This window comes from Diuraphis noxia, unplaced genomic scaffold, assembly GCF_037042655.1.
Source record: "Diuraphis noxia isolate RWA-SAM2 unplaced genomic scaffold, SU_Dnox_SAM2 contig0003, whole genome shotgun sequence".
In the NCBI taxonomy this organism is placed as follows: Eukaryota; Metazoa; Arthropoda; class Insecta; order Hemiptera; family Aphididae; genus Diuraphis; species Diuraphis noxia.
Window position 1 is genome coordinate 38,404,057 of NW_028301713.1, and position 105,208 is coordinate 38,509,264.

At 27.5% G+C, this 105,208-nt stretch overlaps 7 protein-coding genes, 1 non-coding gene and 2 pseudogenes across 14 annotated transcripts; 7 read left to right on the plus strand and 3 right to left on the minus strand.

Annotated features, from left to right (window-relative positions):
- Positions 1-8,005: 8,005 nt before the first annotated feature.
- Positions 8,006-15,409, minus strand: Fcp1 (RNA polymerase II subunit A C-terminal domain phosphatase Fcp1). 3 transcript variants are annotated; one of them, XM_089223909.1, is made up of 9 exons: positions 15,251-15,409; positions 14,929-15,169; positions 14,634-14,793; positions 14,445-14,570; positions 14,130-14,374; positions 12,532-12,737; positions 11,070-11,960; positions 9,775-9,855; positions 8,006-8,588 (listed from the first exon to the last, which is right to left on the minus strand). In XM_089223909.1, exons 2-9 carry the CDS (start codon positions 15,141-15,143, stop codon positions 8,302-8,304), a joined length of 2,211 nt encoding a protein of 736 aa, XP_089080035.1. In that variant the 5' UTR covers positions 15,144-15,169; positions 15,251-15,409; the 3' UTR covers positions 8,006-8,301. The 3 variants fall into 3 exon arrangements, with proteins under 3 accessions (XP_089080035.1, XP_089080034.1, XP_089080036.1); XM_089223908.1 differs by having other exon boundaries at positions 9,745-9,855; XM_089223910.1 differs by lacking the exon at positions 9,775-9,855.
- Positions 15,410-17,078: 1,669 nt separating this feature from the next.
- On the minus strand, positions 17,079-17,151 carry TRNAM-CAU (transfer RNA methionine (anticodon CAU)). Its single transcript has one exon. It is a non-coding gene; the product is annotated as a tRNA-Met (tRNA).
- A 1,379-nt stretch (positions 17,152-18,530) lies between these two features.
- LOC107164922 (uncharacterized) lies at positions 18,531-28,997 on the plus strand. 2 transcript variants are annotated; one of them, XM_089224945.1, is made up of 8 exons: positions 18,531-18,864; positions 19,483-19,536; positions 20,083-20,151; positions 21,951-22,034; positions 22,168-22,379; positions 23,721-24,088; positions 24,828-24,930; positions 25,310-25,450. In XM_089224945.1, the coding sequence occupies exons 1-7, from the start codon at positions 18,822-18,824 to the stop codon at positions 24,913-24,915; spliced, it is 918 nt and encodes a 305-aa protein (XP_089081071.1). In that variant the 5' UTR covers positions 18,531-18,821; the 3' UTR covers positions 24,916-24,930; positions 25,310-25,450. The 2 variants fall into 2 exon arrangements, with proteins under 2 accessions (XP_089081071.1, XP_089081070.1); XM_089224944.1 differs by lacking the exon at positions 24,828-24,930 and adding an exon at positions 25,542-28,997 and having other exon boundaries at positions 18,539-18,864; positions 25,310-25,484.
- Positions 26,681-28,732, minus strand: Rab2 (RAS oncogene family member Rab2). Its single transcript, XM_015512939.2, has 5 exons — positions 28,623-28,732; positions 28,479-28,550; positions 28,168-28,411; positions 27,929-28,109; positions 26,681-27,837 (listed from the first exon to the last, which is right to left on the minus strand). Exons 1-5 carry the CDS (start codon positions 28,666-28,668, stop codon positions 27,745-27,747), a joined length of 636 nt encoding a protein of 211 aa, XP_015368425.1. The 5' UTR covers positions 28,669-28,732; the 3' UTR covers positions 26,681-27,744.
- An 809-nt stretch (positions 28,998-29,806) lies between the features above and the next one.
- Positions 29,807-39,298, plus strand: LOC107164930 (phospholipid scramblase 2-like). 2 transcript variants are annotated; one of them, XM_015512944.2, is made up of 8 exons: positions 29,807-30,182; positions 32,099-32,168; positions 32,389-32,640; positions 33,423-33,533; positions 35,680-35,897; positions 36,390-36,554; positions 36,662-36,823; positions 36,891-39,298. In XM_015512944.2, the coding sequence occupies exons 2-8, from the start codon at positions 32,132-32,134 to the stop codon at positions 36,948-36,950; spliced, it is 1,005 nt and encodes a 334-aa protein (XP_015368430.2). In that variant the 5' UTR covers positions 29,807-30,182; positions 32,099-32,131; the 3' UTR covers positions 36,951-39,298. The 2 variants fall into 2 exon arrangements, with proteins under 2 accessions (XP_015368430.2, XP_015368431.2); XM_015512945.2 differs by lacking the exon at positions 29,807-30,182 and adding an exon at positions 30,193-30,502.
- Positions 39,299-44,904: 5,606 nt separating this feature from the next.
- LOC149057322 (uncharacterized) lies at positions 44,905-45,521 on the plus strand (the record flags this gene model as incomplete). The annotated part of the gene is made up of 2 exons (XM_089223381.1): positions 44,905-44,938; positions 45,005-45,521. Coding segments are annotated over 2 exons (402 nt in total), but the record flags the coding sequence as incomplete, so codon positions are not given.
- Positions 45,522-45,796: 275 nt separating this feature from the next.
- Positions 45,797-47,643, plus strand: LOC149057323 (isocitrate dehydrogenase [NADP] cytoplasmic pseudogene; annotated as a pseudogene).
- A 2,724-nt stretch (positions 47,644-50,367) lies between these two features.
- Positions 50,368-54,315, plus strand: LOC149057324 (phospholipid scramblase 1-like; annotated as a pseudogene). Its single transcript, XR_016191254.1, has 7 exons — positions 50,368-51,156; positions 51,412-51,486; positions 51,657-51,767; positions 52,442-52,659; positions 53,496-53,663; positions 53,774-53,935; positions 53,997-54,315. The product of XR_016191254.1 is annotated as a phospholipid scramblase 1-like (transcript).
- Positions 54,316-58,210: 3,895 nt separating this feature from the next.
- LOC107164931 (phospholipid scramblase 1-like) lies at positions 58,211-66,426 on the plus strand. Of its 2 annotated transcripts, none has more exons than XM_015512947.2 (8): positions 58,211-58,515; positions 61,981-62,088; positions 62,167-62,232; positions 63,058-63,168; positions 63,748-63,890; positions 65,194-65,361; positions 65,471-65,632; positions 65,700-66,426. In XM_015512947.2, exons 3-8 carry the CDS (start codon positions 62,202-62,204, stop codon positions 65,721-65,723), a joined length of 639 nt encoding a protein of 212 aa, XP_015368433.2. In that variant the 5' UTR covers positions 58,211-58,515; positions 61,981-62,088; positions 62,167-62,201; the 3' UTR covers positions 65,724-66,426. The 2 variants fall into 2 exon arrangements, with proteins under 2 accessions (XP_015368433.2, XP_015368432.2); XM_015512946.2 differs by having other exon boundaries at positions 58,214-58,515; positions 63,673-63,890.
- Positions 66,427-78,609: 12,183 nt separating this feature from the next.
- On the plus strand, positions 78,610-79,655 carry LOC107163902 (uncharacterized). Its single transcript, XM_015511531.2, has 2 exons — positions 78,610-78,821; positions 78,886-79,655. The coding sequence occupies exon 2, from the start codon at positions 78,898-78,900 to the stop codon at positions 79,315-79,317; it is 420 nt and encodes a 139-aa protein (XP_015367017.1). The 5' UTR covers positions 78,610-78,821; positions 78,886-78,897; the 3' UTR covers positions 79,318-79,655.
- Positions 79,656-105,208: the final 25,553 nt, after the last annotated feature.

Consider the following 105,208-nt stretch of genomic DNA (forward strand, 5'->3'; position numbering starts at 1 on the left):
CGACTGAAATAAAATTTATATTAATATTATAGAATATAGGCAATAATATATATTCGATTTAAAAATATTTTAACTTCTCATAAAAATATTTTCAAATTTAATTCATCACGGAACATTTTGCATTTATGGAGACTACAAAAAATCGGAATTGGCACGTTTTTGTACCATTCCATTCGTTCTTTATGAAGGTTTGTTTGAGAAAAAAAGACATTAAATACCCACTTTATATCCCCTCGACGATATTAATAATACCTGTTTAAAAACTCAAATGGACTTTTTTTATGGCTGTTTGAATCAGTTTTGCTGTGTGGCATAATGCAAAAAGAGCCACTCGAAATAATGAAACACTGGAACATTTTTTCGTCATCACAGAATAAAACTTAGCTTGAATACTTTACCAACAGTGGTTTTTAACTTTGACGTTTAAATGGTTTCATTAACTACAACCTGCCTATAATAATGTATTGTTCATAGTTTTATACATACATAATAAACATTCTATCTATAAAATTTAGTAACTACTAAAAATTAATATATTTGGTTACTATAACTTCTATGTACAGGCTTTACTTATACCATCGTAAATGATAGGTACCTATATATGTATACGTCTATATAGCAGTGTTTGTGCCGACATATCTAATACCAGTGACTTGTAATGGTTATTACTTATTTGATATTTCTATATACTTAAGTAATGCAGAAAATACACACGTGCATCTGTATTGTAGGAAGTGTTGGCGTTCGAATATCATATTAGCTACATACGAGTGATGAAAAATTTCAAATGACAATAATAATTATTAATTCTCAAATGCCTAAAATTAATTTAGACAAAACATGGGATACTCAAAATGTAAATACCTGCACTATTATATATTATGTATAATAATTTCATAAGTTCAGGGATTATAATTGTTGTAAACTAACAACTAGTTCAATTAACTAAAAATTAAAACTTTATCATATTTATACTTAGATACCTATAATAGTAACAGATATTAGGTACTATCTATTAAATATGTATCATTACTATTTTGCTTACATATTTATAACTACTCAGATAACGCCGGAAACGGGATATAACATATACCGGAGGAGCCCCCTTAATTACTAAAATCTGTATAAATATACATATCATATCACCTAGCTTCCCCTCCTCCACCCCCACACCATCACTCGGAGACAAAATACCATAATAACAGCTATAGCCTATAAGTATATATACTCGTAAGTAAAACTTGTAATTTTATTTCAATTTAAACAATTTTAAATTTTATATCAAAAACATATTTATAAACAATATAAACAGTAGGTATTATAGGTATTGTTATTCATTAATTTTTTTATGATACAATATAAAATATAAAATAAATAATAATCAAAATAATATCTATTATTCGTCCATTTTTTTTTTATCAGTTGTAAATTTTTTATAAATTCTAGTCTATTAATTTCATTATGTTTACATTTATCCATTTTTGTTTTTATAAATATTTCCTCATTTTTAGACCTAAGTTTCTGTAGTTTGTCCGTACTCCACAGTTTCATATGTATTTATAATGATTGGAAATATGTTATAATTATATTAAATATTAGTTTTTTGCCTTATTTGAAAATCTTTATTGGGAACCAATTCGGATAAGTATATGTTGTCTGGAATGTCGGGGATCAATATTTTAATATACATTTTCAGGCATGGGAACAAATTTGGATGCAGCTAATAATATATCCACATCTTTCATTTTTCAAAAAGTTAATTTTTCAAACTTACGATTTTATCAATTACTTAGGTAAGTACCTAGTAGCGATTAGCTGTCAATGATAAATAAATTAATCTAATCGAAATATACCCATATATATATATATATATATATATTATGGTTATATCAACATAAAATGTGTTTTATTTTACACATTTATTACTCGTTTGTTAACACTGTTAACAGTATTTTACAATTATGTAAGCCATGTAAGCACGTTAAATGAGAAGCAGTAAAACACTCAAATGGTGTTTAGCATAACAGGTAGGTAATGTGGAACGCGGAAAACGTGAGTTCTATTTAAGCAACTATAATTATTATCATATCATTAAATTAAAAACAAATTCGTTTTCCATTTGTAGAAATAGTAATTAGGTTTTGGTATATTGTATTTTAACATTAATTTTACTAAAAACTAACTGCGACTACTCTTCAGCTATAGCGAATAAAATCTACCACATACATAGAACATTTTAATTCTGTTACGATTTTATTAATTAACGACCTAATAAGTATCTCACTACGCGTACACAAAATTTCGATTTCTCGTTCAACCTTTTTAGTATAAATCGTCTGTCTTCTGAAGTTGTAATAAATAAATAGGTAACTACATACACTACGTCATATACCTATAATAGATACCTATACTGCTTGCCGCTTGGCTCATTCAACCTATCTCAAACTTGTTGCCGTTGTAGTTTTTTAACATCGTTATATTTTTGTAAATATTTTTTTTAAGAAATAATTTAACAGTCATAAACCACTGCTATTATAATATAGGTACTTTATAAAATAATAAAAATAATAAATTATCTTATAAATCTTTTGGGCGGCATCCGTTTCGCCCAAAATCAACCTTTCCCGTTTCGCCCAGATACCCGTTTCGACCAAAGCCATTTTAGTCGTTTTCAAATTAAGTTGGCAATGGTTTTTAAATAATATAATACATATATCATTATATAACTTTTATTATTATTATTAGCCATTTTTTAAAAAGTACTGATGATTTTAAAATAATTTTGTAGAGCATTTTTGATAAAATTAACCTTAAACGCATTTTTTGACGATTTTTTTTGACGTGCTTTTTCTAAGTTTTAAGAGCATTTTTTACAATTTGTTCATAAAAACATGTCAATGAACAAAAATACTCTTGTGATTAACAAGATACCTACTTTTGTAAAACTGCCAACGATACTAATAATTGATTATATAGCACGACAAGTTTTCGTCGATAACAATTTTATCATAGCCAGGATTTTCCTCTCAAATTATCAACGTTATATAGATATCTATTACAAGTTATCTCAGTTATTAGCAACCAATTAGTACATCCAGAACTGCTATATTAGACTCGTAGTTGTAGTAAAAAATAATATTATAGTGTTTTTTGTATTATAACTGTAATAATGTATAATTAAATATGATGTATTTTATAAAAACTTTTCCTATGACTTTTTTTAAAAATATCTAATAATAATAATAAAAGTTATATAATGATATTATATTATGTATTATATTATTTAAAAACCATTGCTGACTTAATTTGAAAACGACTAAAATGGCTTTGGTCGAAACGGGAAAGGTTGATTTTGGGCGAAACGGGTTGCGCCCAATCTTTTACTTGAATAACTTAAGCAAAGTCATGTAAAAATTAAAATCAGCAACACTTCGGAATGTAATATTACAACTATATAGGTAACTACTGACATAATATTTTATATTAATTATAGAAACATAGAAATCTAACCACCCTCAAACACAATTTATACTTACCCACCTAAATAAAAACCTAACCTAACTATCTTTGTATATTGTATTAAATTACAAACCAAGATACGTTCAACATCGTTACGAATGTTACGATATAACTGGTATACTTATAATTTCAAATTTTAAACTCTGGTCGGGCAGTTCTATCCTATATCGCTTCTATTACATTTTAATTTTTAATATTATGTTGTGCCCCGGGTTGCATAATTTGTAGATCCGGTACTGATTGTCGTGTCTGAACTTTCCCTAGACGATTTGATTTCCGTATTGCTTTATTGTTTGGCCATCACGATCCGATCCGGTCCAAAACATGTTTTAATACAGAAAAGACCGATCCGGTCCAGTCCAAAATATTTTGTGAAAAAGTCAAAGCCCGGCTCGAAATAATAACGGGTAAACAAAATGGTCTAAGATCATGTTGATGTGCAAGCTCATTTCCATGAATTTTGGACGTTCAAACTTTGGTAATGTCCATAAGCAATTACTCATAAATCATCATGATATATGTATATTTTAGTCAGAGGTGTTCCCATAGGGTAGGTACACTGGGCATGTACCGTTTCCGCCAAAATTTGAAGTGACCGATTCCGCCATCGCCCGTTTCCGCCAATTTGAAAAAGGTTCGATTCCCGTTTCCAACAATCTACCTGCTATGGTAAAATTATTATAATTATTTATATTATAATAATATAATGTATTATATTTTAATATTCTGTATTAATTGCAGTATTATTCGTATTATTTTCAACTTGAAGTAATTGTACGTCGTATATAATATGATAACATTAAATATTGGAAAATATATTACAAATAATAAAGCAAATAATAATTACATAATATTTTGTTATATAGTTTTAATAAGTACAATAATAAAGTAAAAGTCACTTATTCATAAATAGATATAGTAGTTTTATGGAGTAAAAAATGTTCTTATCGGTAGTTTCAATCTTATCGATTTATATACAATGATTCCATCATATTTAAGTAATAAATATATATTTTATAGAGTATGTATGGATAGGTGCCTAATATATATTGTATGTATGTGTGTATTTAAAGTCGCCACTATCATAGATTAACGTGTACAACTATGACTATCGCTTATTGCTCATTTGTATCTAACATCTCCTTATGTACCTTGTTCGAGCACGGAACGGTTTTTACTATTTCTTATATATATATATATATATATGTACGCCTGTTCGGTGATACAGTGTCCGGCAAGCTCTCCCCTCCGCTGTCCAACGTCATTTTTTATTTTTGTCGGCTGAAAGTCGTGCCGCCAGACAGTCCGGAAACCGATACATATCGTCTTTTGTATTTTGCCAACGGTTGGGCCCGACACATCTCCTTGTCCGCTCACCGTTACGGCGCGCCGATCTTTTTGTGCTGTCGTTGCCACTTCGTGGCTTTCATATACGGATCACTATTTTGTATTTTTATTTGGTGCTGTTTCACCGGAAGATCCAAAATTCAGAGCCACCGTGTCACTTTGTGCGGGGATTACGTATTAACGAGGAAAGCTGCAGCCAATAACCAGGTCGTGCTATTTTTGTTTATTTGTATGATATACAATTTTGGTGTGTATTAGATTTTTTCGTGTATTATTCGCATAATAGTGTCATTATACTGATTAATTTGTATTTGTTACTGGGGCGCCCTCATTATAACGGGCTCGCTATATACGTAGTCCTATTATTATTATTAATTGTATTTCTGATATTGTATTATTACTCTTATTTATTATATATTGTATGCCCATAACACTATAAGTTGACGTGTTATAGTAATTTATGTATCCTTCCCCCTATCTTCAACACAACGCGAGTCGGTGCAGCAAACTGCAATATTATATTATAACGTAAGTGCTGCTTCGGCGTACATATACCATTGATTATAGAATAGTCTATTCTATAATCAATGGTACATACCTACTAACGCATCATGTGTACGTAGTTTTAGTGAATTGAAATTAATTAAAACATTTTTACGATCGACGATGAACCAAAACACTTAAAATTTATGAACTATGAATAATAATAATTATTATTCCATAGCAGGTAGATTGGTGGAAACGGGAATCGAACCTTTTTTAATTGAAACGGGCGATGGCGGAATCTGCCATTTCAAATTTTGGCGGAAACGGGTAATTCCCGGTGCACTACATATACGCCGTATACTCTCAAGATTTTTTTTCAAAATTATGAGTAGGATACTGCGTAAGCTCTCAATCATAATTTATTGATATTATACCATTATTATACAATTTTTGTAAGATTGACGAAATATACGTAATATAAAGAGGATGTATAAAAAATCTGGTTTAGTTTTTTTCCATATTATTGACACACTCTTTACCGGCTTTACTCTTATAAACCATAACAAAAATATTTTTATTGTATTAAATGTTTATATTTGATGATATAGTATAAAAAAAAAAAATTATGGGAACACCTCTGATTTTAGTAGTGTTTTTATTTTTTTAATGACATATTAATTATTTATAAATTAGGTACCTATACTTACAACACCAATTACCCGATACGTACAACGTACTCAGTACCTATAGAATAATATACATGATTATACCTACGTCGATGTGTAAACTTAACATTTTTATTTTAAAATATGATTATCTGTCATTCAAAAAAAGCTTGATCCTTCTTTTTTTCAGGCCCAGCCCGGCCAGTCTCAATACGGGCCGGGCTTTTTAGTACCTACAATGGTACAAATATTTTCATCTACCGATATCTAATTTTCCTCTATTATTCAGGTACTTACCTACTTATCGGTTTTGAGAAGAATGGTTCGTTTGTTTTTCACGTGAAATCAACAGTTTGTAAATAATAATAGGTAGGTATAGGTAGCAGGTAATCGAAAACCTTTCATAGCCCATAGGTAACTCAATACTATCGACGTAGGTATTTCTGACATAGATACATCACAATAATGATTGATGAATGATGATGATTTGTTTGTTTCGTTCTATTTGTATTTATTGCCATCTAAATTAAATGTTCATACTCTGTTCAAGAGGAGAACCGTAGTAGGCGGTGACCCGTTTTCGTTGGTCCACCGTCAGGCAACACCCGTTTGTTAATTGTCAGTTTGTCACATCCACCCAGTCAATTGTGTTATACTTAGGGTAGCCAGATTTTAAAAACACCGGACATTGAATAACCTATTTTTTTCGTACAATTTGTTTATTATCATGTTCAATTGTAATTGTTGAGCTATCATAGTTTAATAAAAATAGTAGAAAACTTTTTTTATATAATTATACGGGAATTAATAATATACCATATTTTAATTGAAAAATGTATTAACCAATACAATTTTTTACATAAACTACATTTACTGCATTTACATTTATTAATTGTTAGTAATAACCTAATGTTCATAATTTTCGGTTGAATGAATTGTATTCAATACAGCTGTATAACTTTTAATTAAAACTTTTTTAACTTTTAAATAAAATTCATTACAAATTAAACCCAAATTCTATGTATGATACTATACTATTCTATGTTTTATAATTAAACAAAATAATATTAAAGTTATTTTCTCTTGTCTTCCATAAACCGGGACAAAATGAATGACCGGCCGGGACACCGGGACATGCTGTTATAACCAAAACTGTCCCGGCAAAACCGGGACGAATGGCAAGCCTAATTATACTTATACTTGCCGTGTAGTATTTCCCTATACCCTTGCTCTATAATATTCCTCTTTTTTTCTTTTTATTTCTACTTTGTCAAATACCTTAGTATAATTATGATACATAGGTACTTAATTATTTACTAATAATGAACAACACCTTGAAGGGGTCTAGAAATCCTAAAATTCCATTGAAGTTACCACCATTATCATAAAATATTAGTAATACTACATATTATAGTTAACACCATAATCTTGCATCATTATATTTTCAAAAAAAAATTAAAAATCATGTAATCAGGTCAAATCCTACAAGCTGTGCTTAAGCAAACATCAGCGATGAATTACAGGAGGTTACATTCACGGCAAAACAATAAAATTAAACCAAATGTCATCCCTGGCCCCTGTTATACTGTAGTTTTTATTGTTTTGGACAATTTAATTATCTACTTATTTTGAATTGTTACATCAGTTTTGCTGATTTACTCATTTTAAATAACTAGTAGATTTTCATAAATATCCAGTACAAAAATTTGTCATCTGATTTAAAATAAAAATTAGGTTAAAATACAGTTAAAAATTATCTTGCCATAGAGTTATATACCTAGTTATTAGTTTTTTTTTTTTTTTATACTTAAACGTCAGATCCTTTGGTTAATAACATCACCTAGAATTTTATTTATTTATTAGTTTTAATTTTTTTTTTTCTAAAATAAATTATGTAAAATGTACAACTATAAGTACTAACTTTTATAAGTTATTGTTGTTATTGGACAGGTACAGACATAATATTGGTTAAACATACAAACAAAAAATAAAGTTCAGAAAGTCATTATATTCCATATTGAAAATTGATATTAAAAGACATCTGAATAATATGATAAATATGTATCTTATTCAATAATTATTTATTACAAGTATAATAAGCATAAAAGGTATACATCACAAATAATAAACTCGAAATACATTATAGTGTACAGTAACAAACCAAATAGGACTATTACACAAATTATTTTTTTTTTTTTTTTAAAGTTAGCAAAGGACATTTTTACAATTTAAAATATGTACAATTCATACAATTAAATGTGAAGAAACATTTATGATACTTTAATTATTGATTTTCCAAAAATTCTTTTTCTAAAGCAGCACCCAACATATTCCATTCGGAATCATTCATCTCATCAGGTGGATCCACACTATTTTCACTATTGTTACCCCATTCAGAGTCATTCATCTCATCAGGTGGGCCCACACTATTTTCACTATTGTTACCCCATTCTACGCCTAATTCATCTAGATTTTTACCTTGACGAAATTTTTCATTTAATGTTTCATTATCTTCTTCACTTCCATCACTATCCAATGAACTGCGTCTACGCTTTTGTCCTCTGCTAGTACCTAAAGTATAAACCATTAAATTGACAATGAATAAATTTAATTTTCTAATAATTTTATTCTAACACCTTTTATTAAATTTTCCAACTTAAAAAGTGGTTATTTTTATTCATCCAATATAGATGGACATAGTTATTTATACAATGAATAATAATTTTTTTTTTCACAATATAGTTGTATTTAATGAATAAATCTATCTATTTATTAATATTTTAAAGTAGGTATTGAAAAAATAAATGTTTGTTGATATATATATGATTATTTTTAATATATTATTAGTTATATAATATATATATATTAGTAGTAGTAGTATAAAATAATTCTTATACAGTCAAATCTATACACTTAATTCCATGAATTTCCATTGTATATATCAAACACAGATTAAGACGCTTCAAGGAGGAAAAAAATTAAGTAACCAAGGTTTTCAAAAAAAAAGACTCAATTATTTAACAGCCGATATCATTAAATGAAATCTGAATTATAAATTAACAAAAATAAAATCAAAAAAATTATATTTTATAAGGTCAAGTACCTATAGTAGGTAAAAGTAATTTAATTCATTAAAAATAACCATGTATTATCTATTTTAATAAATATAATATAATTTGAGTTAATTGAAATAAAAAAAATAAAAAATGAAAATAATTATAAAAACAATGAAAAATGTAAAATTATGAATAAGTGAAATAAAAACCAGTTATACGATATAATACTAATACCGTTTTGCATGAAAAGTTAATTTATTTAGTGGACCAATTGTATGCTATTAAATCATGTTTAAGGGATCATTAGGCCATTATTGATTCAATAAATGTTTAGTGATTGTTCTCGCAATCTGATATAATACTTGCATAATATGATATAAATTGGGTTATTAAGATAAGTATAAATTTGATATTTTAAGTCATATTATAATGTCTAAAATTGTAGTCCAGAAACTAGCAAGGTTTTTTTTTTCTTGCAAGCCATTAAGTGGAGAAATTTACAATAGTACCAACAATAATAATAAATTATATTTTATGAAACTATTTATTATGAATTATAGTATTAATAGTATCATTATAGTATCATAGTATTTTATAGTATCATTTATCTAAATTTACACTATTTCCAATGTTTTTGCCCTATTTTAAGAATAATTCATCTATATTTTTACTTTTTCGGAATCGTTCAATTAATGTTTCACCTTCTATTTCTTTTTCTACTTCATCTTCATTATCTGTTGATTCTGATGAACTGTATTCGCGTTTATTCCCTCTCCTAGAACCTGAAGTAAAATGTGATATATTTACTATTAACTGTTTAGTAATTTATATAAACGTATAAAATATAATGTTATTTTGTTATTACATCTCCTCATATACCAACAATACATGGTCTACCATAATAATATAAAAAGTAAAAAAAATTAATTTTTAAATATTTTACTATGATTTTACAAAAAAAAATTTTTCATGATTTTACACGCAATATAGGATACATATAAAAAAAGTTTAAGTATAAAGATATTACAAATTATTCACAAAACATAATTTCACATCTCTGAGGAAAGCATGAAAAATATTATCAGTTTTATTTAATCCTTGCCACTAATACTCGGCTAAGTACCTCTCTAAGATTTAGACAAAACTTATAAATTTATAGGTAATAATTAATAATGATGGGGAATTCCCAGCAATAGGTAGAGTGGATAAAATTGATAAACCGCATACTATACTCATATTTATAGTTAGGTAGTACAGAAAACGTTGGTAGCCCGCATATTGGGAGATTTTTTTGTTAATTCTATAGATAATTTTAATGAAATATATAAGCAAAACATATTAAAAAAACATTCTTCTATAACCTATAGTCATGTACCAAAACTTTTCAATCAATTTTTAAAATGTTGTGAATACCTATAAACATTTTTCTTCTGGGTAATGGGGTTTAAAAAAGGTTCATACAAATTGTTTAATATCAGGTGTGTATAAAATTTTTAATGTTTTGTTGCGACACAAACAGCATTATATGCTTCATCCATACATTTATTACTTCTGTTTTGATTTGATTAAGATGACATATTGGAATATAACTTTTTACAGGTTATATGTTTGCATAGAAACTATTTTCATTAAATAAAAACTCAGAAAGTTTAAACAATGAATAAAAACATTTTGTGTGCTATCAAAAATTTAGTTGGCCATCTCTGATCTATAATAGGTCTTTTTAAAAATAATAAGACGCTTATTTTTTTTACTTTTCACATATATCCATAATATCTTCAGTTTTATGCTGATGTTTTAGAAATATTGTAAATTCTATATTCAGTAGATATAATATGTTATGACACCAAAAAGGTTAACAAATGCACAATCTGAAATGGAACTTGCAATAAATCCAAGACATTGGCATAAAACTTAAAACATGGACACATTTGAAAAAGGAACAAATGACATTTCAATCCATGAAAACGTAACCAATTCATAATATAACTCTTACCGTCTAAAGATGCTTCTGAACTTGAATTTCCATCCTTATTTATTTTTAATACGTCAATTATATTAGGCACATCATCACCATCACAACTTTCTTCATCATCGGTCATGTCTTCTACTTCTCCTGCCATACGTTTAATGTCTTCATCAGAAAATGAAAGTAATGGGTTAAGAGTCTCTGCAAATTTTTGGTCCTGTTCTTTATTTACATGTGCAATATTATGGTTATTGGCCATAAAATGTGGTGAATGTTCTGGACTACTACAATGAGCAGGTGGGTCTCGATTACTAGAACCACCACCACCTTCTGATCGGAGAGGAAATAATCTTTCCTCAACATGTTCCCAACGTTCTGCACAAAGCCACAACCATTCAGGTGTCACAATTTTGATATCGGGGCGTTTACGGGCTGCACTAGCTTTAAGTGTGCCCTGACGAACAGCAACCAAATGCGTTGAGTCAGGTTTGATATTTTCCGTGACTTCTGCACCTAATAATCGAGCTACTTTATAAGCTCGACTCTCAGTCAGCGGTACAGGAGTAGGTACTAAGCCACTAAATACTAGCTTTTTACCAGCTAGTATTTTCGAACGGTACATAGGTATGATACGCTTCATATCAGGAACCTCGACATTATCTCCATACAACTTATATTTTTGATCATATTCTTTAAAGTATTCCTTATGCAAATTTTTCAAAATATCTTCCAAGTACAATAAGTAATCATCTTCTTCTTCAACTTCTACTTGATCACTACTGTCTTTAATTGTCACATCATTTTTATTTTTGTCTTCATTATCAGTTATTGTATTTCCTGATTCATCATCAGACAAAACTTCTCCATCTTCCATTTGTGAATCACCTTTTTTGTTATCTTTTTTTTTAATAGTTATACCTGTTTTGATGTATAATTAATAATTAGTATTTTCTTAGTTTTTTTTTTGAACAAAAAGTCAAGTAGTAAGTAATAAATTAGTTGATGTAATACAATAAAAATGTATATACTTAAGCCATTTAAGAGAAAGTAACACTGGCATTTGTTGTCTCCATCTTTACAAGTGCAATACCAAATTAATCATCAGCAGATCACGTGTAACTTTGTTAGTTTAAAAATTAGAGTGGATCAACCTCTTATGAAACTTGATGGCAAGAACATTATCTGTTTTTGTTAGAAGGTTTTTTACAATAGTATAATTTTTTAGCAAATTTTGAGTATATAAAATAGCATAAATTATAATGCTCATAACTCACTTTAAAACTGAACTATCGTAAAAAACCCTACATGCAAACACTGATTCATACCATCAAGTTTTATAAAAGGTCGATTCAGTCTAATTTTTAAACTAACAAAGCTACACATGATCTGTTGAACATAAATTTTCTGCGTTATACACTTCTAAGAAAAAGACAACAAATGCCAGTGTAACGTCTACATAAGGTAGCAAGTTGAAAAAAAAGGGATTCACCTTGAACTAAATGTGTAAAATCTACTCTATTATCCTTTTGCGAAGAAATATCAACATTTTTTTGTAAATTTGGTGGAGCGTTTATATCACCAGTGTGTTGAAAAAAATGATATGGCTTGACATGTATCAAATTTAAAGCATAATCCCAGACATCTTCACGATCATCAATTATGCACACCATATTATCACCACATGGAAACAATCCCCTACAATAACCAATGTAATATATTAATAAATATTTTAATTAATTGATACAAGAGGTCATGTATACATAAAATAAAATTATAATTAATAAATTAATTTTTATCCATTTATAATAATAATTATACATAATTTAAAAACATTTATAATACAAAAACTGTATTTTTCTGTTAACAATCTATACGATTATACCTATATCTATAGGGATTCAATTTAAAGTTTTTATTTTTTAACTTTCAAAAAATCTGGTGCCCAGTTAACATAATAATATTGTATAAAATATGTTATATAATAGTAAATATAAAAAAATAAAAAATGTTGGTTTGTAAGAATTTATTTATTTTGTTATTATAATGGTATGTAATATTTAACATTTTTGAAAAACTTCTCATTTTAATTTATCAATATTTTAATGTTTTAGTAAAAAAAAGTGTAGCTGATACTCCATTTGAAATTATTGAATAAAATTCTGAGGTTAACATTTTAAACACTCATTTTACCTTGTGTTAAGTATATGGTATGATTCAATAAACAAAGCACAAACACATTTTTATTGCTTTTAATAAGTTTTGTTTTGTTTTTGTAAACCAAGACTATTAATTGAAAAATTATCATAATATGAAACAGTAAGAACCTAATAAAATTAAATAAACAATAATTTGTTTTAAATGTGGTATGAATATAACATACATTAAAGCACATATGATAAGATAGCTAGCAATAAAAGGAAACTTAAAATGTCTACCTAAAAATTTAAAAGAATAGGTACTCGTTCAATATGCTATCTACCGTAAATATTTTATCTACTGCAGTAATTTTACTATAGTTTAGTATCTATGATATCTACCATATGCCCGTATGCTGTATATTAATATATTATACATACTTTATCATTTTGCAATTACGATTTAAGATTAATCTTTTATTAAAACCCCAAATCATATTATATTTATATTTTATACCTCAGTAAGTTAGGTAGGTTAGTAGGTATACCTTTATATTACACCTGTTTAGTGTGTGTTTGTGAGTCTTGTCGATTATATACGTGGTTTTACTGTTATTTATTTATTAATAAATATTATTTAATAAGTATTATTATGAGTTTGTCAACTTTGAGTTATTTATATCGACACATAATTCAAAATGAAGAGATGTGCGAACATTTTTTAAGTATAAGCGGTTTATTACCAATATTACCAAAGAAGAAATTCTGCATTATAAAGGTAGGACAATTTACATTTAAATACGTGTTGATATCATACTTCACCAACATAAAATGACGGTAGATAAAAATATAAAATATTAACGGTAGATAGCATACTAAACCATCAAACGTGTGGTAGATAGCATATTGAACGAGTACCAAAGAATATTTACATTTTGTGAGACAAACATACTTGAGATTTCCAGTTTTACTGTTTGGGTTAAAACATTCATCACGTGATAAAACTCTATGAGAAAATAACTTTCCTTTTGGATCCAGTATATGTGTTATAGTATGAGCATAGTTTCGAGCGCCAAATGTACATATATGAAGTTCATATAATTCACTAATAGAGGACAAAAATTTGTATGTTCCTGGTCTAAGTCTTGTGTGATACCAAGGTGAATTTGGTCCATATAGTTGAAAATGATGAATATCCTGAGCAAATATAGAAGGTATTGATATATTTAACTAATATAAAGCTACTCAAACATGTTAAAATAAATACTTTGATATTATTAGGTATATTATCATTTGTTGTGTGTATTAATGTTTGATCCAAATCTACGAGTAACACCAGTTTTTTATCACCAAGCAATCGTTTTTCATCTGCTTTACCCAATAACAACGCACTCTAAAAAAATTAAAATGTTCATATTTTAGTTAGATGTATGTAGTATTAGCAATGTTAATGTACCTGTTCGCTAACTTTGAGGTCAGGTACACTGTGTACCATAGAAACAGATGCAGTTGGTTTAGAAGCATTGTCAATTCTTAAATCGGCACCACAATCTGCACATAAATCACTGACTACAGTACTGTGGCTACAGCCAGGCTCCAACTCAAATACAGGATATCTAAAATATGATGAATAATATATAATAATTGTTAAGTCAGAAACAATTAATTAGGCATGGTGTTACAAATATACTTAATGTTATTTGGTAGGAATCTTTGAAAGTAAATAAACATTTAACCAAAGTAAATCTTACCCTGCGGGAACTTCTTGGCCTTCATGTATTAAGATTTTCTTGACAACACCAATGTGATGTGTACGAAAACTTTTCCGATCTTTGTCTCCGTCCTCTTGATAAAGAAGTACAACTACAGTGCTATTAACCAAAGTGCCTTCTTTTACTCGCCATTTTATTAGTGTTGCTTTTTTATCAGTTGTTGGAAGTTTTACACAAATATTTTCTTGACTCATCTCTATTAATTTGTCTCATTCAAATGCTATTATAATAACAAAACATGAATATTAAATTGAAATAATTGTGGAGTATCAAGTAAAAAATGTAAAGGAAATTGATTTACTCAGTATAGAAGACACAATCATTAAAACATTTACGATTTATAGAACAAACAACAATTAGATTAATATAAATATTATGAACTAGAAAAGTAAAAACAAATTTTAACTGTAATGATAAGAATTAAAGAATTCAAAAATTGAACGATGTAGGTACTAGAAATTAGTAATATCAATCCTTAGCTGACTCGTGATAAGTAACTTTTCAAAATTGTTTACAACCATATTTTGATACGCACCAAAACTCTGAAACAACCACGCAACGAATATTAAACGTAAAAACGTTACGCACCGACCGATCTGTTCGATTCGTATGATTCGTCTAGCCGAATAGCTTAGAATATTTGATAAAAATATGTAAGCTTGATTTCAAACTTGTTTTGAAATTTTGTATGTCTGATTAATGTTTATTTATTTACATCATAAGCATATTTATAATATTATGATGTCTATGATTTACACAGACTCAGGGCTTGATTGGCCCTTCGGTTTACCGTTTACCGGTAAACTTCCCGGTGGGCTAGTATAGTGGTATCTTTGAGAGCTGCAATAAATAATAAATGCTATGACCGCCTATTTTATGCTAATGGCTGTAGAGAAAAAAAATTTTAAATATATTGACAGAACAAATCATTGATAAGTAAAAAAAGTGGTTAGGAAGATGTAGTTGCTCTGCTGTAAAGTAGATTATAAACGGGTTACTGTAATCATAGACTTATAATATTATAAGTCTATGACTAATGGATGGTATTAAATTTGATGTAATATTATAGTTGTAAACAAAAAACGATTTTGAGCGGAGACGGTTTGTCAGTTAGGATATTTTAATGTTTTTAATCTATATTAATTATATTGCTATTATTTCAAAAAAAAAAAATGTAGGTATCAATAGAATAAGTTCTAAATTAATCAATCAAATTCATTACGCACACGACTCACTCAGTCATTCATAGTACCTATGTAAATACAATTTAAAGTACATACGAATAATATTTTTAAATTACAAATGTGCAGCTAAAATTGTTATTTTTGGTTATTTAATAGGTAATTTTATCCAAATTTGAAGTTAAAATAACTAGAAAAAAATCTATAGTTTTAGATTTTTTTTGTCACAGAAATAACTACTTACATGGAACTTAATTTTTAATCCTAATTCCTTAGCTATAAATGTTAAACGTTTTATACAACGAAGTAAGACGTGTTAAATTTGTGTTGATTTGTCGAACATGCGGAATGTCGAAGTGTGACTGATGCTAACATGGACATAATTAATTTCCAACAATAAATTGTAAGGGTGTATTTATAATTTCCGGGACACATAAGGTATCGATAATTGAGATATCTATACCATCTACGAGTTTATCACCTTACATTATTCTCAGTCACTGAAAAACCTGTGGACGCAACTCGTATTTGTGACGAGAAAACCGCGGACGCAACTCGGATGTGTCGTGACAAAATCGCGGACGCAACTCGGAAAAAATATCATTTAGGGACGCAATTCGAATGCGCCGAAATAAATGTATAAATGTATAAATAATCTATAAGTTTAGTCAATCATCATAATTTATGATTTAATCTTAGTTTATGAATACCTGTAAAGTGACGATTATTTAGAATGTTATTATATAAACTTAATTCTTATTTATTCTTGATATATATGCAATATTCACATTGCACAAGTACCTACGTTGGATGCTGAAAGCGTTAACCAAGCTTTTCGAGGGTTAAATTAACTGGTTGAGCCGGTTGAGGATATTTAATAAATTAAACATAGTATTAATATTTTTACATTATTTAAGTGGAGTATAAAAATTCAAATATAAAAAAGTTTGCCCCGGGTGAGGATCGAACTCACGACCTTAAGATTATGAGACTTACGCGCTGCCTACTGCGCTACCGAGGCTTCAGAACTTTGGGTCAACTTTAAATTATTTAAAGTTGCAATAAAAATTGTAAATTTGAATACTGAATCTATCTAAACAGTAAATAATATTAAGATATAAATCATGTTAAAAATAATTTAAAACCCATAAAAATCAATGCGCGTCATATTTCTGGGAAGGGGGTAAGATATTCAGCTAAGTAATAATTTGGTATTTAGGAATAGTTATTGTACTTAAGTATAGGTTACTGTGATATAATATTTTATATAGGTTTCCTTACTCTTTATACGTACGATATGTCGATATAATATAGCTACCGAGATTTTTATAAAATTGGGGGGTAGGTAAAAGAACTGCAAGTAGTACCTAAACTAATCTAATGTTATAATGTTAAATGTATCGAAGTATAAAAAAAAATTTTAACAGGCAGTTCTAGCTGTGTTCGTAACTTTTTGCTAAGCACATATAAGGTGTATATTTTTAAAGATATATGTATTATGTAGTGAATTACTGAATTACCAACCATATTGGCATATTGCTATAATTATTAATTATAATTAACATACTAATTTTATAACTATTACTTTAACAATAAAAAATGTAATTGATAAAATTAAGATTTGTAATTTTTTAATTATTTGACATTTGAGTATGAAATAATAAAAAAGGGTGAGTAGGTGTGGATAAAATTCAACACAGGGCAAGATCAAATTAGTGTATTTGATTATTGGTTTGTTTAGTATTATGTTTAGTCCATATCACGTAGGTTAGTACCATACACGATTCACTTTAAGTGCTTAAATACCTTTCTCTATTCAACATATTATTTACAATGATTTACTTATTGACGACGTACACTCAGCAATCAGCATCATCTATTTTATAGTAGAGCGGTTCTTGGTTACCTACTTGACTGATTTTGTTTTTTCAGTTCAGTATTAGTATAATAATACTTAAAATACTTTATTAAACTGCAAATATACAATATAGGTATCGTTACGTTTATGGCGGGAGTGTAAACTAACATTTTAATTTGGATGATAAAGTATCAATTTTACGTTCAAGGTTCAAAATACGTATAAAAATTCATATTTATTTTCATAGTACTTTTAAACATGTTAAGGGATTCCTAAGCCCTCGCCCCTCACCATTCACGGCCTTGAATTTAAATTTAAAAATTATGCTGACCGCCGTGCCGATATCGATCACGACTACTGGTCTTGATCACGACTATAGAGTATAGAGCATAGACATAATAATAAAAGTAACAATAGATATATATTTATACACTAAACAGCTACACTAGCGATTCAAGCGGACAAACAATGGTTAATTGTCATCACTTTAATCCGTTATTCCGTTATGAATATTTTTGTATTCAAGCTTCAAGCACGACTAGCCAGTAGTAGTTGATAAGGTATTATCTACAACCACAATTTAAATTTCAAAAATAGTAAATAGTAAATTATACACAACATAATATTAAAAGTATAAACCATAGACATATAAAACATAAAAACATTTTATATGTCTATGGTATAACCAAACAATAAATAATAATCAACAATCAAAATTGTGAATTTCATTTTTCCATGACATTGTCTTGCATTTTTCAAAAGTTACTCGAGTTCATACATAGTAAGATTGATATATAAATTCTTAGAACGACTACTATAAATACTGGATAATAATGGAAATTGACGAAGACTTAAGTATTATTGAAGCAGATCCAAGTAAGTCTGCATCTACTTCACTGAAATTAAAATATATTATAAGTCATTATACCTATATTAATGCTATATTTTTGTAATTTTAACTGAGCTCAAGAGTTATACATTATATTCAGTGAGAATATTGCAAATATGCCTTTAAAATTCGTATCATATGAAACATTTAAGATTTAACATCACAGCATAATTCAATCAGTTTGGAAATTATGGGGTTCTGCAAATCCATCTAATATCAAAACACTTCAGATGTTCCTATATATCTACCTACAAGGCTACAACTAGTTACGTTTTCTTCTTGGTATTTCATAAAGATCTAAAAATTCTGACCCTTAAACAATTAGTAAAATTATAGTATTCTAAATTTCATGTTAACTCTTACAGTAACCCATTAATCGAACAACTATCCTCAATCTCATTTCCCAGTAATGTACATAGTCATTTAGAAGACATGAATTTATAAAAATAATGGCCTATAGACAAAATGAGATAAAAAAAAAAATCAAGAAGAACTATAAAGTATCTGGCCAAGTGGCACTGCTAAGAATGCCACACATTTAACTTAAAAATTATATTATAAATTAAATATCTATTTATTGTCTCATATACCTATTTTTTTTTTAGTTGCACCAGAAGTATCCTCTGAGTCATTTGGTGATATATCCTGTATAACTAATGGTTAGTTATATTTCTATATATTATACTATATAATTTGCGGAAAAAATATAAAAATAAATTAAATCAGTATTTATGTTTAGAATTTCAACATATTTTAATAATAAATAATCTTTTTTTAAATATATCTTACCTAATTAAATAAAATTTTAAGAATAACAAATTAGCATATAACATAAATTAATCAACAACACTAAATAGATTAAAAATTTAATCAAACAAGTATGAACAATTAATAATTCATGTTATTATTATAGCATCTATTTTATAGTTATATACTAATTAATTTTTATTTCGCTCCATGTTTTCTTCATTTTTAGACATATTTAAATCAACTTCCTTAGTATTAACTGCAAATAACAACCGTTAACAACTGTTTTTTTTTTTTTGCTTAAAGTTTTTCATAAAAATAGTTATTATTTTTGCTATCAAATTTGTAATACTAATAATTTTTAACTATACAATAGTTTATATATCTATTAAGATATATATTTATTTTTATCATTTTTCATCTTCTTAATAAATATTATTGTATGTATATTGTTTTAGATGATAATGAAAAAGAAAATATTGAAGACCCACATTCAATTGAAACTGACGAATCTGATGAAGAAGATGGTAAGTATTACTATTGGCATTTAATATTCCTTGTAAAGCAATGCCAAAGAAACTATGAAATTAGTGTTCAATTTATTACATTGTTATTTGTATAACATTTCTTAATTTTAAAAATATATTAACTTGTTAACTTGTTAAAATTGAATATAAATCATGCTATTCTACCATAGACATGCTAATATACAGAACATCCAGACATTATGTGATCTCTTGATAGAGAGATTGCAGTTATATATACAAATATAACAAACATTTTGGTTTGCATGTAGCATAATTTACAGTTTACACCAATATCAACACACTCATGTTATACCAATAGAACTAGTCATGCTCCATTTAGTAGTATAATGTCTGTATTATATCTCCATTTTAATATCATTAAATCTTATTACTCCACTATTTGATCAGTATACAGTCCATCTAATAAAATAACTGACAAACGCTTAAAACCGTATTTGCTGTTCCTTGGTAAATCATTCTTATTTGATGGTTTCTACAAATATAAACATCAACTTTGGGATGGTTTCAGAGTAATTAATTCCAGAGGTCATTTACTTTACTACTCCCTACTTAACAATAACTCGAGCACATCAAACAAACTGGTGATTGGAAACTCTGCTTACTATGTAGTATTCTAGATCTACAGTTGTTAGTACCATACAATTATTTGGGTTGATATTTAAAAGTAACTAGGTAATTGTATGCCTATAGGAATGCTGTGAATTGTGTGTGGACGTTACCTAAAATATACTGTTGCCTAGCATTGGCTGAGGGTGGAGTTACCAACTATTATAATGATACAGTTTTATTGATAATATTCTACAATTTAACATGAATTAATTTTGTTGAAAGTAATGGTAATCACTAGAGCCCGTATTGATATACTCTAAAAACTTCAGAAATATAAATCATGCATTTATGCTATAATTTTGTAGGAATATACTGTATAAAAAAACAAATATGTAAAAAAAATTGATTACAAAGATGCTTTTATTTTCATTATTTTTTATATGCTGAATGAAAATTGCATGTACTTGGATCACAAAAAACACGACTAATGTATGATTCACAAAAACTTACTCACAATTTTTTCGCTGGGTCTTGGTATTCTCCCTCTGATTCTACTCCATAATGGCAAAATTCTACAACAAATAGTGCCTGGATACCTAAGTATCCACCTTGACAAATGATTTGCATGAGCCAAAAACAACAATTTAAACACCTTCTAAAATCAAATATCCCACTCAGTATTTTCACTTTTTAATCTGTCCAATAACTTTAATACATTTATTGTGTGATCACTAAATTTAAGACAGCCCTTGATCCATGTTTTCTTTTTCGTAACTGGAATACCAGACATAATCTTTAGCATTCTATGACATACAACATGTATAAAGACAAAATAATTCAATGTTACAAATTTGGAATGAGTAACTGACAAAATTATCAATTAGCAGTGAATAATATCAAATATTGTCGTGAGGAATAAGTAAACTATGAACATGTTAATTGTCATCACCAAGCTTGGAAAATAGATTTATAATAAATTGTCAGTCAATCAAGTGATAAATTTGATTATTTATCATTTATCTAAACAATATTGGATTTCTTCTAGAAATGTTTAGTAAGATACAAAATGTGAACATAAGTTATTAATATTTAATTGTGAGATTATTGGTGGTATTAAAATATTTTATCAGGGCACTGGGGTGTACGGCAATTAGCCACCTTATTGTAAATAACATTTTGAAATCTTGGTTTGCAGTAATTTAGATGTTGTTATTTTATTTGAATTATAGTTACAATGTCCGGATCAGAGTCAGGAATAGTTGAAGATTTCACTTTCGATCCAACTGCTCTTATAGAAATATCTGATATACTCGGTAAGGTTTAAAAAATTATGAGTATATACTAAAATTAAACCAGTTAATTTTAAATTTATCCTAAGTATTTGCTAAAAGAATATTTAACTATCTATGTGTTTTGTGTTTACATTGATGATATATTTTAATCTAGATCTTGTTGGTAAAAATTGGACAATATTCCGTGTATCTCCTTTGTGGAATTTAAATTTTGATACAGACTATTTAAATTTGTTATCAAAAAAGTTGAAGAAATTTTTAATAAATCATATATCTACTAATATGAAGAACCAAAAAAATTCTTTCTCAGAAATCTCAGTGCAAATTGAAGCAAAAGAAGCAAATCTTGAATGTATTGCATTAAAGGTAATAAAATAAAATTCTAAATTTTACAGTATTAGATTCTTTTAACTATACTAAATTCATTTATTATTTGTTATAATTACATAATATATTCTAATTTCTAATATTATAATCAATTATAATTAATAATGTTAACTTAGTCAATTAAGACTACTTTGGAACTTAAAATAGAAGTTTTTATCATAATATTAAAGTTGTATAAGTACTACTGTTTAAGTTTACTATTTAGTACAGGGGCGGACTGGCCAGGTGTGCTAGTGTGCCGTAGCACACCGGGCTGGCTCAATATATGGGCCGCCGTGGGCTCATGAACATCAATTGATAATATTAGTATATTAATAATAAATGTATTTTTAAATTTTAAATGCCAAACAGTTTAAGACTACCTACTGCTATCGGTTGCAGGCTATTAAAATGATACAGCAATAATTTTTATGTATTTCACTTAAATTATTACTACTGTTTATTTTTATAAGTTTCCAATATATAATCAGAAATTCAAAAATGTAAAACAAAAATTGTAAGAAATAAAATTATATGAAAAATATGTTAACTGATTGGATAAAATATTTATTTTGCAGTAATAACAATTATATAATTATAAATACTCTCAAGGAAGTTTCTTAAATAATCGATTGAAAAATATGTTATATAACACTTTTGAATGATGTTAATACATTCAACTCGCTATATAACAAATTAAATTGTCTTTTTCCTGAAAATCTTGTGATAAGTAAAAAATGTTTTTTTTGTCCCCTCAATAGTATAACAAAGATTCTATGACTAAAGCTCTCACTTTGTAACACATTTTTACTATTACTTATAATTTATACCAAGAAAATATACATACAAGTTTGCTAGTTTATAATAACTACAAAAAGTATATAAAACTAAATAGCCTTAAATTACTAAGGTTTTCTGATAAATCAATATTGTGTTCAACTTGTTTAAGTACATTAAGATTCATGTTGATTAGTGTATAATTTAATGGCTTTACAAAAAATATATAAATATACATAACATTAACGACAGTTTTTTTCTAGCATTTTATATCTGAGTAATTGCAAGCAGCTACACAAAATAAAACTGAATTATAATAATGAATACATTTTAATAAATCTCTTAACATATTTGTTTTGCTTATGCTAATTGATATAACAAACTTTCAATCTGCTGTACTTTTTTCTTAGTCTCTAGAAGTTAAATGTATTGCAAGTTAACTGTATAAATAATAACCCCCCCCCCCCTATGATTAATATTTGCTTAATATAATAATAAACTTATACATAATATTTTATAAGAAAGTTTTATTTTACTATACTTTATTATAATTTTTTTTTACAGATTTATGTTATTAACAATGATACTAATTCAAAACTTTACACTGGTTTGCTATTAAAATCACCGAATTACAAACAAAATTATGATAAAAATAATTTATCTGATATGCCTATATTAATGGTACAAGGAAATAAATCATTTTTGGTAGCCATACATAATTGGTTAACTGAACATTTTGATTGTGTTATTAGGCCATATGAATTTGCTTTATATCAATTTCTATGGCTTATTGCTATATCAATGTGTGATGCCGGACAATTATACAATGAAACCGTTTTATACCACTATATCTACAAATGTGAATCATCAAAGGGTCAAATGGATGTGAAATGTTATGCCGAATCAGAATTCCTTCGATCGGTTCTTGCTAAGTTAGTATTCAAAAATATTATTTTATTGCACAATTGTATCTAAATATAAATTATACTATATTCTTTAAACAGAAAATATTTTCTTTTTACCATATGGCTAAAATTTGATTCACTTAGCAAAAATCTTTTGGTTTCAATCTAATCTAATTTAGATATTAAGCGGAACAACGAATACCTATACTATATATTTACCTTATCTCAATATGTTTTTATATTTTTGGTTGATAATCTTTGTAGAAAATTGTTGTTATAATGTTCAAAATTAATTGTAACTTCTATCATTAAGAGAATTTGATACCGTGATTGTCTGTTAGTTTATTTGCACGCATGACATAGGATTTTAGACGTGTTCTTTGTCAAACATACCAATTGATCTAATATAGCAATAAGAATTCAAAAACAGATTTTAATTTGTCGTCAAGACTACTTGAAATTGACTCTTCAACATTTTCAATATTGTCTCTCAAATTCCAAAAAACATAAAATTTTAAAAATGTAATTTTTATTGTTATAATTTCTTAATTTATTTTTACTTTGTTAAATGACAATAGATATTTTTATTTTTGTTCCAAAGCTGAATATTTTTAAAATACTTTTATATATTTAAACCAAACTTTGAATCAATAGTTAATGAGTTATCCAGTTTATCTTGGCATTTGACAACTGACATGATTAAAAACAAAACCTATGTTTCAAAATATATCATAATTCTACTCTCTATCACAACAAAATATTGCAGTTTCAGTAACAAAAGGCTGTCAGGTTATCCAGAAAGTCGTGGCAGTTTTTTTCACTACATTGATGTGTTTCCAGCTAAAGAATTATGATACATGGAACAATTGGTGGGTGGATATTTATTTTAACGGTTTCCTAGTGCCAAGATGAACTTGATGGGTTATATTTGTATTTAATTTTGATGAGCAGTGTGGTGTGACAGCTGGCAAGGGTATCCCACAAAATGTTCATCATCTACTTCACTTATCTATACCTAAAATACTTATAAGTTAGAACTAATTAACTACCTGTTACTATAAAATTTAATTTTTATAAATTTGACACTGTTTCTGCTCAAATTTTTTCTTTATATTTTCATTATTGACTTTAAATTGAGCACATCCCTCATAATTGTAGTAGTGATATACTCAATGTACTATTGATGTCTACCACACAGCAGATCATGTTCCTGGTATTTTGTATTAAAACAAATGATATAATTTACAGACTTTCATTGAATCGATCATCTTCTGAAGCCACTTCATTTCATTATTCAGATTTAATAAAAGTTCAATCTGATATAGAGGATCATTTTAAAATAACAAGTGGAATAAATGTTTCAAAATTAAAATTGAAAGCATTTGAAGCACCAAAAGTTGCTTCAATTAATGTTTCTGGAAAAGTGAGTTATTTAATTTAATAAATAGAATGTTTGTTTAAATTAAATTTTTTATTTTAGATTCATGTTTGGTCATCAACACTTATCGATTTAATGTTAAAATATCTTATGGAACTACAAAACAATAAATGTATGCCTTAAAAATGCATAAAAATTAGTATGCCAGATTTACATATGTTATAAATGATTTTTGAGCATACTAATACTGTTTATAATTATTTTTATTATCATATGGAATGCTGGTTGTTTTTATATAGGTAGATTCAGAAATATATTTTTTAATTTTTATCAAAAAATGAAACAATATTTTTTATTAACTTTCTTTTAAACAAAATCATTGCATGCCGGCTATGTCATTGAGAATGGATTAATTGCTTTTTATCACATTGGTTATAAGTCATAACAATTGTTGGTTTTCCAAACTTCACCTGTATTTTTCTACTTTATACTCTAACTCTCCTCATATATCTATTTGTGGTTCTTACAGTAGTGTAAGTAATAATAATTTCTAATGAATAGAATCTATTCACATCTGGTCATACTTACAAACAATGTATAAATATATCTTAATATATATCAATTGAATTACGCTAACTAATGAAAGAATAACATTTAATTTACAACATAATAATCAATTTATTTTATATGAGTATTTAATACTTAATGGTGCTAATAGATCTTAAGGACACCAACAATTGCTTTTGTAATGCAGCGAACGTGTTAAGAGGATGCTATAAATGTCACTGTAAGAACGCTTTTCATTTGCACATTCAAATGACTGAGCTCTGCAGTCTACAGTTTAGTACCCAAATTTCTCCTACTCTACCAACCAGTAGTCACCGCCGTAATGTGGCAACGACAGTGGTGATGGCCAGCATTCGGGAAGGTTTAGTGGTGGGGATGAGCGAAATTGAACGAATTTTGGTCGCCACCCAGCAGCGTTCTTACGATGGCCATAGTATACTCAAGTATGTGTTGTATATGTCTTACAAACTTATCAGATTTCAGTTCAGCAGTTTTCTGTTGGCTTAGATATTTAAATCAAAATCAAAATTTAAGGTAAGAACATTATCTGTGTTTCAGCTTTGGCTTTATTAAAAACAAAATAATTTTTTTTTTTTTGATTGAATTTGTGATAGTTCAGACATATCTTGTTTAATAATTGAAATATTCACTATTATATTAAATCAAACATAAAATTGATTCTATGGAATTCAAACTTTTAATAATATAATTTTAAAGACAGGCAACATATTATATATGAGTAGCTTCCTCTTAACCTTAATTTGTATATTTTAATACATAATGAATGAGTGACAAGATGTATTGGGTATGTTCAGTTCAATGCGTCAGGTATCAAACATTAAAACACTAGCATTATTTATTTAAATATCAAATTTTAACAAATTGAATAGCATATAAACAAGGGAATAAGTATTTCACGAGTATCTTAATAGCTATTTTAATTATCTTAAAAATAGTTTTTCAAAATATAGAGATTAAAAATTTATTGTGACTAACTAGTACATCAATAAATTAATATAATGAGGCAAATTAAATTATAAGATCTATAGGCATTAATAACACATTATTTAGTATTTACAGTGTTCATAAAACCATTAGATTATAAACAAAAAGTGTAAAACCATAGTGATAATTATGCGTTCAGTATCAAAAGTGTAATTAAATAAAATATGTGAAATTAGGTTGTTAAAAAAAAAAAGTTTACTATTTAAATTAGAATGGCAATATAAAAAAATCATTTTTCATGTTCTTATTTGAGTTTAAAAAGATAGTTATTTATTAATAAAATACATTAAATGTACACTTTTAAACTTTTAATACTGATCGCGTGTATAAGATTATATAAATATAGTAAAACAGTAATATTCTAACAAACAAAACTTTTATGAATAAATAAATTAAGTTCCTAACCTAAGGGTAAACATAAAATTAATAAGATAATATAGATATAGAACTAACGAAGTAAAATATATAATATTATGGGTTTTAATCATTTATGGGTTATACATTTATGAATTAAAACTCTTTTACAACCAAACATCCATTATATAAGTACCAATAAGTAATATAATTATACAAATAGATATATTCGCAACACTAATTTCAATGATATAGAGCTTGGTCTATTTATAAATATTGAATACAATTCACTCAAAAAAAAGAAGTATAACCCATGTGGAAAAAAACAATAATATCAAAATTGCCAATTTAATATTATTTAGTTGAACTTCAAAACTAGTTAACAACAACCATTGCTATTAGATCGATTATTTCCGCCGGGTATACTGTTGTTACCGGTTGAATGTTGGGGTCCAATTTTAATACCATTTGCCTAAAAAGAAATAGAATGAGGCAGTATAAATTAATATATTCCAAATAATAGGTAATTTCCAAATGCATTACTAAATTAAAATATAACTGACCTCGTTATTGATATCAAATACTCCTTCTTGAATTTTTTCATATATTTCTTTAGCAGTGTTTATGAAGGCTTCTTCTACATTATCAGAAGTTTTAGCAGATGTTTCCATAAAAACTAATCCATGTTCTCGAGCAAATGCTTCACCTTCTTCTTTCTTGACTTCTCGTTTCGCTTCCAAGTCACTAAGTACATTAGACTATTAATCTAAATTGACTAGAAGTTTGATGATATAAATATTACCTTTTGTTGCCAATTAGCATAATGACCATGTTGGAATTGGAATGTTGTCTAGCGTCTTCTAACCAAGTCGTTAAATGATTGAAAGTATCTCGACGAGTGATGTCATAAACCAATAATGCACCAGCTGCACCACGATAATAAGATCTTGTGATAGATCGGAAAGCTTCTTGGCCAGCTGTATCCCATATTTGCAACTTTATGGGTTTGGTATCAATAGCCACCAAACGTGCACCAAATTCAACGCCTGGAATTTGTTCATGTTAAAAAAACTATGATTACCTATCATTATTATTCATAAAAATATTTGTAACCAATGGTCAGGTCGTGGACGGGCTGGAATCTCTTGTCAGTGAACTGCAACAGGAGACACGATTTGCCCACTCCTGTAACATATGGCCAGTTAACGATTATACGTTGCTGAAGGGTTAGCCTTAGCAGTCAGTGAATACACTAACCTGTGTCTCCGATGATGATGTATTTAAACAGGTACGCGTAAGACATGATGATTCGTAGTAGCTATGGACTATCAAAAACCGTGAGCTAAAAACACTGAACAACCTGCACACTTGAGATCGAAATAAAAATTAAGACGACGACAATAATATTGAACACAACAATGCTATTAGGAATCGCGTAAGACTATTGAACGCGCAGGTGTGTGTTTGTGTAAGATAATATTCGTAAAACGTAATTGATGTTGATCACAAAGCAATGTGATTCATTTTATACTGTTGGAGACAGTATTGTTGTAAGTATACGTAACGAACACACATAATAATAATAATAATAATAATAATAATGATGATAATACTATTCTAAAACAGACAAAATACCTCTACCTCTCACACAGTCACACTAATCGAATAGTCTCTACAGTAGTACAGTCGGTAGTCGCCAGTCGCCTCACTGACCGTAACTTTTCTGTTTTCGTAATAAATTGCGTCTTTAATCTTTATCAAGACCATATGATTCAGCCGAGAATGAGTAAGCGAACAAGAAGGCGAATATTATTGAATATATAAATATATGTAGAATATTTTATCAAATTTGTTTCGTCTTCAATGATATGATAAAGGTATTGAATAAAATGGTTCGCGTTGGTTGGTTGGTAGTGGTGCTAAATGTCACGTACCTATTAATTGTTCTGTGGTGGTATACAGTATTTCGGCCCTCAGCTGCAGCTGCAGCTGCTGCAGAGGAAGAAATCGCTTGTTGTACAAAATATGTCATTAGGATGTCGTCACAGCTGCCCCTTCCCGTCTACTGAAACCCACGTGATACTACCGTGGTAGTAGTTGTACTTCTGACCTAGGCGGCAGCCGCAGTCACGTCGTACCACAGTCGTACTGTCGTAGTCGTCGGCTCGTCGCTCTTGCTATAGGCAGGCGACCACCGCCACCGCATCGTGACATTTTGTCGCACCGATTGACGATTGTGCACTTACGTCGTTACCACCATAGAATATTCTATGTTACCACTGGACAGAAAGTTGTAGAGACGACGTCACGACGATGATAATTATAGATATTCATGACTAACTATATATATAATATCTACGGTTCCGCCCTCCCAATAAAAAAAATCAGATTTAAATTTTACCTGCGGGCTGCGATAACGATAAAAACAAATTATACCGAAATAGTGAAATCACTTGTTATTCAGTGAATCGGACTACAAGTCTACAACTACTCTCCGTCACCATAGTCCCCTATCAATTAGGCATTTTGGCATATCGCATATATATTTTGGACTATGTAGACATGTAGTAGGACGTCGTGCACAATGCTGGTAGTAGTAATCTATTCTGTGGTAGTAGCCAGTAGGAAACTATATAGAATAAACGCCAAACGGTATTAACAGATTAGCTATTCAGTGACTCAGACGCTCAGTAGTGCAGTACTGCAGTAGTCACTAGTCAGTAGTTCAGTACTGTAGACGACGGCGACCGTGTAACTTGTTGCGGTCAGTTGTATGTTACGTTGTGTGTACTGCGTTCTGAATTTCTGATTCCCGAGGTAAGAACTAAAAAATGTCAAGTACTCAAGTGTCAAACCGATCGGTAGTTTTATTATTACTTTGATTATTTGTGTAATGAACTGCGTATAGTGTCGTCGTATACGTATAAATTCAATTGTTATTTTTTTCGAAGCGGTTGTCTGTTGTAAAATATATGTAAACTCGTAAAAAAACTCATAATATATCATAAATCATATCTTAGTAAGCGCTGACTTCCGTATTTGTACCAATCTAGATTATTACGTAAACATTTTATGCAATTATACAAACTGCAATTTCAAATAGTTGACTACTATAAGACTACGCCCACTCGCAACAGGTACATTGTACATTAATTAAATTTTCATTGTAGGTGATGTACTGATGTCATATTTTTTGTTCGATTTTCTGTGCGGAATTTTACTGTCCGTTTTGTGGAAATTTCATAAATTGTTTTACAAGTCCCACCAGTTCTCGTATTGAATGTCCGAGTTTTATTTATAAAATACTGGAAAGAAGCCAAGAATAAAATAAAATTAATCTGTTAAAAAACCAATTCTTTCTATATATTATTATGATATATTGTATTTGTAGGTGATTTTTTTGTATGACAAAATATATAAACAGTCTGCATTTGCAAAGATTAAATTATTCCTGTACTAACTGTAACAATCAAACCATGTGTGTGAACAACTATTTGTATGCCTATTATGTTATATTATATCTGTACAATAAAGAAAAGTCACCATCCTCAATAATTTAAAAAAAAAAAATTATTTATTATGTTTAACATAATATTATTTGAATTTTGGATTATAATAAATTTTTGAATGAATTGAATTTTTCAAAACTTTAATTATAATTTATGTCGTAAACTCTCAAGTTAAGAAAGTTTTATGTTTTATTATATACCAAAAATTAAGAGTAGAAATTAAAGTAAAAATTAAGTTGATATTTATTATTTGGCAAATATTGATACCATATTTTGTATTAATATGTATTTATTTAAAAACATTTTCCATAATGCTTTTTTTTTAAAAATGTTATATATTATAATATTAAACTTACAAATAATTTTGAGTGCAAATGGAAAGTTATTATTCAAGAAATATTTATATCATTACCATTCTGCTAATAAACTATATAATACATATTGAATTGTTACAAAGGTGCTATTGCCGATTTGCAATGTCTAGTTATTAACAAATACAGATTAAGATTAGGTACTTTAATAATTGTGAAGAAATATTTTTTCATTTTGGTTAAGAAACCAATTTATCTTAAACTACATGCAAACTAGAGAATAATTTTCAGAATAATAATTTATACACTTAATGTTAAAGTAATATTTATGTTATAAATAGTGCATTTTATTCGAATTGGTCATTAAAAAATAACTATGTCAATTTCATACTTATTATTATTATTTTTTACTCAATCATTTGTTGGGTGTAGTGGCTAGGCGGATTAAGGCTTCGGCTGCGCGTTGCCCATTCAAACCCGGTCACAGGTAGCATTACTTTCCGGGCAGTTCACGCTGTCCCGGTTATGGCAGAAACCTACGGGTGCCCACTAGAAATCCTGCCAGATAGGCGTCAGAACTAGACCTTTGTGCCTACTCTCGGACATAGCGCCATAAGAAAAAAAAACTCAATAATTTTACATATATGGCTAAAGACTTAATGATATGGTCTTTGACATGATATTTTGTAAATGATAAATTAGTTTGGATGCTCAATCAAGTTTTTAAATCATGAGTCATGAAGTTATGTTGTTGGTATACACTATACAATTACCATGACAACAGATACAACATTAACTTTGAAATTTTTCTAGTTATTAAGTTGAGTTTTAGTTTACATGTATTCAGTACACATTTAATTAGTTTAGTGTGTCTGATAACTACTTGTATTAACAAAAAAATTGTATTTTCCAGAATATTTTTATTTGAAAATTGCAAAAAGTTACAATGTATACCAATCCAAATGTAGCACCAGCACCACCAGGTATGAAATTTTAAAAAGAAAATATTTATAAAAGTTTAGTAAAGAAAAAAAACAATTTAATTATACTAGGCGGCTAATAAAGTAATAAATAACATTTCCGCTAATTTTAAATATTTAAAATGTTATAAATGATATTAATTTTGCTTAATATTTATTAAAGATTACTTTATTAAGTAAAGGAAAAAATAATTTTAACTTTTAAGCACATCTTATTTCTTAGGATTTTCTCAATATCATTCACCTCAAAACCAATATCCACCAGCTGCTAATCAAAATCAATATCCACCAGTCGGTAATCAAAGTCAACCATATCAACATGACCAATATAATATGTATCAACATCAACAACCAATGCCAGCACAACAAAATCTGGGATATCCAAACTACCCACCTCCATATTCACAGCCGGGTTATGGACAAGTTATTCAGCATCAACCCAGTGCATATCAACCATCCCCTCAAGTGGTAGCTGGTAAATTAATTTTTTATTTTAATTAAAAATTACTTACGACTTAAACCTAAAAACAATTTATTCAGATAATGTATACAGGGTGATTCTTTTAAGTGGGTACACTAATTATCTCGAAAAGTATTTACTTTTTTCTAAATATTTTTTTACATGGTTTCAAGTTGTTAAAAAACCAACATTTTTATTGAAATATTATATTTTTAAATATTTTTTATCCTTATCATTTTTTAAGTTTTTTACTTTTTTGAATGACAACATAGAATTTTAATTTCATATTCCAAACAGAATATTTTGCTAAGTATTTTGATTCATAAAAATCGAATTTAGGACGAGTATTTTATGAGTTATAAGTATTAAAAGTTTAGATTGGTAGAGTGGAGTGGTATGGGGTTACCCCGCAAAATGTTTGTCCACTATTCCGCTTGTCTAAATTTTAAATACATATAACTCATAAACTACTCGTCCTAAATTCGATTTTTATGAATCAAAATACTTAGAAAAATATTCTGCTTTGGAATATGAAATTAAAACTATGTTGTCATTAAAAAAAGTAAAACACTTAAAAAATATTTAAAAATATAATTTTTTAATAAAAACGTTGGTTTTTTAACAACTTGAAACCATGTAAAAAAATATTTTGAAAAAAGTAAATACTTTTTGAGATAATTGGTGTACTCACTTAAAAGAATCACCCTGTATATCATGAATTTTCTGATAAATATTTTTAATCGCCATATACATTAATAGTTCAATATATTTTAAATTTAAATTTTACGATTTAACAGATGGTTGGATGCCTATTCCTCAAGCCATACCTCAAAACTGTCCAAATGGACTCCAGTATCTTTCAACAATTAATCAATTACTTGTTAAACAGCAAGTGGAAGTAATAGAAGGTAAAAAGTTAAATTAGCATATAAGCACCTATAATTTAAGTTTGGATTTAGTATAAAATATAGAAACTCTTGGTTTTAAATAATTATATTTACCTATTCTTTTCAATAACTTTTTCGAGAAGCTTAAGGTACAATTATTTCACAGATACTAATTGTATATCAAATATCAAATACATATTAGATATAACCACAGATTACATTAATATATTATATATAAATAAAGATTTATATATTCTGTGATTAATCTATAATTTTTTCTATTCTTATTTTCTTACATAAATAATTAGATTTGAAATATTTTAAAATTCCAATATTTCAATAGTATACAATAATTAAGGTTTGGAACCTCTTGCATTTGTATGTTTTTTTGTAGTGATCGTAATTTATTCTAAGCGAGTTATAAATTTGTTTCATGAAATGACGAAATTAAATACTAAGTTTAATTTTGTATATTTCATCACATTTTAAGATAAGTGCATATTTGAGCAATTTTTAGCATATTTTGCATCTTTATATTTTAAAAGTAAAATTGATGGGAAAAATTTTAATTTTCTGTACGTCTGTTTATGATAACTAGTCTTTTTATCGCCAATATTGATAATTATATAGTCATGGTAAAACTTAATGAGTTCTATTCTCCTACAGACTTATCTTTTTTATTATATATAGGTACCTACTCACATTTTAGATTTTAAATTTTCTAATTATGATATACTTTAAGTGTTTTTTTAAAAACAAAATATCAAATTAGTCGTATGCTTTGAAGCATACTCTGACAATTTTAATTGCATATTTCTATTATCTAAAGAGGAGAAGACGTCATCCAGTAGTAATACTCAGATACAATAGACTACATAAAAGAAAATATTATGTACAATATACATATATATTAGTTTTTTTTTTTTAACATTTTAATTTAATAATTAATAATTTTTTTTTCATTTGGCAAACTATAGGTAGCTCAGTTTAGATAGTCTGAAAAATAAAATCCATATTTTGGTCATCCTCCCAAAAATAATAAAATATTACAATTAATTTTATTGGTACACAGTACTTATATTGATGGCATTACTTATACAGTATTATTTTACATTCTTAGCTGATTTTTCTATATCTAAATGGCCTGATGTGACAAAATGTATTTGCCTATGTTAATATGTATTTTATAATATTTACCTATGAATTTTTCTTTATCTAGGCACGGATTGATAAAAAAGGGCACGGGATGCTACATAATTTAAAGGGCAAATAACTAAAATATTTGGGGCAATTTTAAAATATGTTGATTATTTATTTTGTAAAATATTGAAAATACGTAAAAAATACCTTAATAAGTACCAAGTTTCAATATACATTCAAACAAAATTATACAATATTAGATACAAAACAAATCAGATTAAACATATTTTAGGGCAAAGAATGCTGTAGCATCTCAATCAGTCCATGTCTGGCTATGTCACAACACTAGTGCCTTTTAAGCTCTTTTAAGTGAATTATCAGGAATGTTAACCAAATTAAGTGTAGAAATTAGTGAATTTTTATGGTTTGCAAGTTGGAACTGGAAGCGCTTGTAGTAGGATGTAGCCCCTTTGGCAATAGTCTCTATACGAAAATCTTTGTGACAGAAAGGGACATAAGTAATTGTAAAGAGTAATATACATAGATTGGAACGTTTTTATTTTATAAATGCTATATTTTTTTTCTGTTCCGCATATTTGGACACCATAAGTCTAAATAGGCTTTAAAAGAGATTTGTAAAACAAAAGCTTACACTTAAAGTATTTCAGATGAATGTGAGTTAATAAATGTGTGAAATAATAAGAATGTGGATTCAAAAATGTTTTCCTGGTTATATTGTACTATCTAGAAATTGATCTGATTTGATTGACCTATTGTAAAATTATCCTCATACATGCTGTACCGAGGTAATGAACCATATCAATGATATGACACAAACACCTTTGTACATCCTTTATTCACATCGGGTTGGGCTAGCATATTTCTGATAAATCTGCTTTTCTTTAATAGAATATTATATTTTCATGAAAGTAATCATTTAGTGACAAATACACTTAACGTATAAAAATATTCCTTTTCTACTTTATACTAATTAATAATTATGATTGTTTTTAATTTATTATTATAGCCTTATTAGGGTTCGAGACCAATAACAAGTATACAATTAAAAACAGTGCTGGCCAAAAAGTATTTTATGCTGTGGAAGATAATGATTGTTGTACACGGAATTGTTGTGGACCAATACGTCCATTTGAAATGAAAATCTTAGATAACTATAAAAACGAAGTTATTCATTTATCAAGGCCTTTAGCATGCCAATCTTGTCTTTTTCCTTGTTGTTTACAGGTATGATAATTTATAATTTATAATTTCTGGAATTATTTATATAGTAATAATGTAGATAGATAAAAAAATGTTAACAAAACACTGCTTATGTTTGAAAAAATTTAATTAGTCACTTTTATAATGGGGATTTTAATATAGGTAAACCCAGCATAACAATAAAAATTAGAAAATAAGGACATAAAACAGTTTAATGAAAAAATAACTGACAAAAATGTTCTGAAAATAAATATGTCGAATAGTCAGTAGTAACTTTAGTAAATAATCGGGTGAAATATATAAAAAAAAAAAGTTTGAAGAAACTAGAATATTTATTCAAAACTTTTATCATTGATTATAAATATTATTTATAACCAATACTATTATTCAGCTTTGCTTTTTTTTTCTGTTGGTTAAAAAAAAAATATTCATAGATATTTGATTTTTAAATACATTTTATGATAATATGATAATATTATGATATTTTAAATTTATATATTTATAATTATATAACAGAGAATTGAAGTATTTTCACCACCTGGGTGTTTGGTTGGAATTGTTGAACAAGATTGGTCTATTTTAACTCCGATATTCACCATTCGTAATGCAGCTAATGAAGAAGTGTTAAAAATCGAAGGACCAATATGTCGATATAGTATGTGTGGAGATGTTGAATTTAAAGTAATTTTTAAAATTTTTAATCAGACTAACTAAATATTTTGTATATACTCTAACATAGAGTATGAGAATTGTAATATTTTAATCTCATAATAATAATGTTTTTTCAGATATTATCGAAAGACAAAACCACTGTAGTTGGCCGTATATCTAAACAATGGTCTGGACTCTTAAGGGAAGTATTTACTGATGCCGATTTCTTTGGTATTAGCTTTCCTATGGATCTTGATGTACGTATGAAAGCTGTTATGCTTGGAGCCTGTTTTTTGATTGTAAGTTAAAGTTGAATAATTATCTTGGAATTTTCTTTAATAATTGATTATTAATTAATATTTTTAGGATGTCATGTTCTATGAAAAACGTGGAAATGCAGAAAGTGATGGAATTGGGCTTTGTTAACCTTGTTATCTTCCAATATATTATGGATAGTATTTAACTTTATGATCAAAAATGTTGCAGTTATGTGTATTTTCTTTTCTTTAAAAAATAACTCAATTAAAATCACGAGTCTATCATTTTTACATTTAAAAATTATTTTTAAATATTTTTGTATGCAGTCTATTTTATAAAAAACGGTTTGAAAATAATCATAGTTAAATTTTTTTGAATTACAAAAGATATCATAATTTCATATCTGTTTTTAACTTGTTGGTTCACTAAAATTTTAATTATGTCATTTTTATATACTGTGTGTCATATAATAATAACTTCAGAAGGTGACCAATTGTCTTCTGATTTTATTTATTAACACCCTTCGAATCAATCTGTTCTCGTCGTTTGCCTAGTAGCACGTGTGCATTATCCATACACATTGAATCCACCGTGAGTAGAACTATTTCACCTGAGATTACTCATGATACTCTTGTTTTTAAAACAGTTAAAATATATACAAGGCTAGGCAATAAACAATTTAAAACTATAAATAAAAATTATAGCAAAGTGTTCATGTTCATTTAATTTAACACTTTTTTTTCACTTTTTCATTTAATTTCACTTTTTCATTTAATTTCACTCGATTGTCTTAAAAATATTAACTTCTTCAAGCAAATTCCATGGACTTTGTCTTAATTAAATGCTTAGAATTATTGTGTTAATTGATAAACAATTAAATTTAATTGATAATTCATTTAACTTAATTACCTTTATATAATTACTAAAATACTAAAAAGTTCACTATTTTACTACATCAAATATTTTTTTATTTTTTTGTTGTAGTACAAAAATTAAAATTTTATACAAATTATATTTATATTTTGTTTAGTTATTGATTTAATTAGTTTTAGATAACTACTTGTAAATGTTTTTCTTTGTTATTGATATTGTTATACACTAAAATATTACATAGTCCATTTACGTTGAAAGAACTTTTCGTCAGTGACAGATTTGTTCAGTTCATTCAAATGCCATGTCCCCTTCCACTACTATAAAATAAACTGCTGTTGCCTATTGCATCTAATTTTTGTGAATTATCCAGTCGATGGCTGGATTTCAGTGTGCTCACTGCTCATACACGCTTGATTTATGGGAAAGGAGTCTCCCTTATTTTTTATTTTTTTTTTGTGTACCTCTTTTATTGTTTTGAAACATAGTGTTGGTAACATAAAGTTTCACATTGTCAGCTTTTCTGATGTAAACTATAATAACCATAATATTTTTACCTTGTATCTTGTACCTACAAAAAATAATACTCTTAAAATTTCTTGTAACTATAATTTACTATGAAGAAATCGTATTATATAACACAAAACCACATTAATTAGTCAGTTCATAGAAATTGTATAGTGTAGTACTGCTTCTGATATAGATCATGATATCTGTTCATTAAATATTGATATAGAAAGTTTCGAGACTGATATGATATTGTAAAAAAATCTTGTTAAGTGATTTTTGTAATAGACTTGCTATATGGCTGGCATACCCTATCTTTAGTGACATACTGCTGATTAGAACTATTACGTAAATGGACTAAAGTATATGTATATGCTTAGAAAAACATAAAACTTTATATGTTTTAATTGAAATTATCAAAGTTATTTCAGTAATTCCTAGTCAGTATTATTTAATTATACAATATGTCTTAAAAAATAAAATAAAATCTTACTTGTTTACAAAATACACGAAATTCATTTTTACTACTTTAAAAAAAAATATTTAATGAAGGTATTTATTTATTGACAAATCATTTATTTTTATTTTATTTTATTAGTATATATTGTATTTACCAAACAAAATATGTGAATGTTTGAGTCATTGTTATCATATATTGTGGTATGTGAATTAATATCAACTAGGTAACCATTTATTAGTTGTTACTATTATTTTATTCCATCTAAAATGTAATAATTAACATTACACATGTATGTATTATTTTTAATTTCTAAAACCTATTATCCTAGCTTAAATGTTGTGTTGAAATTGATTTAAGTGCACAATAATTTGTTACTAACAATTTGTATGCAGTTATTGCTATAGCATTGTAATACCTAATTTGATTAAATATCTATTTTTAAATCTAAATTGATGTTAATTTCAACATTCAAAGTTTTATTAACCATATCTTTACTGTAGCACATACTATTGTATTCCTTTATGATACCTGACATGACACTATTATAGTATCTAATATGCAATGTTTTTTTATGCTTTTGTTGTGTATTTGTTGATGTATTCTTAAATTCTTAAATACCTCATAAATTAACATTATGTTTAAATTTTATTAAACATTCAACTTATTATATTATACTTTATTTCATGTATTTTATTTTATAACCTTCATAAACCGTTTTAATTATTTATACTTATTAAAAAAATCAAATAACTCTACAATTTTCTTGGTTAACTTTTAATTCAAAATCTTTTCAAATCTTAGTCAGATTCAGTGCTTTAAGCTTACATTGTGAAATAATAACATTGAAAAATTAGTATAGGCCCCAAATTCCTTTTGTTTCTATTCTTTTTTTTTAGAACGTAAATAATTTTCACATTTGATCTAAAATATTATTAAAAGTTTACTTTATATTTTACATCATTAGTTAAAAAAATAAATTGTATTAATCCCTATATTATACAATATAAAAAAGGCATTCAAAGTATATTTTGTATTCTACTATGGTCTACAATTATAAAATTATATTATGTGATTCGCTAGACATAGTGTCGTTGCTGCAATCAATCACGCAAGACAGTGGTTTCGAATATATTATTATGGTGTTGCACAGATTATATGATATCTTAAAATTCTTAAAATTCTTAAAATATTCACTGTTCGATGCGAGTCGTGGCAGCGAGGAGATGGATGTCATATTCATCAGTTGAAGATGACTTACCTACATAAAAATATAGGTACAATACTGTAATTGAGATATTGGAGTATATAATTTGTGAAGAAATTAGAGTAGATTTCAAGATTGGAGCTTAAGCATCAGGTTTAATTGAATTTTTGCTGTGTCATCTGTTTATATGTAATGCATTATGTTTAAGCAAAATATTTAATTTAATTGATCCACTTATTTGTATATGCTTCAGGCTGTTGATATTGATTTGCTGAGTGCCATGAATAATATACATAATGTCCACATTTCATTTAAATAAATAAGATGTGACAAAATATTTGAAGGAATACTTAAAGAACCTAATTATTTTTTAAGTGATCTTTCCAATGAATTTGAATTCACTTCATTGACTGTAAATAGAAGTAGAACTAAAAGAAAACATTTTAATGAAAATTATCATCTGAAATATTGAAGTATAGTGTAACAAATTTAATGAATTTATCTGCCGGGCTAGAAAATTATGATATTTTGAACATGTTGTAAACCTGAATTATTTAAATATTATGATTTAATTAATATACCTAATCTCTTTTATGGTTGTAAAAATACCCGATAAATTATTATGTAATATTAAGCAAATCAACAAATGTTTATGGCATTTTCATCCTCTCATAAGCATGTGTACTCTATAACATGAATTACTTTTTATTTTTATTATCTGACTACTACTTTTCAATAGTATACAAATGAGAATATATTACTACAGAGAATTTCATAATCTTGTAAGAAATCATTTTATTACATATTATTATAATTTTTGGTTAATTTTGGTTTGTTGCTATTTTTTCATTTTATTTGAAATTTGTATTCTTGTGTTAAAGTTAATTTTTCCTATTACATATTAGGATTTAGATTAATTTCGTTAAACCATTATATTATCATTATTTAGTTTTGTATACATCTTAGCCGATATACATGTTGTATATTAAATACATAAACTACATTACATTGTTGAAGGTAATACATTATAAGTCTAACAACCTCTTATAAGTCCTCATTATATACATGATATATAGAAATGCCAATAGTAACTCAACACGTACCGTTCCAATGAAATATTTCCATCATTCGTTTTGTATTAAGTGGTACAAGATACCGTTTGAGAGTCACCTACGTTGATGTACCGAAATCGCCTATACACTATGGTATAACACTTAATATGGTAGTTTTAGTCTCCGTTAAAGTTGTGGCCGATGTTCTTTTCAATTTATTACATTTTTAATGTCAAGTTCTTCTAAAAGAAAACTGGTTATGCGTAAAAATTCCCGTTTTTTCTTCACTTTTTTTTTGTTTTTCTCGATTTTTTAGTAAACTGTTGGAAAATGTTTACTTTTGACCTCTATAATGCACCAAGTATATTCACTTTGCCATCGGAAACCTACCCCAAAGTTTGAAATTGAAGCATTATTTCGACTAGTTATGCTGTACACAGACACAAAAAAAAACACATCATTGTAAAATGATACCTAAATCAATACCTTCATCACTCCGTCCAGAAACTAATATACACTTTCCTACAAATTTATAGCCCTATATATTAGTTTATGAACTAGATTTAAGTGACACGATACTATAAGTGCCAGATTTAAAACAGGTGCCGCCCTAGGCCCTAAGCCTTTTTAAATATCCCGCACCTACCATAAGAAAAAAAATGCACCCAGTAAAAATGTATATGATTTTTTTTCCATTTCTTACAAAATTTACCTAACTTATAGCAGAGGCTCTACAGAGCAACATCCACTTACCCGTTTTTTTAAAAATAGATTTTAAAAACAGCTCTAACCATTTGTATAAATAATAGGCATTGGTTGATTACAAAATATAAATTATCGCCGAGATTCTGATTTTATGATTGATAGCATTAATCCCCGTACATGCAATTATAGAAAAGTTTAAACGCTATAAAACATTTAATTCGATGGCTCTAGTCGTAATTTTGGCAAATGATAATTGCCAAGAATACATTCGCATTACATATAAATGTTTGCAAGTAATTTTGAAGTTGAAAAATCATAAAATTTTTGTGTTTATAACTAAGTATTACAAATGCAACACTAAGTTTTCCATAAGTTATCCTTCAAGTAGCTATAGAGAAAACTAGAAGCATCATTATAGGAAAAATGTTTTGAACGTTTGAGTTTTAAATTTTTATGAAATCGCGTAACGATAACAATGTATCCTCAAACTAGGTATATGTATATCTATGATATGATATGATGGTGATAACTACATGAAATGTTTTTGGAAAAAATGATTAACTATTATGCCTTATGCAAAATGTGTCCTAATTGAAAAATAAAATATTTGTTTCAAAATAGAATATATGACAATATTTAAATATATTATATCTTAGACTGACAAATCATCTCCGTTCAGAATCGTTTTTCGTATACCTATCATTGCATTCAAATTTAATCCCATCCATTACAGTAACCTACTGTACAGCAGAGCGACATCCACGACTTACCCGCTTTTTTGAAATTAAATTAACATGACAAATTAATAATTTGTACTGTACATAGCTTTAATTAATTTTGTATTATAGTGTAATAATTATTCCATGTAATATCCTGAACCACAATAATAAATAAGTTGTAAATAATAAAAATAATAATATTTTATAGGTAGTCAAATCTATATAGGTTTTATATTAAGTATAATAATAACTCGCAAGAGGGTTTTATTCTATTGACCCGGTACTGGTGGTCGGTTACTTTTGTTGGCCACCGGAATTACTAGCACTAATCTAAAACCTATGAAATATTGCCTGCGAGCTGCCAGCGATCCAGATGTTGGAAATTTTTTTAAATAATGGTTGAAAGACAACTTTTAACAGTGAAAAAATTATTTAGTGATAGTTTATTTCTAGTAAATAACACAAAATATACAATAAGTTTTGATATGAGTGGCATATAATGGTGTTAATTGCTATGGTACACTCTGTCTTTGTTGTCCTCTGAGGTTCCTTATAAATCATGTCACTTCCTTTGATTTGTACGGGTTGCGTATGCTGCGGATTTCTTTTTTGAATACTAATATCTAATTTTTATGCTAATTCGTGACCAGCTGGTCAACAGTTACTTGTTACAATTCCGACACTTTATACAAATATACGTTTTGTGAGGTTAAGGCTGTTATTTATATGTGATGTATTCTATTGTTCGTTATGATTGACTGTACTAATTTGTAGAATATTATTTTATAGCAAATACCTAGGTAGTAATATATTCTATTATTTGTTACGATCGCTAAAATGAATTCGTAGAGTTTATTGCCTGCGACAGAAAGATAAATAAGTAAATACCTATAGAGTATTTGAAATTTGAAAATTACTAACATTTAATTTCACATATAAAATAAACTCAGTGTTTTATTATATTACATTTATGTCAAAGAGCTTTTTTCATAATAGTTTAATACAAATATAAATCTCGTATGTAGATTAGGTACTAGATTCCTACTTTGTACTCATTTAGATATATTGGATTTTTATATAGTGGGTTAATTATTTGGATACTTATTAATATAAGTAAATAACCATAAAGGTTATTCGTTTTTCATTCTGAAATTACGGCAAATTAACTTGGAGTCGTATTTTTATATTATATTTCTGATGAATGTTGAAAACAAAATTTTGAATTTAAAAACACCACCCTAACACAGATAATAAGACCGGAGAACTCTTGAATTTAATTGACGTAGAAAATAGTTCGCGGCGAATTATAGTTCGGCGGCGAAATGATCGTCGGCGAATAGTTTGGCGGCGACTAGTTGGCGACGAAACGATGGCGGCGAAACGAACTAGAACAAAACACTTAACTTAACGCGAATAATAACTGACTATGGACTGTCCACTAACGCAGTTCAAATTCAAATCATGAAAATACGGAATCACAATTAATTATAATACTTGACATTATTAAACTCAATATTTTTATCAGCTGTAGCCTGTAAGCAATAAACCGCAATAATAATAGTAACATTTAATTATTTAAGTTATAAATAGCTATAATTTTCACTTGCATCGAAAACATCATGTTATTGAAATAAAATGCAGGTCGATATGTAACCCACAAATGTTGTGTATCGGTAGGTATATTACTTCATCGATTATAGGCGTACTGTTTTGATTTTTATATTACGTGATTATTATTATTGGTATATTTGGATTTTGCGTAGCTACTTTTAGTGGGTATTAATTATTTTTCCTCGAATGACGACGACGATGTCGAACAGCGGTTCAATTTCCAATAATTATATTATTACATTATTTGTGTTGTACTGTTGTCACTTATCAGTTATCACTTATGTTGGCTGACAAAAATAATATCAGTTTATTTTAATCATGGCTAAATATATTTAGCCATGATTTTAATAATGTTCAGAGTGTATTTTATCTTGGATGTGTAATAAATAATAATGAGTAAAGTGTTTATGTTCACAGACTATGGTACATTCTATATTCACATTTTAGTATTTTACAAAGCGTTTCTTACATATTTATTTAAATACACGTTTGTTGACGAGTGACGACACAATTATTATTACTAAATGCCTTTCTTTTATTAATCATAATAGAAAAATAATTTTTATACAAAAATGTGTTTCATTTAATTTCTTAGACGATAGATCTTTTTTTTTTTGCCTTTTTACTTATAAATGCCTTTTTGCCATTTTTTTACAATTTGTACTTATAAATGCCTATTTTGTGTTTAATTTTCAGTTGATTTTATAATTTTATACCCAGCTAGAGTATTATCACTTTAAATGGGTTTTATTATTCGCAATATTTATCGATATCGTCTTATCGAGTATTTGGTACGGCCATAAAATTACCCGTACACCTATTTAAAGATTAAGATATGTTCGTAATGCGTAGATTCAAGATTGTTCGTCAGTCCGCCTGCATTTGTCGATCGCAATAATTGTCCAGAATTGCCAAATCCACCTAGACCGATAATTACACGTTGGGGTACATGGATTAATGCAGTAAAATACTATTGTACAAATTTCAATGAACTTTGCCTGACACAATTACAAAACTAGAAACAAGAGGTAACAAATATTATTTTTATGTGTTTTACATATTTTATGTATTAAAATATACTGTGTATGTTTTAGGTGTATTACTATCGAAAAGTGTAGATATTGTAAATAATATACAGATTAAACTCGAAGAATGCAATGGCGAAATAGCTAAATTGAATTTGGATAAATTCAACAAAGTTATATCGAAGAACAAAGGATGGGAAAATATCAAAAAGATCATCCAAGTATTGATTGGAGAAACCACAAGCGATGACGATCTATCAAGTAGCATTCTTAATTTAGATAATTATTTAAGTATGAAATACGCCCCGATAATTTCGGTGGACATAGAAAGATCGTTTTCGATGTACAAAAATATTTTAACCCCTAACCGTAGCCGTTTTTCTGAAGACAGCTTATCAAAATACATGGTAGTCAATTTTTTTTTTTATACCAACTAGTTTATTTTGCATTAAATTAAATGGTATAACTCAAGTAAGTTAATATTTAAAATTGTTTTTAACTAATTTTTAGGACAAACCTGGTTAAAGAAAAAGGTACCAAATCTATTTATACAAAATAGCATAAACTTAATGTAGTTTAGCATTAATGCTCATTTTTATTTTCTATTTTTCTCAAAATGTGTGCATTTGAAAGTGTTTAAAAAATGTTCACTATTTTATTTTGTAGTATATTTATGAATTGCCATTTTCTATAAATTAAATGCCTTTTTTTTACATTTTAAATGCTTTTTTTATTGATTATATTGCCTTCAAATCCGAACCCTAATTATGATATTTCAATTTAAAAATTTCAAGTTTTTAATACGGATAAAATAAATTTTGATTTAAAAATATTGAATAACTAAAATCAGAAACTGTACTAATGAGTCTGGTCATCATCAGTCAGTAATAAAAATGAGAACGACTGTTCAGACATCTTTGACAACAGCTAGATGAGTGGTCACTTTAATTTCGCCGAAGCAAATACTCGATATTTTTCCTCTACAGGGAAAATCTATAAATCATAAAATAAATTATTTCGTTAAAAATTGTTTATTATTATGTTTAATTATAAGTTAGTAATCATAAAAACGAAAACCTTACGAAAATTAAGTTAGAAACAAAAAACATCTTGTAACCAGTCCATAAATATGTTTATGACTTATGTTTCGCTCGTAACCGCAATTATGCTACAGCTTCAACAACGATCTTGGCTAAAAATCCCATTGTTGAAATGGATGGTGACGAAATGACTAGAATTATGTGGGAAAAAATAAAAGAAACACTAATTTTTCCTTATACCAAATTAGATTGCTTGTACTATGATCTTGGTCTACCCCATAGAGATGCGACTAATGATCAAGTAACTATAGATGCTGCAGAAGCTACATTAAAACATAATGTGGGCATTAAATGTGCAACAATAACACACCAGACGAAGCTCGTGTTGAAGAATTTAAATTGAAAAAAATGTGGCTCAGTCCTAATAGCACAATTCGTAATATTCTTGGCGGAACAGTTTTTAGAGAACCAATTATATGTAAGACTATTCCTAGACTGGTCCCTGGTTGGACAAAACCTATTGTTATTGGTAGACATGCACATGGTGATCAATACAAAGCTACCGATTACTTAGTTAATAGGCCGGGCCAATTGGAATTAGTTTTTACTGATCACAAAGGACAAGTATAAAAGCTTAAGGTGTTTGATTTCAAATCCCCTGGTGTTGCAATGGCCATGTATAATTTAGATGACTCAATAGCTTCATTTGCTCACACCAGTTTTCAAGTGGCTTTGTTGAAAAAATGGCCGCTTTATTTATCTACAAAAAATACCATTCTCAAAAAAATGATGGAAGATTTAAAGACATTTTCCAAGATATTTTTGAAAAAAACTACAAGTCTCAATTTAAAGAAGCTAATATTTGGTATGAACATCGTTTGATTGATAACATGGTAGCTCAAGCATTAAAAGGGGATGGCGGTTTTGTATGGGCATGCAAAAATTATGATGGAGATGTCATGTCTGATATTATTGCTCAGGGATATGGTTCTTTGGGCCTTATGACATCAGTTCTCGTCTGCCCTGATGGTAAGACATTAGAATCTGAAGCTGCTCACCGAACAGTCACTAGACATTACAGACAACATCAAGAAGGAAAACTAACATCAACAAATCCCATTGCTTCAATTTATGCTTGGACTCGTGGTCTTAAACACAGGGCAAAGCTTGATAACACTCCTGAACTTACTACATTTTGTAATATATTGGAAGAAGCTTGTGTAGAAAGTGTTAATGCTGGCCATATGACTAAAGATCTCGCAGCTTGTATTCATGGTTTAAAAAATGTTAAAGAAGTAATGTATTTGAATACTTATGAGTATTTGGATAGCGTGAAAGAACATTTAGACATTAAATTGAAACCATAAGGGTAATTAATTGAGAGACAATACAGTTAAATGTATATCAAATTATTACAATATATTTAGATCATACATTCAGATTTAAATTTAAATTGTTGATACATGCACCTTAAATAATTGCATTTGTTAGAAATTAAATATTTTTAATTTTAGCATATAATATATTATTAAAATCTTCTAAAATTCACTTTTTAACCCCATTATTTGTTCCTGTATACAGGGATACAAAAAAACTGTTTGCATCGATTGGTGCAGTTTGACAAGTCTGACCTTTCACATCAATTACGATTTATTATTTTACTATACAATATACATACTTTTTATACTTAATATTATAATATATATATATATAATTATAATATATATGCGGAACTGATAATAATTAGGATTTAGGAAATCCGTTTACCGTATAGCAATCATAGGCGTGCGCAGAATTTATTCGCAGGAGATGCCAATCCAAAATAACTCAATTTTTATCTTAAAACAAAAAAAAAACAGAAATCAGAATTTTTTTCTAAAAAAATGTAATAAATAATTACATAACTCTCTGTTACGTTTGTGATAAAAATTATGATAATATTGATAGTTTTCACTATTAAAAGTAAAAACATAAAACAAGCTATCTGAGTAGACTGCAGGGGATGCCATGGCATACCCGTCATCCCCCTGCCTGTGCACACTATTATGATAGCCATATAGGTATATAATATATACGCAATTAACTGACGCGCGTGAACGATCTATTAATTGTACTTTATCTCCAAATTTATGATATTAGTATATGACATTCATAACATAAAATTAATATATCAGTATACAGTACAAAAACACGCATTTCACGTCGCACGTGTCTCTCGTCATAATTTTTAAGTTTTAATATGGAATTTGTAAAAACTGCTAAAGGTAATAATTTATTAGTGTATAGAGGTTTCCTATACGCTAGAGAGAAACCACCAACAATTTAATGAACTTTTTGTGGTATTTCGTCCGAGCGGGATGCCGTCCGACGGAATATTGCTGGCGGGATTTTGTCCTAGACTCGTAAGACTGCAGATCAGAGAGTTTAATGTAATAGTAAATAAATGAACAATAATAACTTAATAAAAGTTCTTATTGTTTAAAAATTCATTATTTTTGAGTTTTTCAAACTTGAGTAACTTTTTTTTTGGTTCTTATATCGAAAAAATAAAAACAACGTTGCACTGAAAATATTCTCCTCTTTATACCGTGTGAAAGTATGGTTGCTTAACTTGGATTACAGCTCGAATGCTTCTTTCACGCGCAAAACAGTTTTCACAATGTTTTACATTTTTAAGACGGGGATAACACATGTGGGTGTAGAGTCCTCTTAATAAAACCATAGCTTCTAATTGTTGAAACATAAAAAGTACAAAATATACCAAATTATTTCTCAAAAACATTTTACTTCAGTCGTAACAATCAAAGCAAAAGTACGTGAACAACTATTTTTATGCTCATATATTTTATATTTGATCTGTAAAATGAACACAAAATCACGACCCCCACTTTATTTATAATAAAAAAACATCTCATTTATTATGTCAAACATAATACTATTTGGATTTTTTATTACAAAAAAAATTTTTGAATGAATTAAAATTTAATACTTGAATTATATTTTATGTAGGTTATTCTTAAATTGAAAATGTTTTATTAATAACATTTTTCATGATATTATTTAAAAAAAAATTTTTTTCGTCTATAATATTAAACTTTTTATTATAATTTTCTGATAAAAATATTTATAAAATATTCTACGTTAACAATAAAAATATAAGAAATCCATTCGAACAATTTTTATCTCACATTTTAAATTCCATACATAATTAAATTAATATTTTTGTGAACTATCACTTTTATGCCTATTAATACAACCGAATTTAATAGCTTAATATTTCCCGAAATAAAATTCTCTAAGATTAAATCATCATGAATTTATAAATTAATTTCAACCGACTAATTACAGAATTTAATAGAAGAAATTTAGTATCAACTGGTACAGCAGTTGTTGAGCTAAAAAATAGGTTGCTAAATTATTTAAAAGGAGAATCCATAGATAGTGATTTTTTGACACTAAAAATATACAGTTATCTTTCTAACAATAACAAGGAAGAAGAAATGGCTGATAATAAGAGACTTTATTTTTTTAAATTCAATTCAAATGAGTTTTCAGGTTCAATACCAGAAAACATAGATTCATTTTTAAAAAAGTGTGTAAGTGAGTATCATTCTGCTGTATAGTAGAGATGAAGAGTATGCCACTATAATGGATGTGTTAAATTTGAATTCAATGACAGGTATCATTGTATGTGAAAAAAAAATTCTGAACAGAGCTGATTTGTCAGTCTAGGATATTACCTATATTTAAATTATAATATATTTTACACTCGCAAAATATTTAAGTTCTGGAGTTTTTTTTTCAGTTATTTGAAGAAAAAGGTTATGGAGAACCTTGTGTTGAGTTTTTCGACCTTACGTATAAATCACAACAATTTTATGAATTTTCAATTTCATAATTCCATTCAAATTTTCGCGATTTTGACATATTATTTCGTAAACATTTGAACTTTAAATGATTATAAATAATAATGTTGACTAACGATTTTTGTTTTTTTTTTTACTATGATAAGTACAACTTATAAAAAAACCTTGTATTCAATTTTAAAAATTTTTCGGGTGTCCTAATTTTTTTTATATGCGTTTCTAAAACAAAAACAAAAAATCGAAAATTTCAATCGTCTATAAATGTCTTAAAAAAGTCAAAATATTTTGAAAATGTAATCGTAGGCAGATAACGCTAATACAAAAACTTGATGAAAATTTCAAGTATTTACAATGATTTGCTTTTTTCGTTACTTTTTTCGGATTTTTCCAAATATTTTTGAGAACTACTAGTCAATTTTTACTTTTCTTACTTAACTATACTTTAGTATTCAAACAAAAAATATGGTATATATGTAGTTTAAATAATCATAACGTGTTAATCATGAATACACAAGAAAAAAAATATCAAATAAATAAATAAACAAATTTTACTATTTTACTATAAATAACATTATAATGAGATATTTCCAAAAAATATTAAAGAAATAACTAAAAATGTTTTAGAAACCCCGCAATAATACGTCATCATATACTGCATTTCTGAAAATGAACAAAGGGTTAGTCAACAGATATTTGTAAAAAATACGGCAGATTTTCTGACATATTTTCTAATTTGAATACGAATTTCGTTGACACTATACGTCTATACCCTTTATCAATTTATAACCAACAATGAATAAATTGTGTGTCTTATATTATTTAAATATAAATATAACAATTGTATACATTTTTTTAATTAAAAAAGTTCAAGTTGTCACGACACCCGTTTAGAAAACACTACTCTAGGGAATAATTTTCGGAATAATAATTGATGCACAAAATGTTAATGTAATTTATATTATAGTGAATATAAATTGAATAGGTCATTAAAAATAACTATGTTAATTCGTACTTATAATTTTTTTATTATTTAATCATTTTACACATATGGCCAAAAACTCTAATGCCTTAATGATATTGTCGTTAGCATGACACATGAATAGTACGTGTAAGTGGTAAATTTGTTAAGTCCTTGAATTAAGATTTTAGATTATGAGTCAAATAATTAGTTTGCATAATATACTCAGTACACATATTAGTTGATGTGTCTAATAACTACCTATACAAACAAAATAAAAATATTGTATTTTTCAGAATATTTTTATTTGAAAACTGCAAAAAGTTAAAATGGATACCAATTTAAATGTAAAATCAGGTATGAGGTTTTTATAAAAAAAATATATATATTTGATTTTAGTAAAAACAACCCAATCTAACATTACTATCTATTACCTAATAAAATAAAAAATAAAATTTCCACTGGTTTTAAATACTTTATGTTTTGATTAATTTTATTTTTATGTTGCTTAATATTTATTAAAGATTACTTTATTAACTAAGGAAAAAATAATTTTAAGTACATCCTATTTTTTATGATCTTCTCAACATCATTCACCTCAATATCCATTAGTCGGTAATCAAAGTCAAGTACAAGTTATTCAGTATCAACCCAGCGCACATCTAACATCTTCTCAAGTCGTAGCTGGTAAATTAATTCGCAATAAAAATAAAAATTAAAAATTATTTAAAACTAAAAACTCAAAACAACTTATTCAAGGAATGAATATTATATCATGCATTTTCTGATAAATATGTTTAATCATCATATAAATCAATTGCTCATTATTTTTAAATTCAAATCTTATAATTTAACAGATGGCTGGATGCCTATATCTCAAGCTATACCTAATAACTGCCCAAATGGACTCCAGTATCTTTCAACAATTAATCAATTATTTGTTAAACAACATGTGGAAGTAATAGAAGGTAAAGAGTTAAAAACTTATACCAAGTCTGTATACCTGCGAGATCTTCGTGCAGTGATATAAAATGGGGAGTTAGTAATTTTTCGGAGTGATAAAGACTAGATTTTTTTTCTGCTCCCCATATTTGGACACCTTAAATCCAACTAGGCTTCAGGAGAGTTTTGTAAAGCAAAAGTTTATCCATAATTTATAGTTCAGATGGATGTGAGTTACAAAATAATAAGAATAAGGATTTATAAAGTTTTTCCTAACAATATATATCTGACTGTCTAAAAATTGATTATATTTGATTTGAACCAGTGTAAAATCAACTTCATATTATACGAGTATGCCACACTGGGATAAATAATTACAGTAGAATCTCGATAACTCGAATCGGTTGAGAGTGAAAAAAAGTGCGAGTTATGAAAATTTTTACTTACGGAAGTTCACACATACCATATATTGAAAGGTTCCACTGTACCTATACCATTGATATGATGCAAGCACCTTTGTACACCCTTTTTTTTACATCGGGTTGGTCTAACATATTTCTAATAAATCTGAATTTCTTTAATAAAATATTATATTTCATGAAAGTAATCATTTAGTGACAAATATACTTAATGTATAAAATATTGCTTTTCTACTTTCTACTAAATAATAATTATGATTGTTTTCAATAAATTATTATAGCCTTAACAGGATTTAAGACCCATAATCAGTATACAATTAAAAATTATGATGGTCAAAAAGTATTTTATGCTGAGAAAGATACTGATTGTTGCACACGGAATTGTTGTGGATCAATACAACCATTTGAAATTAAAATCTTGGATAAATAAAAAAACGAAGTTATCCATTTATCAAGGCCTTTCGCATGTCAAGAATGCTGTTTTTCTTGTTGTTTACAGGTATAATTATGCGCTATAATTTTTGGAATTATTTAACAATGACTATGTTTTAAGTTTTTATGTTTTTATCTGACAAATACTTTTAGAATTAGTACAAAAGCTTCAATTTTAAAATTTGAAGATAGTTTCCGATCGAAAATTAGATCCAGTTGATATTTTAAAAGAGTGAAAACAGAATAAAATTAAAGTAACTCTAGTACATAATCGGGTAAAATATAAAAAACCAGGTGTGTACGTAGGTATATCAGATTTGTATTTCACGCACAATGTTGATATGACAACATTAATCCGAAGACTTGCACATGTTAGTAAAATGTAGGTAGGTTGATTTATGGGAGAAGTAGGTACCTATATAATAAGTATTATACTCGTAATTTATGAAATGTACATAATAATATTATTTAAGTGTATATTATATTACATTATATTATTATTTATATTACACACACCATGTCACCCAGTGACGTCGAAGCCTATATTAAGTTCGGGCTACGGCCTAAAATATTTTGAAAATTTAGGATAAGGCCGTTTCATATTAGCTACATTCTTCTCTTTTACTTCTCTCTTTAAGATATTTTGCGACATAGAATTTACCAATTTTTCTAGACCCATTTTTTACACATATGGGGGGGGGAGTGGGTGGAAGAGGCGTTCAGATGTTAATACATCGACAAAATATATCAAGAAACTGGGATATTATTAAGCTTCACTTTTTTTTTTTATATAACTCAAATAATAATATTCATAGAGATTTGACTTTTTTAATAAATTATATGATAAAATAATACTAATTATATTATTTTTAATTCATGTATTTAAAACTGTATATCTAACAGAGAATTGAAGTATTTTCACCACCTGGGTGTTTGGTTGGAGTTGTGGAACAAGATTGGTCAATTTTAAAACCGAAATTCACCATTCGTAATGCAGCTAATGAAGAAGTACTAAAAATCAAAGGACCAAAATGTACATTTAGTATGTGCGGAAGTGATGTTAAATTTAATGTAATTTTGAAAATTTTTTATCCAACTAACTAAATATTTTAAATAATATACTTTAACATAGAGTACGAGAATTTCATATTTTAATCACATAATAATAATGTATTTTTCAGATAATATCTAAAGACAATACCGCTGTAGTTGGCCAAATATTCAAACGATGGTCTAGAATCTTAATGGAAGGATTTACTGATGACGATTTCTTTGGTATTATTTTTCCTATGAATCTTGATGTACGTATGAAAGCTGTCATGCTTGGAGCTTGTTTTTTGATTGTAAGTTAAATGTGAATCTTAAAATGATTATTACTAATTGATTATTTATTAATATTTATAGGATTTCATGTTCTATGAGCATTAGTCATACCCGTTGCATCTGTTGCGAATAGAAGCTTTTCACCTGAAGTTACTCTTGATATTCTTGTACGGGTGGGCATATAATAATTAAGAATTTGAAATTGAAAAGTACAATTCAAGCAAAATGTACATGTTCATTTAATTCCACACAAGTTTTTACTTTTTCTTTTAATATCTTTTGATTGTCATAAAAATATTAAATCCTTAATACAGATTCCTTAATCGTCGTTATAAATTATTGCCTAAATAGATAAACAATTAAATTTAAAACTTTATACTTAACTGATAATTTATTCAACTTAGTCACCTTTAAATAAATACTAAAAATTTATATAATTCACTATCTTATTATTATTAAAAATACCTACATAAAATGTATAATTCTATTTTTGTTGTAGTAAAAAAAATTAAAATTTTTTAAAAGTTATATTTATATTTTGTTTATTAATTGATTTGAGTAGTATTAGATAGCTAAATGTTTTTCTTCAGTATTAAAATGGTATTAAACAAAAATATAATATAGTTCACTTATATTGAGTGAACTTTTTGACTGTGTGACAGATTTTTCCAGTTTAAAGTGTGCTCATATTCACAATTCTTGATTTTTTTGTGAATGAGTATTTTTTCTGTTTGTTTTTTTTTTAATATACCCCACTCTATTATATCCATAATACTTTTACCTTTATCTTTTACCTATAAAAGAAAAAATAGAAAAATATTATTAAAATTTCTTTTAAATTGAAATAATTGTGAAAAAATTGTATCATATAAAGCCAAATCGATGTGTCAGTTCATAGCAGTTGTCGACTGCAGTATTGCTTCTGAAATAGGTTATCGAAGTTATCAGTTATCAGTTATTAGTAAAATAGTAACTAAGAAATAAATGTTTTTATTTATTATATTTGTAGAGCAAATTTAATATTGTTGTAGTGTAGTATTTGGATTGTTGTTGGAGAAGGTATGGGGGTAAAACGGTAATGTGACGATTGAATTTTTGCAGAACGCTCTTTCATCCAACCTTCTCTGAGTCTTCCTTCTAATTTTTTTTCCTATATCAAGCACTATTCATTAGTTCCAATTTATAAATGCATATGTTTTACATTTTTTGAGAGAATAATATGACACTGTACAAAAATTCAGTTTAGTGACGATTTTAATATACTTGCTTAGAAAATTCGAAGTAATAATAACCAGACTGAGAATAGGACACACAAAAATCCCCACAGTTTTCTAATGTCCAGGGAAGAACCTCCAATATGCACTACCTGCGGTTTCAAGTAACCATTAAACACATACTCGCCGATTGCCGAACATATCTCAATACCAGTGTTAGGACTTATCTAGATAAATTATCCAGATAATAATTATTTTCTCTTTTATCTTATCTAGATAAATAAATATAAGTTATCTAAGTATTTATTTTAGATAAATATTTGACTTATCTAGATAAATTTAAAAGATACATTTTTTAGTGAAAATGAGATAGATCTGTACCAAAAATATTATTAACTATGTGAATTTTGTTTTTGGTCCACTCGATAACTTCTTCAGCAGGGTGACTTCCCAAATTTTTATTTATACTTTGTTACTCCCTAGAGTCCCTTGGATCTTATTGGTTCCTTATATAATTATATGTGTTGAAGTTAATGTTTGGTGATACACATCATGATATAATAAGTTAAGTCGAAAATAAACATATTATATAGGCATGTACTTACATGACATTATATATGTTTTTTAAATTAGTTGTTTTAATTTTAATTTCTATAATTATCTGTTATTTATCTGGATAAAATATTTTTATCTTTTATCTTTTTGTTAGATGAATTAAATTTGTTTATCTTTTATCTGTATCTTAGATAAAATTTAGTGTTGTTATCTTTATCTTTATCCAGAGGATTTTTTTGTTATCTGTTCCTAACACTGCTCAATACCCGTACAAGCTTCAACCTGCCCGAATCATCACTTTCAGAAATATTAAACAACAATCCTCAATCCATTACCAACATCATACAATTCGTCACAGCCGCCAATCTTCTAACCAAAATTTAGTATAATTTAGATATACATAGATACAATTCATGTAATTTTTTTTCTTTTTATATATATTTCTCACTTTAAACCCAATGGCCCAAGTTTCCGAGAGTATCATTAGTAAAAAAATAAAAATATACTTGCTAAATGGCTAGCATACCGTCGTCTTGTGTAATATACTGCTGATAAGTGCTATTACGTAAATTAATGTTGAAGTCGAGTATTTGCAAATATGTTGACGTTTTATTAAATATAATTCTTAAGGTCATCAATTAATATTATTTCTGTATTTTATTAAAAACAGACATATTATTTTATTTTGTTGAACTTTTATTATACTTTATTTTATGTATTTTATTTTTTAATAAATCTAACCAACATACACTTTTTTTTATTTATTTATATTTCTTGAACGAAATAAATAACTATTTTTTTTTGGTAAACTTCCGATGTAAAAATGTCGAAAAATGTTTTCATATCCTTATCAGATTTAGTGTTGTAAGCTTTGCATTGCAAAATAAAAATATTGAAAAGTTAGTGTAGGTTCCAAACTTTTTTTGTTTCATTTCTTTTTTTAGCACATAAATAATTTTGACGATTGATCTAAAATATATTATTGTAATTTTGTTATGTTATATTTTAAATTTAAAAAAAAAAATAATATTAATATACGTACTATATAAAAAAAAGCATTAAAAATATTTTCAGTGGTATATTATTATTATAAAATTATATATGTGACTCACTCGGCATAGTGTGGTTTCTGCTATCAATCATGAAACATTGCAACATGATTGAGATTTGAGAGTGTAGAATGCGCCACCCGATTCTACTAGTTTGCGGAAAGATGACCATCTGAGTTCTTAGTGTCAAACACCTTACCAATTGCCATATAATCAAATTACTAAAATAAAGCAAATTTTATCAAGTAATTTTACACAGAATATCCTGCATATTTAAAACCCCTTTGACCACAACTTCTCTTAATTTATTTTTAAAAGTTGTTGAATAAAAGTTTTTTTTAATAATGTGTGTTATTTATGATGCATACAAATATTTTGATGATTTTTTTATTACTAGATGATTTATTTACCAACTGTTGAGTTAAAAATGACTTAATTTTTTTCTTACATTTTGTTAAATATACAATATTATTTTAAAAACTTTTTATTTTGTTTTTGAACTTTTACGTAAGGAATTTGTTTTTGTAAAATGTGTTGGTGTATTTAATATATAAAATAAAAAAATAAGATAGAAGTGAAAAATATTAAATTTTTATAATGTTTTATTCATTAATTATTATTATTTGTACACTTAAATTTGTCATTTTGACCCTAAATGACAGACTATATTCTTACACTAAAATGTGCAAGTTTTCTTTTGCGGAAAGGTACATTCTTATGCAAATTCTTGGATATTGTAAAATTATACGTATATAAATTTATAATAAGGATGACACATAAACACCTCATGGCCAAAGAAGAACCCCCTCAATGTGCAGCCTGCGGGTTACACTAACTGTGAAACATATAATAACAGAGTGTTATCAATATTCAGAAGTTTTGGAGAAATACAACATTCCACCCAACTTGTATGGAGCTCTGGGACCGAGCAACGAGACCACATCGAACATGATAGCCTTTCTCAAAGGATCAGATTTATACAACAAAATTTAAACGTATTGATAAAAAAAAAAAATTGTAACATTAACTTAAATAGTAACCATATGTAGTTAGCATCATATAAACATTGTAATATCCTTAACATTGTATCTTAACAAAAAACTAATAGCCTTTGTTGTTGATGTTTTTTTTAGTTCAATAAAAAAAAAAAAAAAATTTATAATAATAGAAAAACTATGTTATAAATTATTTTGTAAGTCCCACCAGTCTTCGTATAAGTGCCCGAGTTTTAATTATAAAATACTGACAGAGCGCCAAGAACAAAATAAAATAAAAATGAATCTATATCTATATCACCAACTAATTATTGTAATAATATACACATTATCATTATTTATTAGCTTACATTTAGTTAAGAAAATAATTAAAATAGTTAATATCATCAGTTGCATAATTACAAAGAATTAAATATTTAATACGCCAGTCGTTGTGTTAATGAATAGTACATTATCATCATAAAATAATGATAATGTCGCACACACATGGATGAGTAATGTCACAATCTACGGTTATATTATGATTAAAAGCAGCATTTTACTCCATTATTTATAATACCCTTTCGACACATACAACAGCGCTCAGTCACTCACCCAATGTCATTTTTTAAATATTTTACATTTGTTGCTCATTTTCTTTTATAAACATACATTAACGAAAATCAATTAATTATAACACACTTTTTTTATTATTTCAATATTATTTAATACACCTCTCCCGCCTTATGCTCAGCACATATTAAGTTGAACCGTGCAAGATATTTTTGAATCAGATATTCTACACAGAGTAAGTACGAATTTACTAAAACATCCTTCCGTATTTGTTTACTTATATTCTAAAATAATGGAAAACCCTAACCTTCCATACTTGATGGCTCAGTGGAAGTTCTCTTATTTTCCGATGACGCAAAGATATTCTCAATAGTTAGATCTCCTGAAAATACTCTAAATTTACTATCGAATTTGGATAGGTTTGCAATTTGGAGCCGTTTTAATCGCTATACCCTTAAACATAAGTAAACGTAGTGTTATTACTTTTTCTCGATTAGATAATGCGATTTCTTATAATTATAAAATTGGTAACTGTGTCATAATGCGTGTCAATTCTGTTAGGGACCTAGGACTTTTTATCGAAAACAATATGTCTTTTTCAATACATATTAAAACCATAATTAAAAAAGCCTTTAAAATGTTAGGGTTCATTAATAGAAGTACGAACAATTTTAAAAATCTTTATACATTTTAAACATTATTCTTTTATCTTGTCAGATCTCATCTTGAGTTTGGCTCTTTAGTCTGGTCTCCAAGTTATTCTTCATATAAAGGGGCGATTGAAAAAGTTCAGTATAAATTTTTAAAACTTATATGTTATAAATTGAATATACCTATTACAACCAGTTTGTAAAACTCGGTTTTCGAATTTACAAGTTGTAAACTAAGAAGGAATGTTGCAGATATTATGTTACTCTTATTTGATTTACTGAACGGTCTTATATATTGATTCCCCGGAATTGCTATCTAAGATTGGTTTTAAAACACCAAATCGCTATTTAAGAAAATCGAATTTGTTTCACGTACCTATTTTATAAAAACAACTACAGTTTCGCATCTTTTTTCCCTAGAGCTCTCTCATTATGTAATGCCATAGCCGATCACATAGATTTCTTCTTTATGTCACGTGATTTATTTAAGCAAAACGTATACTTAGGTTTTAAATCTAGCAATAAATTAAATACCATGTTTATTATTATTATTTAGATTAAGGTAAATATTAAAGTTGAAATGTGTTAACAATCAGTGTATAATATTAAATGTTATAAATTAATTCATGTCATAAATTATCAATTAATTATTATTCACTATTAGGTATTAATACTATTTTATTTTATTTTACTCATATTCTATTATTATTATTATTATTATTATTATTATTATCCTAATTATTGTTAACTCTTATATTGTCATATTGAAACTTTATACTTTCTGTACTATTAATACCAAAGGGTACCTACCCGTTTATAATGTATAAATAAATAAATTAAATATAAAAATTAAAATAAATATTTTCTGATAAACAAATCTGAAGAAAAAGCACATATGTATATTAAAATTTTGTTAAGGATGTATAATTTATTTATTTGAAAAAATACATAATATGTTTCTATAGAATAATTTTTTAATAAACAAATTAATAAAATATTCTACGTTAACAATAAAAATATAATAAATTCATTCAAACAATATTTATCACATAATTTTAATTAGTTTTTTTGGCGAACCATCACTTTTATGCCTATTAATACAACCAAATTTAATAACTTAATTGTTCTCGAAATAAAATTCTCTAGGATTAAATCATCATGGATTCATAAATTAAAGAAAGACGAAAATGAAAGAATTTATGATCACAGATCATGCAGCTCAAACTTTCTCAGAAATCAGAATCGATAAAATAAAAATGCAATTAACTTAAATTAATAACCCAACAGCAGAATTAAATAAAATAATATATCGATGATATATTGAAATCAAAGAATCAAAACACATCATTTAAAAATCACTCGTTATGCCAGGAAACAATTTTAACCATACAAACAATAAGTATGATAAATATGTGGTTTAAACAATCATGAAAAAAAATAATTGTTTAAAAAAATAAATACAGCTTTATTAAATGACAACTGTGTGACACCAGGAAACATAGATTTAAAATAACAATTAAATACAAAAGACAATATTCAATAATATACATAAAAAAATCATTTATTCATAATAAAATCATGAAAAGACTGTTTTTGCAAACACGCGACTATTATTAAATGTAAATTATATGAGAGAGTAGGCCATACGGCAAAAGCAAAAAAAAATATTTAAACTACATTTCGATTCAAAACCTTAGACCCTTTAAGTCAGCCAAACTTATAAATAAAATAACATAAAAATAGTTTCTAATAACCCGAACACACTATATTCACATTTATAATAAACATTTTTTAACCTTTTTATAATTACCGGAGTAAATAATATATGCTGATTAAATCATGATAATTTTACCAAACGAGCAAACCATTTTAAATAAAAAATTAACTTAGTAGGACATTATTGATAATCAACCACTGACGGTTTTAGGTTTAATACATGTTAAACTACACATTGATAATTGCGGATGATATACTAATGTTTTAACATACATTATATATATAGTCAGACCTTTCGAGCACATAAATAATAGGGAACAATTTCTGAACTGAAAATAATGCTTATATACATCATGGAAATAAAGTAATGACTTTTAATAACAATATCAAAACTAAGTTAACCTCTCCATATATTACTATAAATAACTATAATGAGATACATCCAAAATATAAAAAAACTACAATAAATAAAATATTTTAGAAACCTTACAAGAATACGATTTCACACACTTCATTTTAGCTGATTTGAAAATGAGCAAAGTGTTGGGCAGCAGATATTTGTAAAGATTTTTTGACAGATCTTTTGATATAAATCTAAATGTCGGTGATATAGCCATTAAAAATTTATAACCAACAATAAACTTATTGACTATTACTAAACAGTATCATTATCAGAGATTTCAATACAATGATATATAAACTGCAATCACTAATATATAAAATATAAACAAAGAATTCTACAAAATAAAATATTATAAATTTGGAATAACCAAATTATATACGGATCTGGGATCCGGGATCTACGGATCATACTCTTAGTACATTAATGAATTTCAAAATAAAATTTTATCATATCATACTAATTAATTAATTAATTATTCATTTGATATCATCCTGTTCTTATATTTTTCACCAATTACATTATTCATTATTATTAGTAACTGTAATTTATAATTTATGATTAGATAATATGCTAAAACATTTTATTTTTAATAAATATAAAAGAAAAAACTTTTCTCCATCGCGGCACATTATTATTAGTTATTACAAGCCACGGTATTCTTTGAATGAATATTATCCAAATATAAATATAATCATTTTATAATTTAAGTTACTTAAATAAATTCAATTTTTTGCCGCACATCTAACAAATTTCACGGCACACCCATTTGGAAAACACTGCTCAAGAGAATGGTTTTCAGGAATAATAATTTATTCAGAAAATGTTAATTTAATAATTTAGAGTGAATATAAATTAAATAGGTCATTAAAAAATAATTATGTCATATTCGTACTTATTATTGTTATTTTTTTTACCTAATCATTTTACATAGTATATAGCCAGAGATGTCTTAATGATTTATTGTTGACACTAATGATAGTACGCGCAAGTGGTACATTTTTGTAGTACCTCAATCGATCGTGAGTCAAACAATAAGTTTGTACGTACTCAGTACACATTTAATTAATTTAATTTGTCTAATAACTACCCAAACTAACTAAAAAATTGTATTTTCCAGAATATTTTATTATTTGAAAACTGCAAAAAGTTTAAATGGATACGAATGGATCAAATGTAAAACCAGGTATGATATTTTAATAAGAAAAAAATATATAATTTTAGAAAAAAAACTGAAATATACTACCTGATAAATTAACAAATACAATTTCCATTGGTTTTAAATACTTTAAATTTTGATTAAATTTATATTAATGTTATTTTTAATATTCACTAAAGATAACTTTATTAACTAAGGAAAAAATAATTTTAAACATCTTATTACTTATGTTTTTTTCAACATAATTCACCTCGATATATCCATTAGTCGGTAATCAAAGTCAAGAACAAGTTATTTAGCATCAACTAAGTGTATTTCAACCATCTTTTCAAGTGGTAGATACTAAATTAATTCATAATTAAAATTGTTTAAGAGGATGCCACACTCACATGCTTTGTCTCCGTCTTACAAGTGCGTAACATGGTAAATTTTACGCTCAGAAGATCACGTTTAATTCCGTTAGCTTAAAATTTATAGCGAGTAAGTAAGTTGACCTTTTATAAAAATTAAAGGTAACATTATCATGGAGGGTTTCTCATAGACTTATTATATTTAATTTTAAAGCGAATTATGAGCATTTTAAAATTGTACATTTTTTCTATATCTTAAAAAACTATGAGAGGTCAACTCACTCTAAATTTTTAATTAGCGGAGCTAAACGCGATTTGCTGAGCGTAAAATTTGCCATGTTACGCACTTGTAAGACGGAGATAAAACATGCGAATGTAGCGTCTTCTTGACACTAAAAACTCAAAACAACTTATTCAAGGAATGTATATATCATGCATTTTCTGATGAATATTTTTAATCACCACATAAATCAATTGCTCGTTATTTTTTTAAATTTAACAGATGGTTGCATGCCTATTCCTCAAGCTATACCTCAAAATTACCCAAATGGACTCCAGTTTCTTTCAACAATTGATAAGTTATTTATTAAACAGATAGTGAATCCAATAGAAGGTAAAAAGTTTAAAAGTTTGAAATATTTTATCATCTATTGATATCATTCTTTTAATCTCTTAAATATACATAAACAGAATTAATAATTGTTTACTTAGTCCATTTTTATGTGTATATTTGGACGCCGTAAGTCGAATAAGGCTACAAAAGAGTTTTGTGAAGCAAAAGTTTACACGTAAACATGTTTAAATGAATGTGAGATACAAAGAAATTATAAGAACTTAAATTTTTTATGGTAATATTGTACTATCTAGAAATTAATTTGATTTTATCTGAACCAATGTACAATCAATATGACGCAAAAATCTTAGTGATGATTATTAAATCGGTTTGGAAAAGCATATTTCTAGTATATCTGCTCTTTTTCATTAGAATATTGTGTTATCATAAAATTTATCAATATAACTGTAAAATCTTCTTGATGTTTGAAAATGTTCCTATTCTATTATTTTACACTAATTTATAATTATAATTGTTTTATGTTTTTTATATATATTATTATAGCCTTATTAGGGTTTGAGGTCAATAACAAGTATGAAATTAAAAATAGCGCTGGTCAAAAAGTATTTTATGCTCTAGAAGATACTGATTGTTGTACACGAAATTGTTTTGGACCAATACGACCATTTGAAATAAAAATCTTGGATAACTACAATAACGAAGTTATTCATTTATCAAGGTCTTTAGCATGCCAATCATGCCTTTTTCCTTGTTGTTTACAGGTATGATAATTTATAATTTCTGGAATTATTTATATAGTAATAAAGTAGATACCGCACGGATAGAAAAAAAAATGTAAACAAAACACTGCTTATGTTTGAAAAAATTTAATTAGTCGCTTTTATAATAGGGATTTTACTATATAGGTAAATATATTTTTTTAATAAAAACGTTGGTTTTTTAACAACTTGAAACCATGTAAAAAAATATTTTGAAAAAAGTAAATACTTTTCGAGATAATTAGTGTACCCACTTAAAAGAATCACCCTGTATAAGATTTCTTACAAGTTTGACAATCAATGACAATCACAACAAAAATGTCCTCCAGAAATTCAAATTAAATTTTTATGAGCGTTTGAAATTAAATTTTTACAACATTGGATTTTCACCAGATTTATCATTTAGTGATTTTCTTATTTTGGTGTAACTCTTAAAGTCTAAAACAAATGACCGCAGATACTTGAAATTTTCACTGAATGTTTATATAGGAATTTTCTATATTTGATGACATTTAAAAAATACTTTGATTTGTTTTGAGCTGATTACTGACATTTCAATTTTTCAACTTATTTGGTTTTTTTTTTTTTCTATAAATATCGATAAAAATGTATTTGTTGGATAGAAAAGCTTGATAATTTAATAAAAGGCTCCTAACCCATTGTTACAATAACAGTTGAAAAATATTAAAAATACATAGGTACGATTTTTTTTTTTATAAGCTACATTTAAAGTTCAAATTTTGATTAACTACGTAAAAATTACGGCAATGTTCAAATTATCTTAGATATAGAAATTCATTAATGTTTTCTTTTTAAATCTAAGCTTTGAAAATTTAATACAAGGCTCCAAAAATATTTTTAAAATAGCAGTTGAAAAATAAAAAGATATATGATCATAATTTTTTTTATAAGCATTCAAAGTTTGAATTTTGACAACATACGTAAAAATCACAACAATTCGCAAATTATTTTAAGCTGGAAATTCATAAAAATTTTTCTGTTTAAATCTAAGATTTGATAATTTTAATAATCTATAATATATCCTAGTCAGATAAACCGTCTCCACTCAGTATCGTTTTTCGCATACAATGATATATCATTAGATTCAAATTTAATTCCATCCATTACAGTAACCCACTTTTAACCTACTGTACAGCAGAGCGACATCCACGACGTACCCGCTTTTTTTTTGTAATTCAAAAAATAGGTAATAGTCATAGAAATTTGACTTTTTATCAAATTATATGATAAAATAATACTAATTATATATTTTTAATTTATGTATTTAAAACTGTATATCTAACAGAGAATTGAAGTATTTTCACCACCTGGGTGTTTGGTTGGAGTTGTGGAACAAGATTGGTCAATTTTAAAACCGAAATTCACCATTCGTAATGCAGTTAATGAAGAAGTACTAAAAATCAAAGGACCAACATGTACATTTAGTATGTGCGGAAGTGATGTTAAATTTAAAGTAATTTTTAAAATTTTTAATCCAACTAACTAAATTATTTTTATTAACTCTAACATTGAGTATGAGGATTTAATATTTTAATTTCATAATAATAATGTTTTTTTTTCAGATATTATCTAAAGACAAAACCGCTGTAATTGGCTGTATATCTAAACAATGGTCTGGACTCTTAAGGGAACTATTTACTGATGCCGATTTCTTTGGTATTTCTTTTCCTATGGATCTTGATGAACGTATGAAAGCTGTCATGCTTGGAGCTTGTTTTTTGATTGTAAGTCAAATGTGTATTAATATCTTGAAATTTTCATTACTAATTGATTATTACCTAATATTTATAGGATTTCATGTTTTATGAGCATTAGTCATACCCGTTTCATCTGTTGTGAGTAGAAGCATTTAATCTGAGATTACTCTTGATATTCTTGTACGGATGGTCCGGATGGGGCATAAAATAATTAAGAATTTGAAATTGAAAAGTACAATTCAAGCAAAATGTACATGTTCATTTAATTTCACACATGTTTTACTTTTTCTTTTAATATCTTTTGATTGTCATAAAAATATTAACTCGTTAATACAGATTCTATAGTCTCCGTCATAAATATTTATTTAGAATGATTGTGTTAATAAATAAACAATTAAATTTAAAACTTTTAACTTTACTAATACTTAATTCAACTTAGCTACCTTTATATAAGCACCCAAATACTATTATAACTGTTTTACTAATATTATTAATAAATCACTTTTTTTGTTGTAGTTAAAAAATGTAATAATAAACATCAAATTTGAATTGTTTTTTTTTAAAATCTATTATATTAGCTTAAATGTTATTCTGAAATTGATTTAATTGCACAATTATTTGTTATTGTCTACATTATGTACTTACTAGCTGAATCCGTGCATTAATTTGTAGGCCATTAAAAAACCTACCTCTTAAATGTCTCAAACTGTATGTTAAATTCGTTACCTGTGATCATGCTAGCAGTGTTTTTTTTATACACAATACACATAGATAGATAATAGTTTAAATATACCAAGTAATAATATTACGCTGAAAGTCAATTTAGTTTATTATTTTGTAATTTTATTCGTTTTATGGAGAAATGTTTAACAATTCACTTGTAGCAATTGTCCTTGTGCTTTGTTGATGATCATTGCAAAGGTGAGTCACACCGGAAACAGCAAACGTTTGAATTCAAAAAGAATATTTGTTGGAATCATTGGGATGTGTGGCAACAGTACATCTTCGCCTTTGAACTTTCCGTTTAAAATTATAGCTTAGATAATGTTCTTCATCAAGTTTTCACTGAAAGCCTGGTACCGTTTCAGAGTCGTGGTGAATTTATGTTTCGTAGAAGAATGATGGGCACTCCAAATTTCAATGTTGGGGGAATGTCTGTCAAATCAAATGAATTTAAATATTTAGTTGGAAAATTGACAACTTCGTCTTTATTACGGTATTACGATATCGATGGGCTGCTACGTAATCGTTTCGCCTGGAATTTCGTTTAGAATGGTGTTAATACTTGTAGGTATTTACACTAATATAGCCCGTACAATAAGCCACCGACGATTTCAGTAATTTTGTGGTAGATTTGGGAAAACTTTGTCAATTAACTCATTGATTGTTACTGTTATTTTACAGAAATTAGTTGGGAATGTGATGCATTGTGTTGATTCATCGATATAGCTAATTTACGATTCCCCATTTCTAGCGATTGTTTTGCGAAATCGGTATAATTCCCAATCTTGCATCTCGTGGCCCAGTTTTTTTCAGATGAACTGAATCAAACTTGACGTTCTCTGGCGGTTCCCAATCTTGCATTTCTTTGCTCTATTGTTTCTGAAGCTCGTATTGGCATTTTTTTTTCGTGCTTGAGGCGTAGAACTACCAATTGATGTTTTTTTTTTTTTTTTTGGGGGGGGGGAGGCATAACTATATAGAAATGGCGTTATTATATAAAAAAAAAAATACAAGATATCAATAAAAACTAATAATGCCATAGACGCATGTGTCATGGAAACAAATAATAAAAGATTTAAGGATTATGATTTCATGCGCTCTAATAGCAACCATTACTAATAGTAACCATCACGTATTAGTGAATTTTCATTGTAATTCTCAAAATGTCTGTTTGAGTACCTCCCAGAGTTGGGCCTATCACTTTGTTAGGTTAGTTGCTATCTAACTAACTTAGTTTATTTTCTGCCCATAGGTCTTATTTGTCTCTGTACCAAATTTTGTCGCAATCGGTCCAGCGGTTTAGGAATGCATGAAATACAAACAAACAGACAGACAATAATTAATTTTTAATTTTTTGAAGATATGGAAATGACAATAGCAATTTAACCCGTAACGTTCCAATAAAAATATTTCCATCACTAGTACCTACGTGATACCGTTTGAAAGCCATCTATACGCCTATGTACCAAAATTGCCTATATACTACGCCGGTCAACATTTACTAGTGAAACAATTTATTACATTTTCACATGTATATGTTATAATATGTCTGGGTTCGTTCAATACATTTGTGTGACATCGAAAGCCTCATCATTACGTCGCTGTGTTAAGGCTGGGAGAGTAAAATTTTGTTATATTCTGACCAATTTCATATTATAGTTGTCATGACCAACCGAACTCTAACAAATGTTATAAATTTAGGTTGCCCTTAGAAACTAAAGATTAATTAGAACAGAATTTCGTTACTATAGCAACCTCATTATACTTTTTAGATTCTAATAAGAGTTATGATTATAATTTATAGTTATATTAATAAATTATTACTTTCTACGTCTAATGAAATCAGTGGTCACATGTCAAATACATAAACCGATGTATGTGGATACTTTCTATATTTTTCATTTAACTTTGATGTATTTATTATACTTTGGAAATTTTTAGGTTTAGATTTTATATCATAAGATATGTATTTTTAGTTTAAAAATAGATCAAAAACTAACATAAATATAATTTTATATGGACATCATTTAAAGTGAGGACGATTTATTAGTTTAATAAATTTGTAAGTAAGCACTAAGAACCTACTTAAAACTAAAGACTATTTTTAAGGTACCTATTTACCTCAAAAAAAAAAAAAAAAAATCGGTGAGTTGGTAATAAACTAAAACTAACTAATAAAAATATATTACGTTTAATTTACTGTACAATATCTATAAAAGTGCAGGTTTTATGTAGTTTTTAATCATAGCTAATGATAATACTATATATTACAAACTATTTAGCTAATTGTACCATTTAACATTTCTGGAAACATGGTAATGTTGATATTTTGATAATGAGATTTCTGTAGTCTGAATGCGAGCGATTGAGTACAATGGAAGGATGAAACAAGTACAATACATATAATCATCGTGCTATAATTGTACTACCTTCCTACAATGAATTGGAACTATTTAAAAATATTCTGTGACATAAGTAATTTAATGATAATTTTAGTTGGAATAAGTAAAAAATAATATTTTATACGATTTGATCATATGTCCATCGGTGACAGAAAAAAAAATGTTCTACATGTCATCTATTAAAACGCTTATACTTATATATTTTTAAAGTCGTCTTAGCTAAGCACTATATTATTTATATATTATTATATTATAAATAAACGTGTAATAATAAGTATTTATGTTTTTTTCAATTAAACTACATTAATTAAGTAATATTTATAAATTATTTTAACGATATTTTTTAAGATTGTTTTTACCTTGAAACCTTGCTATTTATTTTGCTGTGTTGTATTTAAGGGTTTCCATTGATATACGATCTGCTGATCTGCAATATATTTATACATTAACTAAAGGTGTACCTACTTTTTAATTCAAAATATTGGAACTTCACTTTGTTGTAATATAGCGGTTCTCAAATTTATTTTTCGGGTACCACTTAAGTATGTTATCAATCAGTCACGTACCACTAATTATTAAAAATTGAACCATAAAAACTTTACATAGTTAAATACCATTTATTTTAAATAAAAAGGTAGTCAAATACTATGATAAAATTATTATTTATTTATTAATACAAATTTATTAGTGTTCTTAAATTAATATATGAATTTAATAACAAATATTTGATGAGCTTGCTACTCTCAGAATTTCATTTTCATTTTTCATTTTTCATTTTTCATTTTTCATTCTACCACCATACCAGTCTTTCGCGTATCAACATCGGTACACGTATTACAGTTTAAGAATCACTGTTGTAATAAATAAAATATGTATTATAATAATCAATACAAAAATATCAAAATATCAAAAAACGTGAATTGTTCATATATTATATACATATATAATGGTTGGACCTAAGTCGTTTTTAAAAACAATAATAGGTAGTTCGGGTTTGATTATAAATTATGAGAAAATAAATGAAATAGAGAAATTAGTCTCTAACGGGAAATGTTTAGAGCTAAAAAACAGTAGGTACACTCTAGTAGTTTAGTAGGTAGTACGTACACTTTGATAAATGTATTTTAAATTGTTTTTGACGTTCTAGAGTGAGCCACCGTTTAAGAACGAGTCAATATAATATCACGACTGGCTTCATACAATATCAATATTTTTTTTATATTGATTAGATGAGCGTGTTAGGACTCTAAGACCATACGTTTTTATCCTTGAACATTTTACATGCTAAGGTATGTACATCTGAGAGGGTAGTAAACGACATAGAACATAAGATTAGATAAGAAAGTGTATATTATATAATATAATAAACGCAAAAAACCACTGAATCACGTACATTTATTCAATCCAGTCAAGTTAACCTCATCTCTATGACTTTTAGATGACAAAAATGGCTGAGTAAAATCAGGGGAAACAATATGTTTTATTATACCCATAAATATAAAACAAAATTTAAGAATTTAAGAAGATTACTGTTAAGCTATTTAGCTATAGTATAGAAAATTTTACATTTTTTGTGATATGAGAAAATTGTATAAGTACTTATTTTTTCATAACTTATATCATTTTACTAATCTTTAAATAAATGTCTACGAATAATTGAATAATAACAATTACATTACTAAGATTAATTTCTATTTTTTTTTCTTTAACCTATTTGATTTGTAAATGGAATCATATATTACTTCCAGTTGTCGGATATGACTATGATATACTATGAATATTACTAAATAAACTATATTATTTAAAGAAGCAATTTAAAAAAAATTTTATTTCACTAAAAAAAAAAAATTAAAAACGTTGACCTTAATTTAAAATAAGTAACTTCAACCAAAGTTAAAAGTTAAATATTTAGTACCTTAACAGTTATCTGATTGAATTGGATATGCAATTTTCAAAATTTGAATACCTTAATTTACAAAGAAGTTTTATTGTTTTAGTTAATATAATAATTGAATAATGTATAAAACTACAAAATAATATAACACTTGTGATTCACATTAATAACTTGCTATTTTTTAAGTTGATAAATTACATATTTCTTATTATAAAACTTCAAATAAATTAATGAACTTATATTTATTATTATTTAATAAAATTATGACTAACAAAACAAAAAAATTATACTGTAATAAGCATTTAAAAACAAGGAATTGAAAGCCTTAGTGATATAATTAAATAAGTGCACGTTTTAAACATTTTATTTTTAAATTTTGATGCATAGCGGTAAATGTATTTTGATTTTCCATTTAGTAGAAAAATTCTGAAGTTAGACCATCTTCACTCAAAATTCAGAATTGATAGTTTTTCATCGTATACTCATAAAATGATATATTATTGAATTTCAATTTAGTATATTCTGACGTCCACAACAACAGTAACCTACTCAATTCAAAACGAAGGACCTACATTTAACAATTACTGTACTGCAGCAAAGTGATTACCTACTTGCAGGGTCGGACTGGGCCGGCGAGGTACCGAGCAAAACTCGGTGGGCCGTTTCATAATAATTGATTTATAGGCCGATTTATTATAACACCTATATTATATATTTTATTTAATCTTCTAGTTTTTAAATTTTAGTTTTATTAAGCGCGAATGCGCGATTCATATTGTTCGGGCACGACACGAACCATTATGCACGTACAGGCACAACAAATCGTCCAAATAAAATAATTTTCACAGGCGTCAGACATACGCAGCTCAAGGTTTATAGATAATCTTACCTATCTTTATCTATACACCTTGTACGCAGCAGCTATAGCACGGACTAAGATATCTTAGTCCGTGGCTATAGTAATTCAGTGCAGTTTAGAGACTGATAAGTGATAATGGTTTGGTAGTAAGTGAACTATGGTAACTGGTTTATTATTTTATTTATATTTAAGATCAAATTTTAACTAGCCTAATTGATCGGTTTGAAAAGCATGAAGATTTATTTAGAGAAATATCTTACTTTGATCCTAATAGTTTTGAGTTAATAAAAAATTTGAAATATCATGATTTGGATTTTCTGGGAAAACAATTACAAAAATATGATCCTCAATTTAATCCTGGTGACTTATTAGCAGAACTGTTGGATTTTTCCAGTGAGTGGGGTTCTATTAAATGATTAGCAGATAATTTACATAATTCAGTATCATATGAAGACAGCTCGGAAATTATGCCCAATCAAATATTGTCCGATCATGATTCTCCGCCTGAGTCAGCATGTAAAGATTGCATAATTTGTTGTTTTAAAGTACTTCATCAGTATCAATTACATATGAGTGCATACAAAAATTTATATTTAACATATAAATATATTTTATCGCTATCTTTCACACAAGTGAGTTGTGAGCGAACATTTTCCAAACTAAAATATATTTTGAACAGGCTCAGATGTATGATGTCTCAAGAAAAACTGGAACATTTTTTACTTATGTCGGTAGAAAAAGATATTTTGTGTACTGTTAAGAACGATGATGTAATTGATTTAATAGCACAAAAAAGTAATTTGTTAAAGAAAATATTGACGGTCCAATAGTTAAGACTTTGAACTAATATATTGAGACAATTTAGGCTAAGATGGTTTTATTTTTATGTCATGATAAGAAAATATGTTATTAAATTAAATTTTAAACTTAAGAATAAACATGTTATTTAATTTAATAGAAATGTTGCTTGTTAAATTAAATACTGTTATTTGTTAATTAGTAAAACATAATTTAAAAAATACCTAATTATACTTCTTTAAAATATTTTAAATTATTTAATCATTTAATTTGATATCCTCTGACGTTGAAGACCTCATATATTTATTTTAAAATTTGAGGAGGTTTTGACTCTGTTTTTTAGAATATTATCTTGAATGTAAAAATGAACACTCTAGTCGTATTTTTTGCAAAATTCTCATACGAATCGAGATATCGCATCATTTTTGCGCTTGTCGCGCTCGAATCGCTAACTAAAAAAAAAGTCGTGCGACACATCGATTTGTATGATAATACTTCAAGATAACCAGTGGTGATAATTATTTGTTGTCATTGATAATACACAATTAATTAACACATTGTTATACATTGTCGACTAATAACAAATATGAAATAATAACAAAATTAGGGTTAACAGAGTTTTAAACGATCAAATTTACTATCATACATTTATGTAATACCTTTATTAAATAACTTTTAACTTTATAAAGTTATAATAGTTAGAGATAAAAGAAACTACTTATTTGTGTGTTTATACTGAAATTCCAGTTTTTGGATATCACAGTACTTAACATACGACTCTATAAGATAAACATTTTATTTTATACTATTATTATTATTTATTAGTGAACCTAATATTATACTTTTATCGTTGATATTGAATTGACCGTACTCCTTACAGAGTACATGATGGACATTAGTTGGTCTGATTAGAGCTCAGTCCAATACTTGTCATTGAACGACATTTAAAATATTAATATTTATTTTTAAGATTTAAAGTTTTTAATTTAAATTTTGATTTTTGCGCAATGGCACATGGTTTTTATGCTGGGTAAGTACTAATTCATTTAATTAATTAGTTTAAGTATTTAACTAATATCACCCATTGGTGATTTATTTTATTAAAAACTCTAGGTATTTTACTCGTCGTTACTAAGTTGTCGTAAGCGACATGTAATACGTAAAATCGTTTAAAACTCTGGTAACCCTAATTTTGTTATTATTTCATATTTTTTATTAGTCGACATTGTAAAACAATGTGTTAATTAATTGTGTATTATCAATGACTGCAACAAATAATTATCACCGCTGGTTATCTTGCAGTATTCTCATACAAATCGCAAACATGATGCGATATCTCGATTCGTATGAGAATTTTGCAAAAAATACGACAAGAGTGTTCATTTTTACATTCAAGATAATATTCTAAAAATAACATTAAAAAACCCAGATTTTGAAGTTAGAAAAAAAATTCCAAAAAAATCTTCATTATGGCATCACAGTAAATATGCGTATACTAATTACCTCACACACTTCAGAAACACCCTGTATATTATAACATATGGACAATTTCCGGTTTATATTGTATGGCATGTATAATTTTATTGGATACTATAATACGAACACATTATTGTTATGAGTATTATGATACTAATGTATTTTCAATAGGAAATAAAATGATGTGCGTGATGGTTAAAGTACATTGTCAAGCACACAATCAAGGTCCTTATTATTGCACATAGTTATTAGCTCACAGCCATTCCGGGGAGCGGTGAAATAAACTAATAGTCGTCGAAGACTTTTCATGATAATAATATTATATGGCGATAGGGGTATATAAGGTACTGCTATACCGTAATTAAGTTTATGGGTTTTTTTCTATGGTCAAAAGTTGTTGAATTATTAATATAAGTGATTTACAACATGCAATGCCATTCTAACTAGAGAAAAGTTTTGTTGAAAAATAAATACGAAAAAAAAGTAGCAAGGTAATATACAAAATATAGATATAATGTGTCTCGTATCAATTGTCGATATGACGATACATAATATCAATGAGCGTGTAACGTATTTTTTTACTTTCATATCGTGAAGTACCAAAAATGTACCTAGATATTTGGTAATTGTATCAAAAACATAAGGACAATGTATATGTTTATTAACTTAAAAATATATTTCTACACATTTATACTAATGACGTGTGATGCGTAGGTACATAAACAATATATTATGTGTATTGCGTACGAGTATGGTTTCTGTTACTATTTTGAGTTCATGTGTGTTTTATCACGCTGCTTACCGTTATGTATAATACGAAGTAGGTATGTAACACCATGGATGGCTATCACCTCGATCTTTTTCTTCAATGAATTCAAAAAGACATTTATCTTCACATTCCAGCTCTCCTCAAGATGGAGTGGGAAGATGAAATCCATCGGTTTGCCAAATCGTTTCGCAGTTTTGTCAACGGTAGATGATGAGACTGGATCGGACGTATTTCCGTCCAATGACATCATAATTGAGTATGATAACAATCAACATCACACCTAAGTCCCTTCTCATGCCACGGCCGGCGATTTATTTTTAAAAAAGCGGGTAAGTCGTGGATGTCGCTCTGCTGTACAGTAGGTTACTGTAATGGATGGGATTAAATTTGAATGCAATGATAGGTATCATTGTATATGAAAAACGATTCTGAACGGAGATGATTTGTCAGTCTAGAATATATTATATTTAAATATTGTCATATATTCTATTTTGAAACAAATATTTTATTTTTCAATTAAGAAGCATTTTACATAAGGCATGGTTAATCAATTAGTGTAGTTATCATGTAGTTATCATAATTCATAATACCTTATATTATCATAGATATACGAATACCTGGTTTAAGGATAAACCGTTATCATTACGCGATTTCATAAAAATTTAAAACTCAAACGCTCAAAACATTTTTCCTATAATGACACTTCAAATTTTCTCTACATATAGCTATTTGAAGCAAAACTTATGGAAAACTTGGTGTTAAATTTATAAATAAATAATTTGCGAATTTTCGTGATTTTTACGTATGTTGTCAAAATTTAAATTTAAATGCTTGTAAAAAAAAAATGTGTCTATACATTTCTTGTATTTTTCAACTGCTATTGTAAAAATATTGTAGGAGCCTTGTATTAAATTTTCAAATCTTAGGTATAAAAGGAAAATTTTTTATGAATTTCTAAAATAAAATAATTTACGAATTTTCATGATTTTTACGTATGTTGTCAAAATTAAAATTTGAATACATGTAAAAAAAAAAATTGTGGATATACATTTATTTTATTTTTCAACTGCTATTGTAAAAATATATTATGAACCTTGTATTAAATTCTCAAATCTTAGAATTAAAAAGAAAAACTTTTATGAATTTCGATCTTAGATAATTTGAAAATTGCCGTAATTTTTACGTATGTATTAAGTCAATATTTTAACTTCAAATACTAATAAAAAAAAAATTGTGCCTATGTATTCTTATAATTTTTTAATCACTATAAGAATAACTTATGAGGAACTTTGTATTAAATTTTCAAGTATTTTGATAGGGCCAAAAAATTTTTATCGACACTTCAAAAAAAAAATTTCAGACAAATAGAAAATTTCAGTCGTCTATAAATATCTCAAAAAAAGTCAAAATATTTTGAAAATTAAATCATGTAAAGAAAATGCCAATCTAAATAACTGATAAAATTTTAAAGTATCTACGACTTATACTTTTTGAATAATATTAAATATTTAAAATTGTTTCAGGATAAATCGTTATCGTTACGCTATTTCGTAAAAATTTAAAATTCAAACGCACTTAAATTTTTTCCTATAATGATGCTTCGAGTTTTCTCTATAGCTACTTGAAGGAAAACTTATGGAAAACTTAGTGTTGTATTTTTAATCCTTAGTTATAAACGCAAAAAATTTTATGATTTTTCAACTTCAAAATTACTTGCAAATTTTCGTGTTTTCGACTGTGTTTAACTGTAAACGCTTATTAAAAAAAATTGTGACTTACGATTTTTAATTTTTTTTTAGCTACAATAAGAACAACTCATAAGGAACCGTGTATTAAATTTTCAAGTTTTTTTGGTCGTCCAACATTTTTTTACCGGCACTTCAAAAAAAAATTCTCAAAAAAATTGAAAATTTCAGTGGTCTATAAATGACAAAAGTCAAAAAATTTTGAAAATGAAACTGTATATAGTTATCACTAACATAAATATTTGTTGAAAATTTAAAGTATTTACAGTGATTACTTTTTGAATTACAACCATATAAAGAAATCGATTTGGTCGAAAACTGTTTTTGCGTAAAAATTCACGCTTTTCTGTCATTTTTTTTTTTTTGTTTTTCTCGATTTTTTTGAAAACTGTTGGAAAATATTTACTTTTGACTTCTATAATGCACCAAGGATCTTCAATTTTACATCGGAAACCACCCCCAAAGTTTGAAATCGAAGCATTATTTCGACTAGTTATGCTGTACTAAAAAAAACACACATCATTGTAAAATCAATACATTCATCACTTCGTTCAGAATCTAAAAAAATATCAAAAATGTTTCAACAAAAAATAAATACAGCTCACGGATGTTAATAACTTTTCATGTACACGCCGTAATTTTACAAGGATCCCTTGGTGATCATGCAGCCTACTACAAAAGATATCCAACTTGTAATAAATGGATTGAATAAAAAAAAAAACCAAACATTGCAAATCTTTAACTCAAGACTCTCCCATTCGTCGTCACGTCACTAAACCTAATGCTAGCCCATAGTATGCAAACATAACTGCAACTCAAACTACAAACAATAACACCAAGAATATAATATCTAAACAAAATTATATAGACAAGATCCATTACATCCAAAAATTGCCTTTCCCCTTTCACAGTTTCACCCAAATAATGTTATTTGTTAATTATTTAAGAATTCCGTTTAACCAACGGCTAGATCAATTTGAAATTAAGTTTACAATGTTTGTTTGGTTGAATAAAAACAGTTAAGTACATCAACTATAGTTGTAAAACAATATTTAATCATTCGGAGAAAGTCAAGAAAAAATGTTACTTACGAGTTATCAATGAACGCATCAACGTCTAACACCATCATGGGTTATAATAGTATATGGTAGTATAATAACTATGGCTGGAATGTTAAACCTTAAAAAAAAATGATTTAATATCTAAATAATTTAAATAATGTAACTATAAAGTGCATTAAAGACTTTTTTATTTCATGCAAGTTTTAAACTAAAAAATTTTTATATGAAATTTAAAATAAGTTTTGATAGACTGCACAAGTTCAAGTTATATTAAGTGGACATTTAATCAGGAAAAATAATTATTTTCATTTAACTTTCCACCACCACTCGTAATCTCGATTGCCATATATTGTATACGATTACAATTACGTTACAATAAATAATATTCGATTAGTTAAAAATCTTAAAATAAAATTTAAACTTAAAAAGAAACTTATAAGAAAAAATATTATCACATTATCGCGATATTTCCTGAGAAAATGCTAAATGATGCTCAAAAATTATATAACTTTAAATCATTTGAATACTATCTAATGATATATAGACAAAAATATCCATAGGAATATAGGATACCAAAAAAGATAAAATGAATAGTTTTATAAAAACAGCCATTGCAAACTTAATTTTAAATTTATCTATGCTAGTCAAAATGAAACGGGAACTATAATATAGTTAAATACTAATATTATAATAGTAATATTGTTACAATATTACAATATTTGGGTGAAAGGTGAAAAATCATTTTTGGGTGAAGAAAAAATGATTCACGTTTTTGTGCTATTGGATGAACTTTATTTAGACGACTGGCATTTGAAAAACATCCTTCAAAATTTCATAGAAATATATTTAATTATAACTGAATTAATTGTACTTATTATTTTATATTTTGTTTCTTTTGGTATCTATGTGGTTAATTTTATTTTTACTCTATCTGTTTAGCAATCCTCATTTTTATTCATTTTTTAATTGTTTATTGGCAAATTTATAACAATTATAATTATTTATAATAAAGTTAACTTATACAATAATAAAAGTAGATGAATAATAAATATGACTACAAAATTATATAAGGTAGATAACTATAAAAGTAGGTTAACCTCTTCATGCATATTGGTATCATATGATACCATAACATATTATGGCGGGAAAATAATTTAGATTACATTATTATATACAACCAATTGGATCAACCGATTATCAACACATATAGTTTTTATTCCATGAAATATTTCATGTCTCTCATATCATACAGTTATATTATCAATGTTTGAAAATCATAATACGTGATTATGAAAAAATACAATTCTTGTCATGTTTGTTGTTAAGTTTTATTCATTTATAACTGTTGTTTCACTATATTTTAATATTTTTTAGTTTAGAAATGTTATAAAGATTTATATTATCAATAGTTTTGTCGATTTTATATTAATATTACTTCGTAATACACACAAGTATCCATGGTATCATATGATACAACTGTGCAGTTCAGGTACGTGTATATCACATTTTATTAAAAATTTGTATATTTCATTTTGGCTTTATATATGTCTTAGAAAATTAATAATATGGATTTAAATGACAAGGACATTGAATATTTATTGGACTTTGACTTGCCAAGTGGTTCAGAAGCTAGTTTTTGTGACAGTGATGACGATAATAATGATTCTGATGGTAATGGTGATAATATATTGTATGAACAAAATGACAATGATACTGAGGAAATTGTACATCCAACCCCTCAACCTATTGAAGACTTCCTGGGTAATATAAACAGTGAAACAAGATATGAATATGATGATTTATCAGCTAGCATTTTTGTTATGGATGCCAATGATGTAGATAACTATGATAATTTTGTAAATAATATCAGACAACAATCACAGCATCAAAATAATGAAGTAGAAAATAATACTCCTGTTGATGATGCATTTGCCTTTAGCCCTTCCACGTCCAGCGATAAAACTTACCCAGATAGTTCCATGTGATTTCCCTGTTTGCCCAGAGTGTATGGAAAGTTACCATACCAAAACACCAGTAAAAATTTGAGACTTAAATATACTTACTATACCAAAACTTTAATTTTAAGTAAAAAAGGAGGTTCCTATAAATATTGTTTTTGGTTTATTATTTTATTAACATTGTTATGTTTTGTATAAGCTTTTACTCTACTACATAAAAATTTTAATTAATAGTGAAAAAGGAAGTTCCTATAAATATTATTTTTATTTTATTATTTTATTATTTAAATATATAGAAATAAAATATTTTATTTTATGTATTTTATTAATATTATGTTATTTTACTAACTTTGTTAACTTTGAATGTTATGTTTGTATTTTGTTATACCTAGTTATCTAGTTGTATTGTTTGAATAAGGTAATTCAGATGGTTATTATTCAATAAATGTATTCATAAACTTTGACTATTTTTTATTTTTTTTTGTGGTCCATTTTGGCACAGATGTATCATTTGATACCAATTGTTTAAACCCTTAAAAAATGTTGAAGGGTTGATTTAGGAATTTTTTTTTTATTTTTTTCATTAATTTCAGGCAATTTAACATAGTTACAGATTTTTTTCCGAGAAAACCGTAATGTTGTGCATGAAGAGGTTAACGAATCGATTTAAAAAAAAAAAAGTAACAATATTTATCTACACACCGTTCTAAAACGTGTGATCGAAACTTGGTAAGGTCTATTTATTATTATCGATAATTTCACTTTGACTGAATACATTTATGTACCTTGATGTATTTCCAGTAATCGACAACAACGTTTATTGTTACAGCATCAATATCTAAATAAAATTATACTATACCTGCTGGCAATACTACCTATGTATATAGAACGTTTAAACTCGGGATTCACTATTCAATGTAATGTTGAACTATATTCACATCATACATAATGCTAGTACAACAATAAGCTTATGTATATATTTCCTTGAGATACCACACTGGCATAATATTATATCGTTTAGGGGCTGCAAAGTCTTCGAGGTTCTGTCGAAACAGTATGGTGGTCGGGTTGTAGTATGTATATAGTGGGTGAACTTACAAAGGAACAATGAGAGCAAATGTTTGCGAAAATCGTTGCCAGTTAAGGCCGAAAATTGTGTTTACACATGCACACTAAGGAGATGATTAAATTTGCGTGGCCCGAGGCGACATCGGCAAACAGACACAGATGGCAGCAGCAGCAGCCGCGGTGGTTGACTTCGTTTGGTTTGGAAGCGATGTGTATAGGTGTATTATAACTTGTAAGTATATGTATTATGTACATTATATATATATATATATATATATATATATATATATATATATATATATATACATTTGTATTATGTATGTACACTGTACTATATCTATATGTTATATAATATAACCTAACCTGTACCGTATAATATATTATTATATTCATATTACACATACAAAACAACAACAACATTTTACCGCCACATATATAGCTGCCTATTTGCTGCAATATAATATTATTATAACATGGCCACCGTCATTAATATTTTTTTTAAATAAAAATAATCTTTGTTACGTACAATATTAGTAACGGTAGCACTACACTGCTACTGAATAATATTTTCAATTAGTAGATGAACAATAATTTTGAACTTAAACTAAAACAAGGTAGGTAATAGTAGTAAATTATATAATCTTTTTTTATTGTTTATTTTATGTCACTATTCATTTTTTTTTTTTTTTAAACAGTGTTCTCCAAGAGTATTATATTTTAACGTGTCATGCATTAAAGCTTTAGAAATTGTATAAAACAGCGTTTCTTAAACTGTGTTCCACGGAACCCTGGGGTCCCGCGAAGCTTAAGTAATTTTTTTTAAATGTTCAAGAAATTTACTTTAAAATATCCGTTATGAAAAAAAATACTTGTAGGTATATTAAATAATAATGTATAAGCCACATGTAATAATTTATCAGCTAACTCTATATTCAATGATCTATAATTCTACTTAATACTATAATTCATTTGCAAATAATCCTAAAAAAGCTAAAAAAATTTAGGGGTTCCACGATAAAAGTTGACATCAAAAAGGGTTCTATGGATAAAAAGTTTAAGAAACGCTGGTATAAAAAGTTAATTCGTTGGTATAATTTATGAATATTTTCTTTTTATAAAATACCTACAAAATGTTTATTAACAATAGACCTTGTAAAATGAAAGTTACAAACCTGAAGCGTATACCACACTATCGAAAATCATTCAATTTTTTTTTAAATATTTACCAATCATTCAATTTAGTACAAATGCATGCGTATACTATAATTATTATTTATTACTCATATAAAAAAAACCAATCCAGTCATGATGAGTGTAAATATTTACGTGGGTTAAAACAGTAATTGTTTTATTAAAACAAAGTTTTTTAACTTTTAAATTTATGTTAAACGGGATATTTACGTGAAATAATTAATTTCCTATTTAAGTGGTGATTTTATGAATTAATTTTACCATCGAGCCGTGATGGATTCAGGGGAATGAGGCATAAGAAAACATCTGCATATTATAGTATGCAAATTGCAAGTACAATATTATAGTTAAGCTCTCCGTCATCAGGGACAAAATATAATATTCATAATTGGAGAGCGATGGAACATTATCTTTTTACTTAAAAAAGTTGCTGCAGTAATGAGTTTAGATTAAATAATTAAGTATATTTAATGGCATGGGCGTCCACAGGGGGGGGGGCAAGACAAGGCACTTGCCCCCCTGGAAAATGTTATTTCCACAGTAATTGGTAAAATTCCTATTAAGAAATTAGCTTCTAAAAATAGGTCTACCTATGTTGCTATATGTCAACGCACGACTATCCATGAAAACTATCATTAATAATAATCGGATTATTTTATCTTATCGTATTTTTTGATTGCTCACATGACAATAAATTATTAGCTGTTTGCTGTTACATTGTGTATCTTATTGTGTCGCTTACGTGAAAATATACCTATCATTATTATTATACGCGGCGTGCGGATACTCCCATCATTTCCAACGCAGCTTTCGATCGAAACGACTGTCATCGTATTCTAGCAGCAATAAAATATTAAAATCACGACAAGGTAAAATCTTTTTATAATATTAATTATGGACATACGGAACTTTTTTAAGAAACCTAAATTAGACGATAGTCCTAATGGACCGTTAGATAAAACAAAAAGTTTAACTATAGACACTAATTCCACAAGTACAGTTGATATTACTGACTTGAGTAAAGGTGGTAGTTTTACTGAACACATTGAAAATGTTGATGACAAGGAAGTGGCTTATTATAAAAATGATATAGGACATTACTTGACAAATGTAAATATTGACGATGCTTTAAAGTTTGATATTTTGTGTAATCCATGGGTACCATCTACTTCATATAATTTTAAAAATTATTTAAAATCGGAAAATGGTCGTCCATTTAGACACATATGGCTGGAAGAGAATAATACGTGGTTATCGTATTCAGCTATTAGAAGTGTAAAAGGAGCTTTTTGTCGAGTATGTGTATTATTTAAGCCAAATGTTCACAGAAGTATACAGGGAGGCTTTATAATAAAACCGTTTACAAAATATAAAGATTTCCATGCTTGTAGTCGATCACATCTATCTTCACAATGGCATCTTGAGTCTACAACACGAGCAAATGATTTTTTAAATGTTATGAAGGGTAACAAATTAAATATTCTTAAACAGACAAATTCAGGTTTACGAAAACAAATAGAAAATAATAGACACAAATTAAAACCAATAATTTCAAGCATTTTGTTTTGTTCAACTCATGATGTTTCTCTACGGGGAAAAACATCAACTTCAAGCATATTTAATGACCTTTTACTTTTTCGGATTGAATCAGGTGATGAATTATTACAAAAGCATGTATCGGAGAATGCGGGAAATGCCAAATATTCATCACCTCGAATTCAAAACGAAATTATTTCTGTATGCAGAAATTTAATTAAAAATGATATAGTTAATTTATCTAACGCAGGCAAATGCTTTTTCTGTTATTGCTGACGAGACAGCAGATATTTATGGAACAGAACAATTGTCAATAGGAATTCGATTTTTCGATAAACACTCAAATCCGCCAAAAATTAGGGAAGAATTTTTAGGATTTACTCCATTAGAAAAATTAAATGCTGAATCCGTAGCTACAAAAATTTTATCATTTATGACTGACTGTGGTTTAAATTTAAACAAACTTTATGGGCAAGGATATGATGGTTGTGCTACAATGGCTGGACAAGAAGGCGGTGTTAGTAAATTAATTCGTGATAAATATACCAAAGCATTATTTTTTCATTGTTCTAATCACAGGTTAAATTTAGTTATAAATGATTTAAATAAAATAATGACTATTCGTAATACTACTGGAACTATAAAAGATATTATAAGATTTTTCCGTGAAAGTACGCTTAGAAGAAAACTTATACCTAACATACCATTATTTTGTGAAACACGCTGGTCGTAAAAATATAAAAGTATATAAGAGTATTTTCAGAAAATTTTATTTTAATAATGACAAGTTTGAAATCATTGTCAAATAATGAAGTATATTCAAATTCCAATACGAGACAACGAGTTCATTACTTATATTCTGCAGCCTCAAATTCATCATTCTTAATTTCTATGATTACTATGGCGAAGTATAGTGCTATTTTAGATCCTGTGACAAATATGTTACAATAAGGTGTGTCAGTGGATCTATATAAAGTCAGCGAGCATAATATTAATTCTTTACTAGTATTATTCAATAATCATCGAAATGACGCTGATAACATTTTCCAAATATTATATAACGAAGCGAAATCAATCGCCACTGATTTAGATATTACCATTACACGTCCAAGAACGGTAAAAAAACAGTCACTAAGAGCGAACTATGAAACTGAGAATTGTGAAGATTATTACCGAGTATCAATTTTTATACCATATATTGATTCAATTTTACAATCTATAAAAGAACGTTTTGAAAGAAAAAAAATGATAATGCATTTTTACTACAATATCTTCATCCCAACATTTTTAAAAAATTGGAGAAAAAAATTTATTTTGAGAGCATTGAAAAAATGTTTGATTTCTATAAAATTGATAATCTACAAGCTGAAGGGGAAAGTTGGTACAATTTTTGGCAAAATAAGGACTGCCAAGATATTAATTTTATCGATTTGTTAAATTGTAATAGTACGTTTTTTCCAAGTATAGCTGTTGTGTTGGAAATATTTTTGCCTCTTCCGGCTACAAGCTGTACAACAGAACGTTCTTTTAGTACATTAAGGCGTGTTAAAACATGGTTACGATCAACGATGGGCGATGATAGACCTAGTGGAATATGCATGTTGAGTGTTCATAGAGAAAAAGTTAATTCAGATAAAGAGCAATTTATTGAAAATGCACTGACACAATTTGGTAGAGAATGTCCACGGAAATTGAAATTTATGTTTAATGAAAAAGAATAAAGTATACCTAATTCATAATTGTAAATATGTTTTAATTGTAATAATGACGAAATATAATAATATATTACTTACTGATAATATTATACTACTGTTGATGTGAATCTAATGAATTAATTAAATTATTATAACAATGTATTGATTTTTTTTTGGTTTCTTATTTATAGATTTTTTATTTGTCTTTCATATTATTATACTCGACAATATTGTTTAAACTACTGTTATATAATTACGTATGGCCAATAAATTATTATTATTATTCTTATTAGTATAAACAAAATGTATAAAAAAATTTTCATTTATTTTTTAAATTAATTTCCCCCCCCACCCTATAAAAATGTCTGGGGACGGACGATGTTTAATGGTAAGTGTGTAAGTGTGTTTGAATATAAAATGTACAAAAGCGTTGTAATTCATATTATATGAATAATTAGCTTTTCTAAATGTAAAGTTCTATATGAATTCCAAATAACAAAATAATTTGAAAAATTTAAATTCAAAATCAAGTAAATAAACCATAGAAATCTTATAAATTATTTATTTAAATTATTTAAAAAACAGTTTAGGTACATCGTTTAATATAATACCTAGGTAGTGAGAAATTATTCATAATAATTTTTTATTGTCATTCACAGATAAATTTAAAATTATATTAATAAAATAAGAAATAAAAAACTATGCCCTATATAGATATACATATTTCTGATCAAGCAGTTCCGGCAGCGTCGTCCATATCACGAAAAAAAAAAGGTATAAGTATAATAGAAATAACTTATTTAGAGAAGATTAGAAGAATTTAATTATTTAAGACTGAGAGATTTTTTTTCACTCCATAGGTATTTTTTTAAAACTTATATTTAAGTGGTTATAGTTGTATGCTGTATGGTTTCTAGTGATTAAAGAATCACTAAAATGTATGTGTTAATTTTGAATTTAAGTAGAGGTGGTCTGTGAGACTATAATATTAATAAAGACTATGTAAGTATATTTCATGATATTTTTTTTTTATTAATGATACCCTCGGCAGCATGGGCCATTGGGTTTACAGTGAGAAATATATATAAAAAGAAAAAATTACATGAATTGTATCTATATCTAAATTATACTAAATTTTGGTTAGAAGATTGGCGGCTGTGATGAATTGTATGATGTTGGTAATGGGTTGAGGATTGTTGTTTAATATTTCTGAAAGTGATGATTCGGGCAGGTTGAAGCTTGTTCGGGTATTGCGATATGTTCGGCAATCGGTGAGGATGTGTTTGATGGTTACTTGAACACCGCAGGTTGGGCATATTGGAGGTTCTTCCCTGGAAATTAGAAAGCTGTAGTAGATTTTTGTGTGTCCTATTCTCAGTCTGGTTATTATTACTTCGGATTTTCTATGGATTTCGAAGGAAAATGTCCAATTGTCAGTGTTATGTTTTATGTGGTTTAATTTTGAGTAATAAGATGTCCACTTTTAATGCCATCTTTGTTGACATTCCTTTATTAAGTATTCGTATATCACTGGAAGAAAAGATTTTTATGGTCGTTGATAGAGGTGATGTGATAGCATTTTTGGTTGCGAGATCAGCGAGTTCATTTTCTTTTATGTTGGAATGTCCGGGGATCCAAAAGAATTTGATTTCGATGCTATTGTGGTATTGTAAGGTGTAGATTTTGTTCTGAATATGTAGGCCAATGTCTGAAGGATTATATGTGTTTTTTATATTGTTGATCGCACTAAGGGAGTCGGTGATGATAATGGTGTCTTGTAGGTAATGATCGGATATTATCTCGAGTGCTTTTAAAATGGCTATTGATTCGGCTGTGAAAACTGAGCAAGAGTTAGGAAGTTTATATAAGAATTCCGCGTCATTCCAAATGACTGCAGCGCCGACACCGTCTTGGCTTTTGGAAGTGTACATTTTTTCACTTGTGATATTTTGTATCGCGTGAAAATATTCGTTTTTGAAGATAGCAGAGGGTGTGTCGCCTTTTTTGTATATATGGAGAGATAAGTGTTGGTTTCGATGAGATTTTTCCATTGGGGTGTCAGGGAGGGGATTTCATGATATTATTGTGATCATTAAATAATTTATTTTTCTATGTTTCTATTAGAACCATAGTTGGATAAACTATAGAAAAAATAGAATTTTCAAATGTCATTGTGTGTATAGAGTTTCAAGACCACACGAATAATATTTTTAAATAAAAAAAAATAACGATTTTTACATTTTTAAGTACCTAAATCATGGATATATTATTATTGAATATTTTAACTATAAATACGAAAATTTCATGTTTTATGGTATATATTTAAATGAAAGTAAAATAAAATAATTGACGCCTCGTTATGTTACCTACTAATTTCAATTTGATAAAACTGATGATTTTGTTTTTGATGTTAAAAATAAGGATTAATTTAAAAGTTATTCCAATAAAAATAATTTAGTTTACATATTATATAAAGTAATCTCATTTAATTTATTTTAAAACTTTGAAGATGATTTTTGTTCTAAATTTATTTTTATCTATACACAATATACTATATAGAAATGAAAGATAGTTTTTGAGACGAATTTGGTTGTTTGTTTGTCCTCTACAGACTCAAAAACAACTTTACACTTGTATCAACAGTTTTTTATTTTTATTTTTTTGAGACTTGTAGTGTGTTTATAGGTTATTTGTTTTATTTTCATCAAAAACATGTATAGAATTAAGCAGCAGACAATCATACAATTAATAATTGTAATTTAACCTATTTTTATTGTAGGTATATTTAATAACTAGGTAACGTAAAATGGAAAACGATTGAGAGATATTTAATTTTAACTCGGGCGTAGTCGGTTAGTACCTACAGCTATAGTTGTGTTAAATTTCTATTGTATATTTTAGCATATTCTAACAAAGTCAGTTGAATATTTCACTAGTTTATCACGAATAAAATTTCTACTGTCATACTTATAACTAATAAACTCGTAATATAATATGTACAATATTATGTTATTTCTTGAATTTTTTTCAATATGATGTGTATTATAGATTAATACTTTTATAAGCGAATAGATTCTATAAGAACGTCTGTACTATAAAGTAGTCCTTACTAAATTGTCTATACAGTCTACACCCATGGAAAATTATATGCGTGTTAGTGCACTCAACCTATTATATTATATGTCATAACCGTATAATTTCAGGTACACGCGCTTTTATAATATACTATATTAGGTACCCATGTACCTATATATTATATTCCGATATTATATATAGATTTTTAGTGCGCATTGCACCTACATGATAATATAAAGGTTACCTATGTACGTAGCAAAAACTTGACTAAAGACGTATAAGGCCCCCCCCTCATTCCGAAAAAAAACAATGGACGACCGACCTCCTCACATTATATACCTAGTCGGGAATCGCGGTTCGCGTGATCCAATGTCTATGAATGTTTTATAGGGACCATCGTTGCGTGTTGCGGCGTGTATACAGGTATATCAAACATATAAGTACCTATATGTACAGGGTGTGCCGCGAGGATTTGCCCATTGCGATATCTCACGAAATAATGTAGATATCAAAATGCTGGTTTTATAATAAGATCCACAAGGATAAGAACTACAATTATTTCATTTTTTAATTGATTTTAATGTTTTGATAAAAAAATAAAAAATATATTTTTTTATGTAATTATTTCCAAAAAAATTAAAGATAGCCATTTTGTAGAGTTTATTTTTCTGAAAATATTAACGTTTCAAAATTTTATTTTCATTAATTTCCTGATTTTTAATATGTTTTCTAGTTTTGAAGAAATAAAATATGATTATAAATTTAAAACTATTAGGAACACGGAAAGTATTCGGCCGGCCGTATAGGAATGCGCGCGGCGCGGTGTGTCACATGTTTGATAACATTACGGTGTTAAATAATATTTTTCTCAAAACTAAAAAAAATATAAAAAATCGGGAAATTATTGAAAATAAAATTTTGAAACGTTAATATTTTCAGAAAAATAAACTCTACAAAATGGCTATCTTTAATTTTTTTGGAAATAATTAAATAAAAAAATTTTATTTTTATTTTCATATCATAACATTAAAATCAATTAAAATATGAAATAATTGTAATTCTTATCCCTATGAGTCTTATTACAAAACCAGAATTTCGATATCACCATTATTTCGGGAGATATCGCAATGAGTAAATCCTCACGGGACACCCTGTATATATACGTTTAAGACGATTTCGCTCGCCGAGTATTCTACCACTGCTTCCCTCATATATATATATAACGTAGGTACGTATATATAAATGCCGCACCTCCTTGCATGGTGAAAATTGTAAGTCTACGCAACCACGCACGGCCAATATTGACTGTGTGTATGTGTGTCTGGTCCTATTTTGAGCGCGTTTATTGGTCGCCGATATCAAAAGGTGATGGTTTGCTCTAGTTAATTGGATTTGCTGCCGCATCGTATTCTCTGCGGACACAATTACTATATATATATATATTTAAGTATATTACGCGATCTGCCGTCATTGAAATGCGTTTAACTCCGCGTGTAGAATTTATATATAACGATGTATAATATATATACCCGCAGTTATCACCGGCTTTTGCGCGTCGCTAAACGATATATATATATATATATACCTACTGTGCTTACCTACGAGTATATTATTATATATACGCTACAGTCAAGGTTGGACAGTATCAAAGATATAATCGTAACTTGTATCTTGTATCATGATACATTTTATATCAATATCTTGTATCTTTTTTTTTCCAAAAGATACAAAATACTTTTATTGTAAAAATGTGTACGTAATAGCACCAAGACATTTTGATTTTCGATATCAGATAATTTCCTAGTGGATTTTATTTTGATGAAAAGTTGTTCAGGTGCAATCGAGTTGAAATTAATATAATAACGAAAAAATGTACCACACAATTTTATAACTTGTAAATCAGTAAGATAATTTGAAAAACATAAAATTAAATTAAAGTGCTCGTATGTCCGTAGCTTATATACGGAATACGTATCTGTAGTTATACAGATAAACACTTAACTGAAATGCATGGTTAAAGAAAGATATATCTAAGTATATCTTTAATCATGCTGAAATATTCGTTCTCATAAAATATGAATCCGCTACCTATTAGATATGAGTGTAACCGTGTAGGTATTTCCGCATAAAATAGAAAATCAAATCAAAAGTAAAGATAAGGAATTATTATTTATAAAATATAATACGAGTCTGTGTTCATCTGCTCCCGTTGAGCGTTTATTTTCATTTGCAGCTAGCTTTGTGCACTCACCCAGTTGATCTAATATGTGAGACAAAACGTTTGAAAAATTAATTTTTCTTAAAGGTCCGCTCAAACCTAAGCGGTAGCGGTGGCGGTAACTTCAGCGGTATTTATCGCTTTTTAAATACCGCTGATCTAACCTAACAGGAGAGCGGTTATATAATATTTCACCGAAAATTACTATAGTCGACATTGAGACACCCATGCGCGTACATGTATTTTAGTAATTATTATATTTTTATTTATTAATATTAATATTTTAAAGTACAAAACAACAAATTGAAATATATTTTTTTAAATTGTTAAAGATTCAACCGCAATGTGGGTACAATTACGATGAATACTTGTAGATATGTGTTTGAACATAAAGTCAAAATATATCATATACAATGTAATGATAAGCTTTGTATAAATATTAATATATAAATAATAAAATGTAGATAACTCATAGTTGGGAATTTACAACCGATTATCTTAGTGGTAAGCGAAAAATATAGTGTCTGCAGCGAAAAATAAAAATATCGCGCTCAATCTTGCGGTAACATTTTCACCGCGGTATTAATTTCGCGATAGAGATTGCGTTCGTATTAAAACGTATGGACATTAAATTTCGATGCCGCTACCGCTTCGGTTTGAGTGGATCTTAAAAGGATTTTTAATTTAATTTAATTTAATTTAAAAATAAGCCATATAACTGATAAGTCCATAAGACTATAACTAATTTAATTTATACATTATAATTTTCGACCATGAGTCCACAACCTATTATACACTTAAAGGAACTATATTATATTATATATAAGTGCGTTAATGTGTAACTTTTATACAATTTATTAATTTTGGTGTATTTATATTATATAGTGATGTATGAGTTATAAATTTATAATCTGTACCTATTGACTTATTTAATTATTTAATATAATTATGACTTTATAAGTATTTATATATTAACAGTATAGTGAATTATGTATAAACGTTTTAAGTTTGATGGTAAATAAAATTCGATTGGAAATATAAAAGTATCATGTATCTAAGTATCTGTGATACATGTATCTTGTATCTTGTATCTTTTCTACATACACTATGTATCTTTTATCTTGTAAATACACTAAATGCATGTATCATGATACTTTTTTGAGTATCTTGCCCAACCCTGGTTACAGCCACGTAGCCACAAACCTAAAAATTAAAAATATATTAGCATTTCGAATAGGATGAATTATTTTGAATAACTCTTTTGAATTTTCATTACTTATTCTAAGTGAGTCTCAATAGGAAACCATTGCCATACCAGGACACCATAGGTAATTTTTTTAGCGTATGGCACTTACAATGAAACCTCTCTACAACGGAATCGCATGGGACCAAATATTTTTTCGTTATAAAGAGTATTCCGCCATAGAGAGTTAGAAATTGCATACCTATACTATTTGCAGTGGAACTATTGACACTTTCCGTTATACGGAGAATTCCGTTTAATAGAGGATCCGTTACAGAGTGGTTTTACTGTATTATTTTACATACGTTTATAATCAAATCTTTCTAAAAAAAAAACTTTTTTTAATGACAAAATACAATTTTAGTTTCATATTCCAAAAGAAAATATTTTTGAAGAACTTCAACAATGCGTCTATAAAAATAAAATTATTTTGTCGAGTAGTTTAATATGATTAAGTAAGTAATATAAGTATTTAAATTACATAAATGAGTGGAACGGAATCGAGTGGTGCAGGGGTACCCTGCAGCATAACATAAGTCCAATTAATACTCTGCTTATCTAATTTGTATAAATACGTATAACTAATAAATTACTTGTCAATCGCAGTTCTTACGGGACCACATGAAATTAAGTTGAATAAATGATTTCTAAAACATAATGTGTTTTTATAATGATAATAACAGATGTCTCACATTATATAGATCACTTCGTTTATGACTTTATGAGCACAGACGATCGCGAAGGATATATCCTTAAATGACATAATGCGCACGTTACTTATAGGGGAAAAACGCTTTCCGCTATGTTTGGACGCTGCAGAAACTCACAGATAAATATGGAACAAACATGAATACATATATTATATACTACGTATAGGAGAGCGGATCAAAGTGATTGCCACGCAGTACCTACCTGTATATACATAGGTAACCTAACCTATAACTATATCTGCCGGGTGTGAGTCTACAACGTCTTGGTTCGCATACGCAAAACAGACAGACATAATATAGACACACCACACCACGCACACTCTCACACGCCCTAAGCCTTTGTACACATACGCGTGTGAGTGCGCTTTTTGTGGCGGAGCGGGGGCGACTTTTGGCGGCTATATACACGCGCCCCGAGAAACGTGTATTCCCCCCGCACCGCGCACCAACTCCGTCCAAGCAAAAACCACCCACGCCCCACCACCCCCCCCCCCACAGTACGTCGTGCCCCGTCCACCGCCGCCACATATGTCCCACGCGGGGGCAATATCGCTATCATTTTCCGCGCGTATAAGGCATTGGCAATAACACAAATACACGCACGCACACACAGTCACAAAGCCTAAGAACATCATCCCTTAGATAATCCCTGGGGACCTCGCGCAACATCCGGCGCCGGGTTGCCGCAGTACCCCATGACCGAAACTCCCTATTCTCTCTAATACACGCTATATACGCGGGCGCGCGTTCACTTTTATGCGACGTGTATATTTTTATTGTTATCATTTATTCCCCTTATATTTATACTCATCTACTACTATGTTTACACACACACACATTCATATACTACCCGGCTGTACACTATATATTGTGTGTAGGTCGTGTGTGTTTGTGTGTTGTACACCTATCCAGCTCTATATATATATATGTACGACTAGTGTGTGTAACGCTCGCGCCATATTTTATTCTGTTTATGTGAAATTCCACACGGACGGGCGCGCTCCGTGTATTATATTATATCACAATATGTGCGTGTGATGTAGTATAGTAACAGAAATTAGATTCGCTCTTTTCTATCTTATGTCATTTGTTGTTTTTGTTTTTTTTTCTCATCCTATTCATCCAGAATAGCGACTATGGATTCGTACGTTCCGTAGAAAACCATATTATCATTATTGTTATTATTATTATTATTATTATTATATACAGCACTGCTTATCAGAATCTATCGTCGTGCATTGCTATAGTTAATCTAATTGTATGTGGTCTAATGTTTGCTCGTTGCAATAAAGATCGCTAAACAAAAATTAATTAATCAATATTATAATGATTATTAATGGACCTTGCTTAAACATGATTTTTAGTAGACCATTATTGGGTGATTAATGTCTAACATATTAGGTATTATAGGTGTATAATAATTAATAAGTAATAACGTAAGTATCTATTATCCGACAAATGTAAATATATTATATTGTGGCTTATGGGTCGCTTACTTCTGACATATTTTACTAATGAATAGAAACGCACACAGTTAAAATATAAACACCTTATTACTGTTAAGTTTTACAATGATCATGTGTTCAACCCCTATCGTCTTCTCTAATCTAATATCTAGGCATAACTTGGCCTAGATAGTTTTATATTCTGATTAACAATGATGTTGGGCCTACTAATATTTACTTAGAAATTATTATATAATTTATTCATTTATCGTATTATATAATATGAATGATTTCTTAATAGTTAACACATACCTGGTTCTAATTATAATAATGTTTATGTATTGCCACGGCATATACGCCTGTTTCTCAAAATACAAATGTACAATTTATACTTAATAGATATTATGAAATGTACAACAATAATATTCAATTGTATTATATCTCTGACACGGTTGTCGGTCGACTGAACGTGAAATTAGTTCAAAACGGGTACGTACAAGAATAATTGTAATTTGATTGACGAGCCCGGGGGGACGGCACGTGTCTAAAAGTCCTTTTTGTGTTTTTGCGAAATGCAACGATGAGCGTGGGGCACCCTACGCCACGCGACCGTTCCGTTTCACACGAGTGGCCCGAGGACATCCGCCGCAACACACACTTGCTTAAATTGATTATGTTGGTATAGCTTTATTAGATCAAAACTATATGGTAGGTACCTACGCGTTTTATAGTTTTGTTTTTATTATTTTTTTTTGTGGTTACGATATTACATGGGGAACAAATACGACGAAATAGCTGTTTCTTATTTCTTTTACACAAATAAACTACACAAACACATCTCAATATCATTCACCCTAGAAATATTATAGTATCCAACATATTATATGCATGTGTTAAGCTGAATAATTAACACTTAATAGTTTCTATTTTTATTTCCATTTTCTATCCAATATTTTGTTTTTATTTTTACTTTTACTGATTAAGATATAACTTCTAATAGTATAAAATAAAAACTGAATTTAAATTAATTATTAATCAATAATAATAATAAAATAAAAATATTAAATTGCTTAAGAAGAATAAAGGATTTGGTGTAAACTATAAAAAAATTCGCAAATATTGATTTTAGGTATATATTTTAAAGTGATGAAAAATTATTATATGGAAAAATTATCAAGCGTTGAGCACGTTTAAGTGAATAAATCAGTCTTCACTCATTCTATATAAACTACTTTAAAATAATATAAAACTATATACGTAACAATTTTTTTGAAATTTTAACATTTTCCTTGATTATAACTTCAAGCGTGGCATTGTGCTTTATTAACATAATATAAAAAATAGCTATATTTTAATATTTTTCTACGGAAGTTATAATAAAAGATACATTTTTTCTATTCCTATAATATATTTAATATGCCACTATTCAACTGTAAAAATCGTTCAATTTTATTTAATTTTTTTTTTTTTAATAATTCTAAATTAAATAAACAAAAAAAATAATGAATCAGCAATTTCACGAATTTTGAGTGATAAAGTAAAATAGTCCTTATAATTTACTCAAACGCTATTGATGCTACATGCATGTAGAATTATATATTAAAATTGATTGTATTGAATTTACTATCATATTACATATTTATAAAAGTGTATTTGGATTGAAGAACTCTCCCACTGCCTTTTCTATATATGTATAAAATGTAACACTTTTTATCTAAATATATATTTATATTACCCCATTATGTATAACAAAAGCCAATAATCTATGTTGTTGTGGCTTATTAAAACAAAAAAAAAGTGTATATCAACATGTATAGGTAGATACAAAAATAGTTATAGATAAAAAATAATACAACCAATTTTCGTAGATTATAATCAATCAAATATAATTTAAATAAACAATACGAATATATTTATTGTTACCAAACAAAATATATTTGATTAGTATAATGATTTACGCAACACGTGTAAAATAGTACAATGTGTTGAACAGAATATATACAGTACTACGTTAGGGGAAATCGCGTCCTGTGGGAAATTTCTTCCCTAAACTACCTACTGGCCTAGTATTTTTCACCCAAACAATACAGTCGTCTTTAATAATTAGTCGAATCAATCTTGTAAACGGCGTGGTTGATGTGTTCCCCTTTTAAAGACTATTATCACTTGCCAGTCCGGTGATTCGTTACGATGGACCCTACATATAAGCTGTTAATCATTCCTTGGTAAAACTACGATTCTAGTTGTACTTCTCAAATTGTTCACAGGAAAACTAAATCACTATACCTACACATATATATTACTATTATTATTTTCTACTTGATACATTAATCATGTATAATGTATGTGAATTATGATGTTATCGTACACCACGATGTAGTGTGTGATTTTTGTTACAGCTTCCTTACGTAAGCCAAAGTTTTACGACAGATCAAGCCAAATGCGTTTTATACTAAAATAAAAGTAGACGTGATGGAGATATAAATTGTCACGAACACTATTCCGAACAAAAACCACTATATTTTTTGTTCTAAAATGAAAACATAAATATAACTTGAAATACAAGCGTTGGATACCATACTATAAAAAAAGTATAAAAATTATACTGAAATAATTCTATTAATGTAAATTTTGAAATAGTTGAAATCATCAATAACCGTTAAGGAATTGTAGTCACTTTATCACGAAATCGATTCCGGAAAAATTAAACCTTCATAATAATAATTTATTTATAAACTAATAGGTACCTAACACTATTGAATACGTAGGTATAATGAATTGAACTATAAAAAGTAAAGCTTGAATTATTGTACAGTTTTATTTTAAAAAAAATTGAATGAATATAAAAGCAAATTAGTTAGAAGTGAGTAAAGTACCTATATGTTGTAAATTTATTTTAATTTTTTTAGGATGTTTGGAAGTAGAAGGTTTTTTTTATCAAACAATATAAATGTAGGTACCTACTATTTTAATTAAAAATTCAAAAATTCAAGATATTTTATATGTGCCAAAAACTTTTAACGAGAATAAAAGTTTCAGTTTTAACGAATATTAATATTGAAACTAGTATTTTTATTACGTTCGTGTTTGCCATATCTGTGTATTTCCAATAACATGATAATTTGGTTTAACTTCTTTTAAATTCTTTTTCATTTTGGTTACATAAGAATAAAATTATTATGAAGATTACAATGTTTTAAATTAGTGATTTTAATTTAGCAATCAATCGAGCTGATCGTCAAAATCACGAAAATGTGTATAATATTCATTAATTACAGCTTGAAATTATTCCTCGAATAATGGCGTCATTGATGCATCTGATAAGTTTTGTATAATTTCTAATACTGCTGCTATAGTTTTCCCGATGGGTGCACAGAAATTTGGTTTTGTTGCGTATTTTGGCGATTTGGAATTTGGCTGAATTTGAGTAGGATTTGTATCGAGGTATTATTGTAAATAATGTTTACAAGTTTTTTTTCCATGACCGTGAGTAATTAGTGTGTGTCTTTTTGCAAGTCAGTTGATATTGTTCATCTATATTCCTATTCTTCAGATTTTTATTGATTTTAACTGCAGAGTATTGTATGATCAAATAGTTTATAAGTCTATCACTATATAGAATTAATAATGCATTTACTCGTATATTTTGATCAAAATAAATGATAAAAAATAAAACTAGCTTATACCTATCTTACATTGGTAAGCATATTTCAATCAATATTTCTAAAACAAAAAATAATTTAATAAATCAGATCCGATTAGTTTATCACACAAGACATCCCCCCAAGCAAAAACTAATGGACTTTTGAGATTCTTTTTCAATGAAAACGACATAATGATTTATCCTACACTACTGTTTGGAAAGGCTATTGTTTGATTGAGCTATCGTGTTTTTTCGTTTTATTCGCCTGTTGTAGACTTAGACAAAGCCACACCCTATCCTTGATATACCTACCTACCAATAAGTGATTTTATCTTACTCTCGCACAGATCGGCCAATAAATCCAAATTTGCTTAGACATTTTCTACTGGAATCGATCGTCCCCTGGCAGCAACACCACCACTTCTACCTTTACCTTCACTACCAACACCACCACTACCTCCAATACCATCGACGCGTTGGTTAGATAACACAACGTTTCTCTTCACTAACACACGACGGAAATACCGATGGCACAGGAGACCTGCAGGGCGAATCGATCTCCGGGGCTTTTAGCAGAGGCGGCGATAGAGCGGCACTTCCCCCGCTGCTGTATACACTCGACGTGGCTCGTTGGCCTCGCTGTCATCCAAAATCATGACAGTAACATTTTAATTTTTAACTACCCGCTGGAGATAACCCTTCACTCACTCTTTCGTTTGCGAGCACAGTAGCGACGCCGGCATATTGAATCTTTCGGAGCTGTAGTTTTGTTCGAAAAATCACATTTTTAATTCGACGGGACCACTGACGTATTTTAATTGGTGTAACTTTTACCGTAATGTATGCATTGTGTAATAAGTAATAACCATATTATGCATTAGCAAGAAAAATACTCTATATAATTTCTGACAAAGAAATGCTAGTAGTTTTTTGTTTGGATTTTCATTCGATATTTTAACTACCTAAATAGATAAATAGGTAATAATTGTTAAGTAACAATTTTTTATTTTACATATATAATTTATGGAAATAACATCTACTTTTGTTAGTATTTTTTTTTTATAAATGCGTGTATTTTAGATAATTAGATCTTCGTTTTATTTGAATCTTTCGTATTCTTAATAGGTTTAGTTGGACAAAAGTTAATAAAAAATTTAATTAAGTACCCACCCACATTTGTAAATTATTTAAAGTTTTTCTTTTAACAACAGTCATTAATAAAATATAAATGCAATTTTTTCATTCACATATTTACGGACACTAAGTGTTTTCAATATCCACTTTAAATTCACAATAGTGTGGATTATGAAACATGAGTCGATTGCAAGTCAAACCTAAATATATAGAGGCTATATTATACTGATTTTTTTTACATTTAAATTTATTTGTTATAGCTAACAATAGGGCTAAAATAATTGAATCAGTATTTGAGTAAGGGGGAAGCTAAAGTGAAACAAATCACCGAGTGACTATATGCTCATCGATGGAGGGTTAAGTCTCGCCCCGGGTCTGTTTGGATGGCTGTTATTGATACATGTAGTACTTTAAAAACGAGTATGCTATATTAAAAAATTCAAAATTCAATTTCCAAACGATATTTAACTGGTAAATCCATGGAAAAAATAACAAACCCAAACAATTGTATTTTAATTGTATGTCTACTACTATAGTAATAAAGTACGGATCGCCGCAGTTACCTAATTAAATACCGTAGAATACATACAGATGACGTCATGACCTATTTATGGTTCACAAATTGAACATAATATATTAATTGTTATGTTACTTATATATTTTTAAATAAAAAACAGATTAATATAAAAATGTGATGTAAGGATAAATTTACTTAATATTATAGGTCATATCATCATATTTATATATTTTATTTAATCAGTAAAAAAAAAAATATTACTATTCTACTGCAGTTTTCATTAAAATAATACACGTTTTATTTTTCGACTATTATAACATATATTTTTAATGAACTTGTCTGTTTTTATGAATAATTTCGACATTAATAAATTTACTATTGGTACCTAACTATATAAATATTCAATATCAGTAAAAATATTAAAATTTAAATAATTATTTTTGTTTGTTCAAGTAAATACACTAAATGACTAAATGTATATAAATTTGCATCGAAGTTCTCAGACTATAGTTAATTTTGAGACTATTTATTCTGTACCATTATTTAATAATTTTTAGAACTACTAGCGCTTTTAAATTTGGCTTTGTATATGAAATAGTGTGTTTTTACTTTTCATTAAATCATGTACTTCCCAATTATATGCCTCATTCTTATGGAAGTTGTAATATAACAAAATATGGTTAAAAATGCCAATATGAAATTTTGAAAATGTTCTCTCGTGTTCATCATAGAGTTATGATATTTTGATTTATATTTCGGAATTTTTATTAAATTATAACAATATTATACCATATAGTATTGTAATCATATATTAAAATTATATTAGAGCTGCGTATACAATAAATACATATTACTATCAAGTTAATACTATTTTTCATATATTGTCTGTATTTTATATATAATTATATAATAAAACAATTTTTCATTTCAAAATATAAAATAAAATATCAATCATATTTAAGAAATGTATTTAATTAAACACTGCATTTGAAAATCTATTTATTCTTATTTTTTAATTTTTATTTATTATACTCTCTAAATAAAACATTTAAAAAGTATTATACGGCTGTTGACTGCTATATTATACCAGCATAGTGAAACTGTGTCTCATAAAAATAATTTTTATGTTAAAATAACATTTGTTTTTATGGATATTAATATTTTAAAAACCTAGAGGATCATAAGCAAAACCCTTCTACCTAATAATTAGCAATGGGATCAAAAAATTAGGGACGTAAAAACATAATAACAATAATGAATATCACAACTTCCGGCCGGTAACCACTACTTCCGCTCATTACGTAAAAAGGGGTCGGGGTGGCACACTTGTTCTTCCAAACAGATTGTGTTCGATTTGACAACCCTTCAGTTTACACTATTATTATAACACGATAAACAAACCACATTTGCGTGTTTTATCGAAACAGAAATGATCATAAGCGTGACTATATATAATAATATGTTTTTTTTGCATGGGGTAAGGGATTTTCTACTCAACATTATTTAAAATAATATCAATATTTCTACGCTTAAGATAATAATATTTTAAAATTCAAAATATGCAGTATAAACAACTAAACACTGAGTATTCGTTTTTCATAACAATATGATAATAGATGCTTATATAAAACATGATTATAATATTAAAATGTGTACCTATAATTATAGTTTTGTTTTTAAAATTAATACTTTCATCGATGTATTATTTAGTTGGTTTATATTTGGTTACAAAACAATATCAAATTATCTCAACATTTAAAATTAGTTGAGAACATATGAATGAATCCTTCCTGTAAGCAGCCCGTAAACTACAACTAAAACTTGACACAATAATACGTTCAGTTCGTAGGAAAATAAGAACTATCATGTAAATATATACCTATAATATATATATTTCTATCTTTTATCCTTTGTATACAAGAAACGTCAAGGGATTTTATTGCTTCGCCCGGTGTTCCACGCAAAACGGACAGCGATGCATCTTACCAACGAATTCGGCAATTTAAAAGGGCAAAAACAGAAAGATGTTCTGGATCCAAGAGTAATTCAACGTACTCTATCCCCGTTTCCGGTTTTCCTATAGTCAGAAGAAATTTCTCCCCGTGGGGCAACAACCGACGAGACGAATGCCCCAGGTCCGTTTTTATACGATTGTGTGTAGAAAAAAGACAACACAGAAAAGTAAAATACGAAAAAAAGGAATATAAAAATCTACACTTTTTTCGCTTCCTTGTACTTTTCCTACAATTCCGCGGGGTGGATATTAAAGCCATTTTATGCTCCCGGGCACGGCAGGTAGGTAGTATACACAATACTTCGGGTCTAATAGAATATTAATAATTGAGTCGGTTCGGTTGGCGAGCATTACAATGCCGTATTTTACTTTTTTTCTTTTTTTCCCCCTGACTTTGCTCCGCAAACGTCTTGTACTCGATTGCTTCGAATTTCTTCCTTCAGGATTTTTTATAGACCAAAATTATAATACCAGACGGATATCGTAAATCTAAGAGGGCTCACGCGCGTATACATACAGCATATAGCTGCTACAGGGCGTCCGGGGAATCGTAAAGAACGACGGCAGTGGTCTTGGGCGTCGCGCACGATTGATGGTTTGAACACGCGTACGGTTAACTCTATTAAAAAGCAATATCCGTAGAATCGCTATAAATGGTATTGGTATAACACTACGTACAACTTAAAATGGTTTCACGTATCACATTCAGATACGCAATGTTAGTTATTATGAAAAAAAAAGTTTAAATTTATTGAAACTCAACTGATTTAAAATATATATATATATATATATATATATTCAATATAATAATATTATTATAGGTTATCAGTAGACACAAACAACTAAATCAATATTGTTTATAATTTTAAATTTTAATTGATTATAAAAAAATATTCAAAACTTATTCACAGTTAAATTCTTGAATAAGCCATTAATTTAAGGTAGAAAATATAGAAGGTACTAATAAACTCCCAAAGCCACACAATTTAATTTACTCATTAATATATAGTAATATTATTATTGTTGTATGCTAATAAAAGTTGTAACTGTGACAAAATGTTGTTTACAAATCTTAATCAAGAGCTTTGAACATTATTATTTATATTATTAGAAATATAAACTTAATTTTCAAAAAAGTTATTTAAATGTCTATATTGTGTTACCATTACAATAAACAACGAAGTACTTAAACATCCCATAAACATTGACAGCGGTGGTAATATTTTAACTATTAACATATTATACTGAAAGTAAATATACTTATAGTACCTATAGGCAATAATATTTCTAATAATTCCTTTATTATACTCCACAAATATAAATTGTAAGATACACTATCATGCTCATGTGCAATCTTCCACATGAATTCAAAAGATAGATGCGTGTGATTAATTATTATGTAGGTGTCTATTTTTTATTGTCCATCAGTAACCACAACAATAATTATTTAAAAAAAATATATAATAAATAATAAATAACACAATACACAGAATGGTAACCTTTAAATATCCCAATCTTTGGAATTAATACAATTTAAAATGTAATACATTTTTTTTTTTACTACGTCGTAGGTTCTTGAGTGTTACATAAATTATATTGTGTAGGTATTAAATTTATATTCCATGTATATGTATAGGTAAGAAAATAATGTAATTTGTACTTATATATGCTACATATTTGTATGATATAAGAACCTAAGATATTTGATTTGCTAAATAATTAACCTAACATAGTCACATTGAAATTGTATGTAATGAAAGTTAATATAACCTATAATTTATAAAATATAAAAATATTTTCTTAAGAGGAATTTATTTTCTTGTAGGTACTCATTCAAACTTTAAAAACTATTATTCATGATAAAATAATGTTGTTATTGTAATTGAGCTAGGTTCAACTATTAATTCCTTTTGTAAACTATTATCTTAGAGTAAAATTACGGAATTATACGTTTAAAAATCTAAAAATGTCTTAATAAGTATGCTTAATAATAATTTAAAAAAAAAAAAAAAAAAAAAAAAAATGGAAATTAAAAGAAAAACGTGATAACTGATTTATAATATTTATATCGTGTTGAGAGGATGTTTAAAAGTGTTTGTATCATCATTGAAGACATTTCAGAATCAGAATGAAAGAACAAAAGAGAGGTCTAATATGATCGGAAAAGTCCCAATTTGTAATGTAGTGAGTGCTTCGTTGATCAGAAGTAAGTCATTTGAAAAATAATGAGGCTAAAGCAACTTCTTGAAGATTGTCACAATTAGGGCTTAGCTCCCCAGTCTTTCAATTCTATTTCAGTTAAAAATATTAATTATAGGAGTTTTTGATGTTGATAAAATTCTAGCCACCTCCAGAAAAATTTCCATAGTTGACAGCTGCGCCTATGACACCAGCTTGAATTGGAGAAATTTAAGTCAAAGCTCAATCAGTTCTGGGTGTTCTATAAAAATATAAATAATATCATATTATGCAAAAATCCAATTTCTGGCTCATCGTTTAGAATACCTACTTGAATAATTGAACGAAGTTATTTGCATATAAAGTTTTTCATAAGTATTTTTTCTTACAGCAACTAAAAAATATCTGAAATACATATGTTATAGAACTAAGCATATAATTTATTGATTTAAATAGACAAAATTTGTAAATATTGTTAAAAAGGTCCAGTTTATTTTGTGAATTCAAACGACGAAAAATTTCCTTGTACACGTAAGTATGGTTTTAAATAAATCTAAGGATCTGAAATACCAAAAAAAAAAAAATCCTCTCAAGAATACAAAATTATAGTTTAAAAAATATTTAGACTAATTACATATAATTTAGGTTATACTAATATATAATGCGAAGCTATTCACACAGTTCTATGATACTTGGTACTATCTATTTTAGTAGTAAATAAGGAAAGGTAGGTAAATTCTATACCTAAGAGAACGTTACTCATTTAATTCAATGATATAAAATCATTATATACGAAAAGCGATTCTGAGCGAAAACGATCTGCCATTCTATAATATTACTAAGTATATTTAATGATATCATATTATAATTAAAGTAATTAATTTAAACATTAGGCATTAGTAAAACAGTATGTTAAATTTATTTTTGTCAGAAATAATACATTTGTAAACGTCATTGTGTGTATAAAATATAATGATGTACTCTGAAAGTTTCAAGTACCCACGAATAATATTTTTAAATTACAATAAAATAATTAAAATTGTTATTCGAACTTAAAATAAATATTTAAAAAAACTAGTCAACACTATAGGTAAGTGGATGTCACTTTGCTGTACAGTAGGTTACAAGTAGTTTACTATAATGGATAGTATTAAATTTGAATTCAATGATTTACAGTTTTACTACTAGGAATTTTAAAATTAGACCTACTGAAACTGAAGGCACTAACTAGATTTACTTTCTTAGTGGAAAAGATACTAAAGTAGAAATCAAAGCTTTATTTTGACTGCTTATCGTATAAACACAAAAATTAATGATAATAAAAAGACACACATCATTGTATTATATCAATACATTCATTGCTCCATCCAGAATCTAAAATACATTATGTTTAATATTATAATAATTTACAACGATTATGTGACGTACCATATTGTGATGTTTTCGGTAAAAATGTTTTAACATAATAGTCACCCTATTATTTATTGTAATATATCCAAATAAAAAATGAAATATATAGATATAAATGTTGATACGCACTGTATTCGCTCAGAATTATTTTCATTTACTTATAATGATTTATCACTGAATTTAAATTCCTATTTCTATTTTTTTCTATTTTCTATTTCTATATTCTGTTAAAATGAACATGATGAATTCAAATTTAATGTATCCCTTACAGTCAATATCTACTTAATGACGAACAAGGTTTTCACTAGACATCTACTATGCAGCAGATCGACTTCCACGAACCACTGTTATTTATTTACTACCTATCTATTATTTACGAATTAATTCATTGCTACGAAATAGGAATACAATTGTACGAAATCGTTAATGTTGTAAGATATATTATACTAACAATATAATTAGAACAACGATGGTGAGAAACAAAACGAAATATTTTGATAGATACCTATAATATGCAGGTAAATGTTCAATGCATCAAAAATGATTTGTCGTATTGATTTCAAACGTTTTATATTTATAGGAATAGCATATTTTTTGTAATAATATTTAGACGTGTGAACCTGCAGAAGTTTTATTTTATGCGGGGCTATTGGTAGATCTATATATTATTTAAAGTTTTGATAAGATGTTTACAGCAGTGTTAGTTAACTCAATCGATTATAATTATTGACTCGTTATATTGTTATTAGCTCTATTACAGGACATAGCGTTCTACAATTACATACATGCAATATGACTTCGCTGTATATAGATTATACCTTAGTGTATTTTATTTACATTTT

Coding starts and splice junctions, on each gene's coding strand:
- Fcp1 (XM_089223908.1), bottom strand. CDS start 15,143: ATGAGTCAAGAAAATATTTGTGTAAAACTTCCAACAACTGATAAAAAA. Junction 11,961..12,531: donor TTTTACACATTTAGTTCAAG/GTGAATCCCTTT, acceptor ACATCAAAACAG/GTATAACTATTAAAAAAAAA. Junction 8,589..9,744: donor AATTGAACGATTCCGAAAAA/GTAAAAATATAG, acceptor TTTATACTTTAG/GTACTAGCAGAGGACAAAAG.
- LOC107164922 (XM_089224944.1), top strand. CDS start 18,822: ATGGAAATTGACGAAGACTTAAGTATTATTGAAGCAGATCCAA. Junction 22,035..22,167: donor AGAAATATCTGATATACTCG/GTAAGGTTTAAA, acceptor ATTTTAATCTAG/ATCTTGTTGGTAAAAATTGG. Junction 22,380..23,720: donor TTGAATGTATTGCATTAAAG/GTAATAAAATAA, acceptor TTTTTTTTACAG/ATTTATGTTATTAACAATGA.
- Rab2 (XM_015512939.2), bottom strand. CDS start 28,668: ATGTCTTACGCGTACCTGTTTAAATACATCATCATCGGAGACACAG. Junction 28,551..28,622: donor CATCATCATCGGAGACACAG/GTTAGTGTATTC, acceptor CATATGTTACAG/GAGTGGGCAAATCGTGTCTC. Junction 27,838..27,928: donor TATTTGATATCAATAACGAG/GTCAGTTATATT, acceptor ATTTCTTTTTAG/GCAAATGGTATTAAAATTGG.
- LOC107164930 (XM_015512944.2), top strand. CDS start 32,132: ATGTATACCAATCCAAATGTAGCACCAGCACCACCAG. Junction 32,169..32,388: donor TGTAGCACCAGCACCACCAG/GTATGAAATTTT, acceptor CTTATTTCTTAG/GATTTTCTCAATATCATTCA. Junction 32,641..33,422: donor ATCCCCTCAAGTGGTAGCTG/GTAAATTAATTT, acceptor ACGATTTAACAG/ATGGTTGGATGCCTATTCCT.
- LOC107164931 (XM_015512946.2), top strand. CDS start 62,202: ATGGATACGAATGGATCAAATGTAAAACCAG. Junction 63,169..63,672: donor GATAGTGAATCCAATAGAAG/GTAAAAAGTTTA, acceptor ATATTATTATAG/CCTTATTAGGGTTTGAGGTC. Junction 63,891..65,193: donor TTTTTCCTTGTTGTTTACAG/GTATGATAATTT, acceptor TATATCTAACAG/AGAATTGAAGTATTTTCACC.
- LOC107163902 (XM_015511531.2), top strand. CDS start 78,898: ATGGATTTAAATGACAAGGACATTGAATATTTATTGGACTTTGACTTG.